The sequence below is a fragment of the Phalaenopsis equestris genome, unplaced genomic scaffold (genome assembly GCF_001263595.1).
Source record: "Phalaenopsis equestris unplaced genomic scaffold, ASM126359v1 Scaffold000402, whole genome shotgun sequence".
NCBI lineage: Eukaryota > Viridiplantae > Streptophyta > Magnoliopsida > Asparagales > Orchidaceae > Phalaenopsis > Phalaenopsis equestris.
The window spans coordinates 446,707-590,885 of NW_018164844.1; the positions used below are offsets into that span (position 1 = coordinate 446,707).

The following is a 144,179-nucleotide window of genomic DNA, read 5'->3' on the forward strand; positions in this document are numbered from 1 at the left end:
GCAAAAAAACTCAACATTCATTATCACAGCTATAGAGTTTGGCAACGCCTGAGCTAGAATGACCACATAAGTATTAAAGACACTTTGAAGCTCATCACACAAAAGAAGTTGGAGGCCATACTTGAACTGGTCCCGATAGAAGACCATGTCCTTGCCCACATTATCCATCGCAAGCACCTATCCTAACATTGGCTGAAGGACATTGTTGCCATCCAAGACGCAGATCCTTTGCAACTCCTCCATGTCGTTCTTCATAAAAATGAACGATCAACGCCATCGATGGAACCAAAGAGGGTAGGCAAATAATTAGAAGCCATTGCAATGTGGGAAGGTAAAGGGAAGAATACCACTATGAGACGAAATAATAAGTAGAATGTCAAGTGACAAAAAAAAAAAGAAAGCATAAAGTGCAAAAAACTGGCCCTCGCCCTACTTATAGTTCAGGCGCGGGAAATGAGGAGGCACATAATGAGGCATCACATTATTAAATACATATCTCAAATTTTGTTTTTTTTTTTATAAACAGGTCCTCCTATGCTTTAATCAGGACATACCGCTCTCAAATTAGCCGACAGAGGAGCAACTCTCCATCTAACCTCATGTGTTCCACCCGATCAGCGGCACATCAGAACACAACCAGGGCGATAGACTTACGGAGTGCTCCCAGCTCGCACTCCACACCCCCTCATCCTGCTATGCAAAGCAGCGTCCTCTGCACATAAAGCCCACACCTCTGAATCTATTATCACCAGCCAAGCTAACAACTCCCGCATTAAATCTACAATCGAGCCTCTGGTCGGTCCCTCGGAAGAATTGATCGACAATGCCAAAGGGTCGGTCCGTCCGCTTCGCACTCCGTGAAACTGGAAGAAAGCAGCTGCCTTTCTAGTCACTCTTGTTGGGGGCCCACCATGGGTAAAATACCAAACAACTAGTGTCCCTGGAACGATTGGCGAGAAAAGCCCAGTGTAATTGGTCTGAAGACTGACTGTAGCAGTGGCCACAGACTCCACAACATCCTTCGAAAGCCAGCCATCTTTGCGGCCCTCCAAACTGATCGGTTCATCTGCAACCAAGACAATATCACAAAGTCATTACAAATCTGCGACAACCAAAGAGTGTTTTTTTTTCCTTACCTAAAATTCTGCTCATTTCATAAATGGCTACCAAGATATCATCAGTCATTGGGATAAGGTACCTCTGTCTTTCTGTGGTAAATGAGAGGAAGAATCGGAGACTGTCGCTCCCCTGGCTCTTTTCCCCAACAACAGTCTCTTCGCCAGCCGGGCCTTGCTGATCCTCCACAATGTCGCTTATGTTAGGCCTGGACGCTGAAGTCTCCTGGTGATATTTTTTTGATGACTGTCCCTCATCGCCGTCAGAGGAGTCGACCAAATAGACTGCAATAGGTTCGGACTTCGACCTATTGTCTTTCTTCGTTATCTTCTTCTTCTTTGTAGATGTAGAGGCTTGATAGCCTGCTAAGACCAAGAATTCAGGATTCACCTCGCTCTGATTCGCACCTCTGCCATGGTGTGCCTCGGTTGCCTAGGAAGAATTAGCAGCAAAGAGTGTGAATCCCAATATTGTGGTCATATTTATAGGATTCACCGGACACGAATCCCAAGGGAAGTTAATTATCTAAATTAAATTTCTTGATATTCGTGTCAATGATTGTTTAATAGTTTTCTCCTCCTTATCGTAGTTGTCGCTGTCAAAGAGCTTAAAAACTTGGGGAACTAATATATGTGCATCAAAACTGTCGGCATGAATCTCAAAGCAATTTACGACCAGGAATGATGACCGAGTAATTAGAACACCAGACTAAGGGAACACGATCCGAGCCGACCACTCGAAGAACCAACCACTCGATCGAAGTCAATCAACACACGTTGTCGATAAATCCTATCAGCGAGCCACTGTTACGGTCTTAGGAGCGCCCGATCACAACTAGACGACCGCTGAATTTACTTCAATAGGAACGACCGTCATTCAACCATTCGCCTCGATCAACCGATCTCAAACACGTCGATCAACTGATAGTCGTTATATTTAAATTCAAATTATAATACAAATCTAGAATTAAATCATGCAGATTTTGTATTTAAGTTAGCACATTATCTACATTAATGACAGTTTTCATAATCGCTCTCTCTTTTCAGTAATTGAAGGTGATTTTCATAATCACTCCCTCCTTTTTGTAATTATACAAAAGGAACTCCTATAAATAGGAGGCTCTACGACGAAAAAAAGGAAAATTTTCCCACTCTCTTATCTCGAGAATTCTTTGTTAGTCTTTCTCTTCCTCACCTACTCTCGATCTAGAATTCAAAAAGACAATCTGAAATTCAACACCTCACATACATAAAAAAGTTGGCATGTACTAAAAACCCAACTTTAGTTACAAAATAAGTAAATATATAAGAATTTAATGGCATGTATGCAAGTGTTCCTAAACTTATTTATACATTATCAAATGTACTATTTTGATTATTGATCCTTGTGATGTGACACTCATCATAGCAGCATAAAATATCTCTACAATGGATGGGTGGCATCAATTGACAATGATTATACACTTATTTTTCATAATATTATAACCTATTACATAAAAAAGTGTTTTAAGGCAAAGCACACCAACAACCGAAGTATGAAATAATTTCGGAACTCTTCCACCGCCGCCAGACGATCATTTTCAGTTTTTTTTTTTAATAATTTTATTATTGATATGTTAACGAGATATTTATATCACCCCACATCAATTTCAATATATTTTAAATGAGAGATCTTTCAAGTTCAACATTTGGACCATCTAATCTTTCATTTTTAACAAATTTCTAATTGAAATTTGCATCATGATAGTACAAGCATGATGACACTAGATCCGATTCGAGTCTAAATAAACACATATCACATACTTAAAGTGTAATAAAAAAATTTTGGGTGAAATATTTAGAAAGATAAGTGGTCTTTAAATTTACTATGCTTACAGTCAAATTGATCAGCTCGACAAATGAAAACGAATTAACCTAAGATCATTTAGTTATGAGGTCGTTAAAACACGTAAATATTGAAAAAAATGGCCTATGATAAAAGAAATCAATCTTAATGGTCCAATGAAGTGTTTTAGGAGGTTGGAAAAATTTGACAAAAATACCCATCTCAATAAATTATAAATGGGCCTCCATTATTCATATTTTGGGGGAAGAAATTCTTGTTGTAGCTTAACTAAGATTGTTGTAAACAAACTTTGACTGTTGTAGGATAAATATGATTTTTGTGACACAACCATGGTTATTATTGTTTAAATATAATTGTTGTAGCCCAACTGTGATGGTTATAACACCATTATAGTTGTTATAACTAAACTATCATCATATAGTTATTATTGCTTGGTTATCTCAAAGTAGTTGTGACATCAACATATTTTTATAATCTTATCTTAGCTAACATTGGTGAAGAGCTGACCATTGTACTAATAATTACATGGTAAAATCCTTTCACTTGGTCAAGTCCAGTGATTTTTTTTTTCTAAGGTTTCTCCACATAAAAGAGTTTGCTTGTTTCATACATTTCTCTCCATGTGAGCATTGGAAAATTATATTGTGCTAAGGCTTAGGATTTTTCCTCCAATACAAATTTTCTAGCACACAACAATTACTCTTATTTTTATTTTGCAGACCAACATTGCTCATTTTCAAACTCAGGCTATCCATAAACCAGTAGAGCCTTTTTTATTGATATTAGTAATTGATTCACATTGACAATATTAAAGTCAACATCAACACATTTTATTTCAAACGCAAATTAGTCATCGCTAACTTCGAACACAAGTTGACATATTTCATTGATATGTTACATTTACTAACCAATGATTCATTTTCTCCTAATATCTATCAACAATCAAATCCTAAATCCCAATTAATGATGAATCACATGGCCCTTTGAGGAAGTTTACCAAACCATAATATATAATGTAAGCTCATTCATGTCACCAATGTCTTCAATTGGTTATTGATGCCCATTGATTGATGCTAGTAATTCTATTTAACTATTGATCAACACATACTACTAATAAATTTTAGATGTCTAACTGTGTTTTTGGACATCTAAGGCTCAAAACCAAACATTTAAACTCTAACACTTACTACCCATCATTCGTTAACTAATGACATTTCATATGTGCTTCTTAGGCCACTTAGTCCCCTTTTTAGTAAGTTAAAATCATAAATCAATTATCTTGTCATATTAAATCATTTCTTTATGAGGAGAACAATTGAAACAATGTATTTCAAATTTGTGTGTTCCCATCATCAATGCTTGTTAGTCTCAAAATCAAATGCCAATGAACCAACATCTCTAGCATCAAAACCACATTAAATCCCGTTATTTAAAAAAATATAGTATTTATGTGCTTTAATAAAGTCTTAACAAAATTTCTTATATTTTTAATAAAATATCATTAAAAGTATCACAGTAAAAAAGCTGTTAGAATTCTGTCACTAATTATCTTTAAATTTTATATTTTTATTACTCGAACCTAGACTAAAAGCTAAGGCCTTATTACAAAACCAATAAGAAATAAAATTAAAATTTGTTAATATGTTAATAATCTTGTTGGAAAATTCTATTTAGCACCTAGAAAAATAAAATAAAATTCTTCAAAAAAATTGGACTACAAAATAAATTTCAAAACGCAACAAATTTTTTTTCAAAAATATACAAATTTGGAACACAAACCATTCACTCTTTTTATTTTAATAACAATTTTTTAAAAAAAATTAACTAATTTTGATAGTCAGAGTAGCTCCTCGATCTAATTACGAGAACAATGCCCTTTTTATTTAAATAATATACGTAAAAAAACTTTCTATTCCACACTAAGAATTTCATGATAGTATTCATGAAAATCTTTAAAATAAAATACTTTGAGATTGATTATAGAAGAAATTTGATTTTTTAGAAGAAAGTGTTGAGAAAGAAATAAGAAATGGGATCTGACTAGTTAAAATGATTTCATTAGTGTATGTTGTGGATGCAAAAATATCCTTCTCATAGCTAAAGAATGCAACCTTGAAAGGACTAAAGAATGCATCTATATAAGCTAGTGGATATATATACAAAAGATAGGCATCGATGACATTATCAAGAGCTTATTGGTGACTACTTGATTATCCTTTTAATAGAATTGGAGTCTAGAGACTAAAGAGAATGTTGAACTTCGTAAGAATGAAAGGAATTCTCATTGGCATCGATTCAAGGTGTGAATGATAGTGTTTTTCAACTAATTTTTTGTTATTGCAAGCGTTACACATGGTATTAATAATGTGCATCAACATTATATTGGCAATGAAAAATCAACAATATAGATAGTCATATTAAGTAATGAATAAGCGAAAATATTGATAGTGATATAAGGCAACAATCTCATTGGCATCAACAAACATCGAAGTTAATATTGGCAAAGAACAACGGTCTCATTGATGTCGATAAACATTGGCATTCATATAATTGGCAAACATCAATGCTGGTGTCAACAACAAATCAAAGAGCTAAGACTGTTAATGGGTCATTACCAATTTGGTATCAATGATTGTCATTGGAGCATTAAAAACCATTAGTCTTAATTACTATTGTAGTTGACTTTGGTTTCAATAATGTTCATCAACCATAATAATGATGCCAAATACCAAGATTATTAACAATGATCTTATTGACATTGACAATTGAAGGCATGAGATAGCCTTATTGGTGAGCATATGTATCAACTTGGATATCGACATCAAACATTGATATTTGATGTTTGATGTGGCAAAGTTAATGGCACTAGACCAATCTATATGGAGTCGACAAGCGACAACATTAGTGTTAATGATGTTGTTAGCATTATCAAACATGAAATTTGATGGCAATTGAGGTATCAATATTGATATCAATGGTACGTGATGAGCTTATTGTCACTATGAAGCGTCAATATTATTTGTAAATATGGAAAAAAAAAGTAATAACAATGGCAAACTTCAACATTTTTGGCATTAGAAATCAATCGTGTGTGTTTGCCTTACTAATGGTAGCAGATGTTGGCATTAGTAGCAACACTTGACATTTGCACAATGTCAAATATGACATTGTTGGTAATGGCAAGCAATAACCTTGTTGGCATCAATAGGTGACATTTATAGGGTCGATGTGGGCGGCAACATCAATTAGAATTTATAGACATTAACATTTATGGCAATAGCGAATGTCGACCTTATTTGTGGTAGCAGACAATAATTGTGGTATCAATGTTATGTAATGATCTAATTAGTGTCAATCGACATTGGCATTGTCGACAATAACAAGAGAACCTGATTATCATAATTCATGTTGATGACAGTTGATGAAGATCTTGTTGGAAATAATAGAAATCAATGTGAAATTGATGATAGGCTAAGGATTTGTTGGTGAATGCAAACATTAATATCATTAGTGACATTGAACAAAAAATTTATTGTCATCTATTAACATTGAAACTAGTGTTGATGCCATGTATTAATTTTTTTGGCAATAGTGTACATTAGTGTTGGTTTTGAGATTGGGTGTCGATGTTATTTGCAAATTAAAGTGACGACCTTATTAACTTTGACGTGCAATAACATAAATGTCGGCCATGCATGTTAGCCTTATTTGTTGTGGCAAACATCAAAGTTGTTGGTAACAATAAGCAATTACCTTATTGGCATCATTGATATTGGCTAGTATCAATGCTATTATTTTTAGGAGATGAAGACCTCATTGTCATCGATATAAGACTGTCATTTTAATGATAGAGGGAATACTATTGTTGGGAGGCCGAGCTTTAAATTATTTCATCTATATTCCTTCTTTTGGCTCATTTTCATCCTATCAAAAATTCGGAGAAGCAACATTTATTGATAGGTTTTGAAGTAAAAATTTAATATTTTTTTATGAAAATCTCCAATAAAACGTCATAAAATATCTTAAAATGATCCCCATTATTCGCTTAATATTTTTTGAGCATATGATCGTCTTACTTCATAATTTAACCATCTTAGATTCCTTCGATTTCTCTCATTGAAATACTCATCTAATGACAAGCACATAAGATTTAAAAACTATTTAGCCTCTCAAATAATATCATGAGATTATTAATTATATTCCTATGTGCATGATTTATACGATCATTTATTTCATCAAAATATTTTTTTTCGACTATAAATTGATTAAAAAAAATTAAATTTAAATAATCCCAAAAATAATATTAAAAATTTAAAACTATAAAAAAATATTTAATACTTTTTTCTATATTAATTGTTTTTTTTTTTGTTCCACGTCTGCTTCCATGTAAGAAAAATAATATTTATGACGAGGAACTGTACGTCTGTATTGTTCACATATACGGATCGTCATCAATCATTATCTTTGTCGCCATTAATCAAAACGTGATTCATTACAAATCTGCACATATAGTGCTAATAATTCTGAAGGGTCCACACAGCACATCACATTCATTCGTCCAGCCGAGGCGCTTTAGATGCCAAAAGACAAAATAAGCGATGGAAGCAATCCAACGTTTCATTATTGATGTTTATCTCGTTAGTTGAGTGAGTTAGCTGAATGGGGACCATTGTAAAGTTCATTGAAATTAGATCTAGCCGAGATTCATGAAAATGAACCTTGCAAGGCTTGGCTGAGGGATTTTGAATGGATTTGAGGATGGTATAGTTTGATTCCATCTACCAAAATTTGATTACAGTTTTGATTTTTGTGAATATATGAAGTTCTTGATTGAAGCTAACAAATTAGAAGTATTTTGGATAGATCCTTTTTGCATTTGTTGCCGTGGATATCACATGAGTGAATAGAAAGGGAGGTGGCCATTCGCAAGAGAGAGGAGGATAGACAACTGTTAGTTGTGATTTATGAATAGAAAGGGCTTAAGACATTGATTTATCATACAAGATAATTAGTTTAGTTGATTCAAATGTGAGTGAGATATTTGTTATGTGAGAGAGGTCGAGATTGCATGCCAAGGACTTGCAAATTTACACCATTATCTTTTTTTTTTGTACTTCATGATAGATACACAACTACGATGACCAAATAGTAAATGTGAGCTCGAGCCAACCTTGTACCCCTTTATATAATCGAGCTCGAGTTCAAATATTAACAGGCTAAACTTGTGGGCTTGTCATGTAGCTCAAATCAAGTGTTTTGATTTGATCCAGGATAGGCATCCGGGTGTGCAATGAACCGAAAAATCTTAATTTCTCAGACCGCTTCTCTCAAGCATTAGACTCTCATGAAACCTAAACTTACTTTTCTTTCATTGCATGCCATCTCTTACTTTCACTCTCCAATCTCCTAATCGTATTCTAGCTATGTTTCTTCCTTTCTATCTCTTGGTTCAATCTTCAAACTTGTCTTCTCATCAGTTGTCACTCTACATTATGAAACTAGGTCTCAACCTCAATTCAACAGTAGGTCTCACCAACACTAGGTGTTAAAGGAAATGAATCATATAAGTGATTTTTTTCCTCCATTCTTTGCTAAATTATTCTATTTCACTTTTAGGAACTTGAGATAAATTTACTTGAACAGGATCTGTATGAGGGTATTCTAAATATTATAGATTTTTTTATCAACAAATTAACGGAATATCATTTTAGAAATGATGGATGAATATATATATATATATATATATATATATTGTATTTAATCTCTACCGATCTTGACTCTTATTTTGTCAGTGGGTGGGTTTACAGCCCAAAGAAAGAGCTAGGAAAATAGAGAATAATAGGTGAAAAAGAATAATGGTAGCAGAAGGATGAGTTATTTATTGAAATCCTTCTATAAATGTTCATCTCTTACACACTGATTCATCCCCTTTATATAGGAATATTTCCACCTATAAAATATACATATATGATGATTAAACTTAGATATCTAAGGATCTATGACTACTTATAATTGTCATGTTTTGTGTCACACATATATACAATATTATCTTTAGTGCATTATCATTTGTCAGTGCCTCATTTCACTTTCTATCTTCTATAACCTTCATCATGTCACATCTCCCGACCTTTTTGGCCCTCTAATTTAAAATTTTCTCTGAGACCAGCTCGCCTCTAGATCGAATAAATTCTTTTTCTGTGGGATGACTAAGAATGACAAGGTAGACTTTGGTGAGATGATAAGATCATTGAATAGATCCCACTCTAATTCATCTTACAAGAAGGATATCAATCAGGGGGTTGCCTTTATCAAATTATTCATACTTGACTACTCGTTTTTGACTGCTCATCGAACTAGTTCTTCAATGGATTAGGTCAGAAGGACCATTAAACATGTTTGGACCCTTACTGAACCAACACACTAATTTTTGCCATGTAACCAAAACATTCATTTTGATGTTAAATCATATGATTTATGACACTTGCCTACCACAACCCATACCATCTGCACAGAAAACTTTTATATTTAACAATGTTAATAATGTGTCATCAACACATTTTTATCATCAAGCACAAAACTAAACACATTTTGAGCAAAAAAAAATAATAAATTCAAATGATAGTGTTAAAATTAAAATTTGTTACAATAGTAATGTGATATTATGTACAAAAAATTTAATATCTAAAAATATCTCTCATCACTGCTAATGTGTCAGTATAATATATAGTGTTAAAAATATTTCATGAACTATAGCAAAAAACTCACATTTTAACAAAATATTTGTACCACAATAGCATAAATAAAATAAATAACATATTATAACATTTTAAATAAATTTTCTCCCTATGAACCTTGTATCTCCCAAAAACTTTATTTATATTTACATGCTTTTATGCCTCCCAACACATTTTAATATATCATTAGGCTCTTACATCTTCTTATGCATAGCACAATTCATTTATTCACTCTCTTACATCCCCTTTTAAATATTCATTTAATTCAAGCTCCTATATTTGTCAATAAATATATATTTTGCTCATGTCCCCATGCCTCACTGAAATTTATACACAATTAATTTGTAGCACATTGATTTAGATAAATTAATATTTTCATGAGCATAAACAATTTGCATTAGATTACGTTCTATCAACTCATTTAAATCAAATTGTGTTAATCACAAAATAAATTAATAAATAGCATTTATGTCACTAAAATGATGCCTTTATCATATTGTAACCACTTTAATCAAATTTTATTTGATTGCCAAAAGACTTAATTTCTTGTACAATCTGAAATACCTGGTGAAAATATAAATATGATTATAGAATAATTTTAATAGCAACATACCATATGTTATATGCTGAAAAATACTTGGATATTGAGATCTCTTGATTTTCATAAAATTTGTCCAAATTATATCAAAAAATGTTCACAAGATATCTTGATTTTTAAATAATTTGCCCAACTTTTTTATTCCTTTCTCTTTCTAAAAACCATCATCACTTAGGGTCCGTTTGGGGCAGCTTAGTGCGGTGGTGTTTTGAAAACGCATCTGACCTGTTTGGGTAAACTGTGTTTTGTCAGGTTATGCGTTTTCAAAACACAGAAAAAAACGTTTTCACACCGCACCTATCTAAGTGTGGTGGGAGTTTATTGGCAACGATCTGACTTTTTCAAAAAAAATAAAAATAAAAATTGTAATAGCCACCGCACCTAGCTTATCAGCATATTATTTTTAATTAGCTTAACAACAGATTATTCAAAAAGCTACAATTGCCCCAAACAGACCCTAAGAAATAAGAAAAAAACCTGAAATGTAGAGTTGGTGGGTTTAAATTTGCATAATAAAAATATTATTTTAAGAGAATATAAAAAGGATAAAAATATCATCACAAAAATATTTTAGTCTAATTATAAATACTATATAAATCCTCTTTGATCTTGATTTATCGAGATAATTTATCATGTTCAAAACCCATTAATGAAAATGATTTATAAAACGGATGTTAGATGGACCGAAAACTCTTTTTGTATCAAAACATGTAAATTTCTCATGGACTTCAAATCAAATAAATAACCTTTTATTTTTACACTTATAATTACTGATAAAAAAAAATATAAAAATATATATTTATAAAAGAGAGTGTTGTATGCTATATAATGTGGTGAAGATAGATTGTCAATTGAACATAAATGAAATTAAAATATAAATTTGAATACATTAAGGGTCCGTTTGGGGCAGCTTATAAGTGCGGGTGGCGTTTTCAAAATGCTGAAAACGCCGCCGTACCGTTTGGTTCACGCGTTTCGCCAGCTTATCTGAAACTGCGTTTGAGTTTTTATACTAAACGCAGGTCGCGGGCTGAACCCCGCGGCCCGCCCGTTTGGGTTTTTACACTAAGCATCTTATCCTGAAACGCACAAGCTGCTCCTTTAAGTCAACTTCTAAAAATATTTCACAATTCTCCATAGGCAATCTTTTGTATAATTATTTGAAGGTAAAAATCATTTAAATACACACATTCAGAGTACTTTATTAATTAAACATCATAGGCAAATGTAAACTCAAAATAAAAGGTATTCGAGGGTATATTTAAAATTTTCCTAAATATAGCAATTTGTAGATATTACATATTATATCTCAATTTCGTGTGTTTTACTTGCCTGAGAAGTGCTTTATGTGACCATTTGAGACTTAGCAACATGTTTTTATCCTTCAATTGTGCTATTTTTTCAATATGATAATGAATAATACCTTAATATAATGATTAAAAATTTTCAACTCTCAATTGTAAGATCATTATTAAAAATATTTGGCAATAAGAGACTTTTTAGATTCATAATTCAATTTTTTGTGATATTAAAGCTTGAGTACTCATTTTAAATAGAAAATTAGTCTCGTGGCAAGATAGATTAATAAAACCATAAGTTTTGGAATATTTAGTTTGAATGTTTATGTATCAACTTGTTTTGCACTCGATACTTGATTGGATTCAGATTAGACCAATTTTGATATCATTTGGTTCGTCTTCTTGAAATGGAAGATGTAACTGTAAACTTTTAGAAATTGGGGCTTAGATGATCTTAAATTTGAGTTTGAAAGATTCCTTATAAAAATGCATTGAAATTTGTACTAAAAAAATTGTTGATAACACATCTGAAATAAAAATTTATCATGGTGCACGAGAAGAATTTGTGGGCACACGACATTTAGATTCAGAAGGCTTGCTTCACTCATCATAGAATAAATGAAGGGGATTGGAAATTCTACTTTTTGGCATCTCACAATGTCTATAATTTTTTTATGGAAACATTTACTCGTTTATTTTTCAAAATAAAAAATTAAAAAAATGCTCTTAAATAATTCCTCTCAATATTTTAAATTATTTTGATCAAACTTAGTTGAAGCTAGTCAATGTGTTAGATATAATACATTTAGGGTCGTTTGGGGCAGCTTATTTCAAAACGCCGCCGTATTGTTTGAATCGTGCGTTTCACTAGCTTATCCGAAACTGTGTTTGGGTTTTTACACTAAACTCAAATCGCAGGTCGACCCCTGCGATCGGCCCGCGGACCGCATTGAAACACACAAGCTGCCCCAAACGGATCCTTAATTTCATCTATGTTAAATTTATATTTTAATACTCATGTTCTAAGTCTTTAGTTCACCGTCGCTTCTCGCCGAAACGAAATATTCAATTTAGAGCGAAGCGAGAGATCAGGGAAGAAGCAGCCAATTCTTCTCTTCCCCAACCTTTTCCTCAATGGTAAGAATATAACTCACTTCCCTAATTGTTTATCATTCGTTTCATGAAAATGGGTTGGAGTCTAGTCCCGTCTTGTATTTGGGAAATTTTTAGGGTTTATAAGATCTTTATCATTCACAGGCGCCGAAACCCGTGACAAGCCCCGTCCCCGTTGCCTGGTATCCATCCCTGTCAGTTCTGATGCTTTCGATCGGCCTCATGCTCACCGCTTCTTTCTTCATGTAAGTTTATTGTAAGCGATCTCAGTTTTGCTTTACTGGAATTATACTAATGGGACTCTGATCTGCTAAGTCTTTTTTATTATGTTATTTTACTTTTTGAGTACGTAATGTTGCTTTTGGGGAGTCTGATGATTTTTCTCTTTTTCTTTTGGCTTATAAGATACGAGGAAATCTGTAATTGATTCTATGCAAATTTGTAATAACTTAAATTGTTATTTAAGAATTTAAACAGGAAAATTGATTTCTTAAGGAAGATTTTTCTTAAGTATCTTGAGGTAGATTCACATTTGGAGTATGGGTGGTTTAATTGGTTTGATTAATTGGAATGAATTTTGTCTTCAATGTCTTCATGATTTTGGCAATTCTAGTTAGCTAGATGTAATGGTTGTTACAAATGGATAACCGTACACAGGATTTATATGGAGACGCTCAACTACTGATGCTGTAACTCTTCCAAGTCTTGCATTTATCACATATAGTCCATGTTCATCTCTTGACGCATTGTTTTCAGCTTTTCTATTAGTAAGGCTTTTATTAAGGTACAAAAACTGTTAGGCATGATTTGCCACTCTCTATCATGGTTCCCTCTCTCTTGTCCTGCCGGATTCCTACAACTCAGACCAGTGGAATGACGCCTTACATTGCAATTCAGTTTGCTGACTGTAATAGAAGGATGCAAAGGTTTTATGGGGGAGAAGATTAAGATACCTTAGCTGTACATTGTTTATGAAATTTCACACTGCTCTGGAAATTTTGGGTACTTAGAAGTCATCTGACTTATTGTTTTATGAGCTAAAACAGAAATAGCAGTAGGAGTCATCTGGCATTATTTTCATGTCATCTAGAAACATTTACTGTAGTCATATCTGTCATCTTCAATCAGATTCTAGAATCTACAATCATTAATTTTTACTTTAATTCCTTGGCATGCAGTTTTAATATTAATGATCATGGTGATCTTGAGTTCCTTCGTTTTCTTTTCTTTTTAATTCTTATTTTTATAGCAAGTACAATAACACTTTTTTTGCAACTAATTATCATATATTACTGACATGGCAATCATAATTTATCAGAGGATATCTTTTGCATCATTATTCAGTAAAATATATTGTAATAAAAAATACAGTATAGAGAATCACTTGATTTTGTATATATAATGGATTTTAAAATGAAAAACTAGTAATAGAACTTCCCATCTGGAAATCATTTCTTTGCATATCAAATCTTGCACGCCCCTTAAAATTCATTTAGCTGTTGTGTCATGAAATATTCACCTTGTGCTAATTGGCATGTTCGACATAGTTCTTGAGCATCTATATGTGCAAGTGTCTAATTTGATGCAATACAACAACAACAACAATAACAACAATAACAACAAGCATTTATCCTACTAGGTGGGGTTGACTATATGAATCATTTTTCTATATTGCATCCTATTAAGGGTCAAATTTTCATTTAATTCTAACAGATTAAGATCATATTTTATACAATATGCCCAAGTCTTTTTAGGTTTACTTCTACTTTTCGTAACATAAGTGGAATCTAAAACATCTATTCTCCTAATAGGATCATCAAATGGTTGACATTTAACGTGGCCAAACCATCTAGATGGTTCTCTCTAATATTGTTCGTCAATGGAGCTACACCACCCCTATCACAAATATATTCATTTCGCATTTTGTCTCTAAATGTCAAACCACTCATCCACCTAAGCATTTTCATCTCAACAACACTTAACTTTATTTTATGCTTCTCTTTTAAAGGCCAATATTCTGTACCATAGAGCATTGCATGTCTCACCACCATCTTATAAAATTTTCCTGTCAGTTTAAGAGGTACTTTTCTATCACACAATAAACCCGATGCATTCCTCTACTTCAACCAACCAGCTTGAATTTTATTAATAACATCCCCATATATATCACCATCACTTTGAACAATAGACCCGAAATATCTAAAACGATCACATCTTTTAATGATTTGATCACCCATAATCACAACTCAGCCACTAGGGCTACAACTACTAAAATTAAGTTCCATGTATTTTGTTTTAGATCTACTCCCACGAAGGCCTTTAGATTTTAATGTACACCTCCATAATTCAAGTTTTTCCTGAACTTTTTCGCCAGCCTTATCGATAAGAAGGATATCATCATCGAAAAGCATACAACAAGATACATTCTCATGTAAATGTCCAGACATCCATAACTAAAGCAAAAAGATATGGGCTTAAAGCTGATCCCTAATCTGACTAAAATAGGAAATACTTGGTCAATCCTCATTCTATTCGAACACAAGTAACAGCTCTAGAATATAGGTATACATATTTTTAATGACTTAAATATAAGTCATATCAACATTTTTTTTCTCTAGAATTTTCCAAAGGACTTCTGTAACTTTATCATAAGCTTGTTCGAAATCAATAAAATCATATGTAGATCCTTCTTATTCTCTCCGTACTTTTTCATCAAACCTCTCAATAAATGTATAGCGTTCCATAGTAGACCTATCCAACATAAATTCAAACTGATTATGAGAAATCTTTGTATCACGTCTTAACTTATGTTCAATTACCCTCTCCCATAAATTTAAAGTATGACACATAACTTAATTCCTTTATAATTTGCACATTTTTGTGCATCCCATTTATTCTTAAAAATGGGGATCAAAATTTTCTTCCTCCACTCCTCAAATATCTTTTTTAGTTTTTAAAATAATATTAATGAGTTTAGTAAGTGAAGAAACTCTAAAATCTCCTAAATATTTCCAGACTTCATTTGATATATCATCAAGTTCTACTGATTTTCCACCATTGTTTTTCCTTAAAGTCTCAATTTTTTTTACTAGCACGACAGTAAAAATAGAATGTTTTATTATTAGTAATGATATTAATATCACTAAGATCTATATTTTTTTCAAAAATTTCATTAAAAAGTTTATCGAAATAGCTTATTCACATATGTTGAATATCTTCTTCTAGCAAAAACACTTTTTGATTTTCATTTTCAATACACTTTACTTGAATTAAATATTTTCTTTTCTCTTTATTTGCCTAGTTTATACATATATTTTTTACCCACTTTAGTATCAACTCTATTATAAAGATCAATAAAAATAAAATTTTTAGCATCATAAGCTATTTTCTTAAATTCTATACGGGCTACCTTACATTTTCCCAGTTCTCTAAGCTTTTATATTTAAACTGATTTTAATAACACAACTACTATTTTATCTTTTCTTGCACATTTTTATTCCACCAAAGTTATTTTTATTTATAAAAACTTTTCCTTTTGATTCTCCAAGTACATCTTTTGTCACTTATTTAATAGTGTTTGCTATTTTAACCCATATAAAATTCGCTTCTTCATGAACATCTCAAAATTTGAAATTTACTAACAAAAATAATTTTATTTGTGTCTTTTAGGTGCCCCCATCTAACTCTATGATAATATTTCATTGAATCTTTATCTTTCAACTTTTCATCTTAAAATCCAGAACTAATAATCGATGTTGAGTACTTAATTTTCACTTGAAATTATCTTACATTCTATACGCTCTCGACGATCTCTTTTTCTCATAAGCAAATAATTAATTTATGTTATATTAGATACATTTCTATGAGTAATAATATATTCATATCTTTTTTTAAATAAATTATTATCAATAGCAAAATCATACGTTAAAGTAAAATTAAGTATGGTTCTATCTTCTTCATTAATCACTCCAAACTGTAACCACAATGAATATTTTTAAAGTCTTCCACCACTTTACTAATATGCGCTTTTAAATCTCCTCTAATAAAAATTCTTTTTTCAAAAGGTATTATTTGTATTAATTCTTCTTAGTAATTCCAGTTTTTTTTTTTTTTTTTTTTTACCTGTATCTAAACCTGTTTGAGGAGTATAAACACTTATAACATTAAAAATCTTAGTATCAAAAACAATCTTTAGGGCTATAATTCCATCTCTATTACTATTAATTTTTACAACATTATCTTTTAAACTCTTATTTATAATTACAACTTAAATTGTTTGGTAACTTTACAACTTAAATTGTTTGGTTATAAGGAAAGGTAACCTTATTATATCTTTGATTATGTTCGAAACAAAAGAAGTATTTGTTGGATGGAAATACTTAATGTTTATGCATTTTTTTCGTGATAAGAATTCATCATTATAACTAATCATCAATTTATTAGCTAATTAATGATCAATTTGGAAACTAACAGAATTATTTATAACCAAATTTTATTGAGAAATCAGTTACAACTTAAAGGGTGCTCATACTTTGATAACTAATTGAAAAAAATAATCTAAGTAATTTGTATGTTTAAGTATAATAATGTGTTTAATGAATAATTATAAGTATTAAAATATGTTATTATTTGAATCGATCATCAGGTAATTTTAATTTACTATTTTTAAGAAGCAATTAATAGTTCTTAACTTAGTATTGAATAGTATTCAGAAAGATGAGAAGATTAAGCTTGCAATACGTTGAAATAAAATAGATTTGGATGTGGATGAATATAGTCCTAGTTTAAGGACTAATCCATGAAAGCCAGGGCTTAATATCTTCTCAGGTTTCGACTCCAACTACACCTTTCCCATAATTGAAGGGTCATGTACTTTGAGAATTCATGCATGGGTCTTATGATTTAATTTTTTTATGATATCAAATCGGCTTGTCCACAGTTTTACATTAGTTTAATTTTATTTCAACTATCGCCCAAAATTCATTTTAACTTTTTAAGCAATCCATAATTAAATCACTGTCACGGGCCTTATCTCAAGGATTAAGGTTAAATTCAGAACCCTTCTTTTCCATTATTTTTTTTTATACTATATCATGAGTGTTAACTCTATTATGTGGAAGTTTTTCATACAAATTCTTGTGTTACTGATGGCCTAATTAGGTTTGTAATCTAACTAGGTTTGTAATTGAGCTTGGATAAGTCAATTATGTCGTGGATTGAACTTCGGTTGGTCGAATGATAAGTTGATTAGTTCAAGCTTGAGCCGAGCTTTCACATATATGTTCATCTTTAATTTGCTTAAATTTTTAATAGTCACACTTGATTTATATTTTGCTTATTTATATTAATTGAACATGCTAAACATTCGAATGAGTATTTAATTTTTTATATGATGCTAGTAAACAAGTTAAAAATTTGAATAAGTAATTGATTTTTTATATAAAATTATTAATAAATAATTTTACAAATCTAAGTACATAAGTAATTGAATAAATTTCAAATTAGTATCTAAATAGCCCATAAGCACTTGTTGAACGAGCGAGCTTATTCGTGAATGTTCATAAATGAGTTGGGCCATATTCAAATTTGATTCATTTAACTTTTGAATTTAAAAAAAAAAAAACTTCAAACTTATGTACTAATTTGAACAAACATGCAACAATAACAACAAGAGGCATTTGTCTCACTAAATAGGGTTAGCTACATGAATCATTTTTCTCGATTGTGTTCTACTGAGTGCCATATTTTCATTTAATTCTAAATAAAGATAATTTTTTATACAAGAAATCCAAGTCTTTTTAGGTCTACCCTTTACCTTTCTTAACATAAGTCAAATCTAAAATATATACTCTCTTAACTAGGTCATAAGATGGTTGACCTTTAATGCGATCAAACCATTTAATGCGAGTCTCTCTAATTTTGTCTACCGTAGGAGCTACCCAAACCATATCATGGATGTATTCATTTCATTTTTTGTCTTTAAGTGTAAAGCCACTCATCCATTTGAGCATTCTTATCTCAACAACACTTAACTTAATTTTATGCTCTACTAAGTGCCATAGTTTCATTTAATTCTAAATTAAGATCATTTTTTATACAAGAAATCCAAGTCTTTTTAGGTCTACCCTTTACCTTTCTTAACATAAGTCAAATCTAAAATATATACTCTCTTAACTAGGTCATCAGATGGTTGACCTTTAATGTGATCAAACCATTTAATGCGAGTTTCTCTAATTCTGTCTACCGCAGGAGCTACCCCAACCTTATCATGAATATATTCATTTCGTTTTTTGTCTTTGTGTAAAGTCACTCATCCTTTTGAGCATTCTTATCTCAACAACACTTAACTTAATTTTATGCTTCTCTTTTACAAGCGCATTTTCTGCCCGGATTCCTGACGTAGTTCTACGTGCGGCGGAGGTTATTCTTGAGTTATTTTCAGATTATTTCTGGGTTATTCTCAATAATCCCGAAATAACAAAAAAATAAAATAACCCAGAAATAACCCGCGGAATAAAGACCGCGGGTTATTTCTGGGTTATTTTATTTTTTTGTTATTTCGGGATTATTGAGAATAACCCAGAAATAACTTGAAAATAACTCAGGAATAACCTTCCTGGCACGTAGAGCTACGTCAGGAGTCCGCACAGAAAAATAAGGCCTCTTTTACAGGCTTTTACAGGCCATAAAGCTTTGTAAGTCTCAGCAACATCTTACAAAACTTTCCATCATGCATAAGCGATACTTTTTCACACAATAAGTTCAATGCATTTCTATATTTCAACTTTCTAACTTGAATTCTACTAATAACATCCCCCTCTGTAGCACCATCACTTTGAACAATAGACCTGAGATATCTAAAACGTTCACCTCTTGTAATGACTTGATCACCCATAATTATAACCTTGCCACTATATCTACTACTAAAATTACATTCCATATATTGAGTTTTAGGTCTACTCAATTAAGGCCTTTAGACTCTTATGTTGACCTCATAATTCAAGTGTTTCTTGAACTTTCTCTAGTCTTATCCACAAGAAAAATATCATCAGCGAAAAACATACACTAAGGTGCATCATCTTGTAAATGTCCAATATTAACATCCATAATTATAACAAAAGATGTGGGCTTATAACTGTTCCATGATTTAATCCAACTGAAATAGGAAAGTGTTAGGTCAATCCTCCTTGTATTTGAACACAATTAATAACTTGTATTTAATGACTTGAATATAAGCAATATTAACATATTTCCTTTCTATAACTCTCCAATATACTCTTGGATCATTATCATAAGCTTTTTTAAATCAATAAAAACTATACGTAGTTCCTTCTTACTTGAACTCTTTTTGAACCTTATCATAAGTTTTCTAAAATTAATTAAAACTATATGTAGATTCTTCTTTTAATAATCACCTATAATTACAACTCTACCACTATATCTACTACTACTAAAATTACATTCCATGTATTCCGTTTTAGGTCTGCTCAAATAAAAGCTTTTATATTCTAAAGTTGACCTCATTATTTAAGTGTTTCTTGTACTCTCTCGTCTTATCTACAATAACATCATCAGCGAAAAGCATACACTAAGGTACATCCTCCTGTTAATGTCCACTAAGAATATCCATAACTAAAGCAAAAAAGATGTAGGCTTAAAATCGATCGCTGATGTAATCCAACTGAAATACGAAAATACTTGTTCAATCATATTTAGTATGCATATCTTTAATGACTTGAATATAATTAATATTAACATATTTAGTAACATTAACATATTTCTTTTCCATAACTCTCCAAAATATTTCTCTTGGAACCTTATCATATTTTTTTTTAAATTAATAAAAATTATATGTAGATCCTCCTTGCTCTCTCTGTACTTCTCTAGCAAACCTCTCAATAAATATATAACTTCCATAGTTGACTTGTCTATCATGAATCCAAATTGATTTGAGAAATTTTAATCACTTTGTAATCTATGTTAATTTTTTCTCTCCCATAACTTTAATCTTTGACACATTAATCAAATTCTTTTATAATCTACACTCTCTTGTGCATCCCTTTTATTCTTAAAAATAAAAACTAATATACTCTTTCTCCACTCAACAAATATCTTTTTACTTTTTAAAATAATATTAAAAAATTAGTTAAGCCAAAAAATGTTACAGATCTCTTAAAATTTTCACACTTCTATTAGAATATTATCAAATCATACTTGTTTTTCACGTTTCATTTTCTTTAAAGCCTTCTCAACTTCTGTTTTGCTTATGCGACAACATAAATAATAATTTTTGTTATTATTTATAATATTAAGATAACTAAAATTGATTGTATGTTCACAATATTCATTGAAAAGTTTATCGAAATATCTCACCTATTTATGTTAAATATTTTCATCTAAGGAAAACACTTTTTTATTTTCTTTTTTAATACAATTTATTTGAACTAAATCTTTCTTTTTCTATCTTTTTTTTGGCTGATTTATACATATATTTTTCACCATTTTTAGTATCTAATCTATTATGAAGATATTAAAAGTAAAATTCTTAGTATCACAAATTATTCTTTTAAATACACTACATACCACCTTTCACTTAATGCTACCTTTTATTTTTTTTTAATTCTCCGTCAAAAATAGATTTTTATAACAAAATTTTTATTTTTTTTATTCTTTCTTGCACATATTATTATTCTACACGAAGTATTTTTATTTATAAGAATTTTTTATTTTGATTCATCAAGCACATTGTTTGCACTTTTAGTTTGAATAAACATGACTGAGTACTAATCGAGCTTAGTTCGAGTTGTTTAATGGGTTGGTTTATGTACAGCTCTAAGCGTAACCCTTTTCTTTCTGAATAAATCTTGCACATAAATCTGTCTACTTGTCTTATTGACACATCTTATCTTTGCTTTATAAACCATTAATTTATTTTGCACCACCATATTCTTACAAGGAGCTACTCTTTTTTTAAAAGTCATAGGTTAAACATTAAACAGTGTTGCGTGTAAAGACGTCAACACCATTTAGGGTTCACTCATATGGATAGGGACATAATGGTTTGGACTTTAAAGCCACGTAGGTTGATCAAGTCAATGCATAGTTATGATATGACAATTTAAGGGGACTCAATCTAATCACCTGTTGGTATTGATGCTAACTCGTATCGGTCAAGAGATCACAATGGTGTGTTAGCTTGGATTGAAATAATTAGGACCTAGGTTCTACAACTAGACAACCAGGGTCTTTATGTGATAGACTAGGCCGTGAACAACTTATTTTTAGCCTCATAGCATGGCAGTGTTGAGTTAATTCATTTAGGATGGGCATACTAGGGAAATGCAGACTCCAAACACCAAGCACACGGGCCTGCTTGAAGCTTTCCTATTCTTGACTTGCTTATGAATCCTTTGAACCAACAAAATCAATGGTTAGACCAAGCATTTCTGGGCGTTCTTTTAGTGGTCAACAAATTCTATCTATCTATCTATATATATATATCTATCTATCTATCTATCTATCTATCTATCTATCTATCTATATATATATTTGTAACATGAGAAAAAAAAAACTAGGGCCTTTTTGGGCTTCCCAATTTAATCAAGTGCATTAACGACATGATGCATAGTGAAAGGATTTGTAACATTTTAGGATCCTACAATTTGGGATCAAGTGATCAAATGGATGGTTAATTGCTCATGATCTTAATTTGGACATTAGATCTTGAAGAGAGTAATGGGATCGTGATCCTTAAAATTTTGATGATTCAATCTCTTGATCGAAACTGTTAAAGTTGGCAATATTTAGATCGCAACATTGAAATTAAAGTTCAAATTAATAGGAGTTCACAGGTTAAAAACTGATCATCGATTGGTTATCTGATCAAGTTCTGGATGCAAAACTTAGATCATTGGATGAAAAGTTGAAACTATGTGGATTATTGGATTGTTTTAGCTAGCTAGCCCATGAAACCTTATCTTGTTGGAAAACAGTAATATGCTTTATTTTAAATTATCTTGTTTAGACTATTTTTTTTTTCAAATTCAATATGAGCTTACTGCTGATATTGCATAGTTAATTTAGAAAGGATAAACATGGAATTCAAAATTATTCCTACTTTAATTTGCTTAAATATAAAGGTCTACTACCTGAAATAAAAATCAAATCACTTACGTGACAAATCCTTTCTCCCTAACTTTTTTTTCCTCTCCCTTGGCTACCAACTAACCCCGTAGCCAAAAATCTTTGACCTCCCTTGTTTTGCTACTGCCTTTTGTCACTTCCATCTTTGACCACCTCAATTGCCTTTGCATTGATGTCCCAATTTCTGTCGAGTTATAGAACAACGAAAGGAGTTCATTATTTGTTGCCTGTTGAAATGAAAAACTGGAAATAACATTTTGATGCTGCCCAGCGAAGAAGAAATCAAAATCAGAAGAACTGGTTATAACAACCAATGGAGAGTCCAAATCATAGACGAAAGATCATCTAATGCAAAGAAAATATTGTGAGATACCATTAATTTGAATGATAAAACACCAGGGTTACTCCAAAGATATTCTTATACATTTTCTTGCCCATTATAGCCGTTTATTGGCAACTTATGTCATGGAGTTAAGAGATTAGCACTAGTTAAGTTGTATTAGAGCATTAGTACTTGATGTTTATTAGTGATAGGTCATCAACAAATTACATTATTCATCACAAATCTTGAGGCATGACACGGCCTTGAGATAATCTTTTAAACAAAAAATATTCAAACCTTAATAAAAATTCATCCAGAAGTCAGACTTCAGCAAACTTATAGTCAAATTGACTGGCTCGACAAGACGGAACCAATTATAACAAAATTGGTTCAATTTGAGCCAAATCAAGTCCCGATCAAGACGTTAAACCATGTTTAAAAGTTTTCTGGACACATTTGAAAGTTCAAATGAATGTTGAATTTAGCGATTTTATAGTTAAATAAAGCGTTTCGATAGGACGAATCCAACGAGCCCAAAATCGCTTAATTTCGACATCATTAAGGTACTTAAATGTCCATCAAACATCGTCTGATTGAAGAAAGTTCTTTAGACCATCCGATCAAAGTGGTTTATATTTCTGCATTAATTGCACCCAGAAGACTATAAATAGACACTCCCCTCTTATGAGGGGGAGGAGAGCTTAAGACTTGAGAAAGAGCTTAAAGTATTGAGGAGTTGAAATCCAGTATCAATGTTGTTGCCCAAACCACTGCCGACCTCCGTTCATCATCGCCAACTGCCATCAACCACCACTGATCGGACGCCGCCAATATTTTTCGGTCACCGCTCGTTCCCAGTAACAAATTCATCAGCACGACGATGTCATAACTTGAGAAACCTAATAAACATTTCCCTCCTATGAGTGATTGCAAGTGTAATAATTTTTTTATAATATAACTCTTCTGGGTCAGGCCTCGCAGTTTTTCTCTTTCTATATTTTTCACTTAAAAACTTCTAGTCTATTAATTATCTATTATCTGAGTATGTGTAGAATCTTCGTACCACGCTAAGATGGTAATCTACCACTTTACTATTGCGAATTTTCTAGCACACATCAGTTTGACGTTTTTTGTGGGAAACTTCAATCCCACTACTGTAGTACTTGCGAGGCTTACTGCATGGCCACCAGACACAATATTCGTTACAACGGAGCATCCCACTCCAACATCTATCGTTCCATGGAGAAGCCACGAAGCCAAGGGCAACATGACCTCTTCATCTTTCTATCGTGAGAGACGCAATCCTGTCGACGAAGGCATGTTAGATCCTTCTCAGGAAGACCGAATACGCAGAATGGAGGAGTCTCAATTAGAGATCTTACAGCTCCTACGCGGGGCTCGACAATTGCTGCCCACACCATTGGATGAAACTTGATTATCACTAACTCAATGACCTACAGGAAATACAATGCGCAGAGGACTCGTGTTGGCCCCCCTCCCAAGGAAGGAACACTTTCACTGCTAGGTTGTAATGCTCAACTCCTAGATACCGCAAGTTCTACTCATCCATCTCATGTAGCTCACCTGAAACCACCACGCCTTGCTGCCATTCCAGATAATGTCATGCGTAGTGAGTTATGACGCCTCGTCCGAGAAGAGTTCCCTTTAAAGAAGAAGGATCGTTTTCCCACTCACCGTAACGTCCATGAATCTTCACTCTTAGCGGATGTTGTCCTCCAACACCCCATCCCAACAGGCTTCAAGCTTCCGAATATCGACACTTATAAGGGATGACTGACTTCTATGAGCATATTGATCACTATCGAACCATTATACACATTCAGCGTGCCTCTAATGCGATTATGTGTCAAGTGTTCCCTACCACTTGTACAGGACAAGCTCGCACCTGCTTCTACTCTCTGCCTGGGGATACTGTAAATATCTTTAATGAGCTTGCCTGACTAATAGATCATCAAGGATTCATCACAACTCTCGGGAATTTGCCAAAGTGAAGGAGAGTCGCTCAAGAACTACTTCCGCAGGTTTTTTGTTGAAGCCTGTCAGATTCCGGAAGTGGATATGTAATTACTGAGAGGAGTCTTCCTCGGGGGGCTTCACCCTTGCCCCTTCTCCTCATCACTAATAGGGGAGATAGTTCGTTCTTAGGCTGACATTGTCCACAGTGTAAGGCCCAAATCAGTGCGGACGATACCATCAACGCACATAAGGAGTAGTTCGAGCAGTTTGGGGAAAACACAAGAGTAACACCGAAGAATAATCAATCTTCGCCACGGAGAAAGTTCGAACAACATAGAAATCGTGGTCTCCCTAACCTGCTGGCCAGCGAAGTGAGCATCGACCTAGGAAAGAGTATAAACCACTCAACACGTCCCATGTTAACGTCTTGATGGCCATCAAAGTTGAGGGAATTATTAAGTAGCCTCACCCACTAAATCCTAATTTGGGAAATCAGGAACAATACTGTCATTTCTATCGATGTCGTGACCACACCATTGAGGCATATAAGCTGCTTAAGGAATAGATTGAAAGGTTGATTCGACAAAGATATCTTAGCCGATTTGTGCAAAACAAATCGGCTGGTACCGATAATGCTCCCACGAGGGGGCAACATATAGAGAAACAACATGGGGGCCACCCAGTTGTGGACAAAATTCAGACAATTGCTGGAGACATGTTGGCCGATAAAGTCCTTATCACTAAACTTGGTGAACCAGCGCAAAAGAAATTGCACTTCGAGCCTATCACTTTTGATGATTCTAATTTGTAAGGAGTCTAAGCCCCCCCACCAATACCCTCTCGTCATTAGCGCAGGAATTGATGAACCTTGCTATGACGTAAAGATGATCCTGATCGACAATAGGAGTTCTGTCGATGTATTATTCTACTTCACTTTCCTCAATTTGAGACCAACAAAGGAAATCCTTCAACCTGCATCCGAGCTATTATACAGTTTTGATAATCTATCGGCAAAGGTCTAGGGAACAACAAATTTATTTGTTGTCATGAGAAATTTTCCTCGTAGACAACCCACTCAATCTAGTTCATCGCCTTTAAGTCGGGATCAACATACATTGCCATCTTCATGGGAACCCTGCAATCCATCTTTGACACATTATGACTTCTGTGCCACACATGAAGCTCAAGTTCCCAACCCTAAGAGGATCAGCAGATAGCGCAATCATGTTATCTCAGCAAAGCCCAACCACGCCCATCAATGATGCTTAATATCGAGAACTACAATCTTCGATATGTATGTGTATCTCAACGGGCTTCTCCAGTGGAAGACTTGAGCCATGTCCTGCTCTCCGATGAACACCCCTCACGAACGATGCATCTTGGTTTCCTACTCTTTGATGATCAAAGGTCAGATTATATAGATCTTCTCTAGAAGAATCAAGACATTTCACATGGACTACTTCCGACATGCTTGGAGTCGACCTAACAATAATCATGCACTCTTTAAAGATAGATCCGACTTTTAAATCGGTCATCCAGAAGAAGCACAACTTCGCCTTAGATCACTTACAAGCCATCGAACGAGAAATCAACAAGTTTCTGGTGGCAAGTTCATAGGGGAAGTACACAACCCCGTGCGGCTGGCCAATGTCGTCATGGTAAAAAATGTTAGCGGTGCATGGAGAATGTGTGTTTGATTATACCGACATCAACAAGGCTTGTCTGAAAGACCGTTTCCCCTTATAGCGCATAGGTCAACTCGTCGATGCCACATCCAGACACCAGATGCTCAGTTTCATGAATGCATACTCAGGGTATAATCAAATAAAGATGAATCCAAGAGACGAGGAAGCCACCTCCTTTCAGACAAATAAGGGTTTGTAGTGCTGCCAAGTTATGTCATTCGGGTTGAAGAATGTCAGTGCAGCCTATCAACGCCTCATGAATAAGGTCTTCAAAGACCTTCTTGGGCATACGATGGATGTGTGCATTGAATTGTGTTTCTGACTACTTCATCAGTACGACATACGTCTCAATTCAACTAAATGTGCCTTTAGAGTCACATCGGGGTAGTTCCTAGGATTCATGGTTGCTCATCGTGAAATTGAGGTAAACCCAGAAGAAATCAAAGCACTGAGAGACTAATGCCTCCAAGGAACTTCAAGGAGGTGCAACACTTGAATGGTCCTATAGTCGCCCTATCTCACTTCCTAGCTCGTTCTAGGGACATGTATCTACCATTTTTCATGACATTAAGAGGTGCTAATAACACTTACTTTCAGTGGAAAGATGACTGTCAAACTGCATTCGAGCAACTCAAGGCATATTTGGTTTCGCCGCTCCTCTCAAATCTCGTTCAGGGAGAGGTTGTATATTTATCTGGATATTTCACCTTACGCAATAAGCTCTGTCCTAGTCAGGGTCGAGAACTTCATCGAAAGACCAGTTTATTATGTCAGCAAGATTCTCTCTGACATAGAAAATTGCTACCCGTTGGCAGACAAGACTGCACTGGTCTTAGTATTTTCAGGAAGGAGATTTTGTCCGTACTTCCATACCCACACTATCGGCGTTTACACACAACTCTCTTTGAAGACTATCTTACAAAAACCAGAAGCATCATGAAGATTGGTTAAATGGTCAGTAAAATTGGAAGAATTTAACATTCATTATCTACCATGACCAAACAACAAATTACAAGTGTTGACCGACTTTGTGGTAGAATGTAAATGTCTGCTTCTGATGAGCCGTATTTTTTTTTTCTCTGCTGTCACCTCAGTGAACACTTTACATGGACGGAGCATCCAGAACTTTAGTGCCAGTATTGGAATACTGCTTATCTCCCCAAAGCAAGACAACTTGTAGTACGGGCTTCGCTTGAAATTTCCAGCCACCAATAATGTTGTCGTATGAATCCCTTGTTGCTGGATAAAACTCGCCATCGACTGTAAAATACGAAATATGATTGTCTATACTGATTCTCAGCCTGTCACATTCCAAGTAGAGGGAGAGTTTGACGCCCATAACTTACAACTGGTGCAATATGTCAATCTGGTGAAAATACTTCTCGCCTGAATTGAAACAAACCAGCTCATTCACATTTTCCCAGCATCCAACGCCCTTGAGTGATTATGCCTATAAATGACCCAAAGGAGCCACCTTGATGGGTCCCATCATCTCCTTCCTCAGAAACAAAATGTTGTCCGATGATGCTACTGCGTCAATTCGCCTCCGATGCATGTCCGCCAACTTTATTCTTATTGGGGATGAACTGTATAAAAAGACATTTGTAGGTGCATACCTCAAGTGTCTTCTCTCATCTGAAGCTGATTAAACCCTACAAAAGGTTCATTCTAGAATATGTGAGGATTATCTTCGGGGTAGAGCTCTTGCCGTCAAAATAATGAGAAATGGTTTCTATTGGCACATGATCAAGCAAGACGCTTTGAACTTTGTGCAAAAGTGCAATAGTTGTTAACTACACTGCAATCTACACATATATTATCAGTAGAACACATCATTTCTGAGTCCTTAGTTTTTTGCCCAATGGGGGGTTGATATCATTGGACCGTTTCCAATAGCTATTGGACAATAAAAATTCATCATCTTATTTTTTGGCTACTTCACCAAGTGGGTAGAAGCCGAGCCGTTCTCTAAGATCACTGAAGCCAATGCCAAGAAGTTTGTCTAGAAAAACATTGTTTGTTGCTTCGGGCTCCCCATGAAGATTATCACTGTAATGAGACTCAATTATCTGGAAGGTCTTCATGTCATTCATGTTGAGAGAGAGGGAGAGAGAGAGAAGAATAGGAAAAAAAGTGGTCGAAGCGAGCCACTATTCATGTTGACATCCTTCAGAGTGATTGCTAATAGACAAATCACTAATGCAAATTACAAAAATAACAAGAAGATAGAGAGTTGAATGGGAAGAGAAGTGGTCGAAGGTGGAATATTTCTCTTAACATTTTTTTCACATTTCTTATTGTAATTTTTGTAATTTTGTTGAGTAGTGATTTGTCTATTTGAAGTCACTCTGAAGCAATGTTTTAAAAATCTGATCCGACCGACCAGTTTGACTGTGAACCAGCAACTAGCCCGGCTTTAAAAGCCCCAAAAATTGTTTTAGGCTTCAAGCCGAAAAATGATCTGTTCGATCGACAAACCAGTTCACCCAATTTAAGCACAATTCCTCTCTTAAAACCTGTAAAAGGCTAAAAGCCCTAAATCCCTGCGTGATTCACAATCCATCCACTTCCCTCGCGGTCGAAGACATAACGAAGGTCTCCAAGGCCCGAACCACAAAATTGTCGCTTTCAAAGGCTCGAAGCTCTTCGCTTCTCTTTACCTTCCCAGTTCTTGGCTTTGTGTAGGCATTTGAAGCTCTCGTTCGAAGCAAAGCCAGAGTTAAACACCACTGTAAGAATTTTTTATTTTTTGTCTTTGGGCTTCCCTTTTTCTTCTTTTTTCAATAATCAAATCCTCTAATTGAGGACTTATATACGTTTCTTTTATTAGTTTTTGTGGTTTGCAGTTTGCGATTTGCCTTAATTAGATGAAAAAATATTCAGGTTTATTGTTGTTTTGTTTAGGCTTATGGCATTCATGCCTTAATTTAACTTAATTTTATCCCCCCGTAGAAATGAGGTATGTATTAAATTGTTTGTGCTGTTCTATGATGACTTTGGGTGCAGTTGACTGGTTCATTTGAGCTCGGATTCTTGGTTTTTTTTTTCAATAGGTAATGGTAGTTATTTTTTATAGAATAGATTTAGTGGCTGGGTTGTTCAAGTTTTTTTTTTTATTTGTTGGCTGTAGCTCCAATTTTTTATTTTGCTTTCACTATATTTTTTATAGAATGTGCTCTAATTTTAGGAGAACATTCTGTTCGATATATATATATGTTATGGAAGATTTACATATTTAACTTCTTATTTATGTATGAAAAGGTGTTTTTCCATTTTAGAAGTAAAAGTAGTGTTATTTTTCATGTGTTATGAAAAATTTGGGTGGTATGAAAGTAAGAAAGTAATGTTTATGTGTTAGATATGTAAACACATAAGAATTGTGTGGTATCTATGTAAATGCCCCATCGTTGGTCTAAGATTTTACTTTAATATGATTAATGACTCATTGGTGTTGTGCTTATAATTTTGCAATTTCCATTTAAAATTTAAATATTTGTTATTTATATTTATTATGTCATCCGGTTCAACGCCGGTTAAACCGATGAACCTCGAACATTTCTTTCTTCCAGTTTGATATTCGGTTCGGTTTTCAAAACCTTGCTTTGAAGGGTGTGAACATAAATCCCCTTGAACTAGGATGATCAACATGAATAGTGGCTCGCTTTGGAGGGAGTCCTTGCACATTGCTTTTTTTTATTTTTGTAATTTGCATGAGTAGTGATTTGTCTAGTTGTAGTCACTCTAAAAGGTGTCAACATGAACCCACTTGAACTAAGGTGATCAACATGAATAACGGCTCGCGTTGGAGGGGGGTAGAATAGGAAAGGAAGTGGTCGAAGAATATTTCTTTTAATATTCTTTGCACATTGCTTTTTGTTATTTTTTAAATTTGCTTGAGTAGTGATTTTTCTATTTGCAGTCATTCTGAAGGGTGTCAGCTTGAACCCCTTGAGCTAGGGTGATCAATATGAATAGTGGCTCGCTTGGATGTGGCACTCATATGAAGGATAGCACATCCATTAAGGATACATGATGATGTAAATTACGGTTCCATGATTTGAGCATACCTAAGGACAAATAGAGATGAACTAATAAAACGGATTGTAAATAAAATTACTTAAATGGAAAATGAAATGGCCAAATCAAATGCTTCACAGTTATGAGCTAGGCAGATTTGAAAAGCATCATGAGATTAGGATTACCAAAGTCTAAATGCTACATGGCTATATATTCCATTCATTTTTATTAAAAACTGTTTTTTATAACTTTTTTCTGATTCAACCTTGAAGTGAGAGCACTTGTTGCATTTTAATTATCCTAACTAATAATTAACTCATTAACGATAATATTATCTTGTAGTTTTCTATCCACTTTCTCCTTTCATATTGGTAATCTTTCATATGTACATTAGCTTTTATCCTTCATTTGAGTTTTTTTCCTCTTCTTATTTAGTTCTTACAAATATGTGATATTTATTATCTTTTAATCATTTATTCCCCACTTCTTGAGCCTTTTATTTACTAAATATAGTAAGTTTTAGTCAAACGATTCCTAGTTTTTCATCAATGATTCCTAGTTTTTCATCACGATTAAGTTAAATTTGAAGTTGTAGTCTATGTTTTATCTTATTTCATCATTATCATCTTATTGCCTCACGTCACTTTTGAGAGTGCACCATAGCATCAGTAAATAACACCTATTAAATTGAATTTATTTCATGGAATTTTGGCCTTAATTTTACCATCAGCTATTATTAACTATTTTTATTTGAGCTTTGAATGATAATGAAAGTTGTAATCATAATTATAAGCTATCTGACATTTGATATTAGTCTGTAATATGTTTTTGTCGATAGAAATCTTAATGTAATCAATTAGTAATTTCCACTGCTTTCTCAAATACATCCAACTTCCTGGAAAATTATCTTCAAGGATTGCCTTATTTTTAATTCACTTGAAGCAGCAGCAGCAGCTCTAAGTACTCTTTCTCACATCATTCATATCCCAAGAACTAACTTCAGAATTTTGTTGCACTTATTACCCTTCCCAATGTGTTGCACTATACAGTTATGAAGCCACTTCTTCAAGTAGGAATCGCAGCCTTTCAAAGGAAATTGCAACCGCTGCTCTTGCTTCAGTATTCTTGGTATTTAAATTCACATTGCCACAATTTGATTTAATACATCTAATCAATCAGCAAAATTTTCTAGAAATTAAGCAGCACTGACTATTTTCTCTTTTGTTGCTGCAGGGTTTTGGATCGCTATTTCTTCTGTTGGCAACAGGTGTTTATGTTTGATCTTTAGAAAGATATTATTTGCTTTATTATGCTTTGCAGTTTCCTAATCTCGAGAAAAAAAAAACCCTATAAATTTAGTTGCATGAGGATGGGGGAAACACTTTGAAATCTGGCTCATTTGGTAGATTTTTGTTTGTTCTTTTATTACATCTATACATTGCCTCATCAGATTCTGTTACTCAAATGACATTTGAGTAGATGAGTATTTTGCTGCTGCATTATGGGATGCATGAGGCCTATCATTTCAAATGAAAGTCTCATTTGACTCTGGGTGTGTTCAACTGCATGGTGGTGGGTGTTTATTTTATGGGGCATTTACATACATTCCACCGAACTCTTATGTATTTCAATATCTGACACCTAAAGTCTACTTTTTACATTTATATCACCCAAATCGTTCTTATTAGAAATAAAATAACACAATTTTAACTTTTTAAAAGTGAAATACATATATGTAACGTGCATGTGATTGTTAGATATGTAAATACATAAAAATTGGTATGTGCATGTAAATCTTCCTTATTTTATTTATAAGATTAAATCATCTATTTAAATTGATGTCATTTTCTTTATGAGCCCTATATGGTTGACAAAATTTTGATTGAAGCCAGGTGATTGCATGTCTGCAAAATGATAATTGATTTTTTGTCCATTGCTAATGTTTATTGTGAATTGTAATTAGCATTGATCAATTTTAGAACAGGATTTAAGTGCCACCTGCATGAAGATAGAACCGCTTGCGAATACAATATTTGAAAATTTACATAAATGCCTCATTATGTATTTCATATCATCTTTTATAATGTGTAACCCAATGTTCAGTCTGGATAATTAATATCATGAATTTGTATTTTATTTATTTATTATTATTATTTTGTTTTTTTTGCTAGTAGATATATCACGGTGATTTTGCAACAGTTCCACCAGAGTTGAGATAGATTATGCTTTTAAGCTCTAAATCCGAGGTTTTGATTTTGATTTGGATCAATTGCAATCAAGTAGAAGTGATTTGGATCATCTAATTATAGGTATGGTAAGGCTTAGGAGGGGATTACCCATTAGCTTTATATATACCTTCATGCAGGTGATGTCAAATTAAGTGCTAAAGTTGGCGTTGGAGATAATTTATTAATATTATGCAAGATCTTTTACATGAATAGATAAAGTTTAAAATATCACTTGCAAATCATTATGTGCTAACATGTTCATGACCATGTATGGCGATTGGTGGAATGGCGGATAAAGGATGAGCTGATATTGTTTGGAGACAGATGATGGTGGTCATATATATGATCCCATGCAGATTTTATTTCTAGTGTGCATGTTTGATTTTTTTTTTTTTTTTTTTTTTTGGGGGTTTAGAGTTTTTCTAGAGTTTGTCAAGATTAGTGTTTCATCAAATAATTGTTCTAATAAATTTGAATTAAACTATATGCTTAAATCACGTCTCTCTTCCATTTTCAAATTATTTTCAAACTACATAAACTGCAAACACAAATTATAAAATGGAAAATGCAAAGCTTCTTTTTTTTTTTTTTAATTATTTTTAGAAGAGAGATTTAGAAACACATGTAAACATATATAATGTTGTGATGCCTAAATGATGTAAAAGCCTATACATGTAGAAACATTTCACGTTAAATAGATTAATATTTTTTATATTTTTATGTTTTATAATATTATACAAAAAAATAAATAACTAAGCATCAAACCTATAAATAGGAGTGTTTAATAAATAAATCCCCTCTACGAATATTTTTGGCTGGAATCGGGTTCTAGACTTTTCTAGTCGGAGATATGTTCAACGACATTGCATGGTAACAAGTTCTCTAGAGACCAGTGGGATTTTGTATATAGCAGCAATCTTGCAAGGACATGCTTATTAGTGCTAATATGGGAGTCTCACTGCGTCTTTCTCATTTATTCTTGGTATTTAGAAGTTTCAAGATTTTGGGTTGTTGAAGCAAATACATTGATTTGAGTAAATGAATGCTTTTATATATTGTATGGTTGAATAATGCATCTATACTATGGGAGGTCTACTCGCCCCCAACTCCCATGAGATCAAATCACACAAGAATATCAACCCGCCCTATAATTGGAGAGATTATTGCGTCCGGACGCGGGCGTACGTAATAATTTTTCTGGCCTTACCAAAAAGCTAAACCTGAGAAAATAAATTTTATATGAAATGGTTATATTCAAATACCTAATTCTAAAATCACTAATATTCAAATGAAGGCATTACCAATATGGAATTTTCAAAAACACCAACAATCACTTGTATTCAAATATAAATCAAATCCGCATACAAACATACATTATAAGTCACTCAACTTTTAAAACATAAATTCTAAAATCACTAACAAACTAATAAGTAGACGAGCACTCAAAATATTAGAAAGCTTACAAGCACACATCAAAGAGCATTATACTAGGCTAATATTAATTTTAATGCCCCAATCAAAAGAAGGCGAGTTATAGATCAAAGATTTCCCGAAATTTGTCTATAATGGTAATTTGATTTGTAATGTATAAGCCAAGGTGATTACTATATTGTTTGAAGAGGAAACCAATATATTAAAAAAAAGCTCAATTTTCACTCATTTTTATCCTTTTATCCGTTTATCCTAGTTCAAAACCCTCCTTATTTCAACTTTCTTTGATTGTGTGAATTCACAGACAAATGATGCAACATTTATGTATGTCATTTTGTAAAAATTCTAAAATGTCATTTAACTATTTACAAAATCATATGGATATAGTTTGTTTATTACATTACAGGTAAAATTAAGGAAATAAATACAACATCCGGAGAGGCATCTTCTTTGAACGCATAGAATAAAAAATATATATAATCCCGAAATTCCCAAAAAATATAAAGAAAAAATAAAATGAAAAAAGAAGATCACCCAGACCGAAGGGAGATCAGACATATACTCAAAACCCAACCATCATTTTCCATCACTGATGAAATGGCATGCCTTGAAAACTTACTTCAGAAGCTCATATTTCAGAAGTGAAAGGGTTCGTTGTTAGAACCATACCAGACCTTCCAGATTAGAATGTATAGAGTCAGAATCTTCACGCGTCCTCTTCAGTCGGCAGAGTTGGGCTCTGAGAACACATGCTGATATTGTGCAGCTCCCTTACACGAACTGCAGGGTTACACAAACCTGCATAATTGCCTCGACATTTTAAAACAGCATAAAAGTCTGCCTTGCTGGAGATCCAGTACATAAATTAGTAAGATAAAATAGATGCAAATGATGTCTAATCATTTAGATATCATATCATTACAAATTCAGTGTTGTGAAGTGATTTTTCTGATTACTAAGTTTTTAGTTTAGTGATTTTTCTGATGCAATGAAGATTTCATAAGATTTACGAATCATCCATTATATGAAGAAACAGGTGCTCTAGTGACTTTGGTGAGCCAAGTTGTGTAGTTCAACCTCCTTGTATTATTTTTTGGAAGATTTACATATAAAACAATTCTTATGTATTTACATATATAACACCTGAACTTTGATTTTTTTCTTTTACATTTATAGTAATTATGTATGAAAATAAAATTTAATAATAGTTATATTTTTTATGTATTATGAAAAATTGGGCGTATGAATCTAAAAATAAAAGTTTAGGTGGTAGATATGTAAATGGATAGGAATTGTATGGTACGCATGTAAATGTCCCTACTTGCATTCCCCAAACTATGTATGTCTTACATCTACCCTCCTTTCATATCCTCTTTGAATTCATGGCTAGCTCCCCACACTATTTTCAAGGCCATTATACCGCTAATGTTAGTTAATTATGAGTATTTCCTACATTATATGGTTTTAGAATTATTGGTACGGAATTGCTCATTTGGTTTCTACATTTTCTATGCACTGTTGATTTTCACAAGCCCCGCTCACTAGAATACAAGAAGCGATAAACATTTATGACAACAAAACACCCACCTCATACCCATTTATACCCTTGGCCTTATCCTAAACATCCGCTAAAAGATGAAGTGATTCAATCATATGCTGTTCCAAGTGGAAATAAGACTGTTCTCGGCCAATATTTTCCAAAAATAATTTCTAATGGTATTATGGAGTATGGCCATGATTTCATCAGCTTGGAATTCCATAAATAAGATATGATTCCAAAATATATAATTCTTTATTTCTTTCTTAGTCCCAATCCTTGTATAGCCTTGTTTAATCTTTATCAGAATGAAGAGACCACAAATATCATCCATGCACCAAGTAGAGGGGTTGTAGAGGATGGCGTAAAAGTTCCAATGCCAAAATTACAGTTATAATGTCTACGCACCACTCACAAGGCATGGAGAAAATCTGGCGAAGTTGCTACTGCAAAGAATCAAATTGATGAGGCTGCAAGAATCATTGATGTTTTTTCTAACGAAGTTATAAGTTGTGTGGAATATGAAGAATATTTGTTGATGAGACTGTTGCTCCTAAGAATGAGTTGATGATATTCGACAATTGGGACACCCAGATATCTCATCCACGTCTAAGAAAGTATATATGAGAAAGACCAACTTCCTATGAAATCTGAAGAAGATAACGGGGAAGATGATGTTATTGTGAATCCAACAGCTTACCTCTCTGAAGAGGTGCAAGCATCCCGGCATGTGAAATATTTGGTACAACTAGTGAAGAAAAAAAACGTGTTATTGAAGAAATATGCATTCGAATAATTGTTCAATTTCTCATTTGAAGTGCATAGTTTCTCAGAGCTTAAGAAATCGCTCACTTCAAAAGGTTGAAGGAAATCTTAGCTACCGCAAATGCTCCTGTGATGCATGCTCCCCGAGCTGTTAATATCGATGAATTAACTAATGAGATTGTTTGTGACCAATAGAAATTGGATGTCTTGGACCAATTGTAACAGCCTAGACTTGAAGACAATGCAAAAGAAGTTTCAGCTTTTAAATCTGACTCAAAAGATATTTAAAACAATGCGAATACCCATACATATGGAGTGAATTTAACGAGACTAAGTTGTCACAAAATCCTAAGCAAACGACTTTGGAAGCATGGCGAAGATCGAGTATTTGAAAATAAAAATTCTTTTTGTTCATGACTTGGATATCACTAGGCTGATAAATTACTAGAATCCAATTTCTTGGCGAGGTATCCAAATAAATCCTAGGAATGAATGTTTATTGTGAGATAAGATAATACCCTTGGCACCTGAGATTGCTCTGATAAAAGGCTATAAATAGAAAAGTATTGAGCAACTCCTAAAGAAGTTGGAGAATCTGAGAAGTGGCCTTCATTTGATGATCAATTCAAGCCATACTTCCCAAAATACAAACGACCTTGGCATGGTTAAGCTATTTTGTATCTTTATTCTCTTTATTGAACAACGGGATGTAGCATCCTTTTTGTAGATGAATCTATCTTGATTCTCTTTATTGAAAAACATGATTTAGCTTCCTTTTTGATGGATGAAGCTATATTTTTCTGATATATTTATCTCTAAAACTTGTCACTAGCACAATCAAACATGTTTTTAAAATAATAAGCAGTATATGATGGCCAAGAGAGACGGAGAATTTTTTAGAGAAAGAATTAGAAGTTCTTAAAAGAAAATAACAGTTTTCTGAGAAGAATTCTAGGATTAATTTCTTTATTGGCTGAAATAATGGCTGATATATCCAAATGACTCTTCCTAGTGAAACACTAGTGTCAGAATCAAATTTGAAAGAATTACCTACAGTTGACAAAATCATAATAATTGCTGAAGGTGCAGATATTGATTTTGATGTTATTTTACCTAAACGTAGTATAGTTGGGATACTTGGATCTACTTAAGCATCAGTGTTATCAATCGAGCTGGGAAAATTTGAGCTCAAGCAATTGTCAGCTGTAGGTAATTATTCATTTGTGCTTTCAACTGTATGACTAGCAGGCTAAAGGGGGAATTTAAAGCCGCCTGCAATGTTTCCTACAGGAACCCCAAGAAGATCCGTATGCTGCAGAAATAAACCTATGAAGTCGAGAATAATTGGAGAGGTTGGGAGAAAGTTTGCAACGATATTGAAAAGATACTAGCCCAAGAGTGATAACCCATGACCAAGAAGCAGTTACAATACCAGCCTAGCTCCAGCAAACCATAAAGATGGTGTTGAAATCAGCACTGACACCTCAAATTTTGTAATCATGATTTCTTATAATTAAAATTTCCTACATTTCAATGCAACCACATTCACTGTCACTATAAAATAATGGTATAGGAGGAATGAAGCACAATGAATGATTCGGCATCAATCATTTTGAGAGACTGCCTCATATACTGAAAGACGAGAATCAAAGATTTAGAGAGTAGGGGAGCTAGATAGGGGAGATTGAAAGGAGAGTTTTGTCTTCCTCCTGTATTTAACTAGTTCTTCTATTAATGAAACATTAGTTTATTGCTCTAAAAATGAGAATCTACATCAACCACTTATATCCAAATTTAACTTGTTTGACATGTTCGGATCTCGTTTGGTGTCATGTGGGAGAGTTTTAAATCACAATGGCATGTGAAGGAATCAACCTAAGCAAATGGTAATCAGCATGAAATAGGGGATTCCACTGCAAAGACAACTAAGATTCCAAATCAGCAGAAATTACAACCATAAGCTACACTACTCACCAAACTATGGTAGGAAACAAGAATTACACTAGATCTGAACATAGAAGTATTGAACTAAGAAATCCAAAAACCAAAAGTAAGGATATGTTGAAGTAAAGAATCAAATAGGTGCTGAAGTAGGGAATTGAAAGAAATTGCACTGGGGCGTCCTTTGAGAGCTGAATCTAGACAACTTGTAGTAGAAAATCAAATCCAGAAAGTAAACAAAATAGTATAAAATAAATCTTATTCTCATAGGCATCAACATCATAGAACATTAGAAAAAGGAAACAACAAATAAAAACATAGACAATATTATCACACATGATTTAACATCTCCAATAAATGAAAACTTCCAAATTTGCATCACCTTTATTTCCAATAATGCTTTCTAGGGGATGCAAAATAATTGCATTATGAGTATATACTCAACTACATACCTTTAAGATCAACTCGCCTCATACACTAAGAAATAAAGGGTAGTAAATTTAGCAAATTTGCCTTTAAACTTCAATTCAGTACATAAAACACTTTGAATATCATCATGCTATTTTTTGACTTCATAATAGCGACTGATGGGCAAAATGAAAATGGAAGGAATATGATGTGTTAAGAGTGTGCAAACCAAATCCACATGAATGAAAATTTTACATGACATGCGGGCAAGTAATAGGGAAAAAAAAAAAGATTCTTTTCACCTGAACATCTTGGTATATCCCATATAGCAATTGAACTGGGTGTACATTTGGGATCACATATTGCCCGGTTATCTTCATGATTGACATTCATAGCAAGCATCCAAGAACCTATGGTTACATCCTCATTGTCGAACATTCTCAGACTGATGCATTTAGAAAAACAAAAGGAGAAAAGAATATTCAATAATAAGATAAATAATTAAAAAAGACATATTCCCACAATGCACCATATGGTAGTCTTCTAGCCCAGATAGAATACCCTGTAAAATGGGCGATAAAACCTAATAGAGGGTAATCACTAGAAAGAAAGGCTATAATTTTGCTTTTTTGAAGTTGACTTTTCTATGAAAAAGTAGAGGGTATGCTGGTTATATTTCAAACTTATTTAATCACCCAAAAAAAATCACATATACTTAAAATGAATGCACTTCATGCAGCAAAATGACATAATTAAATATTAAAAGGTATGCATGTTATGTCCCAAAATGATCTAGTCACCCAAATTTTTTTTTAAAAAAAAGAAGAAAACAAAACTCCATATCCACTTGACATATGTTCAAGGGTTGAATAAGAACCTAATTTTAGCAAATATTAGGCAGCTTCAGGGAAATCTATTATACAATTCTAATGTCCTTTTATAATTAAAAAAGTTCTTTGGTATTATTCCACTAATTGTTAATTTCAAACACCCAAACATAAAAGATGGAAAAAGCAGAGATTTTTTCTTTTGGGCTCCCTAACGCAATAGGGTTTTAAACAATGGCATGTCCATCGGAGTTAGAATTGCCTTTCAACAGCACAACCAGTTACAATGAGTCAGATTGTGAATTTAAATGCCCCCATCTCCTACCAAAACAAAACATGAATTCAAAGAGGCTGGCCTACATAAATGGTGTCTTTTTGAACAGAAAATTGCTGACTCGAACACTTAGAATTAATATCAGATATAATAAAAAATAGTAACTGAACTAACCTTTCATTTCTTGCTTCTGCAAGAGAAGCTACCACCTCTGCAGACAAGGCATATATTGGACCATATGCATGAAGGAAATATTCATTCCCAAGAAGATGACCAGAGCTTTCATACCTTAATTTACAAATTAGAAAAAAGAAAAATCAGTTCATTGTTTACTATCAAGAGCATCATATTGTTGAAGAACAGAAAATTAAATAGCAGCAAAGTGTGCAGCACATTTGGCCTAATAGTTGGGTGCTTTTATTTCCCAGCCATAAATTCTTGAGATCAAGGCCCACATACCATTTCAACTTTGGATTCGTTATTATTGGGCCCTTTTTCATGCAACCAATATAAGTGCGGTGATGGGCACGATCCTTAGCCAAGAGAGTAGCAAGCCGGTCTAGTTGATGATAACATAGAGCATTACAGTGTGGAAAAATAACAGCAATGCTTAAAAACCAAATAGCATACCAGGTCTAAGATAAATATCATCATCTGCCTTCACATAAAATTCTGCATCAAAAAGATTGAATGCTGCTTTGAAAAATGCCAACCTAAAAGGTAGAGTTTGCACTTGTGACATGTGACATGGGTAGCAACAAAAATCAAGAAACAAGAGGCCCTCAACCCTTACGTTTTATAAGGCAGCCTTGCATACTCTTCTTCTACATCAATAAACATGAAATCATGATAATTCTCCTCTTCTTTCTTAAGATCAGCCATTTTCTTTCTATCTTTCGTTCGTCCAATAACAAATCTGAAAGCTAATCCAGTAGACTGTTCTAAACTGCAAACAAGCAATAAGAAGTCAAAATACCGATGTAGTATACCATATTAAAAAAAAAAAAATCCTAAAAACTTACTAACAAAAGTAGAACAGTGAATATTTAGATAATCCTGTTATAGCATATGGCCTCAAGTTTAATTAGTGGCATGACAAGTATTTGTGGTTTTGCTACACTCAGCTTAAAAAAATGGACATAAATAGGCGCTCAGTCATAGTTTTATGTATCAAATAGCTGTGGCGCACAGTTCAAGTAAACATTCGTCTTGCTTTACAGCTTGGTCTTTCAAGAATGCATATTAAAGAGAAGTATAATGTATCTTCTAATCCCTGGGGCAGCCTGCTAGCTTCCATCTTATCCATTTGATTGAAAAAAATCTAAGAAAAACCCATCATAAAGTAAACAAATCGTTGCAATTTATACAAAAAAGAAAGACCTAGCATTCATGTGAAGCCGGAAATCAACATATTCTCATCCAAGTTGCTGTCTGTTAACATTAAGCAATCAACAAATAGGCATCTGATAATCACAAACACGCACACAAATATACACGGTTTGTCAGCCCCAGACAAACACAATTTTTTAGCATATTACTGATGACATAAATGACAAGTTAAGGTTATTCATAATTAGTAAATAAAGAATCATGATGACACCGTTTTAGGGCTGCTAGAAAATGTTTAGGAAGAGGATTTAATAGGGAAGTGGTCGTGGAATAGGAAGTGAAAATATGGGGCATCGACGACATTTGAATGAGGATATAACAGATAGAACAAAAAAAATGGTGGTTCTAATGAGGCGCGGTTGCCAAGAGGAGTCCCCCCATATTTATGAGCAAGATATAGATACACCACTTGCAAAAGAAAGATGATATAATACTCTAGAGAGCATAAATCAGATAATAAAGTCTCCAAAACACAAAATCAATAGCTAAAGTCTCAAAATAACAAAAGAACATATACATAATCTCCAAATAAAAATAACCCTAACTAGAAATAAAGATATAGGAAAAAAATCATTAAAGGAAAAAAAATATTGCTGACACCCACATTACATAACCTAACCCATAAATGTAACAGCTTTCATGAAGTAGCACCGCTGACATGATGATGAACTTTTATTCATTTTTAAAGGTATGGACTGGAAAAATTCAAACAAACAAGCCATATGAATATGAATTAAGAGTCCATATATATCAGGATAAACCTTTCCATAAACAGCCTCATAAACATTTACCAGTACTAAATGAGGAAAAGACTAAAAGAAATTATTCATACATGGCTTTGAGAATAGCAGCTCTCTTTTAGCAAAGATTAGTCACCAAAAGAAGTCACAAATTTCCAAATATTAATTCATATTCCAAAAAATCTGAAATCTCACAAGAAAACTCAAAAATGAATATAAAATTCAGCAATGCCAAAGATTCACACCACAAATAAGTAAATTGTCACGTATCACAATTGACAAAATTGTAATCACACAGAACAATAACTAAAACAATTTAGTAGAACAAGGATAGAAATTACTAAGGGTAGATCTGGGCCGCACACTCAGAAGAAGTCATCAAGGTTTGTGTCAAAAGATCTACTTCTAACAACACAAGAATTGAGAAGAACTAAACTTAATTTCACCATATATGTTTCAAAAGAATTTAAATACCCCAAGAGCACTACAAACAATCCAAAAAGAACACAAAATAAGCAAATCCTCAAAAGCCTCTAAGATCCAATAAAAAACTATTAAAGTTTCAATTTTGCTAACAACAAATTGTACAAATAAACTTTTGTTTTCCCATTTTTTGCATTGTATATGGTCGTATAAGGAAGCCCATAAAGAGACGAGAATACCTAGAAGGAGAAATCGTTCCTAGACAACAGCCAATGGAGCAAACAAGAGAATCCACAAGCAAAGCGTTAGGAAACCAGCAAGTGTAAGGGAAACTGTAGCAGGAGTGTAAGAAAAACATGCAAAGAAGCATAAAGGGTAAATGCAAAGGAACTTGAACAAAAGCATATCTCCAAACAATAGAAGTGCATTATAGGAAAAATTGCAAAGTGGCCGGAGCATATAATGATTGAAGCAACAATCCCAAAAGCTATAGAAGGCAAGAAAAGCATGTCAAATACACAGTCGATTGAACCTAAAATCTCAAGGAAAGGAAACTAGCCTTCAGTTGCACCATTCCATCCAATTTGAAAGTATTTGGCTCTGATAAATGAATAGGTGATATTTGTCATATAAGTATGGGTAAAACTATTGTACTTCTACAAGATAATTCATAAATCATCATAATTAAGTATGTCATCCCAAGACACAATAAATATATGATATATCCACCATCAAAGGTGGACACAATACACGTATATGACATAGCTTATGAAAGGAGATGAGTAAAATTATTTGGTAAAGAACCGGAAGTGAATTCATAAGAAGATGAAAGGAGATAAAATTCAATGGCATTAGTCACGTGTCTATGAAATAAAGTCAAACTAAATATATTAAAATTTGAAATAATATTAGAGCTTCCTGAAATTTTCATTTCATAAGTATTTATCTCAATGTGATAAAAATTTTATATGGCTTCGTCTTTCTGATACTTGATTTCTTCATGATCCCTCTATGAAGCTTTTAGGATTCAAAAGCATCATAACTTTATTACCCAGCTTGAATTCCACATGATTCATAATCACATCAATGTTAGATTTAAAGCTCTTATAATTAGCAGTTAGTTTCCTATGCATAAAAGCAAACGATATAAAACCAGTAATGAATATGCTAAAATGTAACATGTGTCCTAATAGATAGTAGTAATGATTTATAACATATTCTTAGATAAAAAGATTATAAAGATAAGGAAAAATAGGTAAACCATACAGATACAACATAACTATATGCATTAACAACTTTGATTTAGCACAAGAATATCAAAATAGAAGAAGTTGATTCAACTTGGAAAGCATTAATTTGTCTTAATGAATGAATGAATTCCCAAAGTATTATATAAAAATATTCAAATCATAAATGCATAGCCGTATAAAAGCTTATTATCCTAATTACCTTGTTATTCTAAGAAAAAAATAAGTTGGGCCAAATAGAGATTTTGTATGCATTATCATCATATTTAATTATAATTCTCATTAAGTCCACGCATGATGATATGGATGTCATGCCATTAGCCCCTTTTTGATTTTTTTACCAAAATTGGAGATTATATGTACATGAAAGTTATGTTTGAGATCTCCTTAGTGTAACTCCCCAAATAAATCAAGAACAATAGAGAGAATTTTGCCCAATTAAGGGGATGAGAGAAAGTTCAAGTGATGAAAATCTACCCTTATTTGACATAATGTGATGAAATGAAGATACAAATGTTATACTTCATATATTTATGTAACTTTATTTAAATTTGATTCTTCACAAAATTTTATGCCTCTTTGTGCTCCTATGGCTTTCACTTTGCTTCATGATGTAAATCTTATATATAGCCTTATAAATGTAGAATATAGCACACAACTTTTGAAATATAATTTAAGATGACTCCCTTTTCTCCAATTTTAACTACATGGCAAGTTTGTCAGCTTTTCCTTTGATGAATTTGAGAGTAATACTCATACTTAGAGCGTAAGATCGTAATGCAATTGCTTTACTGCTAGTTCTCTTATGATGTACGTGATCTTCCCAAACTCTTCAAAGCTAAAACATCATTTCATCAAAACTCTTTAAGAAAAGCCAACCTAAACAACATCATTTCATCAAAACTCTTTAAGAAAAGCCAACCTAAACTATGTCGGAAAGAAAAGTACGCAAAACATCCAAGCCAATCAGAACTATAACCCCAAGGAAAGAAAATGCTATAACAAGGCTTGATTTGCATCATAATAACCAACCTACACACAATAAAGGAAACTTATAATCATGTGTTATTTAGGAAACCACATTTCACATGCAGACCTAAAATGATTCACATATTCAATAACTTACTATAGATATATCTTGCAAGAAAATGCAAAAATCACATGGCAAGATTGGGGGGGCATTAAAAGTGGAGATATTAACTTTGTTAGGTGTTCACGACAAATACACAATTAATATGCTAGCATATGAAGTAGACAAAAATTTTTAAACAAGCTTTCCTAATAGTTTCATTATTGCCAGCTCTATTATGGCCTCTTACTACATTGAGCATCCGCTACAATTAGGTATCATATCAGATGAAACCACGGAAGCCCAAGGGGCGTGGCAAGGGTTCCCTACATCTTCCAGTTTTCCTTGACTACATTTAATACTAAATATACACCCACAGAATCATTGTTTCCTTCCAATTGTTATATACATAGTTCTAAACTAAAAAAGAAAAAAAACTAAGAATCTAAGAAAATGAGTTGACAGCACCCCAATTTTTAACAAGCGATGAAAGGGCTAGTTCATCACCGACTAATCTTGTAAGTTATATCAATAAATTCTTTCTTCTACTTAATGAAGTCGCTTTCCTGCCCTTCTCTCAACCCCTACATCCCTTCATACAACTCTAGTAATTGTTCCAAGCATTTAATAATACAATAAATTCTACGTAATCCTTCAGAAAACTCATTTTGGTGATCACAAATTAGATTTGATTCACGTTAACTAAGCAATATGTTACACTGATTAATTATAACAGAAAATGAAGGCCTTCCATTTTAACAGTAAAAAAATCATTACTTTCCACTTGGAGAAGAATTTATTTATATTTAAGCATATAATGTTATTTTCAAATGTTTTCTCAATCCCTAAGATACAAAGCTTAGAGCTTTTGCTTCATTTTCAATTTCTTTCTTTTCGAACACCCGGCCGAAATATTTCTTTCCTAGAAGTGATAAGACTTGAGGATGTGTTATATAAGAATTCGAAGAACAAATAGATACATTTCCTTTAAATTCCTTGGAATCCGCTTATTCTCCAAATGAAGAGGGAATATTAGCTTGGCACATGTTTCATTTAGCAAGTGTTTCCTTATTCACCCATATAAATAGATGGATGAAGGAAACCTTGAAAAGCACTAGGTGTAGCTTCCACATCCACCCTTCCTGTACACGAACATGTAACTCATAATAGGTTCTTTCTCTCATGTTTTACGGATCACTATTCAAAACCTCCAAGTCAGAGAATGTTTCATCAACATAGAAGAATGCTTTTTAACACCCTAACATGGATCTTTTCTAGCGAATGTAAGTTCATCTGCTAAGTTAATTTGTGGTCCAATGCCTTGAAGATAGAAAAAAATTACCATAATTATTTATTTAAAAAGCAGCATAAAACCCTTAGGTACATAAAGCTTGTGTCAATTGGGCGCCAGGAATAAATTCTAGCAGAGAATTCTCAAAGAAAGTTTCATTCATCTTAATTTAACATTAACATTCACTCCACCAATTAACAAAATCTCAAAAAAGGGGGAAAAAACACCAAAGTTCATTTCAATTTCTTCGCATTTGCCTTTGAAACCACATAAAACACAGATTAACTTTCTGAAAGCATAGTTTCCAAATTCCAATGCGACTTGATGCATGCACAAAGATAAGAGAAGTAAACACAAGGTTCTCATTATTTCTCATGACAAAAGTGGTACCTCTAAAATGTTCTTCCAAAACTAAATTGAAATTGTCTCTTAAGATCGTCAACAACTATTATATCTATTGTTCCAAACGTAAGATCATCAACTGTTGTTTATAAATACGCAGAATCCAACCAAAATGGCTATACTGCAGAAAAGACCTCCAAATTTAAAACTAACCGACTTCCACATTCATCAAAATGCCAATCCCCTCAAAACAACTACACTATGCAAATCAAATCACGGCTCACAAATCTTAACATCTCGCTTAAAAATTTTCCTTCCCCCAATATAAAGCATGCCAGACAACAACTAAATCATTCTCCAATTCTAAATGCCAGATCAAAAACCGCAGTAAAAGGATTTCGGATCTAACCGTCTCAAACCCTCCACACTAGCCGGAAACCAAGTGCTCCGCAGAGCCGCGCGACGATCCCGTGAGGAAAACCCCGTCTGCACCCCGACAAATCCGAGTATCTTCGGCCTCGCCGCAATCCCCTCCTCGCCGAGGACTTTGGATCGGTAGGTCCTGAGCGAGTCCTCCGCACGGCCGCATCGAAAAACGGTGACGGTTCTCGGCGGGCGGCCGGGGGGGGGGGGCGGGGTTCCGCAGAGGCTGGCGGCGAAAAAGAAGACGGAGACGACAAAAAAGGTGTAAACTCGGCGCGAAAGTGAAGAGGGAATCGGCGGGGGGGGGGAGGGGCCAGGACCGCGGTTTCTTATCCTTGGAGTAGAGTAGGGAAGAGGGGGAGGAGGGAAGAAGCCCCGGGGCGGGTGACATTTTCGTGATTATCGGGATCGCGTGCAAGATCTGCTACGCCATTGGAGGAGAGAAGAGTGCGGACAATCGAAACTTCGAACTCGACGACCGACTTCAGTTACTTTCGGCTTCATTTAAAAATGACATTTTAGTCTTCCAAAACTTCAAATATAACATTGTAACCACCGAAAATCTTCACTCAATACTTACATTAATGAGTAATGGAGAGTGGCTGGAATTAAAAAAACATAATTAAAATGTTATATATAAAATTTGGGTGGTTGAAATGAAATATTTAATGTTCAGAGTAGTTTAACGGGCTTGAAGAAACCATCAATGAGATAATGGTTTCATTTGAAAGAGGAAGCTCCTTTAAAAGTCTCGTGGCCGAATAAGCATTGTCACTTGAGTTATGAAACGGTAAAAATTTGAGATTAAGGCGAAATAATTTCGGGAGGTATCGAAAGACGTTGATTTACGTGTTAGCGCTCAAAGCAACTGAACAGAACATGAATGCCTTCTCAAATAAATTAAAAAAATAGCCAAATGAGCCCGACAATTGGTTCATTCGATTCATTAGATCATGAATAACATTTTAACATACGGTTTATTTACAATTTTTTTTTAATTACAAAAAATCAATATAAACAATTACAATAAATACTATTTATATAAATCTTTAATTAATTAGAGCTAAAACCGCTCAAAGACAATTGAGCAAAGAACATTTAAATAGCAAACCCAAAATAAATCTATATGAAAAAGAATGTTTATATTTTTTAATGAATTTTTTGTGTATAACAAAATACATATTTATATGATAGTAAACGTATTACTTTTATTCCTTTAATGATGAAAACTAAGATATTAAAGAGATTTAAAAAATTGTTATTAGGGGTTAAAATTAATATAAACATCAATTAATGATGAAATTAAAAAAAAAAAGGTTTATTTTCAAAACATAATTTATAAAATCATGCAAATAAATGTGACCTTAAAAGTTTAAACTTGAATCTAAACCACATTTATTTTAGCAGCTATATTTTTTTCGTACATCACACACCTTTCACCAAATGTTCTATAATAAAAAAAGAGGTAGTTACATCCATGTCACATAAATCTTATGTGACTTTAATATTTATGAATATGACCTTCAATTCTTTAACATCACTTTAAATTAAAGAAGCGTATAGCAATAGCAGAAAGAAATAAAGAGGTTGCTCCACGGAAACAAAACTTTAATTTTAGATGGAACCAACTAAAACATATCAAATTTTGAAAATAGTAATTACTGATATTAACTCAGACCAAATTCAAACTTGAAGAGCAATTTTAGAAATAATGAACAAAAAAAGGGCCTTGGAACTAAAATCAGTAAATCAGTAAATGGCTAAGGGGGATCAATAAACAAAACAATATCATCAAATTAAATAAACCAAGTGATTAGGGCTGTGAATGAACTAATGCACTCGATGAATAACTAGAACTCGACTTGATTAGAATTCGATTATGTTTGTTTAATTTATCAAATAAACACTCTTGAACATTTTTTTTAAAATTCAACGCTTAAATGAATTGAACATGAACATAACCTACTTGATTTTTTATGTTAAACTCAATGATAACCTATATTGAAAATCCTCAAAGGGGAAAAAATGAGATTTAGCCAAGTAAATACATTATATAATTAAAGTTATAAAGTTTCACTCTTCTCTCTAGGAGGAGAAGACGGGATTATAATGATTGTTTATTCCTCTACTTTCATAATAAAGTATATATAATAACAATATCAACTAAAGGATAATAGTTAGGCAATGATAACTTGAAATAGTAATTTGGCTATAGCAATTATAGTTGGGTTATACATAGCAAGAGCTTGACTACCACAACTGAAATTAAGCTGCAACAATCATAATTGGGCTAAAATGAATGTAGTTAGGCTTCAATAGTAGTATCTAGCCCTTCTCACGAGTACATACTTAGTTCACATCTTGCTCTCCCCACACATGAAGAATAAGCGACAATTTATACATATATTTTTTGTGAGAACTATTTTAATAAATTTAGTCAAAATCCCAAAGACTCCCTCACCTATATTGATTCCTCTAATCATATGTTATTCTTTCAACATGTAAAATATCTTAAATTCAAAATTAAATGATGATGGGCCCATATGCATACAGTCTCCTTGTACAACATTGTTATATATCATTCGGACTTTGTGCGTAATATTCTCTCCTAATCTAGCCACGTCAATTAACTATATACATGTCAATTTTAGAGATCATTTAGACTTCTGATTAATGCTCGAAATCTTCTAACTACACTTCAAATGCTTAATATGGACATATTTGAACTCGACTCCAAATAGTCATGGTGTTTTTAAGTTTTTATTATCTAGTTGTTTGTTTTGATTATAAATTTATTAAAATCGAATCTCAAATGATTTTTAATTTGCCTCCTAAAATTATCATTCAAAATACGTTGAGATGCATCCCTCATCATTTGAATTTTTGGCGACATACCAGTACTACTCAAATTCTCTGCATATTTGAAAAATAAAAAAGCTCAAACAAAATAACTACACCGTATTTTGAATTAACATAATTTTAACTGCTGCTCAAAATTTTCTTTAATATTTTTTTTTCCCACCCGTACCTAAATGTTAGTTGAGGAAAATCTAAGAAGTCCAGGATTTGACAATTCGCACCAATAACAATTTGTTATTTGTACTGGCAACTTAAAAAGATTAAAACTGACTTGTAAGATAATTTCGGACATTCCAACCTCTTTTTACAGAAAAAAGAGATGGTATTGGCAGCGCTTAGTACCAACTTTCAGTTGGGAAAGATCATTCAAAATGGTAGGTGGGGAGTAAGCAGATGGAATCTCATATGTAAAAATTAAGAGAGAGAACAAATTAATCAAATGAGCCTTTAGTAATTCATCGATTTTGTTAATCCCGGTTAGACTTTACAACCATACCACCAAAAGTTGAAACAATCATACTGAAAAAACAATACCAAAGAGGAGAATAGTTTATCAAATCCAACTGAAGCAGGAAAAAGGTTCAAGCCAAATAAATTGAGATATTCTTTCAAGGATTGATAGGCCAACATTAAAGCATGAATCTTGTGACATGGCATGGATCTTGCGGATCTCGAGACAATCTTTTGAGCAAGAAATGTTTCAAACTTCAGTTAAGAGCCATCCAGAGCTCCAATTTTAATAAATATATAGCCAATTGACCGGCTCAATGAGACCGACTCAACGGTAACAAAAGTGGTCAAATCAGAGTCAAATCGAGCCCCGATCAAGCCATTAAATCACATTTGCAAGCTTTTTGGGCATATTCGAAAGGTCAAATAGATGACAAATTTGATGAGCTTATAATCAAATCAAACGTCTCGATAAGACGAATCCAACGAGCCAATGATCGCTCAATTATGATACCTTTAAGACACTTAAATATTTATCAAACACCGTCTCATCAAGTGAATCTTTCAGGGTTGTCCGATCAGAGTGAATCATATTCATTCATTAATTACAACCGAGACTTTATAAATAGAGCCCAAACCCTGCCTGAAGAAGACTGAAGCTTGGAAAAGGAGTTGAAGCTGCCTCATAATCCTGCAGCCGCAAAACACTACTTGTTGATCGTCGTCGATCACCAACAGTCATCGCTGATCACCATCGACCACCACCCACTCCTTGCGACGAAGCATTGTGCAAAGTAACAACTGACGTCGCGGAGTCATGAAGTAACCTGGGAAATGACACATCATTTTGAACACCAGATTGACCTCAAAGATAGTGCAACAACAAACCCTGAAGATGGTGTGATAATGCATCCCAAAGACAATGCAATAGTACATCTCAAAGATGGGGTAACAGCGCAAGAGGCAAGATTCACAATGTGTTTTGACTAACAACATGGAAAAAGTCAAAAATTCACAATGACAGACAAGATCTCCCTAGAATACCCCAAGAGGCAAAACTCGATGGGAAGATCTCATACCCTGGAAGCCGAGCACAAGAGACAAAACTCGATGGGGAGATCTCATACCCTAGAAGCCGAGCACAAGAGATAAAACTCGATGGGAAGATGTCATATCCCTAGAAGTCGAGCCCAAGAGCCAAGATTCGATGGGAAGATATCATATCCCTAGAAGTCGAGCCCAAGAGGTAAGACTCAATAAGAAGATACGAAACCGCTGAAAGTCGAGCCCAGGAGGCAATACTTGATGAGAAGCTACCATGCCTCTGGAAGATGAATCCAGAAAGCAAATCTCAATGGAAAGCTGGTAGTGGACATAATTTTCACTAGAAATACTCCAAAAGAGCAAGTGATTCATAGGGTGTCCACTCAAAGAACTCAGAAGGACATGAGCCTTAGAAAACACATGTATATGAAAAACATAAGAAAGCTACAAGCCTTAAAAGACACGTGCACATCAAAAATCTCAGAAGGCTACAAGTCTCAGAAGGCACCGGCGCATTTCAAGCTTTTAGAATGCATATGAAGAACAAGGATAAATCATCCTGATAGTATCCATCAATTCTCACGTGTCCCTTAATTCTTCTCGAACATTCATCAAATCTCAATGTTGTTGGGAGAGAATAACCACCGTGGAGAATAAGTCATCCTGATAGTTCACCAACTAAAGTCCCAATGATAATATATTTATTGCAAGGGAGTTATTCACTCTCTTGTACTCGCCAAATATGCAGTTGATCTCTAGAATCTCGGTCATCAATACCCACGAAGGGAGGTCCAGCTCGCCTTCAAATGGTATCGGCATCGTCTTCTCAAAGCCTTGGCACTCCCTTTGGGTTTTTGCGGCGCGAGGTTCTCGAAATGTCGTCATCTCAATAGTCGTAAAGAAAATCACGAAAGAAGATCCCGAAGGTTTTCTTGGGCAGGGTCGGAGATAACTTTCAAGACGACTTTCTCCTACTTTCTCACAACAGAAAATCAAAAACGATAATTTTGAAGGTCCTGCTGGGCAAGGTTGGAGATAACTTTCAGGATGACTTTATCCTGCTTCCTCACGGCAGAAAATCGCGAAAGAAGATCCTGAAGGTCATTCTGGGCAGGGTCGGTGTTAATTTTCAGAATGACTTTCTCTTGCTTTTTAACGACAGAAAATCACGAAAGAACATTCTAGCGGTCTTGTTGGGCAGTGTCGGAGATAACTTTCAGGACGACTTTCTCATGTTTCTTCATGGTAAAAAATCGCAAATAAAGAATTTGGAGGTCTCGTTGGGCATGGTCAAAGATAACGTTCAGGATGTCATTCTCCTGTGCAAAAGAAGATCCCGAAGGTCCTACTGGGTAAGGTATATGATAGGATAACTTTCAGGAAGACTTTCTTCTGCTTCACGACAGAAAATTGCGAAAGGAGATCCTGGAAGTCCTGCTGGGCAGAGTCAGATTAACTTGCAGAACGACTTTTCCCAGATCACCTGCTAGGCAAAAATGGGGATGACTTTTTTCCCTTCTTTTCCCTTCTTTTCCCTCTCCCTCTCTTTTTCCTCCTTCCTTTGCTCTCCCTCTTTCTCCTTCTCCCTCTTCTGAATTTTTCTTCTCATTTTGGCCTCTATTTGTAGGCTCAAAATGAATCCTGCCATTAAAGACAAGAAACAACTTTCATTAAAAAAATTAATTTTACAAAGTTCAAATTCCGCTCGAATTATCATTGTTCCAAATTCCGATGGTTTTGCCAACCACCATCCTGCATTCGTCGGCCTACCCGAATTCTCTCTTCCTATCTTTTGAATCCAACCTGACCTGCTACTCAAAAAAAAAAAAAACAAATGTTGTTATATGTGGAATGGAGGACTCGACCTCTCCCCCTTGCCACGACACAAAAAGAAGAAAGCCAACTAAGCTAAGTTCACTTTTCTATTGTATATATGTTTATGTTTATTATTATAATTATCTTAATATTAATAATAAATAAAAATATATAATAAAAATAAAAACTCCAGATCTTGATATTTTCGAACAATAAAGTTAGTCCCGTCGAAAAATAGCGGGCAACTAATATATCATCAATAAATTTCCAACATCTAATGCGAATCTTGAAATGTCACATGAATCACGAGACAATCTTTTGAGCAAGAAATGTTCAAACTTTGATTAAGAGTTACCCAAAGCTATGATTTTAGCACTTATAGTCAAATTGACTAGCTCACTGAATGAACTCAACAATACCAAAATTAATTCAATCCGAGTCAAATCAAGCCCCAATCAAGGCCAATAAACCAAGTTAGATAGCTTCTTGAGCATATTTGAAGGTCAAACAAATGTTGAATATGATAAGCTTATAGTCAAATCAAACATCTCAACAAAGACGAATCCAAAGAGCTAAATATCACACAATTATGACATCGTTAAGACACTCAAATGTCCATCAAATACCGTCTGATTAAGGGAAATTTTCCTAGTCGTTCCATCAGAGTGATTCATATTCTTTCAGTAAATTCCTACCCCCCTCTTTAGAGAGAAGAGAGAGCTTGAAACCTGAAGAAGACTGAAGCTTGGAGAATGAGCTGAAGTTGTCTCCTACTTCTACAGCAGCCGACCACCACCAACCACCACTTGTCAGTCACCGCTCATTGCTTGCTGCAAAGCATTGTGCAGAGTAACAGCTGGCGTCACAGAATCATGAAGCAACCTGCAATGCGGCGCATCATCCCGAACAACAAGTTGACCATAAAGATGGTGCAACAATGCATCGTGAAGACGACGTAACAACGCACCCCCAAGATGGTGCAACAACATATGTGAAGATGGGGTAACGACACACCTCGTAACACCGGGCAGCTCCCTACTCTGGCTCCCGTAGCCTACGGACGTCAGTACAACTCACAACTACAAACTACTTGACCAACTACGACGTACATAAAGCACAACTTGTGCAGTTCCCAACTCCGGCCCTCGCAGCCTACGAGCATTATTACTACTCATCATTACTACGGCCAATGTGATCCATAACTCGTGCAGCTCTTAAATCTAGACCACAGACATTATTGCGGCTCATAGCTCCCGCAATTATCTACTATGGCCTTTATGGCCAACCGACACTTCTGAAGCAACCATCTACAACTCACCTGTCCAACTACTGTCATGGTTATCAACTACAACTCCTATGACAAGCAGAAGCTACCGCTACTGTCTATAACACTCACAATGGAATATTACCCCGCGACAATTAACTACGGCCCTTAAAATCTGCTATCGCCAAACTACAGCTAGACAAAATTGTAATTTAATCTTCTCTAATTCAAGCCAAGAGTGGACATGTGTACTCATTATTCATAATGAATTATTTCAACTGGGCTAGGCCCCATAATTTTTTTTTCTTTTCAAGAGTTTTTCACCAAAAAAGTAGAGGTGTCTGTTTTCGCTTACTTCTTTTTAATTTCCTATGTATATGCTGATTTTTCATGTAATGCTAAGACAATAAATAGTCATTACTCAAGCACCACGAATCTTCTAGCACGTATGAAGGATAAAGATTATAAGGCAAGAAAAAATTCAGCAATAATATAAGATGAACTAAAAATTATATATATATATATATATATATAGAGAGAGAGAGAGAGAGAGAGAGAGAGACTAGAATCCAAATACCAAGTTGTTTGGGTAAGAAAAAATTAACAAGGACAGACGACGTACTTAATAGTTCGTTAAAGGCCGTCATCCACCTCTTCAAAGGACAATTAATGATATAATCACTACAAAGTACAAAGTGACAGCCACATTTGGCTAATCAAGAATATAAGATAATCTGGGAAAATTTGCATATATACCACACAATTCTTATGTAATTATATATCTAACACCCAAATATTTACACTAAGAACGAGTTGGTGTCAAAACCATATCCATTAAAAAGTGTATTTCAGTTGGAAAAATAAAGTATTTGTGATATTTTTATATATGATGTTAAAAATTGGATTTATACATAAGAAAATAAGAATGTTTGTGATAGGCATGTTTTCGTTCGTTCTTCTCTCTTCTATTTTGGAAGGAGTCGTCAGTCTGTCGATCGCCGTATGCTTCCCTCACTCAAATAAATCTCTCTCCCGAATCAGAACAGTGATTCAAAGAGAAGAGAAACCAAATAAGATAGAACATACAAAAAAAAATGACAAACAAGAGAAAGCACAAAAAGTAGAGAGTCTATGTGCAATAAACCTCGCAAGGATAGGTTAATAGTGTCTGCCTTGACAAGATAGAGCGAATGCCTACGTAGACTGCCCATAACCAGATATTCAAATGTAGGTGCATGCTCTGAGGTCAAGAGCACTCCTAATGGGACGTATCTCACTTGGTTAATTACATCTTGGGGGTACCCACAAAAACTCTCGATAAAAGGGGTTTTTCGCTTGTATTATCATAAATATGAGGTATAGGCAATCAAAAGAAGCTTATTTCGTGTGGAAACAATCCCGATGCTTTAAAGCTCACCCTAAGTCATCGGGCAGAGAGTGAATCTCTCACATCCCGAATAAGTAGCGGCTCGTCGGCACGCGGAGCCCAAGAAATAACCTAAATCATGTTGATGGGGATAACCCAACACGTCAAAACACGTCTGGGCCATAAGAGCAGAGGAGAAATCGTGGTATCCTAAACAGATGGAAGCTCATCAGTATCGGGTCGTCAAGGTGAGATCAACGAAGTCAAGAAGCGAAAGGGCTCAAAGGAGCTCAAAAAAAGAAATGTGAAGTAATCCTAAAAGAAGAGGTAACTGGGTCGGGTACCACAAACCCTTCGTTCGCAGCTACTATGACCATAAGTCTACCTAGTCGTGAAGGTAGTCGACCCAACTTGTCCTGAGATCCCCAGTCAGCAATCCACGAATTGCATCGTCCACGAAGAACTTGGTAGCCCTAAAGTCAAAGGAATGAATATCATATAACTATAAGCCGAAGCTCCAAGAGGTGGGGCTAATAACTGCCAAAGTGACAAGAATACCTCATGAAAGAAGAGAATGGGAGGTTCAACTACAAAGCTGAAAACACTCTAAACAAAAGGATTTACACCCCGTCTGAGTCGAGGAGCCTTCTAACACCCTAGGCACACTAAACAACCATCTATAAAAAATGTATGTTGGGTCAGTCAGGCTGGAGAAACATTGGGACTCTTCCTCGGGACATACAAATATTAATGCAATTATTTAGAGCGGTCTTTAAATATTGTGAAGACTCTATTAGTATATGCAGGAAACAAAAAGTTCAGCTTTTTAAAGTCCTGAATATTTTAATCATAATGTTTAATTATCTTGAATCTTTTATTTAGAATTTTATAGAAAACTAGCAATTTAAGTCCTAAAGAGCATATATTGCATCGTGATCTCCTGATCACAGAAAGAAATAAGGAAAACAAATGCAGATGTGCAGACATACAGGCATGTAGACAAGTGACAAAAAGTAAAACAAGCCAAGTAAAATAATAACAAGCCGGTGCCGCTGGGCCAGCGACATATCCCAGAAAAGAAAAAAGCGTTCGGACTCCGCATATACATGCTCGGTCCTCATTATATACAACAATGTAAAAATACAAAATTAAGATATGGGGCATGAGCATCTCCTCCTGGTCCACTCCACGTGGTTCCCACGCCAAAAGCCTGGGTACCCATGCCCGTATCTTATTTGTGTTACAGGACTTTCCCAGACTCTAAAAGTGCATATGAAAACGAAAAGAGTCAATCCTACATAAAAATAACTGTTAGCAAAAAACCTCACATGCATATAACGTATAATGAGTTATGTCTTATAAGTGAGGAACTAAATAACACCAGCAAGCAAAAGAGTCAGAAATCATCACATGCTCCCCCATAGTGGTACCTGTCAGTGCGCATATAAATATACATGACTCCATGCAGAAAAGCGCACTAACATACTACCTTACATATGAAGCATGCAGTCACACCACAGACATAATTCAAAAGAAAGATTTCTGGCTAGGGCAATCAATCCAAGCAAAGAAGAATAGTCAGACATCAAAAAGACTAACTAACAACCTAAATCCTAGTCTAACACACCATCTACTGAGAAAGTTCATTAACCTAATATCTAAGCGCGGGATAAGTCTGAATATAATATGACTTTGATGGGGTCGTCATACCAACCCTGTTCTAAAGATTCGAAAGATCTAAAGAGTGTCACGAAGAAGGGTGACATAAGTCAGATCTATTGAATATTTAACACAATCATACTTGTATCAATCCCGATGACTTAACTCGCTTTGCTCACCAGGATCCACCTAGCAAGTCATGCTCGTTAAGACATCACAACCGAAACAAGGTGTCTGGCACGCTACACATGCAAGCACAAATGCAAGTGCAGAAAGTCATGCAACAAAATTGATGAGTGTACCGTGGGGCAGTGACTCAAGGAAAAGATAGGCATATCGTGGAGGCTTCGGCTTGAATAAATGGGTGCCTCGTAGCGGCATGGACCCGGAAATGGATGCGTCGTGGAGGCAGTTGCCCAAGGAAAAGGGTGTGTCGTAACGAAAATGACCCAGAGATGGGTATGTCGTGGAGGCAGCGACCCGAGGAAATGGGTGGTCATATCGGCAGTGACCCAGAGATGGGCGTACTGAAAAATGGGTGTGTCGTAGAGCAGTGACCCGGAGACGGGCGTGCCATGGAGGCAGCGGCCCGAGGAGATGGGTGTATCGTAGCGGCAGTGACCAGAAGATGGGCGTGTCGTGGAGGCAGTGACCCGAGGAAGAAATGTCGAGGCGGTGGTGACCAAAAGGGATGAACGTGTCGTGACGACAACAACCCGAAGAAGGTGTGTCGATGCGGCAGTAACCAAAAGGGATGGGTCTGCTGTCGAGACAGCAACCCGAAGAAGGTGTACCGAGGTGGCACTAACTAAAAGGGATAGGCATGTCGTGGCGGCAGCGGCCCAAAAAAAGTTGTGTCAAGGCGACAGTGACTAAAAGAAATGGGTGTGTCGTGGCGGCAGTGACCCGAAAAAGTGCAATACAAGCAAATGATAATAATTATGCAAGTAGGCAAACATGCGATGTGATGCAGAAAAAAAACAATAAGATACAAAAACATACAAACATGCAAGTGTTCGATCGATTTGACTGTGGTGGCCAATCATACCAAGTGATCGGTCGACTAAGCCGGGGTAGCCGGTCAAACCAAAGTGAGATGCTTACCGGGTCGAGGCGGCCGATTGGAGTGAAAGTGAGATGCTCACCTAGTCAGGGCGGCCGATCAAAGCGAAGTGAAATGCTCACCGGGCCTGAGCGGCCAGTCGGAGCGAAGTGATACGCTCACCCGGCTGGGGTAGGTCGGAGCAAAGTGATGCGCTCACCCGACCGGGTCAGCCGGTCGGAGCGAAATGAATTGCTCTTATGCTCCATGCAAAATGCAGTGCAATCCAAAGCAAACAAAGATGCAGGTAGCCAACCACACTTGTGCTAACGACCTCACCTAGGAAACCGAAGGTTTAAACCCTTGGATGTGTGGCATCGCCGTCTCTTGCTCTAGTGAGGAAATGTAGAGAGTTTCTCCCCGGATCTCAGAGGGAGAAACTTTCCACAGCGTCACGAAATAAGCTAGCTACAAAGTTTTTCCCATTTCGGGAACTCCTCCAGACTTCACAAAGCGAGCCAGCTACAAAGCTTCTCTCGCTTTGTCTAGTCCGACCCCCCAACTTTCTCCAAGTAAAACTGGGAAATCCAAAGCCAGGGGAGTGAGGGACTCCGATCCATCGGGACTTGTGTTAAAGCTCACAATAAATGAGAGACACTCGACTGTAAGAAGAGTGTTTGACCACGCACAGGAAATTCTAACATAAAGGCTAGCTCTAGATAAATCAACGATCAATCAAATAGACACGTTGTCGCGCCAGAACATGTCGGCGAACGCACCCCGTGTGAGCAATCAAACTCACACGACTATCACAACTAACACATACGGCCAACTATGAGTTGAAAAATCTGACTACCATGACGGTTGCGGACGTGTACTCTTTGTTTACTCCAAACTGTAGGCGTCCTATCAAGGCACCGACATACCTTGCAGAACGCACACATAAATGAGCAGAAGCTAATGAGTGCAAGAGAGACCCACTTTTGGACAAATCTCAGAATGAACCAAAGAGAAAACATGAAACTAGTGAGATATACAAGGTACCCAAAATAGATAATTTTGACATATAAAAATATGACCAAAACGTACCTTCAAAAAGGTGTCGCTCGACATCGACGAAAGAGAGGCCTTCCCCTCAAGGTGGAAGGCATCTACGCCTCCCCGAACAACGAGCCTTTGTTGTCCCTCAACAGTGGATCCTTCCGGTGAGACTTCCGACAACCGAAAATACGGGACGACGAGATGGAGAAGCTAGCTCGCCGGCGACCCGTAAGAAAATGCGAGGGGGAAGAGATTTAAGTTCAGCCCTGTTTGTTGCGTGCGAAAGAAGCAAATGCCGACTGTAGGACGCCAGCAAGAGATTTGCACGACAGATGAGACCTTGCCGGCGAGGGGAAGCTGAGGAGAGGGTTCGACCTAAAAAGAAAGTCGACAAAGGGGAAGTTCGGACTGGCGTGATCTCAACGAAGGTGGAGAGCCCCGGATGGCCAGCGGTTGCGTTGGTGAAGTAGGCCGGCGAATGGAGGAGAGCTGGTCTACTAAAAAGTAGAAAAAAAGGAAGAAGAAGAAGACTTGTCCGGTGGCAAGAAGGGCGGCGTAGGTCGGCGAGCGTCGTTGGCGTCATCGGGCAAGAGAAAGGAGGTCGACGGGCTGGGTTTCGCGAGAGCAGGATAGGTTCGAGGAGCTTCGCGCGCGGGCTTAAAGAAGATGGATGGGGTGCGGCTTAAGGAGGCTAAGGGCAGCATAAAATATGATAGTTTAGAATTTTTTTATTATGTTATTTAAAGCTGCATGCCGCATGCGTGAATAAGATAGGGAGAGTTTTTTTATAACGCAAAATTAATAATAATATTATTAAATAATAATAATAATAATAATAACAATTAGTATTCAATTAAACATCCCCGCGCATTTTTTTGCCAAATGGGTTATCACAATGAAATGAACGTCCCCTAGGTAAAATCGATGTTTCAGATGTACTGGTGTGGTTCGCTTCGTCGTTCGAGGTTGTTTGAACTACTTTTTCGATGATTGGGTTAAAAATGATAATTCACGCATTTTTAGCCCGCCCGCAAAACAGTAGCGAAATAGACATCCTCACTAAGTGAAATCGATGTCCCGAATGCACTCATGTGATTCGTTTCACCATTCGGGGTCATCTGGATAGCTTTGCTAACGATTGGACCAATTTGAGTTAATTTTGCGCGCGACACAACACATAATATTCATTGATTTGATCAGAGTTGTCCGTCGTGCAAAATGCTGATCGGTCCTTGCTTAAACGAAAGTCAAACCCTAGCAGAATGACCCTGACTACGTGCACCCTAACTTGAACCGAAAGGTCATGGGTGGGTGTCTGAGCTACCAGATGTTACAGATTGACAATAAGCTATCCTAAGTCATGTAGGTGGACACCCTACACCCACGAGATAAAAAAAATGATGCCAACAAATGACCCTCAGCAAGTGTGTTGCACAGTCAAGACACAGTGCACTTGTTGGATGCCGCTTAATTTTTTCTCAAGCTTAGGTTAGTATTGTGATCACGCATCCTAGGCGACCAAAAAGAGCTAAGTACCCTAGGAAGGAAAAACTACGAGAGCGATATCCACTCCTAAGGGAATGGGGAGGAATACACAGGGGACTTACATCAACCCCTTTGTTGGCATCAATTTTTGATGTCGTGAGTGTCAGCCGTCCACCTGCATGACTCAGATAGCTTATGGCCTGTCCATAACATCCGATAGCTTAGACACCCACCTGGGACTTTTCGGCTCATGTTAAGTGGCACGTAGCCGAGCCATTCTGCTAGGCTTTGGCTTTTGCTAGGTAAAAGCCGGTCGACATTCTGCACGACGGATGACTCCGATCGTGTCAACAAATATTATGCGCTGCATTGCGTGTTAAGTTGGCTCAAATTGGCCCAATTGCCAACAAAGTTGCCCAGATGACCCTGGATGATGAAACAGACCACACGAGTGCGTCCAAGACATCGATTTCACATAAGGAGGATATGTCAATTTTGCTACGGGTTCACGGGCGGGCTAAAATATGCGATTATAATTTTAATCCGATCGTCGTAAGTGGTCCACACGACTCTGAACGACGAAACTAATCACACATATGCGTCCGAAATGTCAATTTTACCTAAGGGGCGTTCATTTCACCACGATGACGCGTTCAACGAAAAATGCGTGGGGAGATGTTTTATTGAATAATAATAATTATTATTATTATAATTTAATAATAATATTATTATTTTTTCCTTATAAAGAAAAACTCTCCCTATTCTATTCACACACGTGTCATGCAGCTTAAAAAAATAATAATAATAAAATCCTAAACTATACTATATTCTGCTAATCTTACCCTCGCGCGAAGCTCAGCGGGCTCTCTTTCCTGCTTTTGCGAAACCTAGTCTGCCGACCTCCTTTTTCTTGGTTGACGACGCTGCCATTGGGGACCTGCGCTGCCCTTCCTACCGTCGACCAACTCTTCTTTTTCTTGTTCTTCTTCCTTTTTTTTCTTTTGGCCAGCCAGCTCTCCTCCATTCACCAGCCTACTTTGCCAACGCAACCGTCAGCCATTTAGGGCTTTCCAACTTCGTCGAGATCTCGCAGGTCCGAGCTTCTTGTTTGTCGGCTTTCTTTTTAGGTCGAGCCCTCTCCTCGACCTCCCCTAGGCCGAGCCCTCTCACGTTTTGCGTGTATTCCTCCCCATCCTCTTGCTGGCGAGAGGGGAGGTCGAGGAGAGGGCTCGACCTAAAAAGAAAGCCGACAAACAAGAAGCTCGGACCTGCGAGATCTCGACGAAGTTGGAAAGCCCTAAATGGCTGACGGTTGCGTTGGCAAAGTAGGCTGGTGAATGGAGGAGAGCTGGCTGGCCAAAAGAAAAAAAAGGAAGAAGAACAAGAAAAAGAAGAGTTGGTCGACGGTAGGAAGGGCAGCGCAGGTCCCCAATGGCAGCGTCGTCAACCAAGAAAAAGGAGGTCGGCAGACTAGGTTTCGCAAAAGCAGGAAAGAGAGCCCGCTGAGCTTCGCGCGAGGGTAAGATTAGCAGAATATAGTATAGTTTAGGATTTTATTATTATTATTTTTTTAAGCTGCATGACACGTGTGTGAATAGAATAGGGAGAGTTTTTCTTTATAAGGAAAAAATAATAATATTATTATTAAATTATAATAATAATAATTATTATTATTCAATAAAACATCTCCCCACGCATTTTTCGTTGAACGCGTCATCGTGGTGAAATGAACGCCCCTTAAGTAAAATTGACATTTCGGACGCATATGTGTGATTAGTTTCGTCGTTCAGAGTCGTGTGGACCACTTACGACGATCGGATTAAAATTATAATCGCATATTTTAGCCCGCCCGTGAACCCGTAGCAAAATTGACATATCCTCCTTATGTGAAATCGATGTCTTGGACGCACTCGTGTGGTCTGTTTCATCATCCAGGGTCATCTGGGCAACTTTGTTGGCAATTGGGCCAATTTGAGCCAACTTAACACGCAATGCAGCGCATAATATTTGTTGACACGATCGGAGTCATCCGTCGTGCAGAATGTCGACCGGCTTTTACCTAAAGTCCCAGGTGGGTGTCTAAGCTATCGGATGTTATGGACAGGCCATAAGCTATCTGAGTCATGCAGGTGGACGGCTGACACTCACGACATCAAAAATTGATGCCAACAAAGGGGTTGATGTAAGTCCCCTGTGTATTCCTCCCCATTCCCTTAGGAGTGGATATCGCTCTCGTAGTTTTTCCTTCCTAGGGTACTTAGCTCTTTTTGGTCGCCTAGGATGCGTGATCACAATACTAACCTAAGCTTGAGAAAAAATTAAGCGGCATCCAACAAGTGCACTGTGTCTTGACTGTGCAACACACTTGCTGAGGGTCATTTGTTGGCATCATTTTTTTTATCTCGTGGGTGTAGGGTGTCCACCTACATGACTTAGGATAGCTTATTGTCAATCTGTAACATCTGGTAGCTCAGACACCCACCCATGACCTTTCGGTTCAAGTTAGGGTGCACGTAGTCAGGGTCATTCTGCTAGGGTTTGACTTTCGTTTAAGCAAGGACCGATCAGCATTTTGCACGACGGACAACTCTGATCAAATCAATGAATATTATGTGTTGTGTCGCGCGCAAAATTAACTCAAATTGGTCCAATCGTTAGCAAAGCTATCCAGATGACCCCGAATGGTGAAACGAATCACATGAGTGCATTCGGGACATCGATTTCACTTAGAGAGGATGTCTATTTCGCTACTGTTTTGCGGGCGGGCTAAAAATGCGTGAATTATCATTTTTAACCCAATCATCGAAAAAGTAGTTCAAACAACCTCGAACGACGAAGCGAACCACACCAGTACATCTGAAACATCGATTTTACCTAGGGGACGTTCATTTCATTGTGATAACCCATTTGGCAAAAAAATGCGCGGGGATGTTTAATTGAATACTAATTGTTATTATTATTATTATTATTATTTAATAATATTATTATTAATTTTGCGTTATAAAAAAACTCTCCCTATCTTATTCACGCATGCGGCATGCAGCTTTAAATAACATAATAAAAAAATTCTAAACTATCATATTTTATGCTGCCCTTAGCCTCCTTAAGCCGCACCCCATCCATCTTCTTTAAGCCCGCGCGCGAAGCTCCTCGAACCTATCCTGCTCTCGCGAAACCCAGCCCGTCGACCTCCTTTCTCTTGCCCGATGACGCCAACGACGCTCGCCGACCTACGCCGCCCTTCTTGCCACCGGACAAGTCTTCTTCTTCTTCCTTTTTTTCTACTTTTTAGTAGACCAGCTCTCCTCCATTCGCCGGCCTACTTCACCAACGCAACCGCTGGCCATCCGGGGCTCTCCACCTTCGTTGAGATCACGCCAGTCCGAACTTCCCCTTTGTCGACTTTCTTTTTAGGTCGAACCCTCTCCTCAGCTTCCCCTCGCCGGCAAGGTATCATCTGTCGTGCAAATCTCCCGCTGTCGTCCTACAATCGGCATTTGCTTCATTCGCACGCAGCAAATAGGGCTGAGCTTAAACCTCTTCCACCTTGCATTTTCTTACGGGTCGCCGACGAGCTAGCTCCTCCACCTTGTCGTCCCGTATTTTCGGTAATTGAAAATCTCGCCTGAACGATCCACTGATGAGGGACAACAAAGGTTCACTGTTCAGGGAGGAGTAGATGTCTTCCACCTTGAGGGAAAGAACTCCGCCAGCACTTCTTCCCGCCGACATCCTCGTGGGTTCCCCCTCCTTTGCCGGCATCGAGGGACCCCTTTTTGAAGGTACGTTCTGGTCATATTTTTATCTGCCAAAATTATCTATTTTTGGTACATTGTATACATCACTAACTTCCTGTTTTCCATGTGTTTTATTGCGAGATTCGCCGGAAAGTGTCTCTCTTGCCCTCATTAGCTTCTGTTCGTTTATGTGTGTGTTCTGCGAGGTACGTCGGTGCATGAACCAGACCCCGATAGTTTGGAGCAAGCAAAGAGAACACGTCCACAACGGTCACAGTGGTGAGAATTTTCAACTCCTAGCTAGTCGTAGGTGTTAGTTGTGGTAGACGTGTGGGTACAATCGCCCACACGGGGTGTGTGCACCGGCGTGTGCCGACGCGACGACATGCCTATGTGAATGATCATTGATTTATCTAGAGTTAACTTTTAGGTTGGGACTTCTTGTGCGTGGTCAAACACCCTCCGAAGAGTCGAGTGACTCTCCTTCATTATGAGCTTTAGCACAAGTCCCGATGGGTCGGAGTCTCACACTCCCCTTGCTTTGGATTTTCCAATTTTACTTGGAGAAAGCTGGGATGTCGAACTTAGAAAAGCAAGAGAAGCATTGTAGCTGGCTCGCTTTGTGAAATATGGAGTTCGCTAAATGAGAAAAAGTTTTGTAGCTAGCCTATTTCGCGACGCCATGGACAATTTTCCCCTCAAAGATCCGAAGAGAAACTCTCCACATTTCCTCACCAGAGCAAGAGGTAGCTATGTCACATATCCAATGGTCTAAACTTTAGGTTTCTCAGCAGAGGCCATTAGCACGAGCCTGGTTGGCTACCTGCATCTTTATTTGTCTTGGATTGCACTGCATTTTGCATAAAGCATAAGAGCACTTCATTTCGCTCCGTCGACCGCCCTGTCCCGGAGAGCACTTCACTTCGCTCTCACTGGCCGCCTCAGTCGGGTGAGCGTATCACCTCTCCAACCGACTGCTCCAGTCCGGTGCGCATTTCACTTCGGTTTGATCGGCCGCCCTGACCAGGTGAGCATCTCACTTAGCTCCGACCGACAGCACGGACCCGGGGAGCATCTCACTTTGGTTCGACGACTGACCGCCCGGCCCGGTCGACCGATCACTTTAGTTCGACCGGCCACCACGGTCCAGTCGATTGAACAACTGCATGTTTGTATGCTTCTGCATCTTATTGTCTTTTTGTTTACATCACATCACATGTTTGTTTGCTTGCATGTTTTATCTTGTATGTGTTAGCTTGCATGATCATTATCATTTGCTTGTGTTACACTTTTTCGGGTTGCTGCTGCCACAACACGTCCATCCCTCTCGGTCAATGCTGCCTCGACACAACTTCGAACCGTTGCGGTCACGACACGTCCATCCCTTTTAGTTACTGCTGCCTCGACACACCTTCGGGTCGTTGTGGCCGCTGACGTCACAGCACGCTTATCCCTTTTGGTCATTGCCGCCTCGGCATACCTTCCTCGGGTCGCTGCCTCCACTGCACGACCATATTTAGGTCACTGCCGCTACGACACTCATCTCCTCGGCACGCATGGATATGTTTAATTGAATAATATAATTTAATAATATTATTATTATTATTACGTTATAAAAAAACTCTCTATCTTATTCACGCATGAGGCATGCAGCATTAAAAATTAATAATAATAAATCCTAAATTATCCTATCTTTTGCTGCCCTTACCCTCCTAGAGTCGCACCCCGTCCATCTTCTTCCAGCCCGCGCGCGAAGCTCCTTGAGCCCCCTCTCCTGCTTTCGCAAAATCGAGCCCGCCGACCTCCTTTCTCTTGGCCGACGATGACGAAGTCGCCGACGACGCCGACGTCGTTGCCTGCGGCCTGCACCGCTCATCCTGCCGCCGGCCAACTCTTCTTCTTCCTCCTCATTTTCTTCTTTTTGACCGGCCAACTCTCCTCCATTTGTCGGCCTATTCTGTCGATGCAATCGTCGGCCATCCGGGGCTCTCCACCTTCGTTGAGATCCCACTAGTCAGAGCTTCCCTTTTGTCGGCCTTCTTTCTAGGTCGAGCCCTCTCCTCGACCTACCCTTTCGACGGCAATGTCTCCTCCCCCATTTGTTTCCTTCGCACGCAACAAACAGGGTTGAGCTTAAACATCTTCCCCCTTGCATTTTCATACGGGCCACCGACGAGCTAGCTCCACCTCATTTTCCCGTATTTCCGGTGATCGAAAATCTTGTCGGAATGATCCACTGTTGAGGAACAGCAAAGATCTGTTGTTCAGGAAGGCGCAGATGTCTTCCACCTTGAGGGGAAAAACTCCGTCAACACTTCCTCCCGTCGGCATCCTCGTGGGTTCCCCTCTTTCGCCGGGCGTCAAGCGACCCTTTTTGAAGGTACGTTTTGGTCATATTTTTATATGCCTAAATTATCTATTTTGAGTACCTTATATACCTTACTAGCTTCCTGATTTCCGTGTTTTGTTGCGAGATTCGCCGGAAAGTGCGTCTTTGCCCTTATTAACTTTTGTTTGTTTATGTGCACGCTCTGCGAAGTACATTGGTGCATGGACCGGATGCCGGCAGCTTGGAGTAAGCAAAGAGAACGCGTCTGCAACCGCCACGATGGTGAGATTTCTCAGCTCCTAGCTGGCCCGAAGTAGTAATTATGCTAGTCGTGTGGGTTTGATCGCCCACACTGGGTGAGTGCGTCAGCGTGTGCCGGCGCGACGACGTGCCTATGTGATTTGATTTATTTAGAGCTAGCCTTTAGGTTAGGACTTCCTGTGTGTGGTCAAACACCCTCCGTTGAGTCGAGTGTCCCATCTTTATTGTGAGCTTTAACACAAGTCCCGATGGGTCGAACTCACTCCCCTTGCTTCGGATTCCCAACTTTACTTAGAGAATGTTGGAAGCTCAGACACGGTAAAGCAAGAGAAGCTTTGTAGCTGGCACGTTTTGCGAAGTCTAGAGAAGTTCACGAAATGAAAAAAAAAATTGTAGTTACTATTTCAGGACGCCATGGAGAGTTTCCTCTCAAAGATCCGGGGAGAAACTCCCCACATTTCCTCACCAGAGCAAGAGGTGGCGATGTCGCACATCCAAGAGTCTAAACCTTAGGTTTCCCAGGTGATGTCGTTAGCACGAGCCTGATTGGCTACCCGCATCTTTCCTTGCTTTGGATTGCACAACATTTTAAATGGAGCATAAGAGCACTTCATTTCGCTCTGACCGGCCACCCAGTCCCAACGAGCACTTCATTTTGCTCTAATCGGTCGCCCCATCCCGGTGAGCATCTCACTTCGCTCGGACCGGCCGCTCCGGCCCGGTGAGCATTTCACTTCACTCTGATCAGCCGCCCTGGCCAGATGAGTATCTCACTTTAGTTTGACGGTCGCCCCGGCCTGGTTGACTGATCACTTTGGTTCAACCAACCACCACGATCCGGTTAATCGAATACTTGCATGTTTGTATGCTTCTACATCTTATTACATTTTTTTTTCGATCGCATCCCATTTTTGCATATTTGCATATTTGCATATTGCATCTTGTGTGTGTTAGCTTGCATGATTATTATCATTTGCTTGTGTTGTACTTTTTCAAGTCACTGCCGCCTGACACGCCCATCCCTTTCGGCCACTACCACCTCGGCACACCTACTTTGAGCCGTTGCCGCCACGACACGCCCATCCCTTTTAGTCACTGCTGTCTTGACACACCTTTGAGTCGCTGCCGCCACGGCAAGCCCATCTAATGTGGTCACTACCGCCTCGGTACACCTTCCTCGGGCCACTGTCTTCACGACATGCTCTCCATTTGGTCACTGCCGCCTCGGCATAACTTCCTCGGGTCGCTGCCTACACGGCACACCCATCTTTGAGTCACTGCCGCTACGGCACACCCATCTCCTTGGGTCACTGCCGCTACGGCACACCCATCTCCGGGTCATTGCCGCTACAGCACGTCCATTTCCTCAAGTCGTTGCCTGCACGACACGCCCATCTCCGGGTCACTGTTATTACGACACACTCATTTCATCGGGTCGCTGCCTCCACGGTTTGCCTATATTTTCCTGAGTCACTGCCTCACGGTACACTCATCACTTCTTTCACATGACTGTCTGCACTTGCATTTGCAAGTTTGCACGGGTAGAGAGTCAGGCATGTTAGGAGAGTGACCTCGTGTCGGTCGCAATGCCTTAACGAGCATCGCTTGCTGGGTAGATCCCGGTAAGCAATGCAAGTTAAGTCATCAGGATTGACACAAGTATGATTGTGCTAAGAATTCAATTGATCTGGCTTGTGTCACCCTTATTCGTGATGCCCTTTAGATCTTTCGATATAGCGACCCCATCAAAGTCATACTATACCTAGACTTACCCAGTGCTTAGATACTGGGTTAATACACTTTCTCGGTAAATGGTGTGTTAAGCTATGATTTAGGTTGATAGGTAGACTTTTTGATTTCTGGTTATTGTTCTTTGTCGAAATTGGTTGCCCTAATCGTGCATCTTTTTTTTGTATTGTCTGTGGTGAGACTTCATGCTTCATACTTATGGTAGTGTGTTAGGGCATTTTTCTGCAGAGAGCCATGCATATTTATATGCACACACACACACATGTACCACTATGAGGGAGCATGTGATGATTTCTGACCATTTTGCTTATAGGTGTTATTTAGTTCCCCCACTTATAAGGTATGACTCATTATACGTTATATGCAATTGAGTTTTCCCGTTAACACTTATTTTCATGCAGGATTTAGTCTTTTCTTTTTCCTATGTGCTTTTAGAGTCTAAGAAGTTATGTATCAAAAATAAGATACGAGCACAGGTTCTCAGGCTTTAGGCGCGGGAATCACATGGAGGGGACTAGAAGCAGTAGCACCAGCCTATTATTAATTTATTAGGTTCACAGGTTCACAGGTGCTCGTGCCCCGTATCTTAATTCTGCATTTTTATATTGATGTATAGAATTAGAACCAGACATATATATGCAAAGTCCAGTCTTCTTTTTCTTTTTTGGGATATGTCGTCGGCCCAGTAGCACCGGCCTATTATTATTTTATTTGGCTTGTTTTACTTTTTGTAACATGTATGCATGTTTGTATGTCTGCACATCTGCATGTGTTTTCCTTGTTTTTTTCTGTGATCGGGATATCACGATGCAATATAGACTCTATAGGACTTAAATTCATAATTTTCTACAAAATCCTAAATAAAACATTAAAGATAATTAAAATTTAGGATTAAAATATTCAGGACTTTAAAAAACTGAACTTTTATTTCTTGCATATATTAATAGAGTCTCCACAATATTTAAAGACCGCTCTAGATAACTACATTCATATTTGCATGTCCCGAGGAGTAGTCATTGTACTTCTCTAACCTGACTGACCTAGCATACATTTTTTATAGGTGATTGTCTAGTGTGTCTAGAGTGTTAGAAGACTTCCCGACCCAGACGAGGTATAAATCCTTTTGTTTGGAGTGTTTCCAATTTTGTAGTTGAACCTCCCCTTCTCTTCCTTCCAGAGGCATCATAGGACTCCAAGTCTACGAGGTGTAAACCCAAATCTTGCATTCCTTCCTTTGAACTTAAAGCTGTCGAGTTCCCCGTAGACGACGCAATTCACGGACTGCTGACCAAAAATCTCAAGACGTGTTGGGTCGACTACATTCACAACCGAATAGACTTAGAGTCCTATTAGCTGCGGATGACGGGTCTGTGGTACCCGACCTAGTTACCTCTACCTTTTAGGATTACTCTATCTTCCTTTTGTTGAGCCCCTTTGAGCCCTGTCTCTCTTTGACTTCGTTGATATCACCATGACGACCCAATGCCGATGAGTTGTCGTCTGTTTGAGATACAACGATTTGTCTTCTACCCTTATGACTCGAACGTGTTTTGACGTGTTGAGATATCCACGTGAAGATGATTTAGGCTCTTTTGTGGGCCCCATATGCCAATGAGTCGCTGCCCATCCGGGATGTGAAACTCACTCTCTGCTCGATGGCTTGACGTGAGCTTTGAAACATCGGGACTTTTCCTACATAAAATAACATTCTTTTGAGTATCTATTGTCCTAAGTTCATGATAGTCCAAGCGAAATTTCTTTTATCGAGAGTATTCTTAAGTACCTCCAGAGATGTAATTAACCAAATGAGATGCGTCCCCTTGGGAGTGCTCTTGAACCCCAAAACAGACACCTACACCTGAATCTCTGGTTATGGGTAGTCTACATAAGTATTTTTTCACAAATATCGGTTTAAGGTACTTTCACCCAATCCTGTTTGGGCGGACACACTTAACATATCCTCATGAGATTTACCGCACGTAGGCTCTCCATGTTCTGTGTTTTCTCTTGTTTGTCTGTTTGTCGTATATCCCTTCTTATTCGGTTCCTCCTCTTCAAATCACCGATCTGATTCGAGAGAGAGATTTATTCGAATGGAGGAAGTATACGACGATCGACAAGCTGACGACTCCTTCTAAAATAAAAGAGAGAAAAACAAACGAAAACAATGTATATTAATACATAAGAATTGTGCGGTATTTATGTAAAAGTTCCTATAATCTATAGGAAATGACCAATTCATCAGTTTCCTCAAAAGAGCATTTATAAAATTAAAATATAATCAGTACAAAGTGACCGCCAAGATAAAAATATCAAATTACTGACTCGTTGAGCCAGCCATAGAATGAATTTGCTTGCCCTCGCAGACACCGGTTCCTCATAAACACGCATAAACATTTATGCCTAAAATAATCAATAACCTTCTCAACTTGCCGGGCTAATTATCAGGCTAGGGTAAAAGAAGGATTAGCACTCAGTACAAACCTTATGTCCAAATTCAAATAACGTTTTTGACAAACTGGTTTAGCGGCATAACCCATACAAGTACTGTCATGAACCAACTCGATATAAATGGCTCCTGAGTCAAACTCCATGAACTGAAGGATCAAACTTGGCTTAGTTACAACCCTATCCAACATCCTTAACAAGAATTTATTGACCTCAATGTGATAAAATTTATCATAAACCTCATCATATGATAAACAAAAAATCTAGATCATTCTGGACATGAAGCCAGCATCCATCATACAAAATAACAGAAATCTAATAGCAGTTATAGTAAAATATACTCAATTAAGAATAAAAAAAATTAGAAAGATGTAATATACTCACAGTTCATTCATATTTACAGCAAAGCACCGTATTGAGATCCTTCTGGTGCAGCTTTGCCTTATTTTCAAGAAAGATAAGACTAATGAGCGAAAACAAATAGACAAATTAATCACAAACATATTTGCAAAAGATAAAACTGGCAAAATCCAAAAATACCAGGAAGATAAAATTTCGATATGAATTATAATCAAAGGTAGTTAATTGGCTTGACCAGCAATATAATGTGGACAATAAAAAAGGCATAATCATGGCATGAGCATGTAAAACAGAGAACCAAATAAGCATTGGTAAAGTGGGAAAAATAATTTCTAATTGTGTGAATGGAAAAATAACTTATTGCTCACGAATTAGGTAGTAGGGACAAAATAGGCAAGGCTCCTCCTAATACTGTAAAGTAATTGCATATAATTCGATATCCTCATTTAATTAGTGCCAACACATGTATGCCAGTTTATTCATATTCTGTCAATTTTACATAAATCACTTTCCTCTCAACAAGATATCAGAACAAAAAAAAAAATCTAACCTTTTATTATAACAATCATGTACAATTCCCGTTTCAACCCTAGCTGCTCACTAGCGTATGTTCCTCCCAACAGTCCTAGTCCTGCTACATGCATGTGCAACCCCTCGCTCGTCTTGCACATGCCGCACAGTACTCGCACCCTGCTTGCACATTACTAAAATAGTCTTTACCAACGCCAAATACACTGCTGAAGCATGACTATACGTAGACTTAGCTTTATCTATCGCCCATGTCACTTTTGTCGCTGCCCTCTACCATTACTCCTTTCCTATTGCATATGCATTTGTAGACTCATGCTCACATTGACGCGGGAGCTCCCCCACGTATTTGTGGGATCAGAAATCGCGCATGATTGAGGGATCCTGCAATCCCGCAGGATCGGGATTCTCGACTGTCCCAGGAAGGACGAAAGAGTTGTTTCCATCCCAATTTTTGTTTCAGCCCGGATTTTCTTTGATTTATCTTCTATTCCTTTATTTACTTTTTGTTTATTTTCTATTTTTATTATTTCAAAGTAGGGTTTCAACTTGAGTGACTATTGATATGTTGTTATTTTCCGTTTTGAGAATACTTTTGATTTGACTTTAGTATTTTAAATATGCTTTTTTCCTAGTTCTACCCTAATGCAGTGTTGTATCATTTTCTTTTTGTAAGTGGAATGTCTGTAGCTTGTGCTAGAATTAGGACTGTAAACGAGCATAGTTTGAGCGAGCTCAGGCTTGGCTCGTGTTCGGCTCGTTCGACATAGTTCATGTTCGAAATCGGCTCGTGAACAGCATGTTCGTGTTCGACTCGATTTAAATATTCATTTTCGTGTTCGGATCGAAATTGACTAGGAAAAATTAAATTAAAAAAAATAGATGTAAAGTGTGGGATTCGAACCTGAACCAAATATGTACAAAAGAAGACACTAACCATATTACCATACAAGATGTTATGATTTAAATTTAGATATGAATATATATATAAATAATATATATAATATATTATTATATTAATAATTATATGTTTTTTTTAAATTTCGAGCTAAAACGAGCCGAACACGAGCGAACAAAGAGTTGTTCGTGCTCGGTTCGTTTATAATTCGAGTTTTAAGAACTTGTTCGTGTTCGGCTCGTTTACTTAACGAACGAGCCGAACACGAGCTGTTCGCGAACAGCGAGCTTTTTTGACAGCCCTAGCTGGAATAGGCAGTCAAGCTTCTCCCTACCCTATTATCGCCTACTCGGAGTTTTCTCCGCAGTTTTCAAACAAGACAGCTGTCAATTAACATTTATCCCTATCAAATTCCCATATTTTATTCCTCTGCTATTCCACTACAAGTTCTCCACTAAATCTGCATCCCAATTACCTTTTAGGAGCCCTAAATCAGTATCACACATATCTCCTACTGATGTTATAACGGATGCCAAACCAGCTTGCACCACCAATAGCCCACTACCCTCTCATCTCCTAACTAATGTTTCAAGTGATCTCATGCCCGCTTGCCCCACCAATGGAGCCCACCACTCTGCCTTATTATTTGAGATGCTTTCAAGTTCTCTTTTTACATCTCGATGACTACCAATCTAGATTTGATTTTCATTGTTTTTTTTTCTTTCAAATTTACTGACATGGCGCATGATATTTACATTTACTCTATATTTGTCACGACCCAAACTGATAACATAGAATTAACTAAGTCAGAAATTGTGGTCGGACTGTATGAACATTTAATTTACTGTCCTTAGATTTAAAAGTTCCAATATAATAAAACACCACTAAGAAATCCACAAATACACAAAGAAATTTAAATCATTCAACAACAACAAATAATCTCTAAATAAAATATCAAAATACAGAAAATAATATATCATTATCAAAAAGAAAACAATGCAAAAATAAACTACAATCACAATACGTAGCAACAACAATCATCCTCCTATAAACGAAATCTCTCATGCCAGTTATATCAAATTACAGTTTTTATTTTCATGAAAGAAACCATTAACTTCAATAGTAAATTTACCATAACTTAATGAATAATTATAATCTTATAATATGCAATAAGTTATAAAATGAATGTTATGTATGTAACGCCCAAATTTCGAGAATTTAAGTAAGTTCGACATATTTGTAAAGTATCCCAAAATTTTCATCTTCTAAAATTTTATCGAAATAATTTTATTAAATTATACGCATTAAATCGATCAATTCTATATAATAAAACCATGCATGAATTGTGAAGGGATCGGATAAAAGATTTCAAAGTTATATATTTAATTAACTTAATTAATCCTAATTAATTCTCTCTAATCCTCTGTTACTGTAGTCAACCGACCTTACGTCAATTTTATTTCTTTCATGCGATCGAATTAGGTACCGTGCTTAGCATATTCCTCCTTTCCAAAATCACTTTTCATTTCTTCCCCGATTCCCCTCCCTCTTCCCTATCTGTCATCTGAAGAAGGGAGTTGTGACCCTTGCTACAGTGCAAGGGCACAAGTAAAGAACCGAGCTGCCGCCTGAGTGTTGCAACTCAGGATTTAGGGCTCCAACACAATTTCTATAAGTACGAATCCCTTTCCCTCATCATTTAAGCTTTGATTTCCTTCCTCACTCTTCGGTTTTGACTTTTGCCTCATTTTTCGTGTTTTTCTAGTTTTTGGTAGCCGTCGGAGGCACTGATTTTGTGTCGGAAGTCTCGTATTTGTTTTGCAAGCTTCCAAAAGGGTTTTAGCATGAGTATAGTGAAGGATAAGTTAAGTTGGAGGCAATAAGAAGAATATTAGCCGATTTCAGTCAAGCAAATTATGCCGAAAAGCCCATTTGATGCATGTTTCGGGCGAATAAGTTATGTTTTGGGTTAAACCATGTTATGAACCTGATTTTTATAAATTTCTATGATGTCTACGCTCCCCAAATTGTGTAGACGAGGCGACAAGGCCAGCATATAAAAACACGTCAATGCACGTTTACTTTCTTACGATAAGTAATGTTATGATCAAACTATGCTACATATGAATTTGCATATGATATGAATTTCCTGCAGGTATTTATCTGTTATAAAATGTCTATGCATATAATGCATGTAATGCCTGATAAATAATTGATGCAGGAGTGATGATTTAAATATCACAAGAAATATTATTGGATAGACTATTACTTGAATGCTTGCAAGTACATTATGCAAGGGTGTAGTATTCCCGACTCTTGATATTTGTATGAAGAAAAAACTCTTAGAACCGTTGGAATTCGGCGGTGCAATAACGTTATGAAAATGTTGGTATCCGGGGGGTTGTCGCTAACTGCTATGTTGGGGGAAACCCAACCTTTATTGATAGTTTATATGACCTTAGGGACACGGTGACGACCATGATGAAAGCACATGAAATTAGTTAAACCTTATACATTAAACAAGTGACACTATTATGATTTGACCTCTACGAAATGAATGAACATGCTTTTATATACGTATGATTTCATGCTTACAACCAGCATGTTACAATATAGTTGATTTTTTTTATACACTTGTACTTGGTTTCTTTTCATGTTTTCTATCATGTCACCATATTATGCTTGTATGTAGACATGTATAGTTTTATACGATCATGCAAATTCTTTTTGTTTTCATGTATAAAATCTTATATTAGCCCTCATTATTTCTTCGAGTTCGTTGTTGCTCATTCTTTATTGTTGCCTTCCAAGTAAGGGCAACGAGCATCGAGGCGAGTATATCCAAGTGTGTCTTTGTACAACTTTTGCACGATAGTTTTGGTAGCTTTGTACATGCTTTTTGGGTACATATATTTTTTATTATATTAAATTTAACAACTTTGAATATCTATGTTTTGATGATATGATTTTTATACATTCGTAAATATGAATGAACTTTGACATGCAATGTAAAACGTATATGCAACGATCTAGTTAGACTAATTGATCACTCACTGAGTTAAGATTATGAAAGTCAAGACGAGTGCTGGTCAAAGTTGGTCTGACCACATTGCCAGCCTCTGTCGCATCTCAGTCGACTTCTAAAAAATAGGGATCAAATGGGGTGTAACAATGTATGAATGATCAAAAGAAGTGTAGTTTATTATTTATTCAAAATATAGAATTCTATTTTTAAATATGACACTATTTCAATTTAAGTATTTACCATTTTTAACATTTTTAAAAGTCATATCATTATTATTGTCATACCCGAATGTATCCTCAAACTTATATTCATAGACACCCTCAAAATTTGATACCCGAAGATATACATTTATTATTTTCTTTATCGTGCACACATACATTGCATCCTTTGTGGATTTAAAAGTTTTACTTGCACATTAGTCTATTACTGTTGAATTATTTAAATTTCCTTCTATACATTTGTCGATTTCTTAGTGGTACTATATTAGATTGAAAGTTTTAAATCTAAGGATAGTAAATTAAATGTTAATATCATCCAACCGCAATTCGTGACAAAAGTACAAGCCCCTCGCAATGCGTCAGATGCGAAGTTCCTTAATGAATCCGAAAATTAGGGCTGAAAATGACCCTTCTTCCTTCCTCAGTGGTTTTGTTTCTTGCCTCTCGATTTCATTCATTCGAAAAGGGGACACACGGCTTAACTCATAACTGAAAAATATGTATAACATAACTGCCTATTCGATTTATTATTATTATTATATTTATTTATTTAAATATTTTAGTTGCTACAATATCATCTACATGATATGCAATTTTCTAAATCATCTCTTATCATGGTTGAATATAATCTTCACCACCATGTTTCACTAAACTACAAATGATTTGTACATCTCAAGAGTGAACACCTTAATCTATAACTTGTTCTCACTTTAATAAAATGACATGTACACTCAAAAATTGTATCTTACCCTACAGAATAAATTGGATGAAGTCACTAAAAATCTTCTATTATTGATCCTAAAATACAGCAACAACATAACAAAGAATCTTGACTGCTACATTCTCTCCAATTTTATACATTCTTCCAGGATGTGATATGAGTTGAGGGTTAATTCTTCAATTCCCAACCTCACCACTACACTCTCTCACAATCACAACCCGGCCAGAGAACTTAGAGTTAATAAGGGCAGAAATCGACGATCGGACTGTGAAAGAATTTTCTAAATATTTATATTAATCCCCAATAACATTTAATATGGAAAAGGGTCATTAACCCACAATTCACATATAAACAAAACCTCAAACAAAATCATAAGATCATCCAATCTTAACAATACACAAGTTAAAAAAGTAAGGAAAAAGACATAACACCAAAGAAATAACTATATATCATTCACAACGCCTCTCCTGTAGATCTGTCATCTCCTTTCAACCATACTAATATTTCAAACCTATTCTTGAAAAATGACAGTTAAACAGGTTAAATTTAAGCAACTTAGTGAATAATTAATACTATATTATGCATTAAATCTTTATGCAATTGCCTAACATGATTAAAACGAATATGCTGATCAACATTAAAATAATCTTTACATTTTTGTTTTTATAAAATTATTTGCTAAATATCTAAATTAATTATATTTTCATCCTTTTTTATCATTTAATTTTTTCCTTTCAATATTCATTTTCCTTGTAATAAGGTTATCTCAGGATCAACGCTAAAATCGTTACCATTTTGTACCATAAAAGCACACCTTTATCATTTGTATTATAAAGATATTCATTTACCATTGTCCTTACAATTTAACGTGCATGAATACAATAGCATCGCCAACTAGTGCCATATGGGGTGACTCCTGAAAGACTTTAACTTTTATCTTTCATTTTCTTCAATCATTAAAAGTGTTTATTTTACTTTACATGCAGTGCAAAAGATGATGCAACATAAATAATAAAACAATCAGTTCATTTTTTAGTTATTTCCTTTCAATTATAAAATTTTCTTTGATGAGTATAAATAAATGAAACATTTATAAAATAAAATAAATTGAATTTAATATACATAAAGTAGAAATTACTCACTTTGACTTTTAAAAGACCTCTGAAACACTTATCCCTTCATATTCTTTCTCCTAGATTCACCTATATCCATTAAAAGTGCATATATAAGAAATTTATTTCCAATATAACTCTCTAACATATAATTCATTATTTTAATTTTTTCCCAATTATTATTTTAATCAAAAACTCTCCCATGACATTAATATACTTTAATTGATGACATTTAATTAAAACTACAAACATAAATAATACATAAATCTTTACCTTCTACTCCAATGAAGTTATTTCTAAGTTTTTAATCCAAGGTAATGCATCTTTTACTAATAACATAAACAATAAAAAATGATAAATAGTACATTAAATTATTTATGCAAAACCCTATATTGAAATTAGCCATAAACGTACGTCAATTATCTCTCTCTTTTGCACAAATATGGATCTCGATCTTCCTCTAATCCGAGATTTCTATAGCTTCAATCCTCCTTTATTTAAATCTATCATTAACATTTAATAAATAAACAATCATTTGATATTACTTAATTAATATTATAAAACCCTAACTCACTTATTAATTGCTTTGTTCATCCCCTTATCCATACGAACGTGAGCTGCACTTCTTCCTCCTCCCTCTTCTACTCAGAGTTAGTCGAGTGCTATAAGTTTTGCATAGCAAGAAACAGCTGCACAATCCCTCCTCCTTTGACCGCTCATTTTGTTTCTTCTTCTTCTCGAGCGCACGTAAACAAAATTCCCACAAAAAGGCTGGCAATATCTTCTTCCTTCGTGCAGGACACACTCGACAACCTCTCTTGCATAATTCGATTTTGTTTTCCCAAGGGAAGGTAAGTTTCCTTCACGTGGCTTCTTCCTTCTCTTTTTCTTTCTCTTCTCCTTTGCACGCGAAGTGCAAACTTTCTTAAGAGCTTCTACACTTTCTTCTTCCGGTCGCTCCACTCTGCCATCACTCGCATCCGTTTGTTCGAATGAAAGGGCCACACCATCGACCCCTAAAGAAGAAATCATAATGACGCTTAACCCCTACTACCTACTCAATTGTTGTTATTATTATTATTATTATTAAAATTTCAGTTATTACACACACTCTCTCGCTCCCTCTCTCTCTCTCTCTTGTTCTTTGGGTGATTAAGTTATCTACTGCATCTCCACCATCTTCTAATTAGGTTCTCCTTACCATGAGGAATTGTGACGGCTATGCTAATAGTGGATGTGGTTGTAGGGGGTAGTCTTCCATTTCTTATTCTCACTAAAATGGAATCAATCATCCTTCAATGGGATGCTGGTCCAGGTTTGACTATTTGGCTGTTAGTTAACATGCCTAGATCATCTTCTCACTTTTGGATTTTCCACCACTACTCTTTTTGGATGTAAAATATCTCAGAAAAAATATGATTGTTGATTTTGAATACACAGGCCTCTGCATATGCTTCTCATGTTATTTCAACCCATAGATCTCCTATAGTTATCACCTCAAGTGTGTCCAACATTCTAGATTTTGATGCATCTTCCCGAATGATAAGTAACTATAAACTCTTCAACAATCTCCACATGACTCTCTTCCCCCTGTAATCATGGTTAATGGTTTCCCTATATCATCCTTTCAGGTAATGGCATGATGATGCCAAAAATTCTCTCTCCCTTATTTTACATATCCTAATATTTTTTTGTAAATTTACTATCCCATCACTACCTTACAAAAAATTACGAATTGTTTTTTCACTTTTTTTCCTTCACTGTATTAGTCAAAATCTCAACCTAAAGAAGTGAAGTTTCTACCACTTAACAATTGTCGTCCCTATTGTCCTTTCTTCTACTATTACTCATTTTCATTGGGACATTTTTATAGTTCATCCTCCTCTCACTAAGCTTCGAGATTCTCTAACTCCTCATTCATACTCAAATTTGGCTGACATACTTGTGAGCTATGAAAATATCACCATGTATCATTTTAACCCTACATGAGTCATTCACATCCTTTCGAGTTAACTCTATTAAGTATATCATAAGATCCCAAAAGAAAATGAATAACTGAGACCATATAAGATAGCTGATACCTTTAAGTTTGAGAGATGCACCAATTGTAGACAAGGATTTCATCTGAGAAAAAAAATTCAGGATGCCATGAATGAAAGTAACTAAAAAGTAAAGGGCAGAAGTTTAAGCAATTAAAGAATTGAGTGAATCGAGCAAGTACAGGGTGCTAACAATTCATGGGCGAGATGGCGGAGAATGCAGGCTGTAGATGTTGGTTTGTAGTAACTAGGAGAAAGCAATAGCAAACAAGTTGTAGGGCATGAGTTGAGAGCTGAAGGTATTCAGTATTGAGCGTGGGTGCCCTTCGGTGTGAAGACAAGAATAATTGCATTGATAGTCAATTAGAGTGCAGGCCATGAGTGGGTTGTCGATATCGAGTGTTTGGGATGAGCATTTGGGTGTTGAAATGAGCATCAGAAGCAGAGCACAACAGGTAGAAGACAAGTTATACGAAGATTAGGGATCGATGATAAGCTGTAAATGGGAAACTGGAATAAAAATCAGGAACAAAATGATTTACTGTTCTAGGGTTCTCCATGCTAACTTATGCCCCTCACCAAATATAGAAAACTTACCAAGGTAAGTTATTTTCCTTCATTGACATAGGTAAATTCGATTAAATGGCAGCCACGAACATCCTGTGTTAGAGAAAGGATAACGCATGTCTTCAGCTATTGAAATGAGATGTAAAATCTGTGTGATGACAAATAAAATTGATAGAAAGTGGATTCTACACATCCCTATCCAGAGGTTCCCAAAAATTCGCTTACAATTAAGACATAAAAAATATTTGATCGCCACATTTACTAAAACTTTTATCCCCCTCAATTCTGCTGATGAATTTAGATATTTTTATTTGTAAAACAGCATATTCCTTTATCAGTGTAAGAAAATAAAGAAAAAAATGGGGAATTAATTGATGTTACATACCTGTTCTTTATTGATAAAACTAGTATTCAAAATGTAATTCTTAGAAAAACTGCAAGCTAAATCTTTAGGTCCATTGAATTCAATATTGATGGCAAACAATTGAATTGCCGAAAGATAATTTTCTGGTCCTGACAAACATTGTAACAATTAGACAGCCATATACCATATGTATATTTACCTCTGACCATTTCAAGAACCAGTACTGAAAAGCATACAGGCAGAAAATGTGATGATCCAAAATCTTAGATCACTTCCTGGAGCTCCTTCAATGTTAAAAATTTTTTTGCAAATCCATCAACCGCATCATTAAATTCTTCACAGCCTTGAAAAATTTCTCGTCCTTGTTGCTTCCACTGGAACAATCTTCTGAAAAGATCCAGTAAGCCAACCCTGCCTCTGACTTCTACTAATTGCTGAATACATAGATTAAGCAATATTTTGACACATCTAAGCAAGTATTTGCAAACCTTTCCTTTCTGATGGCAGATAAAATCAAGCCTGGTAGCTTCGCAGTCGAATAACATCACCGATATCTCCTCGACAATGTCAAAATATGAAAATACAAGACAAACTCCTTCACTTGCCCATTTTCTTCCATCACTTCCATAACACAAAGTAATTTCATGCTCATGACAGTCACTGGTCACTGTTTGGTTTTCTTTATGCTGCAAAATTTCACCGGTAGTGGCATAATAAAGTAGCAGTTCACATCCCCTGTCACTTAATATTGTTGGGTACAATATGAATATGCCTAGAGGAATTTTATTAAATAACTTTTTGGAACTTTTTGTTGTGTTTTCTTGACCTTTTGAATCAACCGATGTGTATCTAAGGAAAGGTTTGGTCCATGATTCAATACATACATCATCAAAATCTCTAAGCCATGATGAAAGTGCAGAAAAACTACATATTTGTGTTGTTGGAGCATGCTTATCATCTTGACTCTTATTTATTCTGAGCTTCCTTCTCAAGCTAAGTGAAACTTTAGTATTGGAGTGGGTGGTTAAAGAGGACCGTTGTTCATAGCTTGGAATTGCCCTACTTTTTACGCTCCAAGACCTTGATAATTTGAGGAAATGTTCAGCGAGTCTATCACCATGGCCATTGACAACAGGGCAAAGAACAAAGGAAAGATATATGATAGCAGCCTCAATCAGATCTCTGTCATAGGACGAGAACAAATTAATTTCATTAGAAATAACTTCCGAAATATAAGAAGCCTGAATATCATTATGATAGAAGATTAGCACAGATGCAAAATAGAACCATGTAGGAAATTTCATCAGCATTGACCTACAACACAACACCTCAATATGGTAAGGTTTTCAATTACAAAGGAATTTAAAAAAAAAAAAAAGAAGCAGCCACATAGGGTGAAGATTTGTACGTACCAGGTAGAATTATTTTCAATTGAACCCTGCATTGTTTCATGTCTGAGCAAGCATATGGTTGGCTCAAAGGATGCTTCTGGACAAATGACTTCTAATTCAATATAATGAACCAAATTCACAAAACTATTACATGAAATAGGTCCATTCAATACACCAAGTAGTTCCTGTAAGTTATTAGGAAAATAGGCATGCGGGAAAGGGTACTTCAGTCCCATTTCCATTGACACGCCCCAGGCCATTGGCCTAGAAACCATATCTAACACGGCCGAAACAAGTGCAATATGGAGTTCTAATACAAAAGTCAGACCCCTGTTTAAAAGAATTGAGAGTAAGTTAATAATCGATAAACATGGTAATCATCAAGTGAAATCTTATACAAAGATCACATAAACGTCTACAGTTTTAAGCCAATTGAGAAGATAAATAACTATTTTCAACAATTAAAAAACAGACAACAGGAACTTCAGCAACAGCCATTTACCACAAACGGAGAATTGGCATTTTCCCCAAACTAAACCAGTTGAGTAAATTGAACAACTAAATATTGCTGAACAGATTAAGTTAGAATCAAACTTTCAAAAAAAAAAAAAGAGCTTACAATAGAAATGCAGTGGTCCATAAGGATTAATGGCATCAGTCAAGTGTCAATATTTCAAATGAAATAACAAAAAAAAAAAAAACTTATTGCAAAGCTACAGAAAGCATGGCATAGATGAAGAAAGAAATTAGGTATTAAACAAGCTAGCATGAAGTAGTCTTGTTAGAAGAGGAAATTCTCGTGTAATATTGACTAATTTATGATGTGTTAATGACTACAAGTATGTACCACTATAAAGATATATAAGACAAATACCGCCAAAACAAGGAAGTGAATATATTCAATCAAGAGGAACATGATAAAAATGACTTCTTAATTTAGTACTTTACAAAGAGAACACTTCATAAAAATAAGTTCTAGTTTGTAACAAAGATCGAATAATTAAGGAGATCTCACAGCTTTGGTGATGATATCAGTCAATTGTTCTTCACTAGAAATGTGGATCACGAATGATCTTCTTCAAGGCTGTACCTCTAATAAACTGACAATCTTCTTCAAGAACGTATCTCTAACAAAGTGAATTTAGTTTTGTAATAATAAATGATGCCTGCACTGTCGTTCAAGCAAGACTATACTGCTAATGGGAGCATTAAGATGAGGTTTATTCCTCATCTCCTCTCATTCGACCACACGCACACAAAGAGCGAAAGAGCGTGAGAGAGACGAGGGGGATTGTGAGAGAGCGAAAGAGTGAGGTAAAGAAAGAAGAAGAAAAGAAGAAAGAAGTTGAAGAAGCAACAGTTACAGTAAAGGGAAACAAGAAAGGAGGAGTAGAAGATGAGTGGCTCACCTGCTACGATCACTTCCTTCCATTTTCGCGATCGAATCGCAAGGAAGATAGCTCGAGAGGCTCTGCAGAGTGTCGCGAGCATCAAAATAAAGGAGGGAGAAGAGGGGGAAACTCGATTGAGTACCTGGAAGGCTCAAACGACTCACCCGAGTGAAAGAGAGTAAAGGAGAACTCTAATCGCTGCTTCGAAGCCCTATCTAGCGGCGGCTAGAAGAGGAAGGGAGAGGCGGACTCTCCGTGTCATGCGTCTCGCAGAGGAAGGAGGAGAAAGAGGGCTTGAGCGGCCTATAGAAGCTCGGCCGAGAGCTCAGAGACTAAGTTAGGGCCTGTGGGAGCTCTGCGTGCGGGAAAAATTTTTTGCCCGGATTCCAGACGTAGCTCTACGTGCGGACTCCAATAATATGTTGTCACGTATGCTACATCGCGGAGGTTATTTTGGGGTTATTAAAGTGGAACCGTGGAGGTTACTTCGAGGTTATTGAAGAGAAACTCATAATTCCACTTCAATAACCCCGAAATAACCCAGAAATAACCTCCACGGTTCTACTTCAATAACCCCGAAAAACACCGCGAAGGTTATTTCTGAGTTATTTTGAGGTTATTGAAGTGAAATATATGAGATTTATTTGGGGTTATTGAGATGGAATCTCATAGGTTATTTTGGTGTTATTTCGGGATTATTGCAGAGTCCGCGGTTTCACTTTAATATTTTTTTAGGTGGGTCTGATATAGCACACATGAAGGTATATTATTGAGAGTCCGCACTTAGAGCTACGTCCGAAGTCCGGATAGAAAATTTGTCCCTGCATGCGGGAGAGCTCAACCTAGTGAGGCTCGGTTCATTTAGCAAGGCAAGGCAGAGGGTAGGCTAAGTTAAAGTATTAATTGAAATTGATTTAAATTAAATTAGGAAATGTTAATTATTTATTTACTATTATGTTAGGAATGTAAATCCTAATTAATTTACCTATTCAGAAAATCCTAATGTTTATTCTTACAATTATAAGTGATTGACGAGGAAGCTAAAATAGAAAATGGGAAAAGAAAATTTCAGATATAAAATTAAATTGTGAAAGTTAATAAATATTTTTCTTAATAAGTAATGTTAAAAAGCAAATTAAGAATCCTAAATTTTAAATTTAGTTATGGATAAATTGATATTAAGTAGGCATGCAAAAAGAAAAATTGTTAGAAGCTTTAACATAAAATTTAATTGGGATATTCCAACATATATATATGTTAGATAATACATAAATATGTATATATGTTTATATAGGTCAATAAATAGTTTCTTAAAAAAATAAACTATGAATATAATGATAGAGAATCCAGGAGTAATAGGAGAGAAAATTAGCATTGAACAAGAAGTTAATTGCATTTAAATTTTTATTATAGGTGCGCCTAAGGACTAAACTGGCCTAAGGAAAATGATAGCAGATGACACAGTTGAGGTGGTTAAATGAATTTTATTTTACAATAGTTCTATTTAATTACTATTTCCAGCTTTTTGAGGTGGTTAAATAAATTTTATTTTACAATAGTTCTACTTAATTATTGTTTCCAGTTTTTATTTCAAATGCAATAATACTGGTTTGATTTTAAATATTAAATACAAGTTTTCTTTTAAATGTTAAATACAAGATAAAAATGAATAAAATATGGTATATGCATGCATATGGAGTCACCCTTGGATGGTACTGACAAGAAAATCTAACATACTCGTCCAGGAAAATGAAAATGAAAATAAAAATGAAAAAGGAAAAAGTTGTCTACCATTATGCTATGTTGGGAAATGTTAAACGTATATTTTTATAAAGTATATGTTTAGACGGTAGCTCTCAATTATGAAAAGTGTAACCTAAATAAATAAAAGAAAATGAAACTATTTCTTTACTGCATAACTTTTACTATTACCGCACCTTCACAAAAATATTTTAAAATAAAAATTATTATAATTTAGAAGCATTTATCCTCTAAGTAGTTTTAACTCAAATCATTTTTGCTAATATTTTTACAGGAAAATCAGTAGGATTAGATGGACCACAGGGAGTACGTGTATAGGCGTCGCAGAGCACAAGCTGATAGGTATTACAGTTTAATTTATTTTTTGTTTGAATGTCAATGTATAAATATTAACAATCTATTATAAATATACGTTTTATGAATTAGAACGACTCTATTGTGTATTGGATTTTTATTGTTGCGATGAAATGAAACTGGTAGATAGGTTTCTTTAGTCCGACCGTCAATTCCCACCATGGTAATTCCAAACTCACTGGGTCAAGTCGTGACAAGTTTAATATACTTAGTTCTATTATCAAGGATAAAATTGTTTTTAATGTTGAAAGTTGTCATCTAATCACAATTAGGGATGATGGATTGTGACAGGAAATCCAAACTCATCTCCTATAGCTTTAATCCACAAAACGTTCGCAAGTGACCATCTAGCAACAACTATACTCTTCTTATTTTTCAGGATGCAAGATTTCTCCAACAAAAATATAATATCTTAAAAGTACATTTCTAATCATCAATAGGTTAAGCTTAATAGCCATCAAAAAATGTTTCAAACCTCAAATGAATATGCTTTGGGTAAAGTAGATTATTAGCCAGAGATTTCTAGATATATCTTAAAATTCTTTGGACTAGTTCACAGCATATATTGTTTGGATATCAAATAAACTGACTAACCATACCGTAAAAACCAAAAACACAAGTACGTCAACAAGACTTGAATAGTTACCAGGGTCTTCAAAGCTTTCATCGTCCTCAAATGATTGCAAATTTTAAAAAAGAAACAGTAGGTTTACACCCAAGAAGCTCAATTTCTTCAGGAAGATTTATAGCATGTTTTATCTGAGAGAAAATTGCCTTACAATATGTAAATTAAATGACCAGAAAGCATTTTGGATGCCCAAGATCTTAAGTGATAAATATCTTCCAGATACATTGGTTTATTTCAATGATATCTAGCATATCACTTCTAGTGAAAAGGATGTTATACAACCATAATCATTGTGCCAAAGAAAGGGTGCTGAATAAATATAAAGTGATTAGTCACACTACTAGCAGTCAAATTTCAGCAAGAAACTTGTCGAACTAGGCATGAGGACTTTGTTTCAATCCAAATTTACGAAGCTGGAATATTTTTTTCTCCACCCAAGTAAATACAAGAAAAGCTGCCTCACATAAATTGTTTTAAAAGTATCTCTATAAAGAAAAGGATTAATGAAATCCATTTGAAAAAGATTATCTCATTGTGGTGGGAGAACTTACATAGAGGGAAGGTAGCGATACGATTACCAAGTGAGAGAAGATGAAGAAAGTCGTGCAGAAGAAGTATTTTCTACCTCACTACCGTCAAGACAAGTTTCCGAAACTCCACAATCTACAACAGCGACACCTTTCCGTGGAGGAGTTCACAGCTCGGTTCGGTCACTTACAGATGAAATGTGAGCTGACTCCTCTACTTTCTTATTCCACTTCTTTCCATAGAGAGTTCTCCTTCCTATTTGATTGTTTGCCTTATTAACCACCTTCCAATTTTATTCCTTTCCAAATTCCAATCCCTTGTCCTTTTTGTTAGGATCCATTGTATATATGCTATGTTTGCCTAGGGTTAACAAGTTTATTATGATATCATATTTCAGTCTGCTACCTTTGAAGCATTCTTCCCATCTGAGGTTTGTATTCGATGACGAAAAGGAGATTCGACTGTAAGTCATCCAAAGTGATGACTGTCTCCAGGGTCTGAGTGGTGCTCTGGCTGTAGCTCAACACCGCAGAGAAACTTATCTTCCCAACTCCCCTTTGTCAATCGCTTCTAGCGATTTCAGAGTGTTGTCAATCCCATCCAACGATTTCATTAGGTTGCAGATCATGCCAACCACTCTAGGCAGCGGTCGCATTCCTTCTCGGTGCCTCCTAGCATTCTCCTTCGCTTTCCCGCAAATCGTCTACCTCCCTGCACTTCCCACCAGGCCATAGCACCTAGCTGCTGGTTTTCCACCTTCCCGCGTCTTCCTCACCCATCGTTGACCACTCCTACATCCTCCAATAGGCTGCATATCCGTAAAGCTTCTCCCGGCAACCACCGTACTCCCTTCCCGACACCTCCCACCCAATCGTCTGCCTTCTAGCCTCCTTCCAGCAGGCCAATGATCACCTTTCTTGCGCCTCCAGTAGACCGCTGGCCTCCAGCTATCCTTCCACCACCTCACCACTTGCTACTAGCCACCAATCAGTCCTCCAGTAGCTCCTTCAACCGGTCGGACCTGCAGCACTCCACTAAAGAGGGTCATTTTGTTCTTGTTGTTTCCTTTTTTTTATTTCTGCAGTCGTTAATGTTGTTTACCATTTACATGTGTTGTGTTATTTTATGTTGAGGATTCGTCTTGTAACCTGTTAAATTTAGCAATAAAATGTGTTGTTTGAGTTGCGGTTTGGGTTAAACTCTGATATCACCAACACATCCACACAATCTTCTATGTCTCACATATCATTGTCTACTTCTTCTACGGCTTCCTGCTCAGTCAATGAGCTAACTCTGGTAGTAGGGCAACAGAAGGTGAAGTGTTCAAACGTATGACATCTAAAAAACGTCCTTGCAACCACTGTGTTGAGTGTATTGTTCCTCTCGGTCTTCTTACCACTTTGATCTACACTACTATCTTTCTGGATAGTTTCCACACATTCCTCAGGTGTACTCCTAGTAGCTGCTCCAATTTTCGGTGATTTTCTGAATTACGGAGGGGTTCTGATAAAATTTTGTTGTTTCTCTAACTTCAAGGGGAACATCATTCAATAACTAGTAAGGCTGCAGCTGGGTGAAATGGCTGATGTCTGACTTAAGTCTCCCAAATATTTGACTATGGTGTTCTCCTCGTGCTTCCTTAGCTCACATTTTAGCATGAGCTGCTTAAATTCCATTGTGAATTCTTCTACTGAAAACTCCTAATGTAAGTGGTGTAGCCTCACGAACATGTCATGGCAGTAGCGTGGGGGTACATACTTCCTCTGCATTTTCTTCTTCATCCTTTCGGAAGTAGTGATCTTGCTCCTACCTTCTCTACGCCTCACTCTCTTCAGATTCTCCCCAACAAAGAGACACTTTTCTTTATTTTTAAGGCAACAAGCTTCACCCTCCTATAACTGATACCTCCTTGTACTCAAAAGTCTCGTCAACCATCTACAATCACTCAATGAGCTCTCGCAGTCCTCCAAAATTTACTCCATCCATCAACTTCCTTTAATAATAGATCCCAAAGCGTCGTGGTCTATCCCCCTCTTCACTGGAATCATCACTATGAAAGAGATCCAGATTTTTCTCCCTCATCCTCTTTGAGTCTCACTATCACGGTCGACGGCAATCTCTCCATAGGTTCCTTTTTCTCAATTTCAGCAAGTCATTGAAGTCGGCAGATTTCCTATTGCATCTCTTCCATGTTTAGCTCTTGAACAGCTTCCGGCACTTGTCTCCTCGGTGGCATGGCAAAAGTTTAGGGTTGGGAGATGAAAAAGGGTGTATAGGGATAATTTAGGGTGGCGAAAAAGTTTGGGCTGGCTGATTTGAAAAATTAGAAATTTGAAATGATTGTGGGTGGAGTTTGGGTTAGATATAGGTGAATCTTGGTAACCCTAGAGTGGAACTAGAGTTTGGTTATCTCTAATATCAAATGATATCGGACTTTAACAAATAACCTCACGCAAGCGTAGGTATCCCGCACTGTAGCGAAAGGGAGTCGACTTTGGTCTAGTTCAGCTTAGAACTCCTAAAAGCCAGAAGACGTTTTTTCCTTAGATTAGAGGCTCAATTCGAGACATAGGTTTATTTATTTGTTTTCATAGGTGTCTAGGATTAGTTCTGCTTGATGTTTTTATCAGGACAGCAGTCGGGATCTGGGTTTCCCCGTTCAAGGATCGTATTTGAACGCGAGAAGGTGCCTCGAATGTAACTCTTCAGAGGTGGTGACCTTCTCCAAGAGTTCGAGTGGTGCTCTGACTGTAGGTCACTCCCGCGGGGATATTTATCTTTGGTTTCCTTCCCTCTACGACTTTTCCCATATTCTGCAGCCCTCCTCTCACCGTTGCAGCCCCTTGCCTCAATGCAGTTCCGTAAAACAGTAATTTGTTGTTCTCTGTGGCCACCCCTAAACTTCTGGTCGTCCCCATAATCTCTTCCTCTGAGCTGTCATACTTCTTCCTGTCAACGGGCTTCTCAAGACACTCTGGCACCACTCGAGACCACTCCCTCCCTTCCACCAGCTTTCCATTTATCCCTGCTCACTATAGCAATCCACCAACTCATCCATTATATTATCAACTGCCCCATCCAACCACTTAACCTTCTTCGATTGCCTTAACCGGCACCCATCCCTTCCTTCCTGCTACCCAGCCACTACCTTCACCCTAGGCCTAGTTTGGCTCTGTGTTGTGTCATTTGTTGTTATTTCCTATTGTTATATATGTTTGGTGTAACCCTATCTAATTTCTATAATAAAATTTGTTATTTTGTTGTTGTTTGGGTTAACTATAATACTATTTAGTATGAGAGTTAGTCTAACCTTAGTTCTATTCTAAGGTTTCTAGCATCCCCTCATATCTCAACTCAAATTTTTTCTTTCCCGCCCTACACATTTCCTTACACCGATCAACACCCAAACCCTAACAGAGCCACCACCGAGATGATTCTCAAAATCTGATCAAGAACCTACCATGGACAACTACTCTACAAAGTACTACATCAGCTCTGTCAATAAGAAAAGAACCCAAGGCGGGATCATCGTCGACCGTAACAGTGAAATCCATGTAGGAGAGCATATAGAACACCTGAATCCCTTCCGTAGGGATGATTCCAATGAAGAATAAGACAAACCACAACGCTTTTGGGTACAATATCAGTGGAAATCTAGAGATGAGGTGTCTGCTCAATGATACAGAGACATGATGTCAGTTAGAGGATACAAAGATGAGGCGTCTATTAGAGGATACAAAGCTGGATTGCCTGTTGAAAGATACAGAGATGACTTGCCTATTGGAGGATACAGAGATCTAGGGATGAAAGTGAACCTACTGGACTTCAAGGGGGGAATGGATCTAGATGGCTTGCTCGAGTGGATGCAGACTATTGAGCAGATGTTTGAGTACAAAGTGTCTGACGATAGAATAGTGAAGCCGCGACCATTAAACTGAAGAATAATGCTTCTTTGTACTGGGAGAATTGAAGACGAAGAGAGAAGGACGAGACAGAATCACTTCTTGGGAGAAGATAAAACGAGAGATATAACGACAATAGCTACCCCCGCACCCACACTACTGCCATGATATTTTCTTAAAGCTCCATTACCTACAACAGAATGAGCTATTAGTAGAGTACACGGCAGAATTTATGCAGCTTAAGTTGAAGTGTAAGTCAAAGAAGGTAGAGGACACACCATGGTCAGTTACTTGGGAGGCCTAAAGTCCGCCATCAGTAATGTGGTTCAGCTGCAATCCTATTGGACACTGAGAGACATGCAAACCTTAGCATAGAAAGTAGAGAGATAGCAAAAGCAAAGCAGGCAACCACTATCAGTCAGACAACCACCCACAATTGAAGACCTCAGGTGGAGCACGCCTCAAGGAGTGGAACGGACTAGTCAAGAGCATGGTAGAGCCACTCTGAGTGAGAAGAAGACTGAGAACAGTAGCACGCCCACTACAACCCTCGCTAGAAAATGTTTCAGATGTCATGATTTTGGATAGATTGTTTCCAGTTGTCTGACGAGCCGACTTGTGTCCTTCATCGATCAGGGAGCAATAGAATAAGTGAGCGATAAAGAGACGGCTGAAGAGAAGAATGATTACAAACTTCCACCAGATAATGGTGATATGATTGTGATTCAACGAGACCTACCGACTCAGGCTCCAAGAGAGCAGTTGTGGCTTTGTCACAACATTTTTCACACCCAATGTACTATAAATGGCAAGGTATGCAACAACATTATCTAAAGAGGTAGCATCAAGAATGTGGCGTCAACAACGATGGTGGACAAGTTGAGCACCACAACTCAAAGACATCCCCAACAGTATTCCTCGACATGAATGAAGAAGGTGAACGGTATCTACATTGACAGGAGGTGCATTGTGGAGTTTTTGATTGGGGACCTGTAGCAGGATCCAGTTTAATTTGGTGTGGAGCTTATGGATGTCTGCCACCTTTTGTTAGGGAGATTGTGACAGCTAGATTGCAAGACTCAACATAACGGGTTCAAGAACATCTACTCCGCCAAAGATAGCAAGTTCATCATTCTTCTAACTACTACAGAGTCCAAGATCATAGGTGCTCTTGTCAGTAGAGAAATATCAGAGAGATTATTCCTAGTGACGATAGGAGACCTCAAGAGAAAAGATTTGAAGGCTGACACAAGATAACCCATTCAGAGAGAGTTTCAAGACATCTTGTTTAATAGCTTACTATCTTGGTCGCCACCATCATGAAGATTCAAGCTGTCCTCAACTCATCGGGTTGGATTCATATGGATATTTACACACAAGTGAAGAAAAATTCTAAGGTGTTCGGGGGATAGTGCAGTCGCCAGTAGAATCTAAATACTTCTCAAACAGCAATCAAAGACCCCTTAACCTTGAGAGGTTACAACAGCACTATTACTTACAATGTGTAGATAAAAGCTTTAACGAATGAGGTTGAAGCCCCAAACTACGGTAGATTTGTGCGGACGTAGGTCTCCCGCATTGTAGCGGAAAGGAGTTGGATCTGGGTCAATTCAGCTTAAAACTACTGAGAATCGGTAAAGTTTTTTTTCTTGGATTTCTCGTCCAATTGGAGTTGGTCCCACTCCTAGTTATCCTAGGTCTATTTATTTATTTTCATAGTTGATTGGGGTTAGTTTTGCTTGATGTTTCTGTCGGGACAGTCGTCAGCACCCAGGTGTCCCCGTTCTAGAGTTGTATCCAAAGGTGAGAAGGTGCTCCGATGTAGCTCGCTCCCGTGAGGATATTTATCCTTGATTCCCTCTCCCTGCGACTTTCCCCATCCTCCGCAACCTTCCTCTCATCACTGCAGCCCCCTTCCTCATTGTGGTACTATGTAAGACCAGTTTGTTGTTCTCCCCACAATTCCTTCCCTCTACCTTGTCGTACTCCTGGTCAACAACCTTCTCAAGGCACCCTGATCCACCTTGTTGCCCAACTCCATACCACTCTATCCCTTCCACCAGCTTTCTGTCTCTCCCTATCTTGACCTAGAGCCAGCCCTATCAAAAAACTCATCCATCAAAATTCTCAGTTGCCCATCCAACTACCAAAGCTCTTTTGCTGCCCTAACCGCACCCATCCGTTCCTTCCTACTACCCAGCCACACCACCTTCACCCTAGCCCTAGTTTGGGTCTATGTGTTGTGCACTTTGTTATTATCTTCTATTGTTGTATGTGTTCGTTGTAACCCTATATAATTTCAGTAATGAAATTTTCAATTTTGTTGTTGTTTGGATTAATTGTGGTATTACATCCAAAGGGAAAGCAAATATTATTACCTAATTCAAATATGAAATTACAACAAACAAAGATGAAAAATCTGAAATTGCAAAAAAAAACAAAAAAAAAACACAATGCCTGAACTAGGGTTGATTCTAGGTGGAGGTTTTGTTGACCATGGATTTGGACCTTCGGGGTGATGGCAATGGAGGTCGGTTAGCATGTTAGAAAGGGTTTGCAATGATGAAGAAATGCGGTTGCAGCAAAGGGGAGGTGGCGACCAGTAATAACAACATTGGAGGTGTTGTTCAGGGTAGCGGCAGCAAGGAAAACTAGGGAAAAACAACAGGTTTGTTGTTTTCTAGGTGGCGGCAGCAAGGGGAATGTGGTGAGGGTGAAGGGAGTTGATGCGAAAAAGGCTGGGAGAAGGGTATAAGAAAAATGAACACCACCTGGAGACCAAGATACCGCTTAAGTACTACTTGGAACCCTATGATATAGCCAATAGAGAGAAAAGAGATGTCGACGGCTATCCCGAAATAAAACACAACAAAAACTAAACCCTAAACACCAACAAAGCACATAACTATGAGTGGGTCCCACTCCAATTAGGCAGCAAATCCCAAGGCAACTAGAGGGTCGGTTGCCCTCAGGAACCTTGGAACAACCGATCCAGGCCCAAATGCTTGTGTTAGATTTGTTGATGTATTTAGAATTCACACTTAATTTCAGAGCATTCCAAAATCATTCAACTTGAGCAATTTCATAATACACATCATCTTCCCAGCCTGCAAGGTTACCCCCCACTGCACTTACAGCCACCACCTATCACCTATTGTTGTTGTTGACTGCCACCACAAACCAACTGTCGACCACCTCTTGCCGCAATACCCATCATATTTCTAAAATGCATGTATTTGAAATGCATCAAAACAAACAAAAAATCCATTACGATTGATAAGCATTCAATCAAACAACATGCATTTTTAATTACAAATTTATTTTACATTGTATTTAGAACTCCTCTAAATTCCAAATTCATTCAACCAAACATCCCATTAAAAATTTCAGATTAATATTTTTGGCATATACATAGCAAAACAGTAAACAAACATCACCAGCTTAGATAGACTAATGTTTAGACTTTAGTGAACCTCTTAAGAAGATGAGCGCCCGGCAATAGCAAGTGAGCAACCACAATAACAGAGGAAGAGGTGGAGAGGGGGGAACTGGTAACAATTGTAAGATGTCTTGCAGCTAAATTATTCATTTAATGAACAAACTATCTATATCACGAAGAAACAAGGAACTTACGATATAAGAAACCAGCTATGTAAAAGTGCGCTTGCCTGCCTAAGCATAGCTGGAGAAGTTACAAAACACAAAATCATTCTTCTCCAGGTTGGGCGATTATAGAATTCTGATTTCAAAGAAAGGAAGGGCCTCTGCCTAACTTCAAGTAGAGCTTCTGAAATGTCATTCTTCAAAAGTAATGGATCGAGATACCAAAAGAATAACCTACAAAATTCAGAGTAACAACCTTTAGGGATGAAAATTTTGTTTGACGCTCCAAATTCGTTTAATAATTTCCTGTAATGTAAACAGCTCAAACAGTTAAGATGATTTGCTTTGACTCGACATTAGCTTGTGCATGCATGCATAAATTATGTACATATGCCTAAAGGTGTTATAAATTTGTGTGCACGAATACATAAAACGCAATCAATTTAAACTTTGAAATAAGATTTTTCAACTAATAGGCTGAGCTTATTAAGTTTACTTGTAAGTTAATTCAGAATCAGACATTTTTAACATTGACTCTGACCAAAGTTGGCATTTTCATTTTGGGTTAAGTCGCGCTCATTTAATGTAACATCCAATTTTGACAATTAAGGTATAACTCAAATTCCACATCCCTCAGAATTTGATTGAATCAATTTTATAAAATTCTACACGTCAAATCGATCAATTTGATGTATAACACTATGCATGAATTTTTAATGTAAAAAAAAGATATAAAATTACGAAGTTATAAGATTTAATACCCTTATTAAATTCTTAATTCTCTTACTGTTCCAACCCGACTTCTTTGCACTTAACTGCGCATGTGTGGGCTTGATTCGATCAAACAAAGAAGATAATTTGGAATCATGTTTATATGCCGCATTTCCTCCCATTCCTTCTCCCTCACATCATTGCTCGGCTGAAATTTCCAGCGATCGATCTCTGTAGCAAGCACAAACAGAGGGGTAGAAAGCCAGTAGAGAACCCCCACTCCCGGTTTAGGGTCCCAGAGAGATTTTTGTGAGTATAAACTCCTCTTCAATGAAACTTCTGACATTCATTTCCTTCCATACTCTTTCGTTTTCACATTTGCCACAAATCATTGCACATTTTGGTCTTCGATCACCGTAACGGAAGGCGAGCTTGTGTCAAAGACTGCAAACTTGATCTAGGGACTTTTGTATGGGGTCTTTAGCCAGAAATCAACAAAGTAAAGAGGATCGGAGGAAGAGGGAAGAACAATAGAAAGTATCGGAGGAGCGAAACCATTTGAGATAAAAATTAATAAATAAGTTAAATTTGGGTTAAATCATGAAATGAGCTAATATTTCATGAAATCCAAAGATGTTTATGAATTCCAGGTTATTTACAAGTGCGAGCTTGGGAAAACTCATCGTAGCACTGCTCCATTATTTCAAGTGAAATAATCTTGTGTTAACTTTAGAAAAATAACTCTGCATGTTCATGTGATTTACATGTATAATTTTCTGCATATTGTGGATGAATACATGCATAAATTGAATGAATGCAAACTTATTGTCACTTCTGACACCTACGATATTACTATCTTATGAATCTAACGAGCATACTTATGAAATCATTGCTTGCAAGTATTCATTTTAATATGACTCATGTATATGATATATGAAATATCAATGATGAATTTTTGTTATAGGATTTATAATTTAAGAACTGTCAGTAATGTTATTGGTATGCTATTACATAAATACTTGCAAGCATAAATGATAGAGAACAATGGGATTCTCGGCTCATGTTATTCAAATGGATACGAAACCCCGGGAACCATTAAGATCAAATGGCGACAAAATGTAGCAGGGGGTTATTAATAGGTATGATGGGGGATCCAAACTTTATCAATAATTGACGTAGTATTCGAGCTGGGTGACAATCAAATGATATGACATGATATGAGAATAGTTGAGGTTTATAAATTACAAGTGACATTCTTATGATTAGACTAACGACTCTTATCAAGATGCTTATGATTACACATGCATGGATGATTACCTGTCTTATATAGTTGTTATGCTTTTCTACAATACAAGTCTTATGTTTTATATGATTATATCATGTTCCGACATTGTTATCAACATGTACATGAGTCGTATATGAGCATGCACGTTCTTTATTTTCTGTCTATTAAAACTTATTTTAACATTAATTATTTCGTTGTAGCTCACTCTACATTGTTAACTTTTAGGAAAAGATAAGTAGCATTAGAACGAGCAGTCATGTATGATTTGTATAGCTTTTATATTTCATAATTTTGGGAGTTTGTATAAATTTTTTGGTATTTACTTTTATTATGTTGGATACAGCTCTATATTGATATATATATTTTTTGGTGATATAATTTTTCACAAGAAAAAACTCAAAATGATCCCTCAAATATTAAGAAGTGTCCCATTTAGTCCTTGAGTTTTAAATGCTCCAATTTAGTCCCTGATTATTAAAAATTATTCTGAATTGGTCCTAAATAAAATTTATCATTAATTTAACAGTTCCTTTCACATTTTAAAGGGTAATTATATCTATTTACAAAATTCACGAATTAAACATACGACGGGCTCGCTTATTCTCGTTGGAGGATTCATACACAAAACAGTCTCACATTAAACCTAAATCTTCGCTACCCTTACACTCGTGTAACTTCTCCCCTTCTATTTCACCATTGATGGAGCAACTCAAGGCACGTACTCATTCGCTGCTTCTCTACTTGACGGAGCAGTCCTTGTCTGTCTCCATCTGTGTTGCTTGTGTTGACGACAAGACTTTGTCAATATTCGAGCGAGGCTTCTCCCCTTCTGTTTCACCATCGACGAAGCAAGAACCTTAAGGTGACCACTTATTCGCTGCTTCTCCACTCAACGGGACAATATTTGTCACTGCCTCCATCTGCGATGTTTGTGTTGATGACAATGCTTTGCCTCATTCGAGCACTTGCACATCACCCTCGACCATTGTTCATTGCAATGAGAGATGGCTTCAAACTACGTCGGTTCAACCTGGAAAATTTGCGACTCCAATCATGTAAATACGACACTTCAAAATTGAGATGGGTAATTCATTGAAAAATATATATATAATATGTGGTAAAATAAATTATTTAATCGAATTTAAAAGCAAAAAATGATGAATACAAGAGATTTCAAATTTTGTGATGTTTGCTTTTAATCGTATTTGAGCAGTATTTAATTAGGTTTTAAGCAAGATTTAGCCTAAATCCAGCCAAACAACATAAACAATAATTTTTATGCAAGATATATTTATAAAAACTTACATAAATGATGAAAATACGCTCCAATTCATGTAGGTCACCGTTAAATTTAATATAAAATATGATTTATGACCAATTTGGAGCAACTGTTAATAGTATAGGACTAAATTAGAGCATCCTAAAAACTTTGAAACTAAATTGAACACTTGTTAATAGTCAGAGTATATGGATTTAAATGTATTAATAAATGAAATGTATCAAATATGTTTGCCTCAATTCAGCTAAACTAGTTAATCACCTACTGGATCTTAATTCAACAGGTTAGGCTGAATACTGTGAGAATTTAGTTTGACTGAATCGTCAGCCTTTATCGCACAGCAGTTAGACCTTAAGAGGGCCCACTTGGGGTGTGACAGAAAGTAATATCGAAGCATAATTATTGGATAAAAAGAATGATAGAAGCGTGTTTGATTTGAAAAAGTAAGAATGGGACCAAATATGATTTGATTTATACATAGCTAAATGTTGATTTATCTGAGGTTGTTAGCCCACATGACTTAAGGTAACATGCATGCACAACATAATTATTATATGATAAATTACATTTGAATAATAAATTATGTCAATAGAGATGAATATGCCTGGAAGAATCAAAAAGTATTGAGGGCCAATTCATATAAATGTACTATAATAACAAAGAGATTCACAAAGATGAGCGCATGATTCGACAATTATTTTAAATGTATTATATTGTTTGTCATCGTCTCACCTAAACAAAAGCAATAAAAACTAAATTATGCAATAATTAATCTTTTTTACGTTATAAAGATATTCATAAAGCTATAAGCTTAATATCAGTATGATTATAAATATTATTATTTATTTATTAAAAAAAACTCTACCAATATATTTTATTTGATCGTTTCAATAGTACCCACTACCCACGTATCATAATAACACAAACAAACCATAATTTAAATAACTCCTTCTTTAGCAACATTTCAAAACTACAATCATTTTTAAGAACTACAATACATTTTTCATGCATAGGTTAAGATGGCATAAAAGTAATAAATTAAAATTAAGGTGTTGGATAGATAAATACATAAGATTTGAGTGGTATGGAAGTAAATATTCTTTAATAATATATATATGCAAGATAATTAAATAAAAAAGTGCAAGTATCTTTAATGTAAATTTGCTTTAAATATATTTTCATCTAAAAATATTCTCCCTGTAAAAGTAGAACGACTTCATTGCATTATGGGCTCTTCATGAGAGATAGGGAGGGGAATGCCGAGGAGAAGAAAGAGCACGAGAACGAGCACGAGCAGCGGTTTGATAACGAGTGCAAAGTTTTCGCATTGCTGCAAGTTCTCTAATTGATTCCCTCCCAAACCTTCCATTAAGTTCTCTCTAATCTTTCTATTGTAATCCTCTTCCTATTCCGATCAGAACATCGACATGGCGCTGTCGAAACCCTAAGCATGTCTCTAGTATAAAAACTTCAAGGCCCTCAAAATGTCCCCGCCTCCTCTGCGATCGTCATCTTTCGCAGGGAATCTGACGTTGATGCCATCGCTCGGTCTCATTCAATAGCCACCACAATCTCCGTGCTGGAGGCAGCCGTTCTTCCTTCTAATCGGCGAGATGCATGAGATTTTGTTTCTTTTTTCACCGGCGGCAATGCTTCTGATGTTCCTACATCCGAGAAACAAATCTCGTGCATGTTCTCGCCGATTAAAAGAAAGAACGGTTGGCTCCGGCGCGGGGATAGCGGTAGCTATTGAATGGGACAAAGCGATGGCATCAGCGTCGGATTCCTTGCAAAAGACGAAAAACGCAAGGGAGGTGGGGACATTGCGAGGGTCTTGAAATTCTGATATCAGAGACATGCTTAGGGTTTTGATAGCGTCGCGTAGATGATCTGATCGGAGTAGGAAGAGGATTACCGGAGAAAGATTAGGGAGACGTTAATGCAAGGTTTGAGAGAGAACAAATGAGAGAGCATGCAGCAATGTGAAAACTCTGTGCTCTTTATCAAACCGCTGCTCGTGCTCGTGCTCGTGCTCTCGCTCTTTCTTCTCCTCTGCATTCCTCTCCCGATCTCACATGGAGAAGCCTAGACAACAACGGAGTCGTCCTACTTTTATGGTTAGAATATTTTTAGATGGAAATATATTTGAAGCGAATTTAATTTAAAGATACTTGCACTTTTTTTTATTTACATATATTGCATCTATAATATTAAAGAACATTTACTTCCACACCACTCAATTCTTATGTATTAACGTATCTAACACCTTGATTTAATTTTTTACTTTATGTCATCTTAACCTATGCATGAAAAATGTATTGCAGTTCTTAAAAATGTTTGTAGTATTGAAACATGGCTAAAGAAGTAGCTATTCAAATTATGGTTTATTTGTGTTAATAATACTTGGGCAGTGAGTGTTGAAACGATCAGTTAAAATATATTCATAGAATTATTTTTAATAAATAAATACTAATATTTATAATCATAGTGATATTAAATTTATAGATTTATAAATATCTTTATAACTAAAAAAAAGATTAATTACTGCATAATTTAGTTTTTATTGTCATTGTTTATATGAGAGAATGACAGGATATAATACATTTATAATAATTGGTCAATCGTGCGCTCGCCTTTGTGAATCTCTTTCATGCGCTCGCCTTTGTGAGTCTCTTTCATGCGTGTTGACCTCATTTTTAGTGAGGTCTTAGTTTTTACTCTTAGAATCCAGGATCTAGCTTTAAGAGTTTCTTATTGACCATCCTAGCGGACTAGTAATGGAGCCCACCTCCCATAGAACTTTTGAGTCACATCTTGACTCATTTTCTTGACTCATTTTTTTGCAGACCTCGCATGAGTAGTCCCAAGCACTCGACACTTAGTTGCAAGGGCTAAGGACTAACATGTAGAGGGCCCGAAAATGAGTTCCCACCGGATCAGACGGTCATAGGTGAACCCGCCATGACTCGAATGCTCGCGAACGTCGTAATTCACGCATTCGCTACACCACGCACGAGGTTAACGAATTTTTTAGCCCGACCGCCGGCGAATTTGTCCGGACGACCCCGGATGACGAAACGGACCGCACCGACGAGTCTGAAACGTTAACTTTAGCTAGAAAGGACACCTGTATTGCTAGAGCTACGCGCGCATCAATGGCACGGCAATCGATGTGCATTTTTAGCGGGATGCGAGCCCGGCTCAACCCAAGTTCGACTCGAGCTCGATTTGGGCTGATCACCATCTCACAGAATTTCAAATTTTGAATTTAAAAATTCAAACAAAATATTTAAAACTCGTATTAATTGAAAATAATCCCCTGTTATTATTTTCCAAATGAGCAGCGTGCACCAAAGGAAGGTATTCATTTCCCCGCCAATTGCTTCTCATAACGGCTCTCGAGCCCGCTCCTTTGATTAATAGGCCTCGCTCAGGAGAGACTTTGGCCTTTTTCCTCATCCATCAAGCTCTCACTAGACCGAAGACCTCTGTTCCCTCGTCTCCCTCGCTCGACGGGATTCTCCCTTCCAGCGAACCAAAGCGCCCTGCTCCTACGCCGAATACGCTGCCATTCCTCTCTTTCGCCTCCTTTCCTCCTTGCGTCTCCTCCCTGCACTGAAGAAACCCACTCTTTGCTCGATCCAGTCTCCCGCACCGAAGCCGCGGACCCCATCTCCTCTTTTCCTCGACCCCCTCCTCCTGCTCGGCTCGCCTCTGCCGCTCGACACGCCTTACAGCACGTACCTGCGTCGCCTTCCTTCTCCCAGCCGCGTCTGCTCTCCTACCTGCAACAAAGGTCCGATCGATTCCAAATAATCCACCGATCGATTCCAGGTAATCCAGGAGCACTTCTCTGATAGTTTAACGTCATGTGCATGAACTTTTTTTGAAGAAGATGAGGCTAATATGAGAAGTAAAGTGATGGAACAAAGATGTTTGTGTTGTTGTTTCCTGCAGTTTTATGGATGATTTTTGGTATTGTTTCTAGACCATCTTTCTTAGATTTATTATGGATGCTAAACTTGGTCAATCTATAAACTTAAAAAGTTGCAGGTGTTTCTTTCATTTTATTTTCTCAATGGAAATTGATAGGTTATAGATTACAAAGTCTTTGAACTATAAGACAAATTGCTTACTTAATCTAATTTCCAATTTTTGTGCAAACACTTGATTCAATTAGCTAAATCATTGTTATTTCAAATCATTTTGTAGACACATTTTTATTGGCAATCCTTAATATGCAAATCCTTTCTAATATGCAAATCCTTTCTTATGCAAATCCTTTCTATTGCCTTTTTTCTGTATTTCGAATATGTAATATTATGAGCATTTACGGTTAAATTTACTTTGCTTCATATGCTAATCAACAATTCCATTACTATGAAGACATTCAAATCACTTAGAATGGTCTTATACCTGCATAAACACATCATGCCCTAAGATGCATTAGAGAAACGATTTGATTTCTCCCAATTTTCTTTATTTGACGAACAAAGTTCGGCATTTATGTGTATTGATTCCTTATGTTCGAGCATCACAGGTTAAACATTAATATCATGGATTATAAAATAACTTTTCCTTGACTCACCTGCAGCTAATTTTGAGGGCATTTACATACATAGTACACAATTCTGCTGTATTTACATATCTCACCTAAGCTTTCATGGTTACATAGCACTCAAAGCTTTAATTTCATATCGAAAATAGCTTTATTTTTTTTTTGTCAAAAGTGAAATCCACTTTCTCACGCGTAGATTCCTGACACCAAACCGTTATAACAATAAATACAAGGTTTAGGTGTAAGATATGCGAGTACATCTGAATTGAGTGACATGTATGTAAACGTCCCAATATTAGTGGGTGTGCAGGTTCAAATTTCCGATTCAATACTATCATAAGTTTTTTTTTTAACATGATATGCTATTAAAAGTGTTGTTTTCTTGCCTTTAAAAGTGTTGTTTATTGTTAATTAAATGTTGTTGGGAGTCATTAGGTGCTGAAATTATTATTTGAGTCGCTTGAGGTAGCTTACAAGGGGTGGAATTAACATTTGGGTGTTGTAGGAAAATTGGAATTAATGTTTGGGTGCTGAAATTGGGAATTGGACTGCTGTAGGTAGCTTACAAGTGCTGAAATTAATGTTTGGAGTGCTGTAAAGAACCTTAAATTAATTTTTGGGTGCTGAAATTATGTTTTGGACTGTTGTAGGAAGCTTGCAGGTGTTGGAATTAACGTTTTGGTGTTGTAGAAAACATGGAATTAATGTTTGGGTGCTGAAATTGGGATTTGGACTGTTGTAGGTAGCTTACAAATGCTAAAATTAATGTTTGGAATGCTGTAGAGAACCTGAAATTAATGTTTGGGTGCTGAAATTGGGATTTGGACAGCTGTAGGTAGCTTACAAGTGCTGAAATTGGGGTTTGGGCTGCTGTAGGTAGCTTACAAGTGTTGTAAATTACTATTTGGAGGTGTTAAAAATAATGTGAGAGCTTTTAAGAGTGCTATGAGAGCTTTTGGGATGTTGTGAGAGCTATTTGGTATTATTTGGAATATAGTTAAGTGTTGTTTGGGGCATTTTAAGGGCCAATTTTGGCATGGTTTTAACACCGTTTGGGCACCATTTTGGCACAGTTTCGGAGCTGATTTAGAGAGTTTTGTCTATTGTTTTGGGGCCAAATTTGGAGAGCTTTATTTATTGTTTTTTGTTCCATTTGATCATCATTTCAACGCTTTTAGGCCGATTCACTTATTGTCTTCCCCCTTTTCGACTTTGCTAGTTTTAGAAGTGGATCGGAAGTCAAAAAAATGGGAATTTCTGATTTAGTTACTTCGAAGACACTTAGAAATATTTGAAAATTAATTGGAAAACACTTAATTGAGGGTGAAATGTCTTGAATCACTTTAAGCACAAGTTAAAACATAGGCTTCTAGATTTCAGGAGCACACCTTAGGTGACAGTCCATTCACTTAATTCTCAGCATAGGCTTCTAGATTTTAGGAGCACACCCTAGGTGAGAGTTCATCCACCTAATTCTCAGCGTAGGTTTCCTAAATTTTAGGAGCACACCCTAGATGAGAGTTCATCCACCTAATTTCCAAATAAATAATGAAACTTAACACTCGACCCTGATTCACAAACTGATTAAAACACTAGACACGAGGATGCATCGAGACGCAGTTCATGCTTCCTTAATTAAATCAACAGTGAAATTCCCGCAATGACTTAACCAAAAATGAAACTGATTGCACTGAAATTTGAGTTTGGATATTACACTCAAATCCTCCTGGCAATTGCGGAAATTTGTTAACGCCACATATGGATCACCGGACCAGGATAAGTCTAGGGTCTAGGTGGCGAGAGCGATGACGACATTGCTTATGTGTGCTTAAACGAGGAATGCAAAGTGAGATTTTTTTAGAATAGTATCCCCTACCTCAAGAATCTTCAATAAGAAAGAGGAAATTATCAATGATACTATTCGCTGATTCTTGGTGGGACCATTGCCCCCGACTGACACTTTTAGGTTGTCAGTAGTTTTAGCACGATTAGAGTGACTAGCCTGTGGACTACACGACTTCACAAAATATTTACAAAAATCAAACAAAATCTCTTTTGCATGTTAAAAAAAACTATCTGTATAAAAAAGACCTAAACAACAGCTTTTGCATGAAAATCAAAGAATTTTTCTATGAAAAATTTATAAAAATCTATAGTTAGTCATTTGGATCGAGGTTAAGGACTGTCTTCTGTAGATTGTCGGGTTGGCAACTCTTACCCAAGGTAGGGAAGCACACAGTCCAGCTCTGAGCCCCCACTTTTACCAATGTCTTACACTCAGTCTTGGTCTTTCATACGTGACTAAGGGTTTCTCTTGCTTACGATTTCTACGACTCGTTTTTTCTGACTTTCGTGCTGTGTTTTTTCGCCTTACTTAATTTTCTTACAAGTTTATTTCTGCTGCAAATCATATTATGCTCGCAACTCTAATAACGCAACAGTAACAGATGCCCAGGTACGCTTTTACAGTTTATTTATAGCATTTTACTTTAATGCATTTTACTTTTCAAGTACCTTTTATTTACTTGCAATTTGTTTATTTTTCATGCAAAACCAAAACCGAAACAAAATAAAACCAAATTTTGACATCAAAACTGTGAAACATAAGCCACCAATCTCAAACACTTAAACTCTGAAGTTATCGCTACAATAGGAGCTTGGAGTCAACTTTGTGGGCCGCACGACGAGGAGCTTGGAGCGAGCGACAAGAGGATCTTCTTCAGCATTATATCTTCCTAGTATAATAATAACCCATAGGACTTCGAGGTAGCTCGCCTAGAGCGACTCGCGACGTAAAACCTCACACCCTTTTTAGGCTCTTGTACAACCATGTTGTGCAGCGTTAGTCCTAACCCGCCTTAGGTTCTAAGTCCTAACCCGCCTTAGGGTCGTGTGACACGACGTAAACCGACGTAAACTCTCTTATCTCTGCGGGCTATTTGCATAATCGGATATTATCCAAACGCAAATCCTAAATAATAAAATTGACGGGATTCAACATTTAAATAACGTCTTCTCCAAAACACAACCACACAACATGATAGTCTGGGAAGTCACTGAGGATTTTTCTCAGAATCTGTGACATCCCCTACCTTCTTTTTCCTTTGACTCCTGAAAATAATTGTTCCTACTTGAGCCACTCTCATTTGTTTTTCTACGTCATTCCGTGAAAACCTAAACCTTGAAATCTTGAAGATTAGTACCTCTGATTACTATAGAAAGTTTTATCAAGTGACCCCCGTCATTTGGGTTGTAATTAACTATAGGGGTTTGTCTCTATATGGAGCTTGGAACCCAGGTAAAATAAACTCTATTTAATATTTGTATTAGATAGGGGAACTTGTCGTTCACACATAAAAAGTTCGCAGACCAAACGGATGTCCCAAATCTCTTAGTTTGCAGGATTGGGTCTATCGCCGAGGTCTACATTTACCTTTAGGAAAAGTGTAGTATTCGCAATATCGGACACGATTATGCAAACTATTAGACGAATGAGATTCATTTGGTCTCATTTCTTTTCAAAAATTAAAACATACTAATTTCAAAATCAAAAATATATATCTCTTATATTTAAATTAAATTTCAAAAATTATTTCCATAATCAAATTTTCAAATCAACGAAAAGTTGACTGACAATGCGCTCGCCAATTATATCACCAATAAGCTGGTTGACTGTTTGTTTTTCTGCATATTGAAAACAGCTGTGCAGCTGCTATTTTTAGATAAATGATCATTTTGCCCTTATGTAGTAATATTATTTGTAACAGAATTATTATGACAATATATTTGATACTTGAGGAACAAAAATTCACTTCATAGCAGTACAAAAAATAAGATATATACCTCACTTAACAGTGAGTACATGATTACTAGAATAAAGAAAAAACTATTAAAATAATGTTTATCATAAAATAATATTATTTTTTAAAATGCAGAAGACGTGTCATGAGCTATGCCGTATTCTAAATATACAATCCATTCATGATCACTCTCGGTAGTGGAATATGTTCTAGTGTCTGCACATTGAAAGAAGTCACACTTCTTTATGATTCTCAGCGGGCACCTATAAAACTATCTCCCGTAGCTATGTGGTTGACGTGACGTCAGCAAAGAAGTCTGAAATTCACAGTGGCACAGCAATCATCGGGAGGTCCTGCAAATCCTAGAGTTCCTCTTTCCCAAATGTTTTAAAAGAAAATTCATTAGTAATAAAACAAGTTGAAATCAATAGAATAAATAATTAAGTACAGTTTTGTGCATCCATGAGGCCTCGTAGAACATATCTCGCAATACCAACTAACGAATCTGTCGCAATAAGAAAGCATCAAAGCTTGTTAAAAATAGTTCTTGATTTTTTTTAACCCACGTAATATCAAACTCTTGTGTGTCACATATTGTATATCACCAAAAAAGGTCATCCAAAAAAATCTCAAAAACCATATCGCTCGAAAAAAGGACAGGAACTTGGTTGTCTATAATAGTATTTCATATGTGACACCAACAAACACCGACAATCAGGCAGTCCAGAAGAACTCATAAGGTTAAACGTCTCATCATGGATCACTCAGACCCACCAAAAGAAAAACAAATATAAAACACCTACATATAGCATAAAAAATTCAATCAATAAATATCAGATATACAAGAAACAAAAATAAACAAGTGGAAATTGATAAAAGAAATCATTAATTACAGTTTTATGCAGGTGTGAGGTTTCAGAGAACTCAGTATACCAACCAACAAATATGTCACTACAAGAAGACAGTATACTTTATAAAAAAATGCTCTTCGTTACCTTTAACCCACGCAATATGAAGCGCGTGTCACATATTCATATCACCAAAAAAACTATCTAGAAAAATCTAAAAAACCGTTGCACCGAAAAGAAGAGAGGAACTTGGTTGACTTCAGTAGGATTTCACATGTGACACCAACCAACAGCGGCTAATAAGTCATCCAAAAGAACCATAAAGGTAAAAGTCTCGTCACGGATCTCTCAAACCCACCAAAAGAAAAACAAATAAAATACAAATGAAAAAAAACACTTACACATAACACAAAAAGCCCCAACAATCAATATTAAATATACAAGAAATGAAAACAAACAGGAACTGTATAAAATACAAAACAAATAAAATAATAGTACAAATAATAAAATAGTAAATACTTAAATCATTCTCCTACTATCGCATTTGTAATTTATTCACTCAACTCTGTCATCTCGCTTACACCTTCATCGTCTTTAGTACAGAGAGTGGAAGCATCATTCTCAAGCTGTGACAGAAAATGTCCATAGCAGTACTTAAATGTCTCGGCAGGTACATGCTCATGATACTCGTCCGCCCTACGGAAGTCGATGTCGTTACGAAAAGTATATCGTCGAATATAATTATGGAGTCATCATGGCGTTCAAGTATGATGCTCTCCACAATTACATTCGACGGCATCCTTCCAGCAACGACATCGATTTCTGAATGACAGAAGAGGATCATGGGCATGTACATGCGAGGCATTCGACCGTCTTGGACATTTTTTGTCACGTCTTAAGAATGATGCTTCCACCACCTTCACTAAAAACGATAAAAGTACAAGTGAGATGACATAATTATGAGAATAAATTACGGATGCGATAGTAGACAGGTGATTGGAGTATTTATTATTTTATTATTTTATTATTTCTACTATTATTTATTAAGTATTTGTATTTTATACAATCCTTTATTTTTATTTCTTGTATATTTAATATTGATTGTTTGAGTTTTTACGCTATTCGTTAGTATTTTTTTCATTTGCATTTCATTTGTTTTTCTTTTATTGGGTTCGACAAGTCCAAAATGAGACGTTTGACCTTATGAATTCTTCTGAATGGTATGTTAGATGCAGTTGCTTAGTGTCACATTTGAAATCCTAATTAAGGCAACAAATTTCCTCTTTTCTTTTCAGTGTAGCGGTTTTTAAAATTCTTCTAAATAGTTTTTTTGGTGATATGCATATGTGACACACACGAGTTTAGTATTACGTGTGTTAAAAGCAATCAAAAATCTTCTTTTCACAAAAGTTATTATTTTTTTATAGTAACAGATTCGTTGGTTGTTATACTGAGTTTTTTGAAATCTCATTTCTGCACAAAACTGTAATTAATTACTTTATTTATCAATATCTACTAGTTTATTTATAAAGTTTCTGTTTATTTCCGTTCTTTGTATATTTGATATTGATTGATTGTATTTTTACGCAATTTGCATGTTTTTTTTTTTTTCATTTGCATTTTTTCATTTGCATTTTTTTTCTTCCAATCTTCCAAGTTTGAAAGGTCCATGATAAGACATTTAACCTTAAGGGTTCTTATGGACAGTCTGTTTGTCAGTATTGTTTAGTGTCACATATGAAATCCTATTGAAGGCAACCAAATTTCTCTTTTTTTCGGTGATACGATTCTTGAGTTTCTTCTGGATGGTTTTTTTTATGATATTCATATATGACACACACAAGCTTGGTATTACGTTGATTAAAGACAAACAATAACCCTTTCTTTACAAGGTCTGTTGTATTCCTATAGTGACAGATTCGTTGGTTGGTTGGTATCGTGAGAAATGTTCTCTAAGACCTCACGGCTGCATAAACTGTAACTATTTGCTTTTTTCATTGATTTCAACTTGTGTTATAACTAATGAATTGTCTTTTAAAACATTCGAGAAAGGTTAATTCTAGAATTTCTGGGACCTCTCGAGGATTGTTGTGTTATTGTGAACTTCAGACTTCCCTCCTAGCATCATGTCAACCACATAGCTACGGAAAATAGTTTTATAAGTTTTCGCGGATAATCACGGAGAAGTGAAATTCCTTCTAGTGGGCAGACAGTCTGACAAATTTCACTGCCGAGAGTAATCGAGAATAAATAGAATCCCTAAAGGACGACGTAGTTTGTGACATACGTCGTCTATATTTAAAAAATAATATTATAACATTATTAAATATTATTTTAATATTTTTTCTTAATAATCATGATACTCATCATTAAACAAGGTATATATCTTATTTTTTGTGTTGTTTTGAAGTGAATTTTTACTTCTCAAGTATTAAATATATTGCTATCACAGTTTTATTAAAAATAACATTACACAGGGGCAGAATGATCATTTGTCCAGAAGCAGGTACCTCACAGTTATTTTAAAACTACAAAAAAACAAACAGTCAGTCAGCTTATCCGCAGCAGTCTCTGTGTAGCAGCTTCCTATGGCAACTGCCCCAAACAGACCTTTAGTAAGATCGTATTTGTTCATTGATAGATAGAAATAAAGTTTTCATAAGAAAAAAAAAGCATGATGTGAAAGAATAAAATAGTGTATATATAAATGCATGTATGTGCAAGCTAAGAGGAGCTCGCCCCTTTTTGATGCAGGCAACGGACATCAGTGTACCCTCATGTGTAGATGTTTTCCTACCACCTTAGACAACTGTGATGTTTAGATCGCTAATCGTTGGGCTGACAGAAGAATATCGATCAAGGGCTAGTAGACATTTTTCCACATCAAACAACCGTGTAAATAAATCAAGGAGCGTTGTGCCAACAGAATATATCGACTAAGGAGATGCATAAGAGCAGAGTGGAGGAAGAGTATTATGATTCCCATTTTTAAGAATAAAGAAGATGCACAATAGTGTGCAAATTATAGAGAATTTAAGCTAATGTGCCAAACATTAAAATTATGAGAGAGAGTAATTTAACATAAGTTAAGATGTGATATAAAAATTTCATATAATCAGATTGGATCTATGTCAGGCAAGTCTACTATTGAAACTATACATTTATTGAGAGGTTTGATGGAAAAGTACAAAGAGAGCAAGGAGGAACTACATATGATTTTTATTGATTTAGAAAAAAACTTACGATAAGGTTCCAAAAGAAGTTTTTTGGAGAATTCTAGAATAGAAAGGTTTTGATATCACTTATATTCAAGTCATTAGAGATTTGTACACTAGATTCGTTACTTGGGATCAAAATGAAAGAGGATTGACAAAGTATTTTCCTATTTCAGTGGGATTATATCAAGGATTGGCTTTAAGCTCATATCATTTCCTTTTAGTTTTAGACTCTCTTACTGAACATTCATAGAAGCATGTACTTTGGTGTATGTTTTTTTGTTGATGATATCCTTTTTAAAGATGTGACTAGAAAAAAAATTTAGAAAAAATTTGAATTATGGAAATCTACATTTGAGTCTAAAAACCTCATTTGAGTAGATCTAAAGCTGAATATATGGAATGTAAGTTTAGCAGTGGTAGTAGATTAAGTGACAAAATTGCAACAATGGGTGATCGAATGAATAAAAAGAGTGAATGTTTGAATTCTCAGATTTATTGTTGAAGGTGATGGTGAAATAGATGGGGATGGTATTATTAGAATTCAAGTTGGATGTTTGATATGGAGAAATGCACCGAACCTATTGTGTGATAGAAAAGCATCGCTTAGACTTAAAAGAAAATTTTATAAGATGGTTGTGAGACCTGCAATGCTTTATGGCACAGCTTGTTGGCCTTTAAATAAGAAGCATAAAACAAAGTCAAGTGTTGCTGAGATTAGAATGTTGAGGCGGACGGGTGGCTTGACACTTAGAGACAAAATGCGAAACAAATCAATTCGTGAAAGGGTGGGTGCAACTCCAGTGATAGACATGATTAGAGAAAGTTGTCTTGAATGGTTTGGTCACATTAAATATCGACAATTTAATGATTTGATTAGTAGAGTAGATGCTATAGATCCGACTTATCTTAAGAAATGTAAAGGTAAGACCTAAAATAACTTAAGCATTTTGTATAAAAAATGATTTTAATTTATTAGAATTAAATGAAATTATGACACTATGGAGAAAAAAGATTCATGTAGCCGACCCCACTTAGTGGGATAAAGGCTTGTTATTATTGTTGTAGGGGTGTGTCAAGTTATATTTTAACGATGCTCCTAAGATAAATGAGAATGTTAATAGTATGAAGTAAAAGTAAAGTTGATTAAATCTTGAAGAGTACAGTTAAATTAATGCATATCGAAGTTTAAGTTATTTTTATTGAATAAGTATCATGGGCATAAACATTAGATTATTATAATATCTCATATAATGAAATATGAAAGACCATCATGCAGAGTATTTTTTTTCCCTTAAGTTATTGTAGTTTAGAAATATGATTGCTCCTAAATTATCATTAGATAACTAATTATATTATTTTAAAATTTTTTCAGGCTTTAAGCTTTTAAATAAGATGAATACTAAGAGGAGCTAAGGTATACATAAGACGAGAACAATAAAAAAGGTAAAACTTTTTATTGTTAATGAAATTACTTTCTTTAGTGGTTTTTTCATGAATAATTGAATATTAAACTGTTAATAATAAAAAATTTAATTCCCTCGTTTGACCATCTGTTCCTGATTTGGTTTATTCAAAGTCTCAGAACGAGTCATGACAAAAGTGTTATCAAAAGAGGGTTTAGATTACAAAATATGAATCTTAATGAAAGTGTAACTATGATGCTTTAATTAAGCTATAAATTAAATTTTAACTTAGTCTAATTGAACTATCTTGTTGTTGTTTCAGAATTATGATTGATCAAGAAGAGATCAGGGATGATAATGTTGAATTTGATATACCACAAAATGTCACAGTTATTACTAATGCATTTTATGATATGATAAATGTTGTAACTTAGCTTAGTAAGAATTTTCAATCTTAAGCTAGTAGCATCTCTTTTAAGATATGAAAAAACTTTTATTTTCTGAAGTAAAAGGGCCAATGAAAGCTGAAAGTTGGCTGACGAGGGTGAAAAAAATCATAGATAATATGATATATCCATCAGAAATGAGAGTTATCATCGCCACATTTGCCTTTGAGGAAGAACCTGAAAGATGGTGGCAAGTTCAGTTACAGGAAAATTTTGATAATCGAATTAACCCCTAGTACAGTAGAATAAGTGCGTGAGAACCTTCAGAGATTAGTTCCTACCGCTGCCGGTCAGAAAACAACAACAACAAACAAGTCTTTATCACACTAAGTCTCCATTGTGTCCTATTGAGTGCCATATTTTAATTTAATTATAATAGATTAAGATCATTTTTTATACAATATGCCCAAATCTTTTTAGGTCTAACTCTACCTTTATTAACATAAGTCGAATATAAAACATCTACTCTCCTAACTGGATCATCAGATGGTCGACATTTAATGTAACCAAACCATCTAAGACGGCTTTTTCTAATATTATCTACCACTAGAGCTACACTAAACCTTTCAAGGATAGATTAGTTTCGCATTTTGTCTCTAAGTTTCAAAATACCCATCCACCTAAGCATTCTCATCTCAGCAACACTTGATTTTGTTTTATGCTTCTCTTTAAAGGCCAACATTTTGCACCATAAAGCATCGCAGATCTCACCACCATGTTATAAAATTTTCCTTCTAAGTCTAAGCATCACTTTTCTATCAAACAATAGACCTGATAAATTCCTCCACTTCAACCAACCAACTTGAATTCTATTAATAAAATCTACATCCATATCACCATCACTTGAACAATAGACTTGAGATATCTAAAACGATCACACATTTTAATGATTTGATCACACATAGCTACAAATCTGTCACTATAGCTACTACTACTAAAACTACATTCCATATATTGAGTTTTAGATTTATTCAAACGAGATCCTATAAATTCTAATGTAGACCTCCATAATTCAGTTTTTCCTTGAACTTGTTCTTTAGTTTTATCCATAAGAAGGATATCATCAGCGAAAAGCATACACCAAGGTAAATCCTCCTATAAATGACCAGTAAGAGATCCATAACTAAAGCAAAAAAATATGGGCTTAAAGTCGATCCCTAATGTAATCCAACTAAAATAGGAAAGTACTTGGTCAATCCTCCTTCTAGTCGTACATAAATAACAACTATAGTATACATATCTTAAATGACTTGAATATAAGTCATATCAACATCATTATTCTCTAAAACTCTCCAAAAGACTTCTCTTAAACCATATCGTAAGCCTTTTCTAAATCAATAAAAACCATATATATATCCTCCTTACTTTCTTTGTACTTTTCCATCAAACCTCCCAATAAATGTATAGCTTCCATAGTAGACTCGCTCGACATAAATCCAAACTAATTATTGAAATTCTTTCTATCACATCTTAACCTATGTTGAATTATCCTCTCCCATAATTTTAAAGCATGACACATTAACTTAATTCCTCTATAATTAACACACTCAGATGCATCTCCTTTTCTCTTAAAAATCGGGACCAAAATACATTTCCTTCAATCCTTAGGTATATTTTTAGTTTTTAAAATAATATTAAAGAGCTTAGTAAGCCAAGAAACTCCCAAATCTCCTAAAAATTTCCACACTTAAATTGGGATATCATCAGTTCCTACTTATTTTCCACCCTCGATTTTTTTAAAGCCTCCTTAACTCCTTTTTTACTAATGCAGTGATAAAAAATAAAATATTTTATTATTCTTAACAATATTAAGATCACTCAGGAAGATAGTATCTTCAATAACTTCATTGAAAAGTTTATCAAAATGATTCACCCACCTATGTTGAATATCTTTCTCTAAGAAAAATAATTTTTTATTTTCATATTTAATACAATTTATTTAAATTAAATCATTACTTCTCTTTTCTCTTTGTTTGACTAGTTTATATATATATTTTCACTTTTTAGTGTTTAATTTATTATAAAGATTACTAAAAGCATAATCTTTTGTGTCACAAATTATTCTCTTAGACTCCTTACAGACCACCGTATATTTTTCTCAGTTCTCTAAGCTTTTACATTTAAACCAATTTTTATAACATAAGTTCTTATATTTTATCATTGTTAGCGCATTATTATTTCACCACCAACTATTTTTTATTTATAAAAATTTCTCAGTTTGATTCTCCAAGTACATCTTTTGTCACTTGTCTAATAGTGTGTTACTTTATTCCACATGGAATTAGCTTCGTCGTGAACATCTCCAATCTTGAAATCTTGAAGTTTACTCACAAAAATAATTTCATTCGTCTTGTAAGTCCCTCCATCGAATTCAATGATAATGTTTCATTATAATTTTTATCTTATGATTCTTCATTTAAAAATCTAGAACTAAAAATCGATATTGAGTGTTTAAATTTTCACATACAAATGACCTACCAATTTTTACATTCTCAACGATCTATTTTTCTCATAAGAAAATAATCAATTTGTATTTTATTAGATCCACTCTTACATGTAATAAGATGCTCATCTCTTTTCAAAAGACAGATGCAGGATAAACTCATTTGATTGTTGCAGGGAGATCGATCGATTATGCAATACAAAGAGGATTTTACTATGTTGTGGAGATATACATACACCGCAACTCATTTCAAATGCAGAGGTGAAATGCCACAAGTTTCCTTTTGGACTGAAGGATTCAATCAAACAGTCAATAGTATCATTTAGGATTAAAGACTATTCAGTCTAGTGGAGAGGGCAAGGTGAGTGGTTTTTAGCAAAGACAAAAATGCAAGGACATGCCGGAAAGGAAGAGCTTGGAAGAAGTGTCACCAATATTTCATTCTCGAAAGTCTAACATGAAGAAGATAAAGTCTTGTGATAATGTAGTTATTAACCAAACTTGTAGAAACACTATAGAGCATTGTGTTAAGTGTGGGAAGCAATATCGTGGTGAATATCTATTTGGTTTTAAGGGATGTTACTTATGCAAACAATCTGGATATCAAACGAGAAACTGCCCAAATTTTGCTCAGAGATTCATACTAAATGCTAACTAGGGAAGGGATTCAACCAAGAAAAATTTTCAAGAGAGATCAATTATTAAAAGTTATCAGCAGAGGATGACAGAAGCAGGTATAGCGATTCATAAGGATAGCCAATGCAGAAAATTTGACCAAGAGTATTTCCCTTATCTCATTAGGAACTTAAAGAATTTGTTTCCACTGATGTCGATGTATCGAGTTTGACGAATGATTTGTCTAATGGGTGTTATATTAAATATCATATGTTGAGTATCTTCATATATTCTAATTTTAGAAGTTGAACGTTGTTGTGATTATGTTGCACGACTTTAGATGTAATGTTAGTTTATCATGTTTCAATTATTTGAGGATTGTTAATTGGATTATTTAATCTATATGTTTGAATTATTATATTTACTCTTGATGCTAGTTAACAAAATTTAGACTTTCATGTTCATTTGGATAGTTATGTTTTAATTACATAACCTGAAATGTTTTATGAGAAGTTCATAAATTTCAAGGACAAAATTGTAATAAGCGAGATTGAAATAACCAATTTTAAATTTTGATCAACTCAAAATAAATAAATAAATAAATTATAGTTATCGTTCTAAATAGACGCACTGCTCTCTAGAAACCAGAATAAAAATTTATCCCCTCATTTTTGTTCGAAACAAAAGAAAAAACTAAGCAAGAATAAAGAACAAGCGAGCGAGAGAGGAAGAGGAGTGAGAGCGAGAGTATAAGAGAATGCGGAGGAAGAAGGAAGGAGAGAGTTTCATACATTGCATGCACAACCCTAGTTGAAAGCTTTGCATGCTTTGTTGCTATGTGAGCAGCACCATGAGCGAGGGAAATGTCTTCTGTGAAGAGTAAGGGAGGTGAGCCGCAGAAGTAGCATCTTATGTACCGTGTAAAGGTAGAGAGAAAAAAGATCTTTGCGTGCGCCAAAGGAAAGAAGAAGAAGTCTCGCATGCAGGAAGAAGCAATAGAGTGGATCGCGCAAGAGTAGCATCGCGCGGCTTTGCGTGAAAAAGTAGGCGAATCGTGCAAGAGAAAAAGAAATAACAAAGCCATCGTGTGCAAGAGAAAGGAGAGAGGCTCTGGTCAAGCGTCTCGCATGAAAGAGGAGGAGGCAGAGCACTCCTTGGGCTTCGACGTAGTGCGAGTGCCTAGAAAAAGAGGATTGATGCTGTTGTTGTGAATTTAAAGTTGAACCGAACCGCTTCAAAGAGAAAGGAGTAGTTGAATGCCTATTATGCGGAAAGGAAGAGCTAACCGAGGCCTAATATGAGTTACAAGGGAAGATCGAGCCTTTTGTGAGCTCTGTGAGGTTTCGAGCAAAAGAAAAGGGAGGAAGGAGGTAGCCCATACAAACAATGTCAATATACCCGTGAGTGTAGATATTTTCCTACCATCACAAACAATTGTGATATTTCGATCACTAACCGTTGTACTAAAGAGAGAACGCCCAAGCAGATAATAGCAATTAGATATTATTTTCATATACTTCAAACTATTTTTATAAAATTATAACTTACAATTGATTTTTTTTATTTTTTGTCATATCAACCTTTAGAATATCTAAATTAAACATCTAAAACGATACACATCACAATTCACCCAAAAGCAAACCCAAATCAAGATAGTTGAAGTTGCCTTCCTCCAGTAGGTATGCAGATGAAATATAGTACCAGGTTCTGCATAAATTAGGCTGAAAAAGAAAGAAATAGGACCAGCACAAGCAAACCTAGTTGACTATCTTCCTCTGCACATGGGAGCACAACATAGCTGCTCATAAGTCTATTTTTCCACAACTCTACCTCATTCATCTTGAGCCCATGTTTTAACCCAACAAACAGCCTAGGTGGCTTAATGACGAGCCTATAAAGGGTTAAGTGATCGTGAAATCACATCCCTTAAAGACTTTTCAAATGTCATATAACTGCCTTTGGAGCTTGCATAGCCATCAAAATGTTACATGTCAGATGTGAAGTTTAGTCAAATTTTCATAGGAGGATTTCATCAGAAAAAATTGGTGGAAAAAAAGCTCTACCCCTCTTACAGTTAGTATGAATAGAATAAACAGACACCAAATATTATACCACAAACATAAGACTATAAAAGGGGTGATAAAATTAAGGAAAAAGAACAGAAAAAGAAACTCGCTTGCTGTACATGCGTGTATATATAATGAACAAACATCAAATATTATACCACAAACTTACGACTATAAAAGGGGTGATAAAATTAAGAAAAAAAGAACAGAAAAAGAAACTCACTTACTGTAAATGCGTGTATATATAGCATAAATTTATGGAATATAATAAAAAGAACAAGCATAGAATCATTAGCGAACTTGAATCAATAGTTAGAAAATCCTTGAACAAGCATGGAAACATTAGCCAAGCAAAATAAAATCATAATGAAAGAATAATATGAAAAACAAACCTTAGAGGACTTTCATAGCTTCTAGGATATATTTTATCAGAAACAATGTCCAATAGATTGGAAATTGCGGTTCTCCTACTAATGCCCGTTATTTCAATTCCTTGGTCACCTATAGAAGGCCAGACAGATGATAAGACTGCTGCTCTGAGAACTGCATGCAGTAGATCATGAAAAAATCCTGTAGAGAAAAGCACTGTCAATTTCATGAAAAGCAACACACAGAAGTCATTCAGCACATAGCAGCAATAGGCAAAAAAACGCACAATGGTTACCAAGACAAATTCAATAGGGAAAATTCAAAGTCAGACCATGAACTCATATTAAATAGCAACAGTACAATTCAGGCAAACCCTTAATATAGAGTAAAAAACTATATATATATATATATATATATATATAATTTTATTTTTATTTTTTTGAAAAAGCTCAAGGGCAAATATATTGATATGGAAAAGATACAAAAATGTTGAATGAGATGGCCTAAAAGAAAGTCCAACTCATACAATACAACACACACAAAACCTAAATAAAGCAAAGATACATAAAGACAAAAAACCAAAAAGTCACAAAAGAGCACAAAAGTGCTAGGGACGTTCCACTTTAGTCCTCCTGCCTCGAGATCTCGGAAGTGAGCCGGTTAACAATTTTGTAAGATGAGTATCATTGTCCGTAGTAACCAAAGTATCATCCATCAGATTCCTAAATAGAGTAGATCTCCATTCTTCTTCTTCTTCCCGTAGTAACCAAAGTATTATCTATCAGATTCCTGAGCTAGAGAAGATCCTCATTCTTCTTCTTCTTTCTGGATGTATAGACCTGTCATTCCTCATCCGATGATTTACTCATCTGATCAGTAGATTTCAAAGGTGGTCGGACAGGTGTAGGTCGTTGCACATCATGATCCCCATGAGCCTGAGTAACATTAACATCTTTCTGGACCTGATGAAGCGGTGGTGAAGCAGTAGAAATATTTATACTTGTATTATCGGCGATAGGTTCTATGGCAGGCGGAGTCTGAAGAATCTCTCTCTCCCCCACGATAGAAGGTTCCAAAGACTGGGGAGCTACAACTGGGGACTGAATGGTTGTCATATTGACTACGGGGATATTGACGTCTTCCAGGGTATCCTTCTGATGATCAATAGTGTCAAAAACTTGGTGTTGATCGGGATGAGATAGAATCCCAGCCTCTAGAGGAGCACTTTATTTTTTTTTTGTCTGAGGTGGGGGTGTAGATAGTGACATTTAGAACTGGAGTGGCCGAACATACGACAGTTCGAACAATACGACGGAAAAGGCTCAATCTCTACCTTCTGTCAATATCTATGGTGTTGTGTGCCCAACCAGATGTCCTCAGAAGCGGGTGAAGTGATGTCTCTTTCAGACCAGGGAGGCGAATCCAAACCGGAATGATTGACGGTTCCGCATATGGGTCAAAATCCACAAACCATTTCAGAATCTCCATTGTTATGTTATCAATCCAGATTATCCTTCTGGAAAATAATACAGAAGCGGTTGATCCACTCAGCTTTCTATACGAAAGAGTTGATGTCGGTTGCGAGCCAAAGTAACCGAAGTTGCGTCTGCATAAATTGGGACTTGCCCTCGTCCTTCACTAGCGCCTTCTTTGCTCAACAGAGACTCTTGCTTCTGAAGTGCAGCTGTAATTGGGATCAGGAGATGAAAGATTCACAGAAAAAAAGAAGATGTTGGAACTGCTTATGGACTTCCGAATATATATATATATATATATATATAGAGAGAGAGAGAGAGAGAGAGAGAGAAATTAGTCTAGAACTCGATGGAGCATAATAAACAAAGAAAATAGTTTTCTAAGGCAAAAATTTCATTAACAAGGTATCTAAAATAATTTTCTAAGGCAACAACTTCATTACCAAAGTGTACTATTAATTTTCTCGAAACAAGCAAGATAAGCTCAGGTTTAAAACCTCAAAGTCCAGGCAAAACTGACCACTGCTCATATACAGCCAAATATGCAATGCTTGCTCCCATGAAGCATGGAAAGTGACACAAAACATGAGCACAGCATAGACATAAGAAGAAAACATAAAATGAAATGCCGGAAACCGCACACCATGAATACAATATTTTCCTTTATAAAGTATTAATATAACATGCATTATCAAGGCACCCAATATTTAATATTTTCCATAAAAAAAAAAAACAAAACACAATGAGGTATAGCATAGTATTTGTAAAAATAGCTCAAGGACCAACAAATGAAAACTAATGTTACTTAAACTTAAATTACATTTCAGGCAACAACTTGATAAAGAGTTAAAAACGATATATATATATATATATATATATATATATATATATAAGTCTAAAACTCAATGGAGCGTAATAAACAAATAAAATAGTTTTCTAAGGCAAAAACTTCATTAACAAGGTATCTAAAATAATTTTCTAAGGCAACAACTTCATTACCAAGGCGTACTATTAATTTTCTCGAAACTAGCATGAGAAGCTCAGGTTGGAAACTTCAGAGTCCGGGCAAAACTGACCACTGCTCATATATAGCGAAATATGCAATGCTTGCTCCCCACGAAGTGTGGAAAGTGACACAAAACATGAGCACAGCATAGACATAAGAAGAAAAAATGTATACATATAACTATATACATGTATATTTGTAAAGATAGCTCAAGGATCAACAAATGAAAACTAATGTTAGTTCAACTTAAATTACATTTCAATATTTCATCAATTATGCATAATCCATAATAATACACACATGGAGGAGATGAGTTTAGGACCACTTTACGGAGGAACTGCTTTCTTTAGCACGACAGTTGGAAGGTTGGTTACCTACTCTAGGAATGAAGCTCCATATAGCACACAAATTTTGCAATATATTTCTGATCTTCTTAATTCAGTGAATCAGGTTCCAAGTGATGACAGCTTTATCTTGTATATATGTATGTATGTGTGTGTGTGTGTGTTCATACATATATATATATCAATTCCTTGGTCACCTATAGAAGGCCAGACAGATGATAAGACTGCTGCTCTGAGAACTGCATGCAGTAGATCATGAAAAAATCCTGTAGAGAAAAGCACTGTCAATTTCATGAAAAGCAACACACAGAAGTCATTCAGCACATAGCAGCAATAGGCAAAAAACGCACAATGGTTACCAAGACAAATTCAATAGGGAAAATTCAAAGTCAGACCATGAACTCATATTAAATAGCAACAGTACAATTCAGGCAAACCCTTAATATAGAGTAAAAAACTATATATATATATATATATATATATATAATTTTATTTTTATTTTTTTGAAAAAGCTCAAGGGCAAATATATTGATATGGAAAAGATACAAAAATGTTGAATGAGATGGCCTAAAAGAAAGTCCAACTCATACAATACAACACACACAAAACCTAAATAAAGCAAAGATACATAAAGACAAAAAACCAAAAAGTCACAAAAGAGCACAAAAGTGCTAGGGACGTTCCACTTTAGTCCTCCTGCCTCGAGATCTCGGAAGTGAGCCGGTTAACAATTTTGTAAGATGAGTATCATTGTCCGTAGTAACCAAAGTATCATCCATCAGATTCCTAAATAGAGTAGATCTCCATTCTTCTTCTTCTTCCCGTAGTAACCAAAGTATTATCTATCAGATTCCTGAGCTAGAGAAGATCCTCATTCTTCTTCTTCTTTCTGGATGTATAGACCTGTCATTCCTCATCCGATGATTTACTCATCTGATCAGTAGATTTCAAAGGTGGTCGGACAGGTGTAGGTCGTTGCACATCATGATCCCCATGAGCCTGAGTAACATTAACATCTTTCTGGACCTGATGAAGCGGTGGTGAAGCAGTAGAAATATTTATACTTGTATTATCGGCGATAGGTTCTATGGCAGGCGGAGTCTGAAGAATCTCTCTCTCCCCCACGATAGAAGGTTCCAAAGACTGGGGAGCTACAACTGGGGACTGAATGGTTGTCATATTGACTACGGGGATATTGACGTCTTCCAGGGTATCCTTCTGATGATCAATAGTGTCAAAAACCCCCAGCCTCTAGAGGAGCTCTTTATTTTTTTTTTGTCTGAGGTGGGGGTGTAGATAGTGACATTTAGAACTGGAGTGGCCGAACATACGACAGTTCGAACAATACGACGGAAAAGGCTCAATCTCTACCTTCTGTCAATATCCATGGTGTTGTGTGCCCAAATAGATTTCCTCATAAGCGGGGTCCTCAGAAGCGGGTGAAGTGATGTCTCTTTCAGACCAGGGAGGCGAATCCAAACCGGAATGATTGACGGTTCCGCATATGGGTCAAAATCCACAAACCATTTCAGAATCTCCATTGTTATGTTATCAATCCAGATTATCCTTCTGGAAAATAATACAGAAGCGGTTGATCCACTCAGCTTTCTATACGAAAGAGTTGATGTCGGTTGCGAGCCAAAGTAACCGAAGTTGCGTCTGCATAAATTGGGACTTGCCCTCGTCCTTCACTAGCGCCTTCTTTGCTCAACAGAGACTCTTGCTTCTGAAGTGCAGCTGTAATTGGGATCAGGAGATGAAAGATTCACAGAAAAAAAGAAGATGTTGGAACTGCTTATGGACTTCCGAATATATATATATATATATATATATAGAGAGAGAGAGAGAGAGAGAGAGAAATTAGTCTAGAACTCGATGGAGCATAATAAACAAAGAAAATAGTTTTCTAAGGCAAAAATTTCATTAACAAGGTATCTAAAATAATTTTCTAAGGCAACAACTTCATTACCAAAGTGTACTATTAATTTTCTCGAAACAAGCAAGATAAGCTCAGGTTTAAAACCTCAAAGTCCAGGCAAAACTGACCACTGCTCATATACAGCCAAATATGCAATGCTTGCTCCCATGAAGCATGGAAAGTGACACAAAACATGAGCACAGCATAGACATAAGAAGAAAACATAAAATGAAATGCCGGAAACCGCACACCATGAATACAATATTTTCCTTTATAAAGTATTAATATAACATGCATTATCAAGGCACCCAATATTTAATATTTTCCATAAAAAAAAAAAACAAAACACAATGAGGTATAGCATAGTATTTGTAAAAATAGCTCAAGGACCAACAAATGAAAACTAATGTTACTTAAACTTAAATTACATTTCAGGCAACAACTTGATAAAGAGTTAAAAACGATATATATATTATATATATATATATATATATAAGTCTAAAACTCAATGGAGCGTAATAAACAAATAAAATAGTTTTCTAAGGCAAAAACTTCATTAACAAGGTATCTAAAATAATTTTCTAAGGCAACAACTTCATTACCAAGGCGTACTATTAATTTTCTCGAAACTAGCATGAGAAGCTCAGGTTGGAAACTTCAGAGTCCGGGCAAAACTGACCACTGCTCATATATAGCGAAATATGCAATGCTTGCTCCCCACGAAGTGTGGAAAGTGACACAAAACATGAGCACAGCATAGACATAAGAAGAAAAAATGTATACATATAACTATATACATGTATATTTGTAAAGATAGCTCAAGGATCAACAAATGAAAACTAATGTTAGTTCAACTTAAATTACATTTCAATATTTCATCAATTATGCATAATCCATAATAATACACACATGGAGGAGATGAGTTTAGGACCACTTTACGGAGGAACTGCTTTCTTTAGCACGACAGTTGGAAGGTTGGTTACCTACTCTAGGAATGAAGCTCCATATAGCACACAAATTTTGCAATATATTTCTGATCTTCTTAATTCAGTGAATCAGGTTCCAAGTGATGACAGCTTTATCTTGTATATATGTATGTATGTGTGTGTGTGTGTGTTCATACATATATATATATATACACACATACATATATATATATATATATATATATACACACACGCGCGCGCCAAACTAAAAAATTCATTGATGGGAAGAAGATACAAAGAATTTAGTGAGCTGGAGCTAGGAACCCGCTCACAAGGTATATAAGATTCAAAAGGTAATAAAAAAGTACAGTATACCCCAAAAAAACTAGGCAATTTCCCGAAAAAGATAAAAATGGCCTTCAAGCTTCTCGAGAGCTTAATCATGATGAGTGGGTTTTCCTCTCTCTCGGATCTAGAGAGGGAATCAGGCACCAAACTGTGATGCGGGCATCCACCCAAAACAAGCAAAGCATCCTCCTGTAAATTCCTGAGTTCTTTACTTTTTTTTTTCTTCTTCTTGGATTTATAGACATGTCAATCATCTTCCAAGGGTTGTCCCTACTTATCACTGAGTTGATCATCAATGGGAGAAAACTCTATCTGTTGCATACCTTGAACTTGGCACTCCGCCAAGGTTTGAGGGCTCTCAACATCAACAGTAATTGTTTCCATATATATGTATGTATACATAAGTATATATATGTACCCATATGCATGTATGCATATGTCCACATATGCACGTATGCATATGTATCTAGATATGTATGTATACATATGTATATGTACATACATATATACATATTTAATTATATATAATACATACATGCATATATATCTATTTGTACATACATAAATTTATATCTATATGTAAATACATACATACATACATATGTAATAACTGATGCTAAATAATAATAATAATAATATAAAGTGTAAAAAAGTAGTAGAACCTGATAGTATTCCAATAGAATTATGAAAATGTCAGAACTGAAAATTTCTTCGCTTATCAATTTTTTTAATATCATTTTAAAAACTAAAAATGTCAAATGAGTGAAAAAATAATCTATCGGGTTCCTATTTTTAAGAATAAAAGAGATGCACAACAGCATGCAAATTATAGAGACACTAAGTTAATATGTCATACATTAAAGTTATGGGAGAAAATAATTAAATGTAGGATATAACGTGCTACAAAATTATCTCAAAATCAGTTTGGATTCATGTCGGACAAGCCTACAATAAAAGTTGGACATTTATTGAGAGGTTTCACAAAAAGTAGAGAGAGAAAAGAGAATCTATATAAGATTTTAATGATTTAGAAAAAGTTAGGATAAGATTCCAAAAGAAGAACTTAGAGAATTAAAGAAATGAAAGGTGTTGATATTGCTTATATTCAAGTAATTAAAAATAGGTATGCTAGAGTTGTAATTTGTGTTCAAACACAAGGGGAATTGACCAAGTATTTTTCTATATTAGTTGGATTGCATCAGAGATTGGCTTTAAGCCCGTATCTTTTTGCATTAGTTATGGATATTATTAATAGACAATTACAAAAGGATGTACATTGGTCTATGTTTTTCACTAATAATATATTTCTTGTGGAGAAGACGAGAGAATTCAAGAAAACTTAATTTATGAAGTTAATTTTATAATCTAAAGGCTTTCGTTTAAATAGATCTAAAACTGAATACATGGAATGTAACTTTAGTAGTAGTAGATCTTATGACGAGTTTGTAATAATTAATAATCAAGTCATTAAATGGAGTAAATGTTTTAGATAGTTGAGGTCTATTGGTCAGGGCGATGGTGATATAAATAGGGATGTTATTAGTAGAATTCAACTTGGATGTTTGAAGTTGAGGAATGTATCAAGCATATTGTGTGATAGAAAACTGTTGCTTGGACTAAAATGGAAAATTTTATAAGATGAAGGTGAGACCTGCAACGCTTTATGGAACAAAATGTTGACCTGTTAAAGAGAAGCATAAAATTAAGTTGAGTGTTGTTGAGATGAGAATGTTCAGGAGGATGAGTGCTTTTATACTTAAAGATAAAATGTGAAACAAATATATTAGTGAAATGGTTGGAGTGACTCCAGTAACAGATAAGATTGGAGAGAGTGTCTTAAATGGTTTGGCCACGTTAAATGTCGACCATCTGATGACCTTGTTAGAAGAGTATATGTTTTAGATTTGATTTGTGTTAAGAAAGGTAGAATTAAACCTAAAAAGACATGGTCATGTTGAATAAAAAATGATCTTAATTTATTAGAACTAAATGAAAATATAACACTAAATATGACAACATAAAAAAAGATTCATGCAGCCGACCACAATTAGTGGAATAAAGACTTCTTGTTGTTGTTGCTCTCCTTCTTGATATATATTTTACTACATATATATAATAATAATAATACTAATAATAAGAAGAAGAAGAAAAGAGAACAAATAAAATAAGAATCCCTCCAAATAGTGAAGGATAAAAAATAGAATATATAAATAAAAGGAAACATAATTAATAAAATATATAATTGAGAGAAGAAAATTAGCACTTTCCTACATATATACATACATATATATATATATATACACACGCGCGCCTAAAATAAAAATTTATTGATCTAGAAAAAGATTGTGTGTGTCCAACCTATTTCAACACATGTTGGTCATGTTGGGGCATGCCATTGCTTCGTTTTATTACGATATTGAAATAAATGCATTGGATACGATGTATAGCATGTCAAATAATGTTATGGTCTCTCGATGACATAACAAGTTTGCCACATGACCAACATGAATATGAAAGGCTTTTTGAAGTGTTTATGCATCATAGCTTGCTCCGCAAGCCTTAGTTAGCACCATTGCAAGAGATAGATTGTAATAACTAAAAATAATAATACATATTATTATTATTATTATTATCGGGTTGATTTGAATAATCGCATGATGGTTCTTTACTAGAAGATAAGAGCCTCCATTCAGACCAAGTAATGACAAAGGAATAGAAAGGAGCGAGAGATAGCGAGGCGCGAACAAGGGAGAGACAGAGAGTGAAAAGAAAGAAGAAAAAGAAGAAGGGTTAAGTGCGGGTGAAGATAGTGAAGAAGGCCGACGTCGCTTGCAGAGATGACACTACTACTGCAATGAAGCTGCTTATTTCTCGTGTGTGGGAGGCTTTATCTCTTCTGGTGCGAAGGGAAGGAAAAGAAGAGGGATGAAGAAAGCTTTGCATCACGGCCATGTCTGGGGCTTAGAACCTTCAAGATTGGAATGAACGATCAAACAGTAAAGCTTTTAAATAAAAGGCAAGTTCAGTAATTGAAAAGACAAATTTTTATTTATTAATTAAATTGCTTAGTTAGCACCATTGCAAGAGATTGATTGTAATAACTAAAAATTATTATTATTATTATTATTATTATTATTATTATTATTATTATTATTATTATTATTATTATTATTATTATTATTAGGTTGATTTGAATAATCGCTTGACGGTTCTTTACTAGAAGATAGGAGCCTCCATTCAGACCAAGTAATGACAAAGGAATAGAAAGGAGCGAGAGATAGCGAGGCGCGAACAAGGGAGAGACAGAGAGTGAAAAGAAAGAAGAAAAAGAATAAGGGTTACGTGCGGGTGAAGATAGTGAAGAAGGTCGACGTCGCTTGCAGAAGATGACACTGCTACTGCAATGAAGTTGCTTATTTCTCACATGTGGGAGGCATTATCTCTTCTAGTGCGAAGGGAAGAAGAAGAGGAGGGATGAAAAAAGCTTTGCGTCACGGCCATGTCTGGAGCATAGAACCTTTAAGATGGAAATGAACGATCAAACAGTGAAATTTAAAAGTTTTTATATTCATTTTCTATCACTAACAGTTTATAATACAAAAAATAATTGAAAAAACCCATTAAAAAGAGCAATTTAACTAGTAAATAAAAATTTATCTTTTCGATTACTGAACTCTCCTTTTATTTAAAAGCTTAAACCTGAAAAATATTAGAATAATATAATGAGTTATCTAAGATAACTCAATGAAGCACTTACACTTCTAAACTACATTAGCCCATGATAAAAAGGCAATATATATGTTGGTATTTTCTAATATGTTCTAAAAAATTATATATTAACGTAAATCATACATTCATGATATTTGCACATGGAAGAAATCTAAATATTTTTATATGCATCGAGTTTTAGTTTATTTTTCAGGATTTAATCTTTAACTTTAGTATATTTCATATATTTAATTTTCACATTTGTCTCAAAAGTACTATCTACACAACCTAACACACTATTCTGTTAGCACATCAAGATCCAAAATATTGTTAACCTCATTTTTCGATCAACCCTTTCGCCTGGTTTGTATTTAATTAGATTTCACTTCAGCTAAATCTTGAGTTAAACCCTAATTTAATAAAACTAAAATCAAACTAAACGAAATTAAAATCAACCAAATTAAAACAAATCCAAATATAACCCGCACTAATTCGTAAAATTTACTGGAATAAATCCTAATCGACATAAACTCTGAAATTATCATTTTCTCTTCCCAGATCATTAGACTCAAAATTTCATATTGAAAGTTGCATAATTTTCATTATTATAAAAAAAAAACATGCAAACAAGTTCGATGATTGTTTGATAAAATTTTTACATAAAACTCCGCACAAATTTTCCATGCATGAATAATGTTCTCTTCAAACCCTAAAATTATTGTTTTCCCAACAGGTCAATCTGGTGGTGGAAATTATATTTTGTAAGTTGCATAATCTTCATAATCAAATATGATGAGCATGCAAACCAATTTGATAGTCATCGAAAACCATTTTTACATAACATTTTGCACTTAAGGTGTTTATGAATGAAAATTAATCTCATATAAATATTTTTTAACAATCAATATTTTTCAAAACGGACTTCGCCAATGCGTTTGTATCGTTGAAATCTTTCAAATGAACCTCTCTGTGCACAAATCCAACTCCATTTGAAGGCTCATTGAGCTGACAATTGTCAAGACCATAAAATGATAATTTTGATAATAAAAAAGAATAATTGCAAACAATTAGCTCAAAACAAAATCAAATAATTATAAATTAAATCACATTATGAAAAAGTTCATAATATGATTGAAACAATTTGATAAGTTTTCCCTCTTATCAATGGACCATGATGATAGAATGAAGAAGGTTAACAAGTCGAAATGCACACCAATATAAGAGTTGGCCACCAAAACAACTAACTTTAAATTTGAAACAATTTGGTGGCAAATCCAAGATGAAGACCGCACTGAATTACAACACTAACAAAGAAGCATGTCACACTGCAGTGAGAAATCCTTGAGGCCCAATTATCCATTGGAGAAGAGATTTTAGTAGTTACATTCAAATTGTATCAACAAAACAAAGTTAATATGGTGGCAACAAATTAAAAATTCTAACAAGTTGTGTTATGATGGCCACAATTGAAAATTTTACAAGAAGCACTACGGTAGAACACAAAGGTCAGCGAGTATCTCTAGTAAAACTAACATTGTGTTTGATTAAGAAATGACAAATATGAGAGTTGATAGAGAAAATTTATTGATTTATTTAATTATTGTATACTTAATATATACAAAATGCTGTAGATGTAAAAAGATAAAATTCAGAGAAATGGATGCAACAAAGAGAAATGGATATTGATGTGTCATAAATAATTTTTTATTATCGGGTGGGAATCTTGATGCTTTTTTAGCAACAAATATTTGGGTCGCTGTTTTAATAGATTCATAGTAAACTGAGCATCCAGAAAATACAAATCTAATGACAACAAAATGATATAATCTAATTCCAAATGAACTCAAAGCAGACACTTGAAGTAGGCATTGATGCATCAATTGAAAGATTAAATAATTTTTAAATCTAACCTACTTATAATCAAATCAAGAAGCTAAACAAGTAGAATCGAATGAGTCTGAGGTTATCTAATTTCAAGATCGTTAAGGCAAATAAATGTTGAAAAATTTATATGTGATCACAGGAATCAATTTAGACCTTCCGATATAGTGTTTTTAAATTTTCGCTAAATTTATTAAAATTTTCCTCTCAAAAACTATAAATATACTCTCATTCTTCACTTAAACAAGGAAGAAAACAAATGAGTAAACTGACAACTAAAACATTACAATTAAATAGAAGTACATGTGAACGACCATCAGCCATTGCCGACCACAACTATGGCTAGCCACCAACTATAACTTCTGTAGCCAAATATAGTTATTCCAGCCACCAACTTTAGTTTTTGCAACTAATTATGATGGTTATAGCAAAATTACTATTATAAAATTGTGGTTGTCTATTTTTGTAATCTCATCTTTCTAATTCAAGGATAGTGAACATTTGTACTTTCAATTTCCTTTAGGATTATTTTGACTGAGTCTAGTCCTGTAATTTTATTTCTTTCTACAACATTTTTACATAAAAAATTTAGTTCTCTCTTACATTTCTATTTGTGTGTGTTGAAAATAATACCAAGCTAAGACATACATTTTTCTATCGTTGAGAATTTTCTAATACACAATACATATGGTACACAAATTGTAGTAACTTTCGAAAGAAGATATCTAGCGCAGGGAATAACAATGACATGATAGTTTCTTAATGTCGACATCTTCACTGAAAAGGTGCACCTTCCTTTAAAACCATATACACATCTCAAAGGTAACCTCATGAATAATTAAAGGTCAAAACGGAAAGGTAAGGTTCTAAAATCCTTTTTTTTTTTTAATTTATACTTAACTCGCTCAGCTGTTTATTATATGGTTTTTATTAACCGTCCATCATCTCCACAACAATCCAAGAAAATTATGTTGGTGTTTCTGGTTGTAGACAAATTAACTAATTGATCATCAAGCCATCACTGCTTCGATAGCTTATTACTGTTGATCATAGGCCAAGCAATAGCTTAATCCAATCCATCATTTACGGTTATTAACTGCAAGAATCAGGATGCATGCGCCATATGTTTTCAACCATTGCATTGCCAAGCAATTAAAACTCATTATATATTATCCCAACAAATATGGGCTTCTTCCCTGTTTCTTTCACTATCTATGAAGTCAGCACCACATTATATCTCTCGTTTTGAAGAAGCGGAATTTAACTTGTCAATTCAGTGCATACCAAAGGCACAAACAGCAGTGTGAAGCAGCCGTAAAGAATAAAAAATCCAAAAAAAAAAAAAAACACAAACACAATCACACCCATTACCATTGGTTCGCTTCAAGACTTTCAAGAACATCTGCACTCACTCTCATAAGTTCACCGCAATCTCCAAATGAGATGGAGCTCCCAACTTGCAATAGCTCCGGACCCTCATTCCCTAAACGCGAGATTTTACAAGAAACCAACGAACAGAGCACTGATACCATGGTCTCGATAAGGCGGTCGATCCGAGCGCTGCAGACCTACGAATTCCAAAAAGAAGCTTGTGAGAGTCAGAAAATAGACAGGAAAATAGCAGAATAGAAAGTGGGAGAGATAAGAAGGACGCCTCGGTTGTTTTCAGGCACATAAGGGAGAGCGCTGCGTCCAAAACCCTAGTCCCAGAAGAGGAGTGATCGATTGAGTTAAGAGATTTGGTGAGGGAGGCGATGACCATAGATGTTCCAGCGTTTTCATGGTCGTCGAAGTCGGCATTGGGTCGATGTACTTCACCGGCGATCTTCGCGAGTAAATGTGTGAGCTCCAGTATGCCGCTCATGGAGCGCACACTCCGGAATAACAGAACCCCCGAAATACTCCCAATTAATCCAAAAAATATTACATGTGGAGTCACTAACAGAGTTACGAGCAGAGTCCAAATAAAACCAGAGGAGAATATTTCGAATAACATAGGTGATACAGTTATTCCCCCCATACTATTTAGTTGTTATTATATGTTATTCATGTGCTATTATGTTCTGAGAATATTTCTGATATTATAATAATATAATAACACATTAATAATAATTGAATAACACACAATAACACTTGAATTACAGAGGAGAAATATTCTTCTGCGTTTTTGGACGGATTTTTGTTTTCTCACATTTATGTGTGTGGTCTGATTTCATTGGACTTCGCACGTAACTCTACGTGTGGAGTCCTGATGTAATATTTTTTTCAAATTAATCACATTCAAAGATGGCATTCATGTGGCGTTAGAAATAGCTATAAAAGTATGAAGTTAAAATTTTATTATTTATTTATTATTAATTTCGATGGTTAAATTTGATTATTTATGACATAGAATATTTAATTATGCAAATATCTCTATTTTACTTTCTATTTAAAAGAATAAAAGTGTAAAATTTCATTTTGCAATAAAAGAAACGTTCACGTTGCTTGTTGAGGAATGAGGAGCTACCTTTTTTTTTGAAAAATCTATCACAATTCAAGTATTTTAAACATTTTCTTTCAAGAAATCGGACAATGACTTTCTACCACACACTAACAAATCTAATTGTAAAAAACATATTTTTTTCTCAAAAAATTGTGACTTTAAATCATGATTTTAAAAATTGAACTGAATGAACCGATATAACCAATTCAATTGTGAACAAAATCTTCGGTTAATTCGATCTCGGTCAAACACAACTTCTATGCATAACATTTTGATGAACCAATCAATTCTAATATTGATAATTTTTAAACTTATTATTTTAATCGAACAACTAGAAATAAAAAATTTTGTTTTAAAAATAAGAAAGTAGTTGAAATATCATCTTCTAAAATTTTGATTTGAATTCATACCCAAAACATTGAGATTAAAATGTTCTAAATTGAAATATTTTATATTAAATTAGCAAAAATATGATCATTTTATCATTATAGTATTATTTAAATCATATAAAAATAATTTTAATATTTATGATATCATTTGATTTGACTCCAAATGAACCCTTGAATCTTGAACTTCTTCTTTTGGCAATCTGATTTTCACAATTTATTTTAAAAGTAAAACAGTGAGAAATGTGCCCCAAGTGTGCCCTCAATTTATACCATAAAGAGTTATTATGATATGATATAGCATATTATTAAATATATTAATTAAGAGAGTAACTAAGATATGACACATGATTATATGGTTTATATCTGTATGGCATTTTTTTTTCCTTTTTGTATAGCATTATTTTAAAGTAGGGAAATTGTGTGATCAAGCAAGAGTACTCATTTGATACTTATATTGAAATTTTTGGGAAGGCTTGCCTATATAGTGATACTTGACCATATAATTAATATAAATCCTATCCTTTTAACATAGGGAAAATACTTATGGCCTACACCAATACAGAGTAGTGAAATAATCACTTTGATATTGGATTTATCGTAGAATAGTATTTTTGTCTATCATAACGATATACTATTTCTTTGATGTCCACTTTGATCACAAGTGAGAAATTTCAAAACTTTTGTGAGTGGTACCCCACAATGCAAACACACATCAACTCTTAAATTAGTTTTGAGTACAAAACCATCGAATATTACATGAATAAATATTTTTAAATAAAAATGCTTTTATTACATATTATAAATGATTCTTTATCATATGAATATCTTTAAAGTATTATTTCTTCTAATCATGCATCAAACTAACACAGATTTAAGTTTTTATTATTAATCATAAAACCCTTGCACTTGATTACATGTACAAGAGCCAAGTTTGGTGTCCTACTCTTGAGTAGTTCTTAAGATATTCTTCTCATTTATAAACTTTTTGCTAATCATTTTGAATGATAAAAATCAAACATCACTTCTTTCACCAAATCTAAATTACAAATGTTGAATTTATTAATTAACTCACTCTTTTGTCCTAGAAATTTAGGCCTACTGAATCCAGTGCGATCAACTACTATAATAATCACTTACGACTTTTGTTCCAACCTCATCGTACTAATTGGTATAACGAAATTCACATATAGTATTTATAATGGTCTAGCAATGTTGATAGTTTTATAAGTATTGAACAATGATTTAACATTTATTCTTAACTACCATGAATCACATAATTGGTATAATATCGCGTTGGTACACATTTAATTAGATATGATGGATGATTATTCTTTGGACGTGCATGTGAAAATGACCGTTTTCTAAGTAATAGCTAGGATTAATATAGTTTAACTTTTAAGTAGGATGCGTGACTAGTTTCACTAACGCTATCAATATCAAGCATGTATAAATTGTCTATCATATTTTTCTATATGATTTTATCATTTACTTCCAATAGATGCGTAGTAGATATAAACTCTATTTCAAAGCTTTTATCACATGGTTGATTTCAGCATTTTTTGTCCCAAGAAATCAAATAATAATAAATTATTACTTTTGCCAATAAATGCAATACCAATTCTGTTTATTATTGTGTTATTGCAAAAAGTTACTCCATAACCATATCAACACTTACTAAAACCTTTAAATGTTCTCAAATGCCTATCAATGCCTTGTCATCCCATGGTCCAAGACCTTAACACTCATTGTCATTCTTGAAGTCTAAATTTGAATTATAACAACTGCCTAATTAGATCATCACGCCATGACACTCAAGGTTTAGCATAGTGATGCTACTACGATGTTGTGGCATTTAGGTGACAATGTCGAGGCATTGAGCTCTCTATCGTTTTACTTCAATTTTATTCCAAGATAATGTTGTGGCTCTAAAGGTTAGCTCTGCAATGCTACATGATTATGCTATGATGTTCTGGACTGGCGCTATGTCACATTGCTCTCGGGAAACTTGTTAGAAAAATTCTCAACATGGTGCCATATTATGATAGTAGCATTGTAGCACTAATGCTCAAACTTCATAAAGCCTTTATACTTCTTATCTTGAGGGTCATGGATTAAAATAATATTTGCACAAAAACATGTAATTATAACAACTAGTTTAGGCAACATTTTGAGTATTTGTCTCACTCATCACCTAGCTCTGGGTTGACTTCATAGGTCTATACTATAATGATATATAATATTCATTTATAGTAGATTAGTTGTGGACATTCTTCTTCAAGTTAGTCGGCTCATAATGCATCATATCTCTATTCAACCTCCTCGGTGATTTCTTCCATTCTAGCTACCATGTGCATTAAGAAAAAAAAATTTCATCTTCAACCATATAAAGTATTTTTGTGAAAATGATACTATGTTTTTCATGTTTAATTAAGAAGAATTAAGTTCATAATAATCAAAAGCAAAGCTTCTGCACATTAGCTTTTTCAAAACAGTATAAAAAGATCTTTTTAAGTCTATATTTTTAAAGTCATCAAGAATTCCATGCTTTTGGCCATCTTCTAAAACTCTTTAATAGATGAGGATTCTGAAAAAATGCAACTCAGTGCCAAATGCATACTAAAATTTTTAAATATTGTGTTTTTTTTCTCTATTATGGAAAACAAAAGACTATCCTATATTCTCTTTGAACAATCATTAATATTCAAACATGATTGATTTGTGTTTTATGTATATTCAATCATTATTTAATCATTTTAAGACAATTCAATTACCAATCAAATAATGATTGAACATGCTTTAATTTATGTTTAACCATGATTGAATTGCATTTGATCATGCTTGAAAATTATTCAAAGGTAGTTCAAATATTTGATCATTATTCAATAAAATTACTAGTTTGCACTATGATATTTGCTAGTGTTTTGAGATTATAATATATTAGCTAGTATTTTAAGTTTAGGATTTAGAGTGTGAATGTTATATTTAATCAAAAATGAAACACAATAACTAAATTATTAAACTTCGTAACTGATGAAGGTGAAACTCTATCAATATGTGATATCACCATAGCCCAAACATAACACCATAAGTAGAGAAGGTATTAAGAGAGAAAGGGTTAAAGAACTCCAAAGATTGAAATATTGCATAATTGTTTAAAAAGATCAAACTACTAGTTACAAAACGGGGATATTAAAATCAAGCACATTTTTTTCCAAAATAAATCTTGAGGTGTATATCTACAAGGAAATAAATAGTGGGAATATTCTCTAATTTTTGTTAACATGTGTCATATAAAGTAAAAAAATTCATTTAGAATACACTCCATAGGCAGAGAATCAACCTCTTTTTTGGGGGGCAAACTTTCCCCCAAACCCAATGTGAGAGAGGCTAAGGCAAGTAGGCAACAAAGAGCAGCGTGATATTTAAGGAGAGGTAAAACTGATATTTCAGGAGAAGCAGATAGGCAACTAAGAGCAAAGCGATATTTAAGGAGGGACAAATAATGAAATTGCCTTATCATATAGATAAAAATTCGAATTTGTGAGGGGGCAATTGCCCCTCTGGACCATTCCTGGGTCTACCACTGTACATATGTTATTTAGCATGTATTCAAATTTGATTGAATTGAGCATATTTGAAATACACCATCATTCATGACCTCGCATAGCATGATATTGCATCATCATCATACCTCATTTTACCTTCTTAGACAAATTTATATTGTGTCTTGACATTCTCATTCCGCTCATTCATTGTTTAACATCGTGTCTTCTTAGAGTTGTAGCATCTTCAATATTCCAAGGTGTGACCTGTCTCACACCTCCATCAAGATTGCCCCCCTTATCTTAATCATCCATTATCTAAGTTCGATTAATGCTATCCTAACTAGCTCCTGCGTAATATGTCAATCATGTCGAAGCCATATTAGGAGGCTCCCATCTAAATCTCATGGTGATGCAGGATCATCCTTTTTTTTTATATTTTTACTTTTGAATTTTATTAGTTCAACAAAATAAAAAAAATTTATTGACTTGAAAAAAATGCATTTTTGTTATATTATATTTAGACTATGCCTAATTTTCTTTTACTCAAAAGCAAACACCTCTTAAATGTAAACCCATGGCATATATGATGAGTTATAATTGTGTAGCTGTCGATTGTCTAATATTATTTGTTGTTGAAGTATATTGTAAATAAAATACTTTAAAATATATTTTTTTTGGTTTGACGGTGGTAAGGTGCTTGCAGGTGCTGGACGAACGGCAATTGCAGAGTGTCGATAGCGACTTGACGATAGCATTTTATAGTGCAACTCAAATTCAACCGAATTCTAAATTCAACCAAAACGAACTAAGGTGTAAACTTCAAGTTTATTAATACTTTATATTATATTTGTAATTCATCGTACCAAAGATAAAATTTTTTAAAATCTCCGTAAAAGAATTACAGTACACTTAGCCCTTGAGAAGTAATTGTATATTACATTAGTCAAATTCATCGATCTATCCTTAATGATGATCTTAATTATGAAATTAACTTGAATAGAAATGCATATACATTTAGAAAGTTCTCTATAATGGTTTTAATATATATATATTTACTGAAATTAAATAGTGTTTATCTAAAAAAACAATAGAAATCCTTTCAAAAGAAAACGAGATACAGCAGGGGTGCAGCACAAGGATACAACCAATCGACAAGTGCGTATCACTAACACTGGTCCCGCGGGAGTCATCCGTATTTATTGTCGGTTAGTCATGCAGTAAATCAGAAAGTGTAAATTTGTTAAAAAATTCATTTTCAAGTAAACTGTATTGTAAGACAAATGCCAATCACTATCCTCATTAGAGCCATAAAAGATCGTTCCTTTTATAACTCAAGTGCTCGTTCAGTTGTAATTTGAGAATATAAAGGCTAGAATTTATTATTATATTGTCTATTTGATTGTTTGAGGCAACTGTAGTTTTTTTTAAGAATCAACTGTAAAGTTAATATTCAAAAAGTTGAGGTGGCTATTGCACTTTTTTTTTCAAAAAATCATATCATAATTTTTAGCAGTCATCACACAGCCGGATCATGTTACAAAATGCAGCTTCCCACTGTAACTTTTTGAAAAAAACTGACACCATAGTTTTGCCAAATAATAAAAAAAAAATAGTGATGCGGTTTAGCCAAATTATATTATTTGAAGATCCAAGAGGGAACACAATTTTGATAGTTGGAGAGTAACTAATGTTAAATAGGGTCCTCACTAAAAAGCCCTAAAATGAAATTTGCAATACATGGATTCCAAAGTTAAAATACTATATATATATATATATATGCATAACAATTCGAGTACCACCTCTTTAAGGTCAACTGTGCCAGAGGGAATTCGAACCCCCTACCTGAGGGGTCTTATATCATGGATATCAACCAATAGACCGGGGTACGTATATATTCAAAGATTTGCCGGAAGCTATTATACAAGCCTCCCGACCAACCTCATGTGCCTGAGAATTCCACCCCGCACACAGAATGGATCGAACCCATGCCCTAGGGTTTTACAAACTCTACCAATCGAAGAGTCACGGTAGGCGACATATATATAGATATATAGTCTTTCGTCCAACCTCATGTGCCTAAGAATTCCACCCCACACATATAATAGGTCGAACCTATGACCCCAGGAGTCTTACAAACTCTACCAACCGAAGAATCACGGTGTATATATATATATATATATGTAGTCATGTTCATGAATTGTCATTTGTAAATTATGTAAAACCAACCACCTAGAGTGATTGTCATTTGTAGTAATTATAGGACATTTTCTAACATTTTTGTGATATGTCACAACATATTTTGATGTTTTGCAACAGATTTTGACATTTTCAATTCCTGAAAAGGCCTGCAGTGCAAATTTTGAGCAACAGAATTCTTTAGAGGGAATTTTATTTTCAAAAACATAGTAACAAAAACTCTAAAAAAATAAAATTACAGTTGGAGGAATTAGTTCACGTACACCAGGAGGTTCATGTGATCAAGCTTTGGGATTTACTTTAGGCTGCAAATTTCAAATTAAATTCTTGTTGTGTCTGATCAGTTAACATTTAACTTACATTACACAGCTAGAATTGAATTTCTAATAATTACAAAACAAGAATTACAAAAATATGATCAATGCCTCACATCTTATCAGACCAACAAATTTCTGATACAACTTAATCGTCCACATCAAATCAAGACCTTGAAAATAGTGCCTTATGCAGTTATGTTCATGAATTAGAGAAATCATAATCTGCGATCAACGACAAAACAACACAAACAATTATTTGATCAACCAATCCAGCCAAGAATAGATAGGTTAATTGAACTAGCTGAAGGAGAGAATCACTCAATCACTTCTCAATCAAGTGAGACTAGGATTTAGTGCATTTTATGATGATAAGAAAGATACATTCTTCAAGATGATTCAAAATAAGGACCAAATTATTCGCCATAAATAGACCACAACTTTCTTCATTTGTTTTCAAATACTTAATTTTGAATATTGATGTCATAAGGAACTCTAAAGTCGTAGGGAATTCTACAGCCATCAGACAACCTCCGTGGCATTACCATCAGCAATCCTATACCTTCATTGGTAACTACCACTTGCCAATCAACATCTACGAATTGACACCAGCCATATCACAATTCATACCAACATCCTAGCCAGACAACCGTTCACCTAAAGGTGTCAAATCGAGTTCAAGGGTCGGGTTCAGTTTTGACCCAACAAAAAACTGCTTGATTTGAACCCGATCAAAATCTTAACTGGGTCATAAAGTCTAATCTGAACATGATCTGCCTTCAACCCAAATGCCCCGAATACAACTTGCATACTCATTTAGTATATGCATGGTAGTTATTTGGGTTAGATCCAAGTTAATTTTGAGTTACGTTTGAGTCAAATGTGGGCTGGAAGGTGTGACTCAGGTCAACATTGGATTGACGGATCAGATTTGCATCAATTTTGAGTTGGATCTACACAGACCCAACATAAAAAAATTAAAGATGTTAGAGTTTTGAACCCGAAACCGACTCAAAATGGTTCGTGTCGAGTTGGCATTTTGATACCCCTATCTTAACCATTTACTTGGTTTTGTCAAAGGCCACCCTTGACTAAATGCTGTTAATTGGCACCTGTCATATCTCACTGACGTTAGCAACTCCAACAAAGTCACCAACAGACCAAGTTCCTACATTGTAATGTCTCATCTTCTTCATTCATTAAGCACGATAAATCTTTGTAATTTCAAATCAAGATCAACAAAAACTAGTTTAATTAAGCAAGGCTAGTGAATATTTCTCTCATTGAATTTTTCACATAACAAATCTCTATCCTCATCATGTACAACTTTACCATCGATATCTTTGCGTGACCCAAGCTTCATGCAAATTAACTCAAAACTTTTTACCAATCTTGCTAACTTTAGCACGCAATGATTCTTTACATGAACAAAATAAAATTTGCATTACATCAAAACACTTTAAGTTGTGTGGTTTTCAATCCTAAGTTCCCACTCTTAAAGCTAACGATAAATAAAAGTTAATCTCAAGTCCATAATTACATTTTGGGCATCACAATAGGAAAATTATTGAAATGAGAAATAACATAAAAATTTTAAAAAAACTTATCATGTGGTTTCAACCCTCAAAGTAGAGACAATAATCCATGGTCTAGGTTCCAAAGAAAAGCATGGCATTTATAGCTCTAGCAAAAAATGAAAGAATGAAAAAATAAACCATAAATTTCGTCTCAAGCATTCAAAACTACCTAGGAACTTCATCTATCAATCCTAACATTGGATCCCTCAGCCTCCTCTGAGATTAAATTCTCATCAATCTATTTTCAGAGAAGAATAGATCCTCCTGACAAACCATAAGCAGGAATAGAATCCAATTGTGCCAGTCAGCACAAAAAAGGCATAGGACACAATCAACATATAGCCAAAGTAAAGAACAGCAGATACAACCTTAGTTATCTCTAGCTTGGTGAAGAAATAATACGCTGCATATAAGAAAATGTAGATTGCCGAAGATCCGGCAGTTAGATAAGCCCTCCACCACCACCTGTGATCTTCACCGCACAACTGGAAGTAGCAAAGCACAATCGTGATCTCAGCGCATGTTATGAGAAGAATCATGAAGACAATGAACAGGAAACCAAAGATGTAGTAGAACTGGTTCAGCCATATTGATGTCAGGATGAAGAACAGCTCAATGAAAACTGCGCCAAATGGAAGAATTCCGCCGACCAAGATCACGAAAACAGACTGCATGTACCAAGCCTGCTCAGGTACCTGCCTGGAGATTTTGTTAGTTTTTACTGGGTCTTCAATGGCTGGCTTCATGAATCCAATATAGCTTCCAACAAAAACTAAGGGCACCGATATTCCAAACCATAAGAAAACCAAAGCAAACATGGTGCCAAAAGGAACCGCACCAGAAGACTTCTCCCCCCAAATCAAAGCATTCAGAACAAAGAAAACGAAGAACACAATGGCAGGGAAAACCAAGGCTGTATTTACGGTGTTTTTCTTCCATTCTATACCTTTGAACATTTTGTATAGACGAGCGGAAGAGTATCCGGCAAATAGACCCATTAAAACCCATAGGATGACCATTGCAGTCATCAGCCCACCGCGGTTAGATGGGGACAGAAAACCCAGTAAAGCAAATATCAAAGTAACTACAGTCATCCCTAAGAACTGTACCCCGGTTCCAACATAAACACAAAGAAGACTATAGTTGGCTGGTGGCCTAAAAACATCACCATGGATTAGTTTCCAACCAGATTCTTCCTGGGCTTCGTCGTGAGGATCTAGTTGATTGTAGTTAGCAATATCTCTGTAAAGAGTTCTCATCATAATCATGGCGACCATCGCCGAGAGAAAGAGTACAATCATGAGAGAGTTAATAATTGAAAACCAATGAATGTGATCATCACTCATGAGAAGGTAGGTGTCCCAACGAGAAGCCCATTTGATATCACTTGGCTGCAGGGAAAATGGAGAACAATAAGATATGTTCAAGGCATAAAGGACTATCCGACTGAATTGAGCACGAACCTCGAAGGTAACGTCATAAGTGAACACAATGAATGTATCTGGAGCGATTTCCTGAGGAGTCTGGCTACCGGGAATTATTTTTAAATTAGTGTTGCAAGTCGTCAATTTAGTGTTCATATCATCCCATTCAGTGTACTCATGTTTTACACTGTTGGAAGAAGTGAATAAACAGAAAAGGATATGAAGGCCTACTGATGAAAAGTGTAGTAAGAATGATAGTGAACGATACTGTAGCTAGTACAATTTGATGACCGATATGATCAGCAAAAAAGTACTTGAGGACAAGTATGAAACCGCTAAAAGATTGCAATATTGAATAAGTAAATATAAAAATCAAGGAGGATTCATAATATTAGACATGCATGCCAATTAACCTATGTAATAAAAACTTTCATAAAAATGCATCACTGAAAAAATTTCAATGGAAATACATCGTACAAATCAATTTCATTACCTTTGGTTATTTTCAAAACAAGATATGCCAATGAACTCACAAAATTCATTAATAAGGTCAATATAATATTAACTTGAGTGTCTAGTCTGGCTTTTTATGTGATGATTGATTTCCTTTCCGAAGAAAAACAACATTATCAGATCATGGTTTTAATGTGTAGACATGCATGTTTGAATAACCAAAGTAAGACAGGCTGCTCCCTCTTTTATCTACCCTCATCCATCATGACCAAACTAATTCTAGTCCACAGTCTTAGCAGTGTGTTGATCTTTTTCCTCTCCATTTCAGGTGCCAGAGCTGAACTAAAGCAAAAGTCATTTTACACTTTTATCTTGCACTCACTAAGGCATGCAATTTTGATTTCTAAGTTCAAAACTATTTGAATAAAATGTGGTTTCATTCCTTGCCATCTATATATTTCAAAAGTCATTACAATTTTTTTTTTCTTTAATTAGTGTTAAAATCAGTGCCCTTTCAAAACTCATTACAGATCCTGAACAATCACTGCAGCTAAAATCACCTACATGCAACTTTCATACATACTTAATAGCAGATAACATAACATAATGTTAAGATTAAATTTTAAAATAATTGCTAAAACTGAATAAATAGAAGCAGCCATATTTCACAATTCTTCTACAAAATTTAAATGGGGCCGTGCAAACATCATGGTAGTCATTTTAGACAATGAGTAAAGCTAGACATATACAAAAAAATTCTTCACCTGCTTGGAATGACCTCAAAGCCAACAATACGTCCTTCATCAGCATCTAAATCTTTATGGTACATGACTTTAAAGTTCAAGTGGTTATTGATATAATATTTCTTATTTTTACTCTGAAGAATAAAAAAATGCATTTAATATATTATACGAGAATAAACATACCATAGAGCTAGAAACAGCATACTTTATATTTTTCCTAGCCTACCTTTATACCCACACGGAAACCATGCTCATAAGTGAGATCATGATTTCCATCTTTCCTTTGCCTAGGAACTGCAGCAGGAAGATTATCCAAAATCCTACAAAATGCAATCAAGTGGAATACATTTAACAAAATTAAAAAACTAAAGCAATTAGTGGTGTAATCTAAGAACAACACTGAGAGCAACAATGAGAATATGAATTTACATATTAACTCGATATTCGTCATCAATCTTTTCTTTGAATCTCTTTGCAGCCTTTTGGCTAAGCTTTACACGACATGCAACTTTGCAAGTCTCATCCTTCCTCATTTTAAACTGACACATTTGATAAATGACAAACAAATGTTAATATGTATTGCAAGGTAGTTTTCAATATTACCTTTTATAGTGACTCTAAAAGTTCCCTTGCCATAGTTCTAAAACATAGCCTCGCAGGAAATGTTAAAAATACTCACTAAATAAACAGAATTCTCAATGCGATCCCCACGAAGAACCTCCCCGAGATTCTCTGCACTATTCCTGATCTTGGAGGGTTTACAATAATCTAAGAAATAGTAGACATATGGAAGTTGTGTCTTCGTAGAGGAAAGCTTATTTACTTTTACTTGTAATTCATCACCCTGTGTTTGCAAAACAAAAATTAATTGTTCAGTAAAGATTGATTCATCACTACTACATTTTTAAAATATAGTTCATAAACCAAAATTATAAACAAGAATATTATGCATGCAGTTCAAGAAATGAAGTATGAATAATAATATCACATAACAACTATGATAGAATGTTGCAGTAGCATAAACGCATTTTCAGATTGCAAAATAGAGAAGTCAGAAGCATTCGCATTAAATCATATAACACAATGAACATTTTAAGGTTTTTGCGGAATTAATATTTTAACCACATAACATAATGATAAAACAATACAAATGATCAGATTAAAACACTTTAGAAAATGACATAAAAATTCAATTTAGGGCAAACATTAACGCAGAAGAGAAACTATTGTTAGCCATTAGCTTTCATGTTTGTGGCCTGGTACATGGAATTAAACTCCCTTCAA

At 35.5% G+C, this 144,179-nt stretch overlaps 5 protein-coding genes across 6 annotated transcripts in view; 1 reads left to right on the top strand and 4 right to left on the bottom strand.

Annotated features, from left to right (window-relative positions):
- Positions 1–12,600: 12,600 nt before the first annotated feature.
- LOC110026853 (transmembrane protein 258) lies at positions 12,601–32,481 on the top strand. Its single transcript, XM_020728034.1, has 4 exons — positions 12,601–12,728; positions 12,849–12,949; positions 31,898–31,976; positions 32,082–32,481. The coding sequence occupies exons 1-4, from the start codon at positions 12,726–12,728 to the stop codon at positions 32,127–32,129; spliced, it is 231 nt and encodes a 76-aa protein (XP_020583693.1). The 5' UTR covers positions 12,601–12,725; the 3' UTR covers positions 32,130–32,481.
- Positions 32,482–35,096: 2,615 nt separating this feature from the next.
- LOC110026836 (probable beta-1,3-galactosyltransferase 12) lies at positions 35,097–81,788 on the bottom strand. 2 transcript variants are annotated; one of them, XM_020728003.1, is made up of 10 exons: positions 81,586–81,661; positions 80,827–81,293; positions 80,676–80,718; positions 72,117–72,173; positions 41,053–41,205; positions 40,890–40,972; positions 40,719–40,818; positions 40,434–40,547; positions 39,461–39,603; positions 35,097–35,305 (listed from the first exon to the last, which is right to left on the bottom strand). In XM_020728003.1, the coding sequence occupies exons 4-10, from the start codon at positions 72,125–72,127 to the stop codon at positions 35,214–35,216; spliced, it is 696 nt and encodes a 231-aa protein (XP_020583662.1). In that variant the 5' UTR covers positions 72,128–72,173; positions 80,676–80,718; positions 80,827–81,293; positions 81,586–81,661; the 3' UTR covers positions 35,097–35,213. The 2 variants fall into 2 exon arrangements, with proteins under 2 accessions (XP_020583662.1, XP_020583661.1); XM_020728002.1 differs by lacking the exons at positions 80,676–80,718; positions 80,827–81,293; positions 81,586–81,661 and adding an exon at positions 81,764–81,788 and having other exon boundaries at positions 72,117–72,195.
- Positions 81,789–81,809: 21 nt separating this feature from the next.
- LOC110026811 lies at positions 81,810–100,255 on the bottom strand. Its single transcript, XM_020727961.1, has 5 exons — positions 99,964–100,255; positions 96,001–96,064; positions 95,153–95,356; positions 82,977–83,285; positions 81,810–82,878 (listed from the first exon to the last, which is right to left on the bottom strand). The coding sequence occupies exons 1-5, from the start codon at positions 100,253–100,255 to the stop codon at positions 81,828–81,830; spliced, it is 1,920 nt and encodes a 639-aa protein (XP_020583620.1). The 3' UTR covers positions 81,810–81,827.
- A 20,920-nt stretch (positions 100,256–121,175) lies between these two features.
- Positions 121,176–131,685, bottom strand: LOC110026837. Its single transcript, XM_020728004.1, has 3 exons — positions 131,424–131,685; positions 131,141–131,337; positions 121,176–121,254 (listed from the first exon to the last, which is right to left on the bottom strand). The coding sequence occupies exons 1-3, from the start codon at positions 131,631–131,633 to the stop codon at positions 121,242–121,244; spliced, it is 420 nt and encodes a 139-aa protein (XP_020583663.1). The 5' UTR covers positions 131,634–131,685; the 3' UTR covers positions 121,176–121,241.
- An 8,624-nt stretch (positions 131,686–140,309) lies between these two features.
- The window catches only part of LOC110026842 (transmembrane 9 superfamily member 7-like), a 4,935-nt gene continuing 1,065 nt past the window's right edge, over positions 140,310–144,179 (bottom strand). The window contains exons 2-7 of the mRNA XM_020728018.1: positions 143,575–143,739; positions 143,325–143,434; positions 143,122–143,215; positions 142,917–143,029; positions 141,739–141,886; positions 140,310–141,666 (exon numbers count right to left, since the gene is read on the bottom strand). Of these exons, the coding sequence (XP_020583677.1) occupies positions 140,509–141,666; positions 141,739–141,886; positions 142,917–143,029; positions 143,122–143,215; positions 143,325–143,434; positions 143,575–143,739 (1,788 nt within the window). The 3' untranslated portion in view covers positions 140,310–140,508. The remainder of the gene's footprint in view (positions 141,667–141,738; positions 141,887–142,916; positions 143,030–143,121; positions 143,216–143,324; positions 143,435–143,574; positions 143,740–144,179) is intronic.

Coding starts and splice junctions, on each gene's coding strand:
- LOC110026853 (XM_020728034.1), top strand. Junction 12,950..31,897: donor CTCACCGCTTCTTTCTTCAT/GTAAGTTTATTG, acceptor TGCACTATACAG/TTATGAAGCCACTTCTTCAA. Junction 31,977..32,081: donor CTCTTGCTTCAGTATTCTTG/GTATTTAAATTC, acceptor TTGTTGCTGCAG/GGTTTTGGATCGCTATTTCT.
- LOC110026836 (XM_020728002.1), bottom strand. Junction 40,819..40,889: donor TGATATTTATCTTAGACCTG/GTATGCTATTTG, acceptor ATCATCAACTAG/ACCGGCTTGCTACTCTCTTG. Junction 35,306..39,460: donor GGATATACCAAGATGTTCAG/GTGAAAAGAATC, acceptor GCAATTATGCAG/GTTTGTGTAACCCTGCAGTT.
- LOC110026811 (XM_020727961.1), bottom strand. CDS start 100,255: ATGTCTCTGATATCAGAATTTCAAGACCCTCGCAATGTCCCCACCTCC. Junction 96,065..99,963: donor CCTCCAGCACGGAGATTGTG/GTGGCTATTGAA, acceptor TGCTTGCTACAG/AGATCGATCGCTGGAAATTT. Junction 95,357..96,000: donor AAGGAATGGGAGGAAATGCG/GCATATAAACAT, acceptor TGAATTTTGTAG/GTTATTCTTTTGGTATCTCG.
- LOC110026837 (XM_020728004.1), bottom strand. CDS start 131,633: ATGAGCGGCATACTGGAGCTCACACATTTACTCGCGAAGATCGCCGGT. Junction 131,338..131,423: donor TGTGCCTGAAAACAACCGAG/GCGTCCTTCTTA, acceptor TGGAATTCGTAG/GTCTGCAGCGCTCGGATCGA.